Below are 144,179 nucleotides of genomic sequence, written 5' to 3' on the forward strand. Positions count from 1 at the left end.
TTACCCTGCATGTTTTAGACTCACTGGAATGACTGATTAGAGCCAGGAAGCTCAGACTCCCTCCAAAAGCAATGGAGGCATTTATCCAAGAACGGGGGCAGTCACTTGCAGTGTTTGCATGCCCCCTTTTGTTGGGAGGGAGCAGCTGTACCCTGCTACCTCTGGAAATCTGCCTTATTGGCCTGGCATCCTAAGGATGTGCCCACCTTGCTTAGTAGAGGCCATCTCCATCCTGAAAGCCAAGTCATGGAATGTATGCCTTTCTGGCATTTACAAAAGGCAACGCTTTCCCCAAAAGTCTGGATGTGCATGAAGGTATCGACCTTCAACTTTAAGAATTAAAAAAAAATCTATTCCCCCAAATAGTTGTTTTTGTAGTCCTATCTTCTTACCCAGCTCCCACCATGCAATGCTAACATTCTCTTCTACTGGTCTGTCATGAACAACATGCCTTTGGGCATGTGATCATTTTCAAGTCATGTTATGACCGACCTCAGATCCCACAGAACAGTAACCTCAAAGTCAACTCAGCAAGGCATTCTGTTCACTATCTATGATTCACGAAGTGCTGTGCCAGACACTGTGGTAGATACAAGAAAAAAAATGTAAGAAATGCGTTTTAGCCTCTGAAGACTTAAAACCAAAGTTAAGGAGATAGGATATATGCATTTGAAACACCTTAAGAGCAATAAAAAACAGCGTATAACCGAATGGTAAATGACAAGAGCATGATAATAGCAATTCCGCTCAGTTATTGAGACCTTCCTAAGAAACAGGCACCATGCTTAGGGCATTACATTTGTTATCTCATTTTAATCCTCCTAACAACCCTATGGGGTAGGTTCTATTAATATCTCCATTTTAGAGCTGAGGGAACTCAGATTTGCAAAGAGTAAATAATTTGCTGCTATATATTTGATAAAGGCAGGCAGGCAGAGCTAAGATTTTGTTCCCAACTTTTAATTTTAAAGACACTTCAAAGCTACAGGAAAGTTGAAAGAATAGTATAATATTCGTATGCTTCACCTAGACTCACCAACTGTTAACGTTTTACCACATTCTGCTTTATCATTCCCTGTGTCTGTCTCTACACACACACACACACACACACACACACACACACACACCCCTACATATTTTTTTCTGAACTATTGGAGCATAAATTGCAGACATCATTCCACTTCACCTCTAAATACTTCAATGTGTATCTCCTAAGAACAAAGACATTTTCCCACAAAATGCCAATGCAGTTATCACATCTCACAAACTTAGCCAGAGGCAGCATTTGAACCCAGCTCTCACTCCAGAGTACAAATGGCAAGTTCTGTGAGAGTTCAGCAGGAGGAGCCATCGGTGCAGTCTGGGAATTACAGGATGGATTTTTTGTGGACCCTTACTCCTAATTATTCATAGCAATGGAAGAAAGGAGTTGGCCAAATAATCACAAAGCATGCATAATCAAAAAACCAAATTCCATGCTTTTCGGATTGTGTTCTATTTGGGTGGGAGGGGAATGACACAGATTTGCTTTCCTAATTAGTTTCTTCTCTGGCCAATATTAAAATTGGTTTTTCCCAACCACCCACTGACATTACAACTAGGGTAGCTACCCCAGAAGTTCTTTGATTAAAACACAATAGCAGAAGTGGGAAGCAGCCGCACAGCACAGGGAGATCAGCTCGGTGCTTTGTGTCCACCTAGAGGGGTGGGATAGGGAGGGTGGGAGGGAGACGCAAGAGGGAGGGGATATGGGGATACATGCCTATGTATAACTGATTCACTTTGTTATACAGCAGGAACTAACACACCATTGTAAAGCAATTATACTCCAATAAAGATGTGAAAAAAAAGCGCACAATAGCAGAAATCCACTAAGTAGGTAAGCCATATACGAATAATAGAGAACTGACCACAAATTCCAGCTAAAAAGGAATTCTAGCTAGAAATTTTAGCCACAGGTCAGGGTTCAGTATCCACAATGTAAATCTAGTCCTTGGTCAGTTATGTTAAGAGAGAGTTCCATGCACTCCCCTGCTCCAGAGGCCCAAGTCTACTCACCCAATGAAATTCCAGAAGTGGGCTGAAGTGTTGCCCACTGCAGCCTGAAGGAGAAAGCAGGCCCTGTGCTGCAGATCAGCCCAAACCCCCCGAGGGGCTCTGACCTGGCTTTCTTCTTTCTTTTTATTCAGGGAAGCCGGATTTAGAAAGGCTGTCAGATTAGCCCCGTCCTGCGGTGCTTAATGACCTCTCTGAATGCGGTCACAGGAGAAATCTTGGCCTTTTAAAATCCTTGATTTCGCTCAGTAATTTTAAGAAGCTAAAGCCCGCATCTGCATTTGCTTTGCTTTTCATGCTTTCACCAGACACTTCAAAAGTGAAAATCTTGCAAATCTCTGCGTCTCAGATGCCAAGGCAGGGACACCCCTTCATCGAACTGGGACCGGGAGAGATGCCCTACTGGACCTTCTGGGTAGCCAGCGTTAGGTCACACTTTTGCGCTCTCTCCAGACCTTTTGGTTTGGGGCAGACACAATCTCATCAGCAGTATCTCTGAATCCATGTAAGGTGAGCCATGTTATAACTGGGATCCGTTGTGTATACGCAACCTTTGGTGGGGACTTTTATCTCATGGGCATCCCTTGAGATCGCACAACTTTAAAGACATTCTTGCTCTTTCTGTTTGTGACCCCGGGCTTGCTTAGGGAGTAAATCGTTTCCCTTGAGATTTAACAGGAACAAACGGGTCAAAAAATAGTGTTCAGGTTGAGGTGGGAATACTTGCAGCCTTGCTATTTAAATTCCCTTTGAGGCTTCACCTCTCTCTCCCTCCCTCTGTTCCTCCCTGTCCTCAGCCTGCAGATCTAAAATGCCAGAAAGCGACTCCTTTACATCTCCTTCCCAGAGCTGTTGAGTGGCCTTCCCCGCCTGGATCAAAGTCTCTAACTCCTCAGGGCTTCCCCTCCAAGTTACCCCTCACACTCGTCAGCCCTGCAGGGACACAGGGAGGCTAAGAAAGAGCATCTGGTATTTTGCACTAAGCATGCTGTGGTGGCGGGAAGCTGGAGGCAGAGGAAAAAGGGAGAGTTAGTTCCTAACCATGTAAGGAACAAGCTCAGCCCTTTCTGGAACTAGTACATAAGACAGTGAGAGGCCTCCGAGAAGAAACTTTATCTGGCTGGTGATTGCACTGGCCGGTGGCTTTGGGGCTGCGTGCGTGTGGGCGCTGGGCATACAGAGCTGCCCGCACGTGGCAGCCCCCCAGGGCAGGCCCACAGCGCGGGCTCCTAGGCACCCCAGCGGACAGGGCGCGTAACTGGCCTCCGGCTCCCTGGCAGGCACCATGGCTGCGTTTTATGGTTGCCTGAAGACTCCAGAGTGGTGGACGCAGAAAGCACTGTAACTGGACTGCACGGAGTGCAGAGTGGCAGAACGCCGGCCGCCGGTGCGGGCACCGCTTCCCACCCCATCGGGGCGCCCGCCGAGAAGAGGAGCGACTGTGAGCCAGCCGAGGGCGCGCGGTGGGGAACTCGCCGTCTCCGGTGCTCGAACTCGAGGCGACGCGCTTGCCGCGTGCGGGCGGCCCGCTCCTACGAGGGCTCGCGCAGGTGTGCGTGCGTGTGCGCGTGCGTGGGAAAGCGGCGGCGGGGGCGCGGGCGCGGGGCGCGCGCTTCCAGGACTCGGCCAGCCCGGAGGGGGCGGGGCGGGGCGGGGTGGGGTGGCTGGACCCAGAGGCTCCCGACTTGCAGGCTTTCTGCTTTCCGCTGCCGTCTCCACCTGGCTCACCTGAGTCCCCGGGAGCGTGGGCAAGAAATGGGAGAAAGAGGAGGGAAAGGAGGAGAGAGGGATGGAAAGAGAGGGAAATTCGGGGGAGTGGAGAAAATGACCTCAAATTTTCTGAGTTGTCTTAATTTTCTAAATCTGTTCCAAGCTGTACAATACGCAGTCTCCCGCTTATCTGATGTGGCGTTAGCTCCAGTTTATGCTCACTACGTGTCCATGGAGGTGTTTTTGCATGTCGTGTGTACGGATTTCAAGCAGTGACAACAGGAAGAAGCACAATAGATCTAGTCATATGGTTGATTAGTGGGTGTGCAATTATTTTCAATTTTCGTTCACGAAGCTGACACTCTTCTCCCTCAGCTATCACAATCTGGAATCATGCCAGAAACTCACCTCACTCATTGCAGGTCTCCAACAGTCGAGAGTTGCACGGGTTCCTCTGGTCCCTGCAGTCCTCTGCCTTCATGGAAAGGCACCACCGTGGTATTCCATGTGATTTTTCGTGGCACCCCATTTGAGGAGCCAGAGACGGGAGGTTGATGCATGGAGGTGTGAGTAGGGCTGGCTAACCCTCCGCTGCGTCCTCACGATCGGTGCCAGAGCGCGCTCCCGCTCTTCCGGTGGGGAATGGGCCTGGACTCTTGAAGCTTGAAAAGCGGCCTTGCAACTATTTTATCCCCCCAGCTCCTGGGCTCACTGTTGTGCCCTCAACCTATGGCCTCGGATGGTTGCTGTGGAAATTATAGGCTTTCTCTGCGGAACTCACCATGGCACCAGATGACAGAGAGGTAGATGGTGAAGCCTTTGGGAGGAGGAGGGAGGTGACAGTCATTACGGTGGGAGATGCTAAGGGCATTGTTGCTGCTCCCAGGTGGTGTGCGAGCCCTTCCTCCCTGGGGTTCAGTGCTGGCTTCTGTTAGATCCTCCTGCTTGCAAATGCAGCAGGGGCCCTTCGTCCTAATGTCCACTTTCCATGCAGGGGATCTGGGGAAGCCTGAGGTCTTTGGGGGTGGAAAAAGGGGACTCAGTGGACCAAAGGCCACTTCCTGTGGCCACCGTTATAGGCCCGAGCTCATCTGATGATTTATGTAATCTGGGCTGAAGGAATAAGAGAAATGATAAGAGAGCATTTGAGGAGATTATTATAGAGTCAAGGCTTCTATAAATAAGAGGCTTGGAGTCCCTCGCAGGACCTAGACGGTATGGAGACGCAGTGAGCGTTCAGGAATATTGTGCACCTGCTCTGTAGCAAGCTTTGTGCTGAGCAGCGTGGAAGAAACTTATGCTTTCTTCTCCCGGAACCAAGCAAGCACAGTGCCTGGCACCAATATTTGTTGAAGGAATGTTGTTGACTGAACCAACATGCCCTTGAGGAGCTTGCCTTTTTAGGGAGTGGTCAGCCCAGTCAGCAGCAGTTTGCAGGAGGTGGGGTGGGAGGTGTAGGCTCAGTAGGACAGAATGTAAAGGAGGACAGGAGATGGACGAGCCTGGGGCGAGAAGTGGGAGAGAGACCAGAAGAAGGGGGCGACAGGAATGGAAACATAAAGCAGAATTTGGGTTAGTGGAGAAAATCACCTTACGTTTTCTGAGTTGTCTTCATTTTCGAAATCTGTTCCAACCTGGACAATATGCAGTCTTCAGTTATCTGATGTGGCGTCAGGGTCCCTTCTCTGAGCTTTTTTGAGGGCGTAGTGGGAGAGGAAGACCAGGAGAGAAATTGGGCTGCTGGAACATTCACTGCTCCCCCTGTGAGCCTTGGGTTTCCTGCCACCCTCCAACAGCCCCCCAGAGGGGGGCTTTCCTAGAATCACAGCTTGGCCACCTCAGGAGAGTTGGACCCTTTCAAGGAAGCCCAGTAGGCTTTGAAAGTTGAATTTGGGTGGAAACACAGTATCGGTTCCCAGTTTCCTCTGCACATCACAGTTGCGTTCTAGATTTTATATCCAGGTAGATACATTTATGATATGAGTTGGAGCTGTTTGGCCAGTGGCGGAAATATTTTCAGAGGCATCCATACCCTTGTAGGCTTGACTCCATGCCACTAGCCCCACTGGCCCCTCACTGGAACCAAGTGAGTTGCTAGGGTACCGGTTTTGGTGTTTAAATTCGGAACTAGCTCTTGTTACATATAGCTCTTGCTTAAGTTAACTAGCTGTTAAGTTCTGTTCTTTTCATAGACATAGAGTGACAGCAGGTGACAAGCAAATTATCAAGGGATCAATTAATATGTGTATTGGTAGAAGGGAGAAAATAGTAGGCTTCTTGAGTTATGCGAGACCGTTTTGTACAAGTACGTGAGAAGATAGAGGCAAAGCCCAAGAACTGTCTCAACCAGACGAGATCTTGCAATGGTGAGACGGGTGAAAATGGCTTCATTTTAAGGGTGAGAAAACCAGACCCCAAAGATGGTAAGTGGTTCTCCTTGGGTCACACAATCAATGACAAATGTAAGATTAGAGTCCTGGGTACCCCGTCTTCCGGTGTAGAGCTGTACAGCCTGGGAAAGAGGAAAGATCATCCTCTGAGCAAAGGACAAAAAGCATGCATCATGGGATACAGTGGCCCCTCACTGGGCTGTTGCAGATGTCGATTCAACCCAAGGCAAAATAGTGAGCTAGGACAGCTTTGGTTTCGGCAACCTCAGTCCCTCCTGTCACAACCCTTTCCCATTTCAGCCCCTTCCCTCTCCGGGTGCCCTGGGCCTGCATCTTGCCCTCCTCTCCCAGCCTCTGGTGTCCCAGGTTGTGGACTCCCCTTGGCTAACACATTGCCATCCTGTGGCCCAGGGGCTGGCTCTTGGCCAGACTGGCCGATGGGTGCTAGGTTAGTGGGCCTGGACGGATTACTCCAGACGATGTGCATTTCGATATGACCTGGATGCACCTGTGTCACTCTGATGCTCGGGGGTCATCTGGGGGAGTTTGCAGGTTGGTGGGTCCCTCACATCATGCCGGTCAGCTTCTTCTGCTCTAAGAACAGGATGCAGGAAGCTGAGGCTGAGCGCTTCTGCCACAAGCCCCTGGCCCCCAACCAGGGAAGAACTATTGTAATTGGTGTGCCAGTCTTCTCCCCATGGCTGCAGAACCTTCCTGATGCCCCGCAAAGCAGTGCAGCCTATTTGAGATCAGAGGACACACATATTGACTTTTTCTGAATTCCAGTTGTTGGTAGTCAGGGGGCCCCTGCATTCTTTCTTGGCCCTGGGTAGCCCCCTGGCACCCAGTTGCTGGAGGAGACACACCCCCAGGTCCTTCCAGTGGCCGACGGTTTCAGGGCTATCTCCCCTCCCACCTGCAATCTGTTCTCCTGAACCCGAGGCCGACCTGCATCCTGGGAGCTATGATGAACCTGAAGCCTGGCTCCATTTGACCTTCCAGCTGGGGAAGGCAAATACGGACTAGCAGAAAGCACCAGAAATGTGCACGTAGCTGCATGCACTCAGCCTGCCAGCTCAGACCCAACCTCCACTCCTTACTGTCATTAAGAGTGTTTAATGTGGTCACTAGAGATCCCTGTGGCACTTTGCATCCTTCTCGCCTTCCCTTCTTCCATTTTTTGGCTTCTTCTAGTTTTAGAAGAAAAGCTATTAACTCCAGTTCCCCTGGCAAGGGGCCCAGACTGGCTACTGCATTTTGCTAACCTGCGTTCACCCTGTGGCATCTGTCTGAGGCACTGTCCATTCATGAGCGTGATAAGGGAGCCATGGGGTGGCAGGTGCGTACCCAGGAGGTGCCACCCTAGGCCCCCAGCCTCACCCTCTGCTGGGGAGGTGGGGAGAAAGCCGGCTCTCTGGAAAGTTCTTGAATAAACTACTTGCCATATTTACTGGTTTACCGGAACTTTGTCTCCTTTGACTATAACATCATTAAAATATTGAACTCTTTGTGAAAATTCATTTAGGAGGGAATGGTTATAAAAGCTTTCAGAGATTTCTCTGAAGATGCAGTTGACAAATTCCATTTGGTCTTTAGCAGCTTTCTAAGGAGTGTTCCATTTGTTGTATGAAAAATGTGGAAAAGTATATTATTTCATCCGTAACCAAAATTTCAGCACTTTGTATGGGAGTGTTTTCACTAGTTTCTTATGAATCCCTTGAAAGCCCATATTCTGTTGGGCCACCTTTAGCATTTTGGGGATTCTTTCACCAGTTTCTCAAGTAGCACAATATTTTGTTATTTCTGGAAATTAGTAGCCAAAATGCGGTATGTGATGTGATTGCTCCTGTGGTTTCCTCATTGATTTTCTATGCTGACATTCCTTTAACTTTTTAAACCAATTCATTTCTTATCCTTCCTTGGCAATTTCATGGTTATGGTTAATGGAGAGCACATTGGAGGAACTAATCGTACAGTACATTGTAGTGAGCCCTTCTTGGCGTCTTCACACTCAACCTGCTTCATTAAATGGCCTTGCTCTTTCATGAAATCTTCAATAGCTTTTAAACCCACTCATTCGCTGCAAAGTACCGTATAGACTGTGATTCACTAGAAAAAAATGAGTGTCAGTGAAATGGCTTGTTTTCAGGAGGCTAAGGTAAGGTAATGATAAGATTTGCCATTTGATTCTTCAAATACATACGCTAACCTTAACCCAGAGGTTCTTAGCAGAGGTGTGGGAGCAATTTGGCTCCCCCAGGGGATGGTTGGCAATATCTGAAGACTTGTCCAGTCATCAAAACTAGGGGGAAGGTGTGCTACTGGCATCTAGTGGGTGGAGGCCAGGGATGCTGCCCTCACAACAAAGAATTCTCCAGCCCCAAATGTCAATAGTGTCAGGACTGAGAAACCCTGCCTTCAATGAATAGCATTTTACCAAAGTAGAAGTCTGAGGAGGACCCCCTTAAGTGTTTAGAGCAGTTTCTGTGGTGATGGAAATGTCCTCTATCTGTGCTGTCCAGTGCCATAGCCACTAGCCACGCGTGGCTATTGAGCAAATGTGGTGCACCCAATGTGACCAAGGAACTGAGATTTTAATTTCATTTCACTTTAATGAGTTTAAAGTTAAATAACCCCATGTGGCTAGTGGTTTCCATATTGGACTCAACTTGAGAGGCGCTATAGTCTAGTGGAGCGTGGTTCTGGGATCAGACAGTCCTGGGCTTGGGTCCCCTGTCTACCACTTCCTAGCTTCCTTGTGTATGTTCCTCTAAGCCTTCTGAGCCCCAGTTTCCTCAGCTGTAAAATGGGGTAATAATGGGACCTAGTCCTCGAAGGATTATGGTATCCACTGAGAAATAATGCATGAGAAATGAAGCATGTAGTGCAGTGCCCCGCACAGTAAGCGTTTGAGAGATGTTAGTAACCATTGCCAGAGATTTATGATTAATATAGTAATTGTCATCCCGTAAATAGGGCTTCTGCAGGGCTTACAAATGTGTCCTCCCCTGGGGTATTATTTAAAGGTCACTTCAGAAGCAGAGCCCTAACACTCAGCTCTCACAGCATTACCATAGACGTGTCCCCATGCCTTTTTGGGGCCTTGGTTTTCTTATCTGTAAAATGGGAATAATAAAAATAATAATGTCGCTTCCCTGTTTATGTCAGAATTGTCTGGACGGTCAAATGGATGTGGAAGTTCTTTGAAGAGCACAAGGCCGTCTATAAGTATAAGGTTTATGTTATAAGTTTGCACACAAGTGTGCTTTTGTTTAGATATGGTGCAAAAGTTCTGCCTCGGTAGAACCATCTTAAGTTCGGAATGGGAGCGCCTGAATCGGGGAGGTTGTATTGGAGAGCAGCAGAAGTTAGGAGCTCTTCACAATGTCAGGCCCTCCTCTGTCTGACACCCAGCCAGTAATGTGGCGGGAGATCCCAGGTACCACTTTAAGGATACGTGGAAGTTTGGCGTTTGGGGTTGGGAAACCAGAGCAGCGTATGGACCAGCCTGGCCCCCAGGCTGCTAATGAAGGAGCAAGGCATCTGGCCCAAAAGGAGAGAAGAGGGCACCTCACAGCAGCTTACGGTGTGCTATCGAAGGCCACGCTGCCCCAGGGCTCAGCCACCCGGCATAGTGTCTGGCCTGAGAGATACACACGTACAATTGCTGAACGTATTTGGCACCATATAGAGAAATGAGCGTGGGGCTTTGGAGTCAGACATGGGCTTGAATCCTCACAATGCTACTTACTAGCTGTGTGGCCATGGGTGACTGCCAGAGCCTTCCTGGGCCTCAGTTGTCTCATCTGTAAAGTGGAGAGAATGACTCCTACCTCACAGGGTTGTCACAAGGATTCAATCAGGTAACTGACGGGCACATAGGTTGCCCTTAGTCAATGTGAGTTCCCTTGCCGCCTAATGTTGATAAAAAAAGAACAACTTGGAACAACTAATGATTCATAATCCCGTCTTTGTTCTTCTGAGAAGGAAAAGGAAAATGAGAGTTTCTGCTGGTGGCCTGGAAGAACTGTTTAGATCTTTCTTGAGAAGAGGAAAGGGGGAAAGGATTCTCCTTGCTGTGCTACTAAGAGCAGTCTGAACTGTTTAGGGATGGACTAGGATGAAGGATAAAGCACAGTGCTCTGAGTTAGTCACGATACAGTGTAAATGAGGAGCCTGAACAGCCTCGCCTGGGCTCAGGAGTGCCCCTGAGAGAAGTCACCAGGCATACTCTGTGTGCCCAGAGAGAGGCTTTCTGGGGACGGTGGGTTTTCCAGGAATTTGGAATTTAAACTCAAGCCATATCTGTGGCCGCTTGACCCAGTGACAGCTAACGAGCAAAGGACACAAGCTGGATGCAGTTGGCTTTGTCTTCACACAGCCCCAGGCCCCAGGCCCCAGTGCACAGAGCCATTTGACAACACTGCTGGTCTCCAGAGGGCTGGCTGCTGGAGAGAGTGTGGATAACACAGGGAGTCTCATCCCCTGCTTTTGGGAAACCAATGAAGACACAGGGGGACATAGGTCATTAACACCAGGGGAAGGACAGCCTTCCATGGAGAAGGGAGGGTAACAATGATAGTAGCTACCATGTATTGAGAGCTTACTATGTGCTACGCCTCATGCCGAGAGCTTTATGTGAATTAGTTCACCAAACTGTCTGTGAGAGCAGGCCCTTCTCTTTTTTGAGCACTATTCTGATTTCTTCTCAGCACATAGTAGGTGCTCAACAAACAGTTATTAAGTGAATGAGTCCTCACAGTTAGCCTATGCTGAAGGTACTCTTAGCCCCACTAGACAGATGAGGAAATTTCATTTCTGAACAGTTTAGTGACTTGCCCAAGATCACAGGCTAGTCATTGACAAGAGCCAGGATTCACACCTAGATTTGCCCCACTCCGTAGCCTAATCCTTTTGCAACTACATCATGCTTCCTCCTCAGAAGGTCAAGATGCCATATTTCTCTTTCTGTGACAAAGGAACTACTGGATCAGAGACTCAAGAACACTGCACAAAGACATGATACTGTGACATCAATAACTCCTTCATCCCACCTACTCCCTCCATCCCCCCAGTTCTGTCCCCAGACAGGTTCATTTTGTGGTTAAAGAAACTGAGGTATGAAAAAATTATATGACTTTTCCAAGGTCACACAGCTTGTTGGGATCTTTATTAGTTTGATGTTCTAGCCCTCAAAGAACTCAGAGCCTGATAGGGAGGGGAAGGGTGTCATCTATTGGGGCCAAGGCTAAATGGGAAAAAATAAACAAAGGGCCCCATATTGTTAAAGCAACTTGCTTGAATTTTTTAAAAAGTTGAAACATAAAACAGTGTACACATCTTATTTGAACATTTGGAACTCTACTCCTTGTTACGAACACAACACATTATAACAATACAATTCAGTATCTACTATAGCATATACAGTAGATGTTCAAAATGAGGAATGGAAAGAAGAAAAAAGAAAAAGAAGAGATACAGACGTGGGAAAGTCTAGATATGGATAGGAAAAAGGCAACAAATGGTAGGCACTGTATTTCAGAAAAGATTCTACTAAAGATTGATAAAGTCATGTTACATTTTCACATTGACAAGGTCATTATGCCTATCCCGGGGGCCTCATGGCCCAGGGACCAGCTCATCCTGTAAGCTGTGGGTCATGGTTACTTCCCCTTCCTTATTGCATCCAAATCTCCCCTTCCCATAAGCCCAACTGTTCTGGAAGAATGGAGAGGAAAGTAAGTCAGAGGGAGACTCTTCTGAGCCCCATGGAGGTTAGGGAACAGAAAGGGTCCTGGGAACCCAGGCATATCTGCCTGTTCACATTTTGAGCAGAGCTCAGTAGGTAAGGCAGGAAAAGTCTACTCTCCTGGGTTTGCATAAAACATATGAACAGAGGTTTCCGGATTAGTTCACTATTCATTTGTGATACTTGGAGGGGGTCTTTAGAAGCCCTTTAAGGGAATGAGATGGAAAAAAGTCCCCACTAAACCTTCATCTTCAGTTTTTGAAGGACATAATTTTACTTTTACTTGTGAAGAGTGTTTGTTCCTTCTGTGCCTGTGGTTTCCGAAGCCAAATGTCAATGATCTGAAGACCTTATTTCATGTAGAAATGGCCTGTGTTTGCTTATTCAGAATTGAAGGAAACTCTGAGATATTAATTCTCTGATAGGGATGAACTCCTGATCTGAAAAAAAATTTTTTTTAAATTTCTTTCAAAGGTGAAGAAAAAATGAATGGTGAATTTTAAATCAAATCTCCTGCGACCCTGTGCATTTTTTTAAAATGGGAAAAAGAGCTTAGGTTTCTAAACAAGCTAAAAGTAGGAGCATTTTCTGAAAATATCAACAGGCTGGTCCCCTGATGGCCAACTCAAGCAAGGCTTATAGGGGGTCTCTTCAAAATCTGGCTTCTCTAGGGATGAACTGGGAACTTTGATTGTCTCGATGAATCATAGGACCCTGGAATGCCTGGGCTAGCAGGACCCCTAGATCCAAGTCCAGCCCAATCCCTTACTTCTTAGGTGAGGAAACTGCAGCTCAGAGAGAGGACTCAGTGTGCCCGAGGCCTCACAGCTAATTCATAGCAGGGCTGGGGTGTCAACTCTCCATCAGCTGCTCTAGGACTCATTGGAGGTTCAAGTCTTAGAGACGTTCATTAGAAAAACAAAATGCCTTCCTTTGCGGCCACACTTCTCTCTAGATGTCATCCGAGTTGCTTTTTCTTCACCACCACATCCATTTCTTACGGATCCCATTTCAGCTTTTCTGTTCCAGCCAGGCCCAGTAGCCAACATGATTTATAGCAGGGTCTCCTTAAAGCGGGGTGTTTGGACTGTGTACCTCAGCATCACCCGGGAACTTACGGAACGTACAGATCTCTGGGCCCCGCCCCAATGGAAGAATCAGAATCCCTGGGGGTGAGGTCCCCGGAATCAGTGGTTGTCACGCAGGCTGGTGACTTACAGCCTTCCTCCTCGAACCCATTTTTCGCACCATTGTCCATATCTGTACTAGTAGTTTTAGAAACCCTGCTATTTCTTTTCTTTTTTTAAATTGAAATATCATTGATTTTACAAAGCTGTGTTAGTTTCAGGTGTACAGCAGAGTGATTCAGATATATATATATATATATATATATATATATATATATATATTCTTTTTCAGATTCTTTTTTTTCAGATTCTTTTAAAAAAATTTTTATTTATTTATTTTTTGGCCATGCCACGCAGCTTGTGGGATCTTAGCTCCCTGACCAGGGATTGGACCCATGCCCCCTGCATTGGAAGCACGGAGTCTTAACCACTGGACTGCCAGGGAGGCCCCTCAGATTCTTTTCGATTGTAGGTTTTTACAAGATATTGAATATAGTTCCCTGTGCTATACAACAGGTCCTTGTTGTTTATCTATTTTATACATAGTAGTGTGTTTCTGCTAATCCCTATCTCCTAATTTATCCCTCCTCCCCCACCCCCACTATTTCTTGAGCACTTACTTTGTACCAGGTGCTGTGCTATTTTCCATGCATTATCTCATGCGTTCCTCAGATGCTGGCTGCGTGCTTCCCTCTCACTCTCAAGTGGACCACAGAGCAGTGTCCAGCCTGGGGAGGGGCCGGCCACCTCGCACCGCCATGTAAGCAACCCTCCCGGGCACTGCTCCCAGGGTGGCTTTTTTTGTCCCCAGGCCATTCTGACTAGGGATTCTCACACTTTAAAGTTGAAGGAAGCCTGGTAGCTTTCTTCCTTCCTGGGTCTCACTGCCACTTTTCTTTTCCTATGAGGTTGTTACCCGGGTGGGAAGGGCCTGGCACACATCACTGACTTCTTCAAAGTGGAGATCCTTTGCCCTCCCCTGCCGGGGGTGACGGCAGCCGAACGAGGGAATGAGTGTGAGGGTGCCCTGAGTGCTGTGCATGGGGATCCCCTCTGCTTCTGCGGCCTGCAGTGAGCACAGGAGGGAACCAGGAATCTCCTTTCTGCCCTTGGCAGTCTGGGCCTTTCTCTCCTCCCCTACCAGCTGCCATCTAGCCTGGCCCAGCTGTGGGCCCTCTTTCTTCACCCTCTTGGTGTCCTGTCTAGCCCCAGGCCCTGGGACACTCCATTTTCCAGTCCGCTGCTATCTGGTGTCCCTTGTCCTGGAATCTCCTTCCTGTGGCTTGTCAATATTTCTCCAGAAGCTTCTGGCTTCTTTTGCAGGCACTGGACCAAAGAGATATGAGAGTCAGGTGTGAGAGCAGACTTGACCTTGGGCAGAAGGGATGTAGGTGAGCCAGGTATCACCCAAGCCTCAGTGCCCCAAGCGCATCGTTCCGGGCCAGAGTCCTCAGGCTCTTCCTGGTCACTCAGGGTTTGTGGCTGTCACCTGCCCTTTCTGCCCTCATCCCCAGCTCACCTATGCTGACACTCAGTGCTTCAGGCCGCAAGCTGTCAAACTTTTCTGCCCAGCAAATGGCCCTTCTGAAGGCGGGCTTCTCCTCCCAGGCCTTTCACTGTGACTCCAGCCTACACGGAGTGGCCCCTTCCAGTCCCTTTCGCTTTAAATGGAGCCGCCAACACAAGCGCCCTCCAGAACCTCCTGTGGCTGTGCTGCCTCCCATCCCCCAATCCTCCCATCTGAGGCTCCCCTTCACTCTCACCTTCCCTCTTCCTTGACCTCATTTACAGCTAGATCTCAGTGTTCTAGCCCTGCTTTGCTACACCCTGCCCAGCTCAGCTTCGTGATATGCTTTGGACGCACTTCTCCGGCTTAACCTTGGCGCTCTGCCTCATTTCTGCCTCCCGGTCCCCTGTACCACACGCATGCATGCAACACACACTCTGGCTTCCTGTGCCACGACTCTTGGGCCCTGCAGACCCCTCCTATATGGAGTCAGTACCCAAGAGTTTAGCCTTTGAGTCCTCATCTTAAAATGAATACTTGTCCTAAAATATCATAAGAGAGCACACGACAAGTTTCTCTCACCTCCTCATTTTACAAATGCAGGAACTGGACTTCCCCAGTGGTCCAGTGGTTAAGACTTCATGCTTCCACTGCAGGGGGTGTGGGTTCGATCCCTGGTTGGGGAACTAAGATTCCACAAGCCACACAGTGTGGTCAAAAAACAACAGCAACAACAACAACAGAAGAACATAAATACAGGAACTGAGGCCCAGCGAGGAGCTATGTCTGGGGCAAGGCCACAAGGATAATCTGTAGGAAGGGCACAATCAGGACACAGGCCTTCTGATTCCCAATCAAGCACTGCTCTCAATTTTTCATGTGTATCTTTTTCCTCGTCATCAGGTTTAGCATAGCACTTAATGGGCTCTGGAGTCAAACTACCTCAGTTTAAATCCCGCCCTCACCATGTACTTGCGTGTGACCCCGGGCAGTTACTTAGCCTTTCGGTTTCCTCATCTACCAAGTGGGGGAGGAGTGAAAATAAATAGTACCTACTGCACAGGATTGTTCTGAGAATTAAATGAGACGGTGTATGCAAAACACTTCAGTATCTGCACATATTAAGTGCCCAGTAAATGTTAACTGTTTTATTTTGTCATTGTCTCCATGGCCCCTAAAACAGGACTCAGTATATAGTAGGTCTGCATGAAGATTTTGGGGTGCAAAGAGAGAGGCCCTGGGAAATAATATTCTGACTTTGCTGTCTGGTTCTAATGGTGGGTTCTAACTCTAATGGTCCTAATTCTAATGGTGGGTATTTTAGGCCATGGAGAAAGGGGGAGATCTGGGGACCAGAGAACCTTCGGAAAACTCTTCCTGTAGCTCCAGATAAACAGCTGCTTCTTTGCCCTGTGGCAGGGCTGTCTGTGGAGTTAAGGGCTAAGGAAATCTGAGGATTTAAAGACCCCTAAACATGACCTTGACTGAGTTTGGCCAGGGCTCTCAGATTCTTGGAGGCACGTTTATTTCCGTGGGCCTGGGCCCCTTGGCGACAGCGGCACACCCTTTCTTCTGCCCGTCCCCTCCCTGGGGTGACGCAGTTCACTCTGAGACCTCTCTCTATTTTAGCCTGGAACTGGGAGACCAAAGGCTATTCATCATAACCATGAGGTGACTGCCTCTCCAGCCCCCTCCCTCCCTGTGGGCTAAAGGACCTTAGATAAGACCCCAAAATTACAAGCTGGCTTCACGAAAGTCACAGATCGTTCAGCTTGGGCTGGGGTCACATTCTTTTTTTTTTTTTTTTTGCATCATAAGGAATTGTTATTTTTTTATTTATTTATTTTTTACACAGACACTGTACTTTATTTTTACAAGAGATAGACTGACACCAAGCATTGTAAATGTATGACCACAACAAAAGCAACAATGATTGCAATGACCAAACATGAAACACACACTATGTCATATTGACATTCAGTCCAGGAATCCTCCACTGTAACAGCTCCTTTACTTTGCAGTGAAAATTGATGTGTATATTTTTTGCCTCTGAGTCCTTGTGGGATTTTTTTTTTAATCCAAACAGAAAGGGGGACACATTCTTGTGGCTGAGTTCTCTTCCTCCTTTATCTCCCCTGCGTCTCCCGCCACGTAGAAGTCACAGCCTGCCTCAGCACCACCAACCTCTTTTCTTCTTCTTTTGCCTTTTTTCCCTCCTTGGAGATTTTTCCCCCACCCCCAACTGATGGCTTGTTGCCTGCTGGGAGCAGTGATAACAGCAACCACAACAAATACAGGATAAAACAAAAAACCTCAGACATACTCTGCTTGGGATGGACTTGAGAGCTGGTGGAGAGTTTGGGTCTAGAGCTCTTGGCATCCAACATGCACTTAAAGCTGTGACATCTATCCTCAGGGCCCCTCACCTCAATTCTGGCTCTTCCTTGAGTCTCTCAGGGTCCCCATGCTTCTCGCGCCCCTTGCTGGTACCCCACTTCAGCCTGGCCACCCAAGGGGCCCATGCTATAGACCTATCCCCTCTTAATATTTTGTGATCTCTCATCACAATATATGTGTCCAGTGAGCCATTTCTAGCAGGACTCTCTATTGTTAAAATGACCAACAAATCTTTGGCAAAGATATTAGGGGCTGATAATGACCTGGCGAGTTATCCTGCTTTCAAATCCTGTAATGGGCTAATGCATGAGATTCTTTGGGGTAGGAGTGAGTGGTCATTTAATACTTACCAGATTTTGCCAAGTAAGGAGGGAGCAGAGTGTAGTGGTCAAATCACGGGCTCTGAAATCCTCCAGAACTGGATTTGAGTCCTAGCTCGATTACTTGTATGGCCTTGTCCAGATGACCTAATTTCAGTGAGACTCGGTTTCCTCATCTGGGAAATGGGGCTGAAAATAATAAAAACGAAATAACAAAGCCTACCTCATAGGGCTCTTGCGAGATTCAATGAGATAATGCATGGAAAACCATTTTCACAGTGCCAGGCTGGCACAGAGTTAGGACTCAGCAATTTCATTCATTGTATTAATTGTGTAATATGAATTGCCCTTGACTGTGAAAGAGCAGAGCTTTTAATTAGAGGCTATGTGGATTGACAAGACAGAATAGGACTCCCCATCAACAAGGCTCTGAGGCCGCTAAGGAGACGGAAGAAGGAACCTTTGAGGACAAGTTCTCTGCATTACTAACCCCTGCCCCCAGCAGAAGATCTAAGGGGTTAGGGGTGGCATGAGTTGGGCCTTTCTGTGCTTCTCCTGGTTTACTCTAGGGGTGAGGTACAGTGAGGAGGAAGGGAAGGCAGAACTGGAGGCAAAACCAGAGCCCTTTTATTTTTATTTTTTTAACATCTTTATTGGAGTATAATTGCTTTACAATGGTGTGTTAGTTTCTGCTTTATAACAAGGTGAATCAGCTATACATATACATATATCCCCATATCTCCTCCCTCTTGCGTCTCCCTCCCCCCCGCCCTCCCTATCCCATCCCTCTAGGTGGTCACAAAGCACCGAGCTGATCTCCCTGTGCTATGCGGCTGCTTCCCACCAGCTATCTATTTTACATTTGGTAGTGTATATATGTCCATGCCACTCTCTCACTTCATCCCAGCTTACCATTCCCCCTCCCCGTGTCCTCAAGTCCATTCTCTACATCTGTGTCTTTATTCCTGTCCTGCCCCAAGGTTCTTCAGAACCATTTCTTTTTTTTTTTTTTTTTACATTCCATATATATATGTTAGCATACGGTATTTTTCTCTTTCTGACTTACTTCACTCTGTATGACAGACTTTAGGTCCATCCGCCTTACTACCAATAACTCAATTTTGTTTCTTTTTATGGCTGAGTAATATTCCATTGTATATATGTGCCACATCTTCTTATCCATTCATCTGTCGATGGACACTTAGGTTGCTTCCATGTCCTGGCTATTGTGAATAGAGCTGCAATGAACATTGTGGTCCATGACTCTTTTTGAATTATGGTTTTCTCTGGGTATATGCCCAGTAGTGGGATTGCTGGGTCATATGGTAGTTCTATTTTTAGTTTTTTAAGGAACCTCCATACTGTTCTCCATAGTGGCTGTATCAATTTACATTCCCACCAACAGTGCAAGAGGGTTCCCTTTTCTCCACACCCTCTCCAGCATTTATTGTTTGTAGACTTTTTGATGATGGCCATTCTGACTGGTGTGAGGTGATACCTCATTGTGGTTTTGATTTGCATTTCTCTAATGATTAGTGATGTTGCGCATCCTTTCATGTGTTTGTTGGCAATCTGTATATCTTCTTTGGAGAAATGTCGATTTAGGTCTTCTGCCCATTTTTGAATTGGGTTGTTTGTTTTTTGATAGTGAGCTGCATGAGCTGCTTGTAATTTTGGAGATTAATCCTTTGTCAGTTGTTTCATTTGCAAATATTTTCTCCCATTCTGAGGCCAAAATATAGCAGAGGGAGGAACACTTCCAAACTCATTCTATGAGGCCACCATCACCCTGATACCAAAACCAGACAAAGATGTCACAAAGAAAGAAAACTACAGGCCAATATCACTGATGAACACGGATGTAAAAATCATCAACAAAATACTAGCAAACAGAATCCAACAGCACATTAAAAGGATCATACACCATGATCAAGTGGGGTTTATCCCAGGAATGCAAGGATTCTTCAATATACGCAAATCAACGTGATACACCATATTAACAAATTGAAGGAGAAAAACCATATGATCATCTCAATAGATGCAGAGAAAGCTTTTGACAAAATTCAGCACCCATTTATGATAAAAACTCTTCAGAAAGGGGGCATAGAGGGAACTTACCTCAACATAATAAAGGCCATATATGACAAACCCACAGCCAACATTGTTCTCAATGGTGAAATACTGAAACCACTTTCTCTAAGATCAGGAACAAGACAAGGTTGCCCACTCTCACCACTCTTATTCAACATAGTTTTGGAAGTTTTAGCCACAGCAATCAGAGAAGAAAAAGAAATAAAAGGAATCCAAATTGGAAGAGAAGAAGTAAAGCTGTCGCTGTTTGCAGATGACATGATACTATACATAGAGAGACCTAAAGATGCTACCAGAAAACTACTAGAGCTGATCAATAAATTTGGTAAAGTAACAGGATTCAAAATTAATGCACAGAAATCTCTGGCATTCCTATACACTAATGATGAAAAATCTGAAAGAGAAATTAAGGAAACACTCCCATTTACCACTGCAACAAAAAGAATAAAATATCTAGGAATAAACCTACTTAGGGAGACAAAAGACCTGTATGCAGAAAACTATAAGACACTGATGAAAGAAATTAAAGATGATACCAACAGATGGAGAGATACACCATGTTCTTGGATTGGAAGAATCAACATTGTGAAAATGACTACACTACCCAGATCCCTTTTAAATGGAAGCGCTGGAAGAGAAAAAGACACAGAGATAGATGACCATGAAGATTGTTCTCCTAAGTCCAGTATCCCATGAGGGCACTCACCTCTGCACCCAGGGGCATGAGCAAACAGACATCCCGGAGCTAACTAGTTGGCCTCGAGCCTGCTGAGAGCTGCTGCCGCTCCTGGCCCCTGCTGTGGAAATGCCAATCATGCCAATGACCTCGGAAAGCCCTGATTTGTACATGGACGTAGTCAAAGCCTGGGTGGAAGTCGGCATCACAGCCCTACCACCCCGAGTGAATGCTGCCAGTCAGTGGGGTGACTGTCCACGTCAGAGCCATTCTGATTACTGGTGGCTTGAGGGGTGGGAGTTCTGGAGCTCATTGTGTGATCTGAGGGGCAGCCGTCTCCATCGTGGAGTCCGAGGACTGCATTTCAAGAACTGGGTGAATCTCTGGTGTCCTCCCGCCAACCCCACACAAGGAAAAGAAGAAGGGGGAGTGATCACGCTCTGCTAGAGGTTAGCTTATTTTACAACTAGTAAGGGGAAAGGGGGCCCTTTCTCATACTTTCATTTCAGGTGGAGCCCAGGTTCCTCAATGAGTTGGCATCCCCGCAAAAGACACTTCCTCTAGAAGTAGCTGGGTTCTTCCCCTCCCTCTCCCTGGGTCATGCCTCGGAATGATCAGCTCCAAGGTTCTTCATCCACTGATTGGTGGATACACAACACACACACCTGGTTGGGGGAACAGAGTATAGCCGTATTTGAAAGGAGTTGGAGACATTCTCTTGAAGGTCGGGAAAGCCATGTCACACAAGGTGAGCCTTCAGGGGGTTAGTTTGTTCTAACATTTTGGCAAGGTCTATCCAACCTGCTCAGCCGATAACCCACTTGAGAGAGTGGCAACTTATGTTCTTCATAAAGAAGTGTTTGTGGCGGGATGGGTTGGGGAAGGGTTGCAAACAGTCCCCTCATGGGCCTCTTACCAAGTTCTGCGTTGCAGCTTACATAGCTCCAAACCTGCCCCACTTTTTGCTTCATTCTCAATTAGAGCTGGGGCCCATAGGGCTTGCATTCATATTCTAGTCCTATTCATTGCTGTGTAACAGATGACAAAAATTTGAGTGTCTTACCACACAAATTCACTATCTCTCAGTTTCCATGAGTCAAGGGACTAGGCATGGTTTAGCGGGTCCTCTGCACAGGACCTCACAAGGCTGCAATCAGTGGATGAGCCAGGGCTGAGGGCTCATCTGAGGTTCAGGGTTATCTTCGAAACTGACTGGTTATTGGCAGAATACAGTTTCTTTGAGGCCCCTACTTTCTTTTTTTAAATTTATTTATTTTACTTTTGGCTGCGTTGGGTCTTTGTTGCTGCACGCGGACTTTCTCTAGTTGTGGCGAGTGGGGGCTACTCTTCGTTGCGGTGCACGGGCTTCTCATTGCAGTGGCTTCTCTTGTTGTGGAGCACGGGCTCTAGGCGCACAGGCTTCAGTAGTTGTGGCATGCGAGGTCAGTAGTTGTGGCTCGCGGGCTCTAGAGCATAGGCTCAGTAGCTGTGGCGCACGGGCTTAGTTGCTCCGCGGCATGTGGGATCTTCCCGGACCAGGGCTCGAACCCGTGTCCCCCGCATTGGCAGGCGGATTCTTAACCACTGCGCCACCAGGGAAGCCCGAGGTCCCTACTTTCTTGATAGCTGTCAACCAAGGGTTGCTGTCAGCCACTGCCATTCTCTGCCACTTGGTCCTCTCCACAGCACGGTACTTCGTTCCTTCAAGGCCTACAGGAGCGTGTCTGCTGCAGCTCTCAATCTCTCTGACTTCTGTGTCTGACCTCTACACCCTCTTTTCAAAGAGCTCACCTGTTTAGGCCAGGCCCGCCCACACTCAAGGGGAGGGGATGTACAGGGCATACAGACCAGGGAGGCAACAACCTTGGGGGCCATCTGCCTACCACAGACTCTATGAAAAACATTTCATCCTATCAGATTGTTTTTTTAAAAAATGAGGCCAGCTGCTTCTCATTAGCATTCCCCACTCTGGGAAGGCAGAAAATCTGTCAAGCAAAGTCTTCTGAATCCTTGAATCTGAACCACGCTGTGGTTAAAACATTTCAATAACCTTGGAAGACAGGCCTTTTTCCTTGTTTTTCTCGCTATTTTTCCCCCCCTAGAGCCCTTGTTCAGTCCTTCAGTCAGTTTGAGAAGGAAAAGGCAGTTCTGGGGCTTAAGCCCCTGAGGTTGGCCTAGAGAGAGCAGGCAAGCATTTACATAGTGACTGATAATGCAGCTTTATATCTCGGCTGGGCCAGACTCCCTGATGACCATTATTACAGGACTTTATCCTCTTTGGAAGTGGTTCTGGAGGCCCCTCATCCTTCACTGGATAAAAACGTACATTATTTCCTCTTTCCTTACACAGCTTGCCAGCTTTTTCATGGGACTTCATGCAGAGGGGTCTTTTGCTGCAAGTGTGTCTTAGGTTGTCCCTGTATGTTTAAACAAGGGGGTCATTTCCCCACTGATGCCTATTTGTCACTGCATGCCTCCCCCAACTCCTGCATTCATCCATCCATAAAAATGCACAGTGAGAACCTTCCACATGCCTGGTGTCGTGCTAGGTGCTGGGGGTCTCCAGATACGTGAAATGGGGTCCTTGTCTTCAAGGGGATATCAGCTATGACAGGGGCACGTACAAGGGGCGAGAGCGTGAGGCAAGGCTGGTAACCTTTGAGCTGGATTTTGAAGAATGTGTAGGATTTCAAGGTTGTAGAGCTGAGGGAGGCGAGGTTCCGGGCTAAGTGAACAGCCTGTGCAGAGCACAGAGAATGCAAAAGAACGTGGTGTATTTAGGGAATGACTGGTGATTCTGGGAGACCAAACCATGAGGGTGGGAATGGGGTTGGACTGCTGGAGAAGGGAGGGGGGCAGGGAGCACCCGATCGCTGAGAACTTTGTGAAGAACTTGGCTTTTGTCCTGCAGGCAGCAGGATGTCGGTGAACTAGTCTAAGCTCATGGTCAGATTGGTATTTTAGAGAGAGCGTTGTGACTTTTTTTTTGAGATACCACTGAGGTGACATTTTGCTAAATATCATAAATAAAAATAGAGACCAGCCTGGAGGCAGTGCCGAGGCCGCTATTAAAGAGCCCTGGTATAATTAAGGAACCAATTCACTTTAAACTTATATTAGCCATGAGACACATGAAAGAAATACAGTCTTTTGTCCTCTGTGAGGAGATACTGGGGAAGCAGAGCTCTGGTTAATAAGTCAGCCTGGGGTAAATGGAAAGAAGTTTTGCCAGTGGTGGTATCTCTTCCTGAAACCTCCTCTAGGAGGATCTGGGCCTCGCCCAGCTGAGTGGGGCTCCACACACAGGAGTCTCGTGTCCGGGACACCCGGGAGTATGCTCTCTGTGACAAGGACAAGAGGCGCCCACCTTGCTGGGAGGGAAGGCAGGGCCTGCTAAGCTGGCAAGGAAGGAGCTTCCCGCCCCCCCACGACAAGTCTTCCTTTGCGTCCTGTAGCATGCCTCGACTTCTCAAAAATTTCTGACCACAAAGATGGTTCTTACGTTACTTCTCCTTCTTTCGCTGAATGTACGCATTCATTGAACAAACATTTAGCAGGTGCCTGACAGATGTACCAGGTACCATTCCAGGTGCTGGGGGATCCAGTGATGAACAAAATGGACAAGGCCCCTGCCCTAATGGAATTTACATTCTAGTAGAGGAGACAGATAAGAGACTGTAACTAAATTAATATAGAATATAATTTCAGACATCGATGAGTGCTACGAAGATGTTAGTAAAGGATAATGTGATGGAGAGAGACTAGATGCTTTAACTAGGATGATCATGGAGGTCCTCTCTGGGAGGGACCCTTTGAGCTGACTTGAATGCTATAAAAGAGGCAGCCATGCAGCTAGCTGGGGAAAGAGCCCTCTGGGCAGGGGGAGCAGCAAATGCAAAGACCCTGAGATTGAAAGGGACTGGCTGTGTTGGGGATTAGCAAGAAGGCCAGTGAGGCTGGAGCACAGGGAGAAAGTGGGAGGGTAACAGGATGGGTGGTCAGTCGGGGGGACGTGGGCATGGGGCCAGAGCACATAAAACCCAGGAGGAGTGAGTGTGAGGGGACCCAATCGGCCGATATGCACTGTTAGGTGGAGATGTTGGATAGACAGTTGGCTATAGGAATATGGAGTTCAGGGATGAGATCCAGTCTAGACATAGAAATTTTGGAGTTCAGTGTCTAGATAGTATTCATAAGGTGTGAATGAGATCATCTAGAATATGGTAGTCCCTAGACCCATGTGACTACTGAGCAGTTGAAACGTGGCTAAGTCCGAATAGAAATGTGCTATACGTGAAAAATACAAACCAGATTTCAAAGGCTTAGTATGATAAAAAGAACATAGAATATCTCATTGATACTATTTTTTATAATGATTACATGTTGAAATGATAATATTTTGGTTCTACTGACCTAAGTAAAATATATTATTAAAAGTAACTTCACCTGTTTCTTTTTGCTCTTTTGAACGTGGCTACTAGAAAATTTAAAATTACCTATGTGGCTTGCAATTGTGGTTCACGTTAACATTTCTATTTAATGGCGCTGGTCTAGGAAATGACTGTAGATAAAGAAAAGGGCCAAGGGTAGAGCTCTCGGGTGCTACAACATTTCAGAAACAGGGAAAGGAGAAAGATACAGCAAGGGAGGTTGAGAAGAAACAGCCAGTGAGGTAGGAGGAAAATGAAGGGAGTGTGATGTTCAGAAAGGCAAGTGATAACATTATTCAAAAAAGAGGGAGTGTCACATGCTGCTGGGAGGTCAAGTAACAGATGGGTGGATTGAACGAGAGCAGTTTTAGTGGAGCGGTTTGGAAGCAGTTGGATTTGGAAGGCCTGTTGGAGAGAGTGCAAAAGAATAAGAGGTGAAGACATAAAGGTAGTAAGTATAGATAACCTTTCAGAGTTTGGCTTTAAAGGGAGGCAGAGAAATGGGTGGTAACAGGAAGAGGATTTCGAATCAAGGGGAGGTTTATATGTTTTGTTGTGGTTGTTGCTTTGTTTGGAAGAGGAGGTAGCTCAGCTGACGGTTCTACTGTCCTCAGGGCCTGCAGTCGGGGATACAAGGTAAGTATGCCAGAAAGAATTTGAGACAGTTTAAACTCAAAAGTTAGTTAGATCCAATGATTCTATTAGCGCTCCAGGGATGCAGATGCCGCCATGATGCCCTCTTTCTTTGTTCTCCCTTTGTCTTTCATATTTTTCTCTTTGGTTATCATTCCCCTTTCTTCTTCTGCCCCTGACAGTGGTGGGTCAGGGGCAACGTTAGCCTGCTGTGGCCCGGCATTTTGGAAAATGGGCTTCTTTTCCATGGGCTTCTCTAAAGCTCAGAGGTAGTTTATTTCCCCAGTGTCTAAGAAGCGTTTCTTAGTGGCAGGGGCTGGGGTGCCGCCATGTTTATTAAGATGGCCCAGGGGCTCGCCAGTGATGTGAATTGCTCCTGGCCCAAGGAATTCTCCTGTTCTCCCGCTGAATTTCTGAGGGCCTTCTGAATTTCCCTACCCCTCTGCTCTGTCCAGATCTCCAGATGGAACTTGTGTATGTGTGTGTATATGTGTGTGTGGTAATTAGTGAGCATTGTGTGGGCCTGGGGTTGTCATCTTCAGGTAGAATTATGATATTGGCTCAGAGTTTGAGTGACTTGGATAAAGTGTCGATACCTTTCAGCCAAAGCCCACCTGCAACACACCTGGTGTTGAACAAGCTAGGTTTATTCCTCATTGCAGCGAGAATGAACGTACAGTGTGGGGAACCTTAGGACTTCTCAGTGAGAGGGTCTCAAGCCATCTTGACACCAGGACCCTGTCAGCTCTCCCTGTGGTTTGGAAGCTTTTGCTTTCCAAAGGCCTCAGTCACTCTCAGTGGGTGACCTCTCAAATTCACCTTAACCTCAGAGCCTGTGGTCACCCCTCTCTAGCTCCAGAGAAGTATCAGGGACTTAACGGCTAGAGGGCAGCACACGATGGGCCTGGAGCCCATCCATGAAACAGCAATGGCAGCTTGACTGTTTCTGGGAGCAGGACAGATCCAGTGTAGGGAGGGGGGCTCCAGAATCTACTTAATCCAACCTGATGGTACTTGAGTCAGACACATCGAGACCCCAAGGCGAGCTGTGAGGAGGGCAGTCTCTGCTTGCCTCTCCGCGGCATTCTTGCTCTTTTCTCTGGGTCTGCTGATCAGATCCCCCCTCCCCTCCACCCACAAACTCCCATCAAAAATGTCAGCATTGATTTATAAAGGTTTGATTATCAACTGACATGCTTCCCTGGCTAGAAGGCTAGACTGAAAATGTACAGTAGGCTCTCAATTGATTATCTGCACTAGTGGAAAGGAGCCCAGGGACAGATAATTCTCCCGTGATATAGAATCAGAGTCATGGGAGGATTATCCTTTCGATGGTCACTTTGGTTGTTTCCCACTTTGGACTGCTTAAAACAATGCTGTGATAAACATTCTTGCATATATATTTTTGTGTACAAGTGTGAGTATAGCTACAGGGTGAAGTTCTAGTGGTGATGCTACTGGATCAAAAGGTATGTGTATTTTTAACTTTTGATACTGTGAAATTGGTCTTCAGAGAGCAATTTACACTTCATAATGTATGAGTGTGTCCACTTTTCTCATCCTTGTCAGCATGGAATATCATCAAAATTAAAACTTTTGGACAATCTGATAGGTAAAAATGTTAACTTGATACTTTGATTTACATTTCTTTAATTATGAGTAGGACTGAACTTTTCTTTATGTATTTCTTTTTCTGTAAACTTCCTGTTGTATCCTTTGCCCCATTTTATATCCAGTTGTTTGTCATTTATTGGTTTATATGCACTCTTGACAAATTTAGAAAATTGGCACCTTTATCTATATTTGTTGTAAGTATTGCTTCCTAGTTTGTTATTCTTCTGTAAACTCTTTACTCTTTTTGGCCAAAAGTTAAAAGGTTTTATGTAGTCAACCATCTCAGTTTTTTTCTTTATGGCTTATCTATACAGTTTTTTCTGCCTGGGCACACCCATGAATAGTAACAGACCTCCAAATGTAATGGGCCCCAACACAAAGCAATAGATCAGGTTTTGTACATTTGCCTTTTATATTTTGGTAACAGCTTTATTGAGCTATAATTCACATATTATACAATTCACCCATTTAAAGTGTACAAGTCAATGCTTTTTAATATATTCAAAGATTTGTGCAACCATCACCACAATTAATTTTAAACATTGTCATCACCTCAAAAAGAAACCCTGTACTCTATCACTCAAAAAAAACACCCTCGTCCCTCTAGCCCTAAGCAAGACACTTTCTGTGTCTATGTGTCTGCCTATCCTGGACATTTCATATATGTGGAATCATTGTCTTTTTTTTTTTTTTTTTTTTTTTTTTTTTGGCGGTACGTGGACCTCTCACTGTTGTGGCCTCTCCCGTTGCGGAGCACAGGCTCCGGACGCGCAGGCTCAGCGGCCATGGCTCACGGGCCCAGCTGCTCTGCGGCATGTGGGATCTTCCTGGACCGGGGCACGAACCTGCGTCCCCTGCATCGGCAGGCGGACTCCCAACCACTGCGTCACCAGGGAAGCCCCATTATCTTTTTTAAGGAAGAATAATTCTCTCTAATGGCAATTTCCTTTGTATATCTTTTCTTGCATAGTTTAAGAATCTAACTGGAGGATAAGGAGTAGGGTAGAATGATTGTATTATATCCTAGATAGTAAATGATTTTTTGTTTTTTCCTCTATATTTTATTTTAGTGATTGAACTATAGCTGAATCACTAAGTGAAATTTCTGGCAGTATGGAAGTTCTGGAGTCCAGTGATGAGGGTAAGTAACCCAATAAAATCTTGGTAACTAGAACTAGATTTGTTTAATGTGTTTAACCCCTAGAAAAAGAATCAAGTCACAGAAAACAAGTTCATATCAAATTTCTAATGACACTAGACTCAGTCCATATTTAGTTTTCCATCTTCTAATCTCTTCTCTTTCATCTCAAACTCTGATAGTCAAAAGAGTTTTGTCTAGGCCCTGCAATCTTCTTTGGGGATGGTTAGCAGGTTCCATTTACTAAGGCATGAGAAGAATTTCTGCTTAATCAGAAAAAAAAAAATCAGAGCAGGCCAGGATCTGAGAGATTCAACTGAGGTTTTGCTGTAGATAGGAATCCAGACTTAACCAACAGATAAATTTGTAATTTGAGGAGTCAAGGGGGGATAGTAACAAAGAAGCCACCATAGGCTTCTGCTAAATGGGAATCAATTTACAAAAATTTCTTTTGCAAAACCTATCCATTGCATAAATTATGGTGCCACCTGTGAATGATAGGAGACCATGAGTGGGGTAATAGAGAGGCAAAGGTCACTAAACAATGATACGCTTTACTGACACTGGAAAAAGGTGGGGGGAAGGGGAGGAACCATAAGACATAAGATGAGCCATTGCCTTTAAAGGCAGAACTGAATTTAACAGTTCACTGGGTTGTTCTTCAATGTTTGCTGAGTTTTCTTAGTGTGGTGCAGAAGACTTGGTCTGGAAGGACAGAGAGAGGGGAACCTTCTTGTGGCTTCCTGGAGGCTCTTCATCTGTGTCACCATTGTTCAGTATTGGGTCTCAGAGAGACTGATTAGACACTCAAAAGTTTGTAGTGAATGAATGAATAAATGAATGAATGATAGGCCTCCTCACCAAGGCAACCCCAACTGCCAAATGAACTGATCTATCTTTCTGGATATGAGCTAGACAGGTGCCTAGAGAAAAAGGTGTCATTGCGCTGCATCCTGATAAAGGGTGGAGGTGAGGAAATGCCCTTTCTCTGTTCCCAAGATGTTTTTCTCACAGAGACCCAGCATTTGGGTACATGCTTAGTATTAGTCATTGCCAGCCAGAGAATAAGGTGCTGTTGGAGGTTGAAGGGAAGAAAGGCTGGTTAGAAGAGTCTTCTTTCCAAGCAGCAACACAAGAGAACAAGGTCACCGTTATGCGCGGTGCATTTTGAAAGCTCAAGTGCAACCCAGAAGGGCTGCCTGTGTGCGTGGTAAATAAGCAAATACACAACCCAAAGCAATGATCTCTTCATTGGATTTAAGCGTGTTCTTGTCTGGGGGAACGGGAGAGGACTGCTTCCATGGGCTGTTTTCTGGTCTGTGATGCCCTGCAGGCCCTCGGTGGATGAGGATGTTGAAAGCTACTGCCTGTTTGGGGATATGTAGTCCTTGGGCTTGGACAGAGAAGTCAATGGCTTCGTTACAGAAGTCCAAACAGCAGTCAGCTCACTGACCACCACTGCTGTGCCTTGTGGTGGCATAAGTTACCCAGTGTATAGGTGACCTCCATAGACATTGCTGGATACAAATGTGGGTTTTGACCCAAACCTGCTGTCTAGGTCTATCCACCCTTTACACTTTCAGCAACTTTGGAAACCAGCCCACACAGGGCTCAGCTGCTGGCAATATATTTTTAAAAATAAATTTATTTATTTATTTATCTATCTATTTTTGGCTGTGTTGGGTCTTCGTTGCTGCACGCGGTCTTTCTCTAGTTGCGGCGAGCGGGGGCTACTCTTCGTTGTGGTGCGCGGGCTTCTCATGGCGGTGGCTTCTCTTGTTGCGGAGCACGGGCTCTAGGCGCACGGGCTTCAGTAGTTGTGGCTAGTGGGCTCTAAAGCGCAGGCTCAGTAGTTGTGGCACACGGGCTTAGTTGCACGTGGGATCTTCCCGGACCAGGGATCGAACCCGTGTCCCCTGCATTGGCAGGCGGACTCTCAACCACTGCGCCACCAGGGAAGCCCCAGCTGCTGGCAATTTAAAGGCACCCCTTTGCAAAAGAAAGTTTGAAAGGCCAATTTACACCAGTGAATATATGGCAAGTGTCTCGGATTCCATTAGGGTTTCGAAAGTAACATAGCACGTGGACAGTTCCCACCTTTGTATCTCACTCCCAGGGTCTCCATACACGGGGTCTGGTGCTGTCGGGGATGGAGAGCTCTCCTAAGCCAGAGCAGGCTGAAGACTTGGACTCTTGCAGCTGAGCTGGATGTCTGGCAATGGGTTGCTTAGTAAGGCTATGTCCAATTTTCAAGTCACTGCCCCAGATCAATGGGCAGCCCACCCCACCTCTTGGTGTCTCCCCAACTCCCTACCAACGAAGCTATACCACCACTATACCCAGAGCTACCCCCGAGGGAGGAAAGGAAACATTCTTTGCCTCCTAGTGGCCAAGGTTGAAAGAAACATGCATTGCTAAGGTATTTTAAATCCTCGTGGGAAAATAAGTTGTTTCTGCCGAGCAAAAAACGGAAGACTGGGGAAACATTGGAATATACGCATACTTAATTTTTAACACCTTTTACAGTTCTATAGTCACTAGTCATTTGGTTAATTTAGGAACATAAAAATGTGTTAATGCATAATTTGGTTTGCTCATACAATGACTATGTTTGGTACATTCAGTTTTACAACCTGAAAAGTTTATTAGAAGTGTTTTTATTCAGTTCTTAAGTGTTTGTAGATTGTGTCACCTACTGATTCTGTCCCCTCTGTCTCTGCTGGTTTGTGAAAAGCAGGTTTGCAACTCCAAATCGTCTAGCTTTGCCCTCCTCCCTTCCATTCTGGGATTTCAAAGCAAGAAGGGCAATAATCATTATGTTTCCAAACACTCTGAGCAGAAAGTTGTTCTCGTTTCAGAAAGCCGGAAGGAGATCCATCTGTCAAGAATCGATAAATGTCATTCCTTCTGTTTGAAAAATGGCAGTGCCTGCAAAGGCTCCTTCCCGCTTGTGAGGGGACGCTGCCCAGTTCATCCTCACTGGGCAGGAGTATTTAGTGGTGTGTTGGAGTTACCTTACGCTGGCTTGGGAGGCTGTGCACATCTCTCCCTAAATGTCATGTTAGTAGCTTGAAATTGACCATGATGGGAGGATTTACACCACAGAAGTAGGCAGACATTACAAATAAGGGCATTTTCCCCAGAGATCCAGTTGGTAAATACATCTCAGCAAAAAACTGATTCTAGTGATTAGTATAGTATAGTAATCAGGATTTTACAGAAAAATCGCACTATTTCATGGATTTTAGAAATCCTTTGGGGGTGGGAAGATTAAGAAAGAAGGCCGGAGAGCAAAATATAGATTACTTTAGAGCCAAGCCTACTGCATCCTGTATACTTCTCAGCACTTTCACGTTGAATCCTCACAGTGGTTCTATGAGGTCAAATAGCATTTTAAATAATTTATTATCATAGAAATTAGTTTAATTTTGTCCTTAAAAAATTGAAGAAGGAAGCTTGGGAAAACATGTTTCCTATTGTACCTTTGCTCTTTATTCTGTCTATCTCAAGGTAGAATTGCCAAGTTTATCCTAACCATGACCCTATCTGTATAGGTACATCCTAGTAGATGAGAAATTCCTCAAACCATTCAAAACTGAAGTTACTTAAGCAACGATTACCAAGCACACAGGCCTACCACCTTCTTGTATTGCCCCAAGCCGTGCTGGCTTCTGCTTCTAATCATGTATATTTTAGAATTCACTATTGAGTTATAGATATGGGGTTCTTCCCCTTATCGCTAGATAGATAGAGTAGATGGATAGAATTGATAGATCAATTCTACAGATAGAATTGAATCTGGTCTTAATAGACAATTATTGATTCCCTAATTTTATCTCACATTTATTAGCATTTACTACATGCCAGATCTTATGCCAAGATCTTTACCACATTATTTATCATTTATATCAACCCCAATAAGGGCCAGTGTATAAATTATAGGATGCTTAAGGATGGCGCTGCCCAGTGTTCTCAATCTAAGGGAAGTGACAAGCTGTGTTGGTACTCTGCACCCCTCAGTGGACTCAGTTGTCTCTCGAGTGTCACAGCGTGCTGTGCACTGTGCTAGTTGCTACAGAGGATGCTAAAGAGGCCCCGCCTACAGCCTAGATGTGGGAGACAGTAGCTAAGACGTAGAACCGTATCTTATTTCTTTCTCACTGATACCCAAAACATAGTAAGTGCTTGACCTTAATAAACGTTCATTGAATAGGTGAATGAATGAATGAATGCGCAGACTAGAGAACATTCAGATGCAAAACTTGTGGTGCCGACGGTCAAGTTTTAGGTGTACAGAGAGGAGCATGAATTGTAGTGATGGTGGGAAACTGGACTTAAGTCGGGCCTTGAAGTTTAGAAACCTTTCGAATAGGCAGGCCTAGGATTAATCAGTACACAAGCTGGCCATAGCGTTCAGCGCTAGAAGGAGCGCTACTTCAGCATTTCCCAAAGTGTGTTTTGCCAGACATTCTGCATACACGCGTTGGAGAGACAACACCGTTACCCCGTTTCTTGGCGCTACACCATACACATAGGCATGCTGAAGTTTCAGAAGAGTCTTGTTGCAAAGCACACCCTTAAACTCTGTTTAATCAGCATTTCCCAGATTGACGAGACTGCAAACCCCCTTTTCATGCAACAGACCTATGAGTATCCCTCTGAACGTACTCTGGGAGATGCTGATTAGCGTGATCCCCTCATTTTCCAGCTGAGCCCCAGAGAGGTTGAGTGACTTACCCGAGGTCACAGAGCTAATCGATAGCAGAGCCAAGCCCGGGATTCCAGAGTTTTCTGACTCTTCGGTGGTGCGTTCCGTCACACCACTCAGTCTTTCTAATGGCAGCCTTGTCGGCAATTCCCTTGGCCGGACCCTTCACTGCCGCTGCAGCATTGCTGTGCTGACAAGAGCCCTTCCAGAGGCCAGGCTGTTGGAAATTGGAATGAGACACCTGAGTTGGTAAATTATTGCATGCGAAGCAGTAAGAGTTGGTTCCTTGCCTCTGAAGAATGCAGTGCAAACTCCCCTGCCTTTTCCCCTCTTCTACTGAGCCCTGATAAAGATATATGTGTTTACTAGGAAGCTCAAGAAAGCCCAAACAAAGCCTGAGGAGCATTTAAAGCTCACATTCCTTACTGCTGCAGAGGGCACCAGCACTGTAGATAATCTGAACCAATCAGTAATAATTGAAGAACATACACAATGCACATAACACACACACACACACACACACACACACACACACACACACACTCACACACATCCTCCCTTGCAAAACTCTTTCGTAGGTGATTTTGTCATGTCCTTTGCACAGGGAGCTTCTTTGCCCAGCAGCCCTTTCTTCCCCGTTCCCAGCCCTCTCCCTTGCTCATAAATCCCTTCCTTGAGGACGTCTTCCCTGACTGCACCAACCCCACTGCACTCACTCCTTGGGTCTGCATCCTTTCAGCACACAGGTTGGGCAGTACCAACTCCCACAGGGATTTCCAAGGGTCCTGAAGAGTTTGTCACATGTGGAAGCTTCGCTCCCCAACTGGATCACCATGACTCCAGCGACCGGGGTACCAAGTGCTTATGTTGGCTCAAGAATTGCTGCCTATGAATGAACTTCTTAGGGCCAGGAAAGAGGTGTGTGTTCATAGTTGAAACTGAGTGGCAAGTGAACGCATGGTGAGTTGAGCCAGAATAGAGGCTGCCCAGAGGCCACAAGCTGGGATCTGAGCTTCTGCTTTCACCAGAAACTCAGCTACTTTGTTAGTGAGTTACTAAGAGGAGAACAAACCGGATGAATGGTGCTGTGGGCACTGGGGATGAGGGCCGAGACCTGGAGGGCCTCTGGGATCATACTCCTCATTCCTGCAACGAAGGCCGTTTCCTCTCCTGTCTTCCCTTCCACCATCACACTCTGCCTCACTTTCAATTCTAACTTCCAGGAAAGGAGAAATCCAAATTTAAAGGCTTCAAGAGGTTTTTTGGGAAGAAGAAGAAAAAAGAGCCTGAAGATGCCCAGGGAAAGAGGAACCTGAAACCAAACTTGTCCAGCGATAGTACTAACCTCTCTTCCGTGAAGCCAGTTTGGGAAGGTCGACAAACCGAGCCTAGGTAAGCTCCGGTGGGGTGGGGAGTGGGGGCGGGGCAAGGGGCAGGTAGCTAGATCCAGGTCCCCCTTTGGCAGCCAAGTCTCCAATGGGCCTTTGGTCCCAGGGACTCTTGGCCTCCCTGCCTGTGGGAGCTGGGCCTGGAGGTCTTTCCCTGTATGCGTGTGTGTGTGTGTGTGTGTGTGTATATATATATATATATACATATATATACATGTTTGCCGTCTGGGCTGCACAGCTCAGTGGGTTGCATGGAGTATGACAAATGCATACCCCCTCCCCCAAGAGTGCTGCGTGAGAGGGTGCGGGTAGATCAGGGCAAACTGCGCAGTCACAGCTACAATGAGATGTAGGGGCCTACCATTAGTTAGGAGCCAGAGGACTCTGTTTCATAAGGTAAGGACGGCCTCCGTCGTTTAGGAAGCTTGAGCTGGTTTGCTTGCCCAGCCCTCAGACTCCAGATCTTCTAATGTGTGATTAAAGTCTTAGATAGTGAAGCCGTCTAGCTGGGTTGGGGCATAAGGATGAAATCACTGTGTTAACGTAAAAACAAAAAAGCAAGCAAGCAAAGAACCCAAATTCATTTCTCCCTCCATCCCAGGAGACTGGGGTAAATGCTGTAACTGGTCACAGAAGGTATGGGGAAGACTGTTTCTCAGCCAACATTGCCACTCCTATTCAAATTTTCATCTTTGAAGCCTCAACTTCCACATCTTATTGTGGAAAATCTGGACACCCAGTACCTGCAGCTCTTCCTGGATCAATTGGATTCCTGTCTGTGGAGTTCCACTTGGGTCTGTTCCCCTGGCCTTAAATTCCAGACTTATCTGGACTCCCTACAGAGCTCACGTGTACTGCTACCCATTCCCTCAAGGCTTTACTTGGAGGTAATGGGATAGTTAGCAAACATGTTATACTGCCCACTCACAGCACGTAGGTCTCCTTAAAAAGGACCTTACTGAGTGCATTGAATGTGAGGTATTTCAGATAGCTTTACTAGCAAGGGAGATGGTTTTGCAAAGGGGCTTGCCTCATACCTCACAAATCATACCATTATAGACCATTGCATTAGCGGTCTAAGGAAAACTGAGACTAGCCCTAAAAAAAACCCAGAGGGTGAGGTGGGAGAGGGAAGTTTGGGTTTATTCTGATTTGTCTCTACAAATTGGCAAGGGCTGTCTCTACTGAAGTTCTACCTTGCCCCTTTTTACTTGTGCCTCTCCCTCCAAAATGGTCCACTTAGTCTGATGTATTCTCCAGACTAAGAAGGTGTGTGCGTGTGCACCTCTGGGGCGGGGAAGGGAGGAAAGGAGAGTGAGAGCGAGTGGGTGTAAGTGCATGAACTAGTTCATACATGAGGAAGGGTGTTTTTCTAAGGACCTGAGATTGGTCTTTTTTTTTTTTTTTTTTTTTTTTGCAAGGAGCGTGAATTAATTAAGAATATACCTTAGGAGGCCTGAAGTTCACCCCTGACCCGAACCTCTTGCTTAATTGCTAGGGGAGAAACCCTGGAGAATATCACTCGGGAGTTAGGGAGATCAGATCCATTGAAGCGATCCATTGAAGCGATCAATCATAACAAAACTTATGGCCAGCTCTCTCCTGTGCTGTACAATAGGTCCAGTATCTATTTCCAAGAGTGTTTTAAGCTGTATCTGATAGAACAGACAAATCCCATTCCTCTATTTGATTCTTTCGTGGGTGCTGGTGTACTACACTTTATTGCCTTTAATTAAGGCCAAGATTTTATTTAGATTTGGGATGTGTTTTCTTTGCCTCCAGGGAGTGGACAGGAGGTTTGGTTTCCGACAGACCTGACCACAGCTGGTGCTAATGTAATCCTTTGATCAGGGAGGGCTTGACACTAGACAGCCAGTGCAACGGTTATACTCTGGCTGACGCACGGCATGGAAATGACAGAGTTTCTAAGCCCACTTATGGCCTAAGATTTCCTTGCAGTTTTTCTGCACAAAGCAGGGGAGGTGGAGTAGTCACAGATCCTACACTGGTCTCAAGCCTGATTTGAGCCAGCAGGTCATAGAGAAGCAGTGAATGGAAGTGTGTATGTGTGCGTAATGAGCGAACGTGTAGAGATGCTCTCCCAGTGCTGCATCAGAAACAACTCCATTGTGTTCCTCTGGAGTCACGTTAATTTTCTGCTATTTTCATAAAGCAGAGAACCTTGCCTTCACCACCAGGGCCACCTGGGTAGGAGAGTTTTAGGGAAAATGTGGGTAGGACTTTACTACAAAGTGGCAGACATCTGCCTCCTCTCCTCCCTGCTGGCCCACAAGCCACCTTAGCATGGGTGCCATTTTAATCCCCAGAACACCACATTGTCCTCGGAGTGTGTCACAATCAAATATCCCATGTGCTCATCCCTCAACCAGGCAGGCTAACAACGACAAGGTGGGTGCTAGCCCTACACTGCCTGAGCTGCTACTCTAGTTAGCATTTACAGATTCTTTTTAAAAATGCCAACCTACATGTATAATTTGGTAAGAAAGGTAATAAATGGAAAAAAAGTATTTGAGGTATTAAAAATTACTTTAACAACATTTTCATCCCTCCCTAAAAGAACCCCTGTACCCATTAGCAGTCAACCCCAGTCCAGTCATAGGTGGCCACTTATCTACTTTCTGCCTCTGTAAATTTGCTTATTCTGGATATTTCATATATATGGAATCATACAATATATGGTCTTTTGTGACTGGCTTGATTCCCTTAGCGTGTCTTCAAGAGTCATCCATGTTGTAACATGTATCAGTACTTTATTCCTTTAAAAATTGAATTGTATTCCACTGCCTGGATATATTGCACTTTATGCACTCATCAGTTGACATATATTGGGTTATTTCCACCTTTGGGCTATTATGAAGCATGCTGAGTTAGATATGTGTCTAAGTTTTTGGATAGATATATTTTTATTTCTCTTGGGTCTATACCTAGGAGTGAGGTTGCTGGGTCACATGGTAAGTTAATGTTTAATTTTTCAAGGAGCCACCAGACTGTTTTCCAAAGTGTCTGAATTCTTTTACATTCCCACCAGCAGTGTATGGGGTTTCCAATTTCTCTACAACCTTGCCAATACTTGTTATCTTAGTTTTGTTTCTAGCCATTCTAGTGGGTATGACGTGGCATTTCATTATAGTTTGAATTTGTATTTCCCTGCTGACTAATGATGTTGAGCATCTTTTCATGGGTTTGTTAGCTATTTGTATGCCTTCTTTGGAGGAATGTTTATTGAGATCCTTTGTCCATTTTTAATTAGGTTATCTGTATTTTTATTTTTTTATTTTTTGAATGAAAGATTCTTTAAATTCTATTGTGCTTTACAATTTTCAAAAGTTTCACACACATGATTTCATATAATCCCATAGTAATCCTTTTCTCCCCTTACCTCTATATTGCCCTTCCACCTTCCCTCTTCCCACTGGTAACCACTAGCTTGTTCTCTATATCTGTGAGTCTCCTTCTTTTTTTGTTTTATTCACTAGTTTGTTGTAGTTTCTAGATTCCACATAGAAGTGAGATCATACAGTACTTGTCTTTCTCTGTCTGACTTATTTCACTTAGCATAATGTCCTCCAAGTCCATTCATGTTGCTGCAAATGGCAAAATTTCATTCTTTTTTATTTTTATTATTGAATTGTAAGAGTTTCTTGTATATTCTAGATACAAGTCCCTTATCAGGTATACAGTTTTTCTCCCATTATGTGGGTTGTCCTTTGAAGTACAAAAGGTTGTAATTTTGATGAAATCTATTTATCTGTTTTTTTTCCTTTTGTTGCTTAAGTTTTTGGTGTCATGTCTAAGACTCCATTGCCAAATGCAGGTTATGAAGATATACCCCTATGATTTCTTCTAAGAGTTCTGGCTCTTATATTTCGGTCTTTGACCCATTTGGAGTTAATTTTTATATATGGTATGAAATAAGGGTCTAACTTCATTCTCTTGCATGAGGCTATCCAGTTGTCCCAGCACTATTTATTAAAAAAACTATTCTTTCCCAATTGAATGGTCTTGGCACCCTTCTTGCAAATCAGTTAACCATAGATTAATGGGTTCATTTATGGAATCTCCCTTCTATTTCATTGATCTGTATGTCTATCATGCCGTACTACACTGTCTTGATTACTGTAGCTTTGTAGTGAGTTTAAAATTGGCAAGTGTGAGTCCTCCAACTTTATGCATCGTTTTCAAGATTGTTTTGGCTATTTGTGGTCCCTAGCACTTCGCTTTGAATTTTAAGATCAGCTTGTCCATTACTGCAAAAAAAAACTTAAGGCAGCTGAGATTTCTAAAGAGATTTTGCATTAAATCTGTAGATCAATTGGCGGAGTGTTGCCCTCTTGACAAGATTGTCTTCCAATTTGTGAACATAGGCTGTCTTTCCATTTATTTAGATCTTCTTTAATTTCTTTCATCAGTGTTTTATAGTTTTCAGAGTATAAGTTTTACACAGCTTTCATTAAATTTATTCCTATTTTATTCTTTTTTATAAAAAATTTTAAATTGAAGTATAGTTGACACACAATATTGTTAGTTTCAGCTGTACAACATACTGAGTCGATCAAATACATTATGAAAGGATCACCATGAGAAGTTTAGTAGCCATCTGTCACCGCACAAAATTATTACAGTATTATTGACTATAGTCCTTATGTTGTATAGTACATCCCCGTGACATTTATTTTATACCTGGGAGTTTGTATCTCTTAATCCCCTTCACCTATTGAGCCCAGCCCCCCACCTCCCCTCCTCTCTGGCAACCACTAGTTTGCTCTCTGTTTCTATAAGTCTGTTTCTGTTTTGTCTTGATTTTTGTTTTGTTTTTTAGATTCCACATATAAGTGAGATCATACGGTATTTGTCTTTCTCTGTCTGATTTATTTCACTTAGCATAATAATCTCTAGGTTCATCCATATTTTATTCTTTTTGGTGGTATTGTAAGTGGAAGTGTTTTCTAAATTTCACTTTTGGATTGTTCATTGCAAGTATATAGAAATACAATCAATTTTTATATATTGGTCTTGTATCCTGCAACCTTGCTGAACTCATTGATTAGCTCTAGTAGTTTTTAATGGGTTCCTTAGGAGTTTTATACACAAGATTATGTCATCTGTGATTAGAGATAATTTCACTTCTCCCTGTCCAGTATGGATGCCCTTTATTTCATTTTCTTACCTGATTTCCCTGGCTAGAACCCAGTACAATGCAGAGTAGAAGTGGTGAGAGCAGACATCCTTGTCTTGTTCTTGATCCGAGGGAGAAAGCATCCAGTCTTTCATCATTATGATATTAGCTGTGTGTTTCTCACAGATGTTCTCCGTCAAGGTTGAGTGTATTTTTCATGAAAAAATGTTGGATTCTACAAATGCTTTTTCTGCATCTATTGAAGTGACCATGTATGTGGTTTCTTCTTTTTATTCTATTGATATTGTATATTACATTAATTGGTTTTCATATATTAAAGTAACCTTGCATTCCTTGCAAGTCCTACTTGGTCATAGTGTATAATTCTTTTTATATGCTGCTGGATTCAGATGGCTAGTATTTTATTGAAGAATTTTGCATCTATATTCATAAGATATATTGGTTTGTGGTTTTCTTTTCTTGTGATGTCTTTGGTTGAAAATTTTAAAAGGTGAAATATATTTCCACATCCCCAAAGGAGTGTCTTGTGCCTTTAGCCTTTCATTTGCTTCTAACTTTCCCCTGATTTGTCCTAACGTAATTCTTATCAACCTGGTTCCATTCCCAATCAGAAGGTGTTTCCATCTGGGTTTAGCAAGCTGGAGGTGAGTAGGGTGGGTGCATAAGATGAATTTGAAAATAGGACAAATATATTGCAGAACCCTTGTGTGAAAGAGGAAAAGACCTGGTGAATGAAAGTATCCAGCATCTGGGCACATATGTGATATATATATATATATTTTTTGCGGTACGCGGGCCTCTCACTGTTGAGGCCTCTCCCGTTGTGGAGCACAGGCTCTAGACGCGCAGACTCAGCTGCCGTGGCTCACGGGCCCAGCCACTCCACGGCATGTGGGATCTTCCCGGACCGGGGCACGAGCCCGTGTCCCCTGCATCGGCAGGCAGACTCTCAACCACTGCGCCACCAGGGAAGCCCACATATGTGATATTTTTCATCAAAACAAAAACACTAGAGACAAATTGTGTGTGAAAGATATTTTATAACTCTCATCTTAATAATAGCAAGATTCAGGGTCTTCCCTCCCCTTCCTCAGTGTTGCCACTACTGAACTATATACTTTCAATGGTGAATTGTATGGTAGGTAAACTATATCTCAGTAAAAGTAAAGCTATTATATAAAAAAGATACATGTTGATCATTTTAAAAAATCAAAATTATGCAGAAGTACATAGAGTATAAAATGAAAATACCCCTCCTGTTCCTAGTGCCATTCCTCAGAGTTCCTAGTGCCATTCCACCACTAACAATATGGTGGATATCCTTCCAGACTTTTCTCTATGAACACAAACTACATATGTATGTAATATATGTATATGTATTAAATGGGACCATACTGTTCTTTATTTTGTTCACTCTATATCTCATGGACAACTTTCTGTGTCAGCACATATGCTTCTGAGGTGTCTATGGTAGGCCATATTATAGACATATTGATACATGTGTCTTTGGTTCATTTGGCTCCCTTTGCTGCTTTCAAGACTTTTTCCTTCCTGTCCAGGGCCAAGAGCAGCATGGGGAACAAAGTCCTGTCCCATGACAGCATCTTCATGTTGAAGTCTGAGTCTGAAAGATCAGGAAGCAGAATATGCCCCTCTCCAGAGGTCCAGAGAGGCAGACAGCTTCAGGTAACAGTGAACTCGAGCATCAGTGCCTAATTGGACTATTCATCTTCCATTCCCGACTCCTCTCCTGTCAAAAAACAAGGAGGGAGGAATTTGGACCTGCTTCTCAGCTGATTCTACCCCACTGTTGTAAACATTGATGAGAGAACAAATAAATACATGATGTGCTTACCTAGTACCCGGCACACAGTGTTGGCTGGTATCACCATATTCACTTCTCTTTACACACCCCAAGAATGCTTTAAGTATTATGACAGTGACATTCCACTGTTAATGTGCAGACATTCCAACCCCCTGTTTTTTCTTTCTTCCACAGAGATCTTATATTTTTAGAACTCTGCCTAGAGCTTTGAATGGTAGTGTGCATAGAGCTGCGTTTGGAGCTAGGCCGCAATCTGTGCCCAGAAGTGGAGTCGGGGTTGCAGGCACCAAGATCACTGAGGTAATAGAAGAGAATTGTTCAAAGTCGGACAGATAGACCTACACTTGAATCCTTGCTCTGCTATTTATTGGCTCTGAGACTTTGGGCTGATTGCTTAACCTCTCTAAGCCTTCCTTTCCTCATCTACATTGGGTATAATATTAATATCTACCTCAAAGGGTTGCTCGTGAGGATTGAATAAAGATTCAGAGAGATTAAAGAAATTGCTCAAGCTGACCCGTATAGTTAGTGGTAGACCTGGAACTCTGACCCAGATGTGTTGACCTCCAAACCCATAGTCTTTCCCTTACACCAGTCTCTAAGATGTTGGGCTTCTCTGGCCCTGCCTCCACAGGAAGGAGGGTACATCTTTAGTCTATGTAAAATGCAACACCTACGTAGAACAGTCTCTTACCTTCAGTTACCCCTACCCATTGCTCAGTCAGACTCTTCTCCACTAGAGAGCTGATTATTTTGCATTTGGCAAGAGGTAACTGGGGCTTATTTCTGACATGTCTGCTTAAGACCCCCTATATCTCTCGCTCTGATTTTCATACTGTGTGTGGAAGTTCTGCTGGGTACATTAGCCATGAAGGGTGGAGAAGCAAACACTGAGATGGTCACCAGTAGCGCTGATCTTATGGTTGTAAAGCAGCCCCTAGGTCAGTGTTGGCCTCTCGCACTACAGCAGGAAAAGTCACTTCCATGAACTTTCCAGTCTTCAGTTTTAAACATCAACACCAGCTTTCACCTGTCTCCACAGCTATACTCCCTTGGCATCCAGTGGCAAAAATCGGCAAAAATCCAGGTACACACGAGCAAATGCCACGGGGTTATTTCTTACATTCAGAAAGGGGAACATTGTTTCCTGGACTCCTCCCTCTCTCCCTCCTCTCAGTCCCAGAAACAAAGAGACTCTTATAGAAGAGATAGTCCATTAAAATAAAAAAAGATAAGAAAAAGATTCTAGGGGTGTTTCTTCCCACAATGAAGGGGGCAGGGAAAACCACAGTAGCCCAAAAACAAGTTTTCTTCAATGTCTGGTTTGGGCCCACACCTCATACTTTTGGTTTGCTCCCTTAGTCCCTCCCTTGGGAAACAGGGCTGAAGGTGGAGTAGGGTGTTAACAGAAGCTGAGTCATCAACAACCAGATTGATGCTTGCGTGGGAAACTTCCCTTAAGTGCCAAGGTGACATTCCTAAATGACAGGGTGGTTGATAGCATTAAGTCAAGGGTCCTGACATGCAGTGTTGCATAGAAGCTGGGGTAAATACGGACTTGGCCAATGGTTGGGTCCCTTGAAGGAGCAGGATTCTTAATGGATTAAGTGACATTCAGAGCAAGTGGGAGATTGTGGGAGAGGAAATCCAGGCATACAGTTTTGTTAGAAATACCAAGACCGAGCCAATTTTTTGTTTTGATCTGATAAATGCACGCATCCCCCACCCCCCGAGAGGGGGTGTCAGCGCCCATCGACATGTATTAGCTCTAGAATTACCACAGTTATCTAAATAGGAGAGGAGTGAACGGCTAAAGGAACCATAAGTGATTTCATGAGCCATTCGGAGTTTCACCGCCCCAGCTGTGCGTACTTAGACATACATGGATTCATCTCTGACAAGCATATGCTACTGGCAGATTTTCACCTGATGTCCTATCTGAAGTGTTAGGAATGTGGGTGCCTAGATTACTCTTCGAGATGTTTCATGTTCTTTTTATTTGAGGACAAATTGACAAGAAGAGGTAATAGCAGATTATTAGCATCTTCTTATTGTTGAATCAAACTGAATTCAGTCATTTAAGAAACTGAGAGCACAAAGCAGCTTTTCTTATTGCTCACAGACCTGACTCTCCCTCTGCAGCCCTTCTTAAGGAAGCAGGCACACCGCCTCTTCTGGCTGTTGCCTTTAAACTTCCTGAACTTGAGTATGGGACATCCCCTTCCCGGCCCTCGTAGTTAGGAGACAGGAGTGCGGATTGGTTAAGAACGTAGGCTTAAAGACAAGCAGACCTTTTCAGATGCTTGCTCTGCCACTGTGAGAGTTAGGGCCAGTCATGTGATTTCTCAGACCTGGTTTCCCCCATCGGTAATATGGAGACCACAAGAGCAAACGCTTTCAAAGAATTGTAAGGTTTGAATGAAATACATCTATGGAGAGCACTCCCTGCCTAGCAGGAAATAATAAAGATTAAAGCAGAATAATGCCTTCAGTAAAAGTTAGCTGCCATTAGTATAGTGATTATTATCGCAGTTGGGCTTGGGGATGGTTAATCCCCAAGGTCTCTCCTCAAGAGCCCCCAGTGGGACCTGGTAGTAATAAGAGGGCACCTTAGACATTGGCTGGGAGTACCCCACAGGCAGAAACTCATTGTGGCCCCTTTTCTTTGGCTTTGAGAGTTTGACTGCCGTCTGTCCTGAACAGGAGCAGAGCCTATGACAGAAGCAAGCATGTCAGCTCCATGACAACAAGGATTTTGTTTTGTTTATTGCTGTGGACTCACTGCCTAGAATGGGTATGGTACACTGCACATGCTTAGCCAGTACTTGTTAAAGATAAAATCAGGTGTTCTGATCCACATCAAGGGGACCGTGGCAGGGATCGGTGCCTCAAATTCAAGTGTACCATGAACTTCAAACTGGAATCAACTAAATCAGTCTGCTGAAGCTCAAGGTAAACCCAAACGATCAACTTTATCCACTTCAGAAAACTAGTAAAAACCAGTTCTAACCAGGACTCGTTCTGTAGATTTTCTAAAAATCCCAGAAAATCAATCTGGACAGGCTTAAGACAAGCAACCAACACGGTCAAGATTTGATCCAGACAATTCCTGGACTGATAGAATGATAGAAAGCCCAGATCGTAACTCAAAGACTCACCTTCACAAGATCTGGACTTCCAAAGACAGGGCCAAGGTCAAAACAAAGATCAGACTCAAACAAGATTTATAGTTGGCATCAGTAGGAGGTAACACCAGGATTCTGGTTTGGATCAAACAAGCAATTTGAAGTTTCTGTCTTTGGGGATTGGCAAACGGGTGCAGCCAATCCCCAGAGAGTGAACCAAGGCTATTCGTCTTTGGTTTGAGGACGTACTGGAAGGGAAGACAAGGAGGTAGGAGATGCTTTCCGTGGCTCGTAGTTTTCACTTTGGGTTCTTAGCCCTTCAACCATTAAGCAACAAGTAATTTGGAGGAAGGCACACAAGTTTTAACTTTTTCCTTCTATCCTCCTCCTTGACAGATCCCACCACGGGGCCCACGCCAACCCAGCATCAGCTCACCTCTTATTCAATCTGACACAGTCTCTAAGGAGTTTGAAGAAATCTCTGTTGCTGATGAGTCACTGAAGAGCCCACGGAAGAAGGGTTTATCACACACGATCTTGACATTGAAGAAGGCAAGTGTTAGCTCCATCCTAAGTCGCAGGTTGTGGGGGACGCTTTTATTCCTGCTGTAGCTCACTACTAGGGGGATGTCTGGGGAAGGAGCTGCCATTCTTGCTTTTGGTTTGCCTGGTGGTTTACATTTTCTGTCCAAGTCTACAAACCAAATAATCAGCACTGTAATTTATAAGAAATGGAAGACAGTATTTCTGAAAAAAAAGTTTGCGGATGTTTTCAGTTATTTCACGAAGAAAACAATAGAGATTTTTATGGAAGTAAAGCCTCTATAGATTCCAATGCCCAAATCTCAAAGGTTAGGGCACGTAGTATTGTTTGATAGACACATATTCGTATGAAAAGTCATTTGACACGAGAGGGCAGGTATGTGTATTTCATATGTCCAGCTTTGCCAACCAAAAAATACCCATCAACAATTGGAAAATCAGCAGATTTTGCTCACATCAACACTTCCATTCTCATACTATTGTGTGGTTAATTTGATTGGTTGTTTTTGAGCTTGAGAGGGCTTTTAGAGTGAAGTAGAGTTTAGAACAATTAACCTTGGGGACTAAAAAGTATACAGACAGGTAATTTATGATGAAGATAATTGTCCAGTCAGCGCAAAACTCCTCTGTTTTGATGTTAAAAGATTCTATGGAGAGAAGCAGCCTTCAGTTAGATATGGCAACAAAAAAACAATTTGGTTAGGACCAAAGTTAAAGCACAGGCTTTAACATTCCTTGTTGTCATGGAGCTGACACGCTTGCTTCTGTCATAGGCTCTGCTCAGGACAGATGGCCGTCAAACTCTCAAAGCCAAATTAGGATGCTCACTGATTTATGAATTTAGGCTACGACAATAGCACTAAGTCAGACAAATTGGAACAGTCTGAACTGGTGGAAGGATTGAATTAGATAACATTTTTTATCATGGTAAAATACACATAACATAAAATTCATCATGTTGAAGTGTACGACTCAGTGACATTAAGTACAATCATGATGTGCAACCATCACTGCTCTCCAGTTCCAGAATAGCTTTGGCTCCTGCATAAGGAAGCCCCAGGCCCACTAATCACTCATCACTCCTCCTCCCTCTCAGCCCCTGGTAACTACTAATCTGCTTTCTGTCTCTGGATTTGCCCACTCTGGATACTTCATGTAAATGTAATCACACAATATATGGCCTTCTGTGTCTGGCTTCTTTCACTTAGCATAATGTTTTTGAGGTCCACAGCACAGATCAGTACTTCAGTCATTTTTATGGCTGAATAATACTCCATTGTATGGATGTCCCATGTTTAGTTTAGCTGTTCATCCATTGATGAACATTTGGGTCCTATCCACCATTGGCTATTGCTGCTGTGAACATTCATACACAAGTCTTTGTTTGAACACCTGTTTTTAATTCATTTAGGTATATACCTAGAGGTGGAACTGCTGGGTCATATGGTAATTCTATACTTAACTTTTTGAGGACCCACCAAATTGTTTTCCCCAGCAGCTACACCACTTTACATTCCCACCAACTATATATGAGGGTTCCAATATCTCTACATCCTGGCTAACACTTGTTATTTTCCTTTTTTTATATACAGTGTTTCTAGTGGGTGTGAAGTATCTCACTGCGGTTTTGATTTGCATTTCCCTAGTGACTAATGACGTGAAGCATCATTTCATATGCTTATTGGCCATTTGTATTATCTTCTTAGGAGAAATGTCTATTCAAGTTCTTTGCCCATTTTTAAATTGGGTTGTTTGTTTTTTTGTTGTTGAGTTGTAAAAGACTTTTTATATATTCTGGATACTACACCTTTATCAGATATACGATTTGCAAAAAAATTCTCCCATTCTGTGAGTTGTTTTTGTAACTTTATCAAGAGAACAAAATTGGATAAAATTTTTAAATTTTTGTTGAAGTCCAATTTATTGATTTTTTTCTTTTGGTACTTGTGCTTTTGGTGTCATATTTAAGAAACCATTGCCAAATCTAAGATCATGAAGATTTACCCCTATGTTTTCTTCTAAGAGTTTTAGCTCTTATATTTAGACCTTTGATCCAGTTTGAGTTTATTTTTACATATTGTGTGAGATAAGGGTCTAACTTCATTCTTTTGCATGTGGCTATCCAGTTGTCGCAGCACCATTTGTTGAAAAGACTATTCTTTTCTCCATTGAATGGTCTTGTCACCCTTCTGCAAATCACTTAACCGTAGATGAATGGGCTTATTTCTGGACTCTCAATTCTATTCCATTGATCTATATGTCTATGCTTATGCCAGTACTACACTGTCCTGATTACTGTAGCTTTGTAGTAAGGTTTGAAATCAAGAAGTGTGAGTCCTCCAATTCCATTCTTCCTTTTCAAGATCGTTTAGGCTATTCAAGATCCCATGAAATTCTGTATGAATTTTACAATCAGTTTTTCCATATCTTCAAAAAGACACATTGGCATTTTGATAAGGATGGCACTGAATTTGTAGATCACTTTCGGGAGTATCACCATCTTAACATTAGGTTTTCCAATCCATGAACATGAGATGTCTTTTCATTTTTTTAGTTCTTTAATTTCTTTCAGCAATATTTTGTAGTTTACAGCGTGCAAGTCTTGAACCCCTTGGTTAAATTTATTTCCAATTAGTTCATTCTTTTTGATGCTATTGTAAATGGAAGTGTTTTCTTAATTACCTTTTTTGGGTTGTTCATTCTGAGTGTATAGAGATACAACTAGATTTTGTGTGTTGATTTTGTATCTTTCAACTATGATTGATTCATTTATTAGCTCTAACAGATTTATGGGGATTTTTCAGAATTTTCTTTTTTTAAATTTGTTAATCTTTTAATTTCTTTTCTTTATAGTATGTCATTTATATTGACTTCTCTATACAAATTTATTTGGTATTTTCTTCTGCTTTCATAAGTATGCAAAATCTATCTGGGAATTTTTTCCCCAGACATTGTAATTTTCATATGTTCTGGGAATTTCTATTTGGCTCCTTTTAAAAATAGTTTCCATTTCTCTTTGAAATTCCACATCTGATCATTCATTATAAGTATAATGACTATATCTATATACAGAATTTTCTGTACATAAGATTATGTCATTTATAAAGAGGGATAGTTTTACTTCCTTTCCAATTTGTAGGCATTTTCTTTCTTTTCCTTGCCTAATTGCTCTGGTTAGAGCTTCCAGTAGACTGCTGAATAAAAGTGGCAAAAGCAGACATCTTTGTCTTGTTCCTCATCTTAGGGGAAAAGCTTTCACCGTTAAGCCTTTCACCATTAAGTATGATGTTAGCTATGGGTTTTTCATATATGCTTTTTATCCCTAGTTTGTTAGGTGCTTTTAGCATAAAGGGTATTGGATTTTGTAAAATGCTTTTTTTACATCAATTGTGATGATATTATTTTTTCTTTCTTTCTATTAATATGGTATATTACATTTGATTTTCATAATATATTACATAATTATTTTCATATGTTGAACCTCCTTGCAATTCTGGGATAAATCCCAGTTGCTTATAAAGTATAATTGCCCTTAATATGCTGTTGGATTTGGTTTGCTAGTATTTTGCACATGTATTCATGAGGGATGTAGGTCTATAGCATTCTTTTCTTGTGATGCTTTTATCTGGCTTTGGAATCATGGTAATGTTTGCCTCATAGAATCAGGAAGTGTTCCCTCATATTTTTTTTTGAAATATTTGTGAAGGATCGGCATTATCCTTTAAAAGTTTGGTAGAATTCACCAGTAAAGCCATCTGGTCCTGGGTTTCTCTTTGTTGGGAGGTTTTGATTACTGATTCAATCTCTTTACTTGTTATAGGCATATTCAGATTTTCCATTTCTTTTTGATTCAATTCTGGTAATTTGGATGTGTCTAGGAATTTATCCATTTCATCTAGGCTATCTATACAGTTATTCATAGTACTGTCTTATAATCCTTTTTATTTCTATAAGGTCAGTAGTAATTGTTCCCTTTCATTCTTATTTTAGTAATTTGTATCTTGTCTCTCTTTTTCTTAATCAGTCTAGCTAAAGATTTGTCAGTTTTGTTTTACTTTTCAAGGAACCAACTTTTGGTTTCATTGATTTTCCGTACTGTTTTTCTGTTCCCTATTTCATTACCTCTGCTTTAATCTTTGTTATTTCCTTCCTTTTGCTAGCTTTGGGTTTAGTTTTATCTTTCTACTTTCTTAAGGTGGAGAGTTAGGTTATTGATTTGAGACCTTTCTTCTTTTTTAACAAGCATATACAGCTATAAATTTCTAAGGACTGCTTTTGCCGTATCACATAAGTTTTGTTATGTTGTGTTTTGGTATTAATTCATGTCAAAGTATTTTCTAACTTTCCTTTTGATTTCTTCTTTGACCCATTTGTTGCTTAAGGGTGTGTTGTTTAATTTCCGCCTATTTGTGAATTTTCCAGTCTTCCTTCTGTTATTGATTTCTAGTTTTGTTCTGTTGTGGTCAGAGAAGAGACTTTGCATGATTTCAATCTTTTAACATTTATTAAGATTTATTTTGTGGCCTAGCATATGGTCTATACAGGAGAATGTTCCATGTGTATTTCAGAAGAATATGTATTATGCTCTCATTGAATGGAATGTTCTGTATATATCTGTTAGGCTTACTTGGTTTATAGTATTGTTTCAAGTCCTCTATTTCCTTATTGCTCTTCTGTCTAACTATTTATTCATTATTGAAAGTGGGATACTGAAGTCTCTATTATTGTATAACTGTCCATTTCTCCCTTCAATTCTGTCAATTTCTGCTTCATGTATTTAGGAGTGGGTCAGTTGTTTGGTGTGTATACATTTATGATTGTTCTATCTTCCTGATAGGTTGACCCTTTTATCAACGTATAATGTCCATCTTTGTCTCCTATAACAATTTCGACCTGAAGTCTGTTTTGTTTGATGTTAGTATAGCCACCTGACCTCTCTCTTGGCTACCATTTGCTTGGAAGCCCTTTAATCATCCTTTCACTTTCAACTTATTTGTGTCTTTGGATCTAAAGCGAGTCTCTTGTAGATAGCATATAAATGGATCATGTTTTTAAAATTCATCTCGCCAATTTCTGCCTTTTAATTGGAGAGTTTAATTCATTTACATTCATAGCAATTACTGATAAGGAAGGACTTCTTCTGTTTTGCTCTTTTTTCCCTATATATCTTACATCTTTTTTGTACCTCAGTTCTTCCATTACTACCTTATTTTGGATTTAATTAATTTTTTTCAGTGTACTGTTTTCATTCCCTTCTCTATATATTTTAAAATTACTTTCTTAGTGGTTACCTTGGGGATTACAATTAAGAAAATTAACATTTTAAGACATGTAGTTTTCTCTTTCTATTAATTTGAGTAAGCTAACTATGTATTTTATAGGTTAATGAATAGAGTTAAATTATTTATAGTCAATATTTCCTAACATAATCTAAATATTTGTCCTGCTTTAATGTCATAAACTCTCTATTAGTAAATTGAAAAATTGAGTCAGGTTGTTATAGGTTAAATCTTGGGCTTGCAGGCAGAAAGTCTAATCTTTGGTGGTGCAGTTAAACCCTTACCATCCCTAGGCATGAGAGTTTCTCAGCTATTTCTGCCATCCTCCCTCGTTTATGAATTCACTAGGGTGACTACAAGGGGGGCAGATGGCAGCAACAGTAGCAGGGCCATCCAGTGTAATAGGTCATGTTCATTATTCATCCAAATCATCAAGAAAAGTTGGACTATATTCCCTGATCCCTATTTAGGAAGATAGGGAAGTAATGCCTTTGGAAAAGATGTTTACTAAAGGCTAAGAATGAAAAGATGTTGGTACTTTAAAGGCTGTGTCAGTTAGCTGGAAGATCCACTTTGGTGAATCTTTAGTCTCAGTAACTCTGGACTATAAGTAAAGGGCTGTAAATCAGAGCTGGAAAAGATGAAAAGATTTCATAGTTAAAAGCATTTTACAGGGAAGGACAGTAAAGCACAAATAGATGCCCAGGGTCAAACACTCTGGTAGTGGCAGAGCTAAGACCAGAACCCAGTCTTTTGACTTCCGTCCCAGTACCCTTTTCACCCCATCATGTTGCCCCTAGCTTAAACACTACAGTTTAGCTTTAAAAGGAAAACAAAGTATAAGTTGAAAGAACAGTTGGTAGGGTGGCCAGCCCAGGAGGGCGTTCTGGTGGCCCTGAGGGAATCTCCTTGGTTTGGTGTCACGCAGAGGCTGATCAATTGCTATGCACTAAATCCTGTATGTGCATGGATTCCTCACCACAAACCTGGAAGACAGGGAATGTTGGCTAAGGGAAACTTAGCGTGACTCTTCTTTCTGACTTTCTTCCTTCCGCCTAATTGAGGAAAGGCCTGGGTAGCGCTCTCTAACAAGGCCAGGACATCTACTTCTTCCTTGTGACTCTCTCCCTGACACATGGATGAATACAAAAGAGTCCAGGAACACTTATGACACAGAGGCTGCTGCCACTGGCTCCCTGCTTTGGAATCTCTTAGGTCTGCAAGTCCCACAGGAGGTTTGCCCTTATCCTTAATTTATAGATGCGGACAGAGATTTAGAAAATAATTTGCCCAAGATCACACAGAGAGTAAATGATGGAGCAAAGATCTGAATCCAGGTCTATCTGACCTCATTCACTCAAAAGTAAATAATTTTGAGCTGTGTCTGTTTACATAGGCACTTCGAGTAGGAGCATAAAGAGTTGTATGTTTGCCTTTAGATGTATATCACAAAGGCTTACGCAAAGCTAATTACAGACACTGTTCAGTGCAGTGCAACTCTGACATTTCCAAAGCTGCACTGTCATTACCTGAAAACCTTGATTATACTAAACCAATTTCACCCCCTTCAGTGTGAGGGCTGAGCCCTTCATCTTTTTCTCTCTTCCTTCCTAACCAAACCCCAATCCTTTTTCTTCTTTTGAGCTAGAAAGATATAATTCGTGCTTTCATTAAATCCCCTGAAAAGAAGCCAAACAGGACTTGAATGTGGCTCCCAGGTCTGGTGAAGCAAATTTAAGAATTCCAGTGTTGCCAAGAGTATGATTGTTGTCAGGCCCAGCAACCCCATTTTCAGATTTATGGCCTTGCAGTGTGGGTCAGTGGTTTCTGGGGTGTTTTCTAGAGTTCCCTGCAGCATATCACTCAGAGATCAGAAACCTCAAATCTAGGTGAACCACTTCTAATAGGTAGAACGATCACCAGGTTATGGACGCCATTGGAAATAATTTCCATTGTGAATTGTATTATTATGCTTCCAACAGAGCCATTTGGATAGTAAGGACTTTTTTCCTGATGCTTTTTTCTTCAGCAACCATTCAGGGGTGGGTTCAGAGCGCTTAAGTTTGATTCAAGCTCTTTCTTTCCCTCTTTTAGGCAAAACCAAAGCAGGCGAAGCCACGCCTTCCACTGGCTTCTGAAGAAGAGAAAAGCACAACCGAAGGGAAAGAAGCTGACCAAAAGAGGCCGAAAAAAGACAGTATAGGTTGGCATATCTTCACCCTCACCCAGAAACATGTCCTCAAGCTTACCGGCATGATGCTATGTGACAGGAACCCAGGCCTGCTGTTGTGGTCCTCAGAGAGCTTTCAGTTTAAGATGCATACTAATGTGGTCCAAGTTTATCCATCTAAACTGCCCAATTAATACAGTTGCCACTTGTGTGAGATTTAGGTAAAGGGCCATACCTGGATTCCTATTGTACCTAAATGAATTTCCAACCAGAGAGGTGTTTTATGTTTGTTTGTGTGTTTAATTCTATGTCTAATGTACATGCTGAGTTCCTCCGTGAGCCCAGATATCTGAGGGCAGCCAGTGATTTCCCCTTCAGCATTCCCCCTCAGCAACAGAACCAGACAATAATAACAGAACTGGTGAAAAAGACCCTGGTTTTTTAAAGTTGCTTTTCTCTTCCAGTAGAGAGAAAAGGTCTTGTGTTAACAGTGAGACCAGTTCCCATATCCATGGGCAAAGAGGGCTTGGGAAGCTGCAGACAGATGTCCTTGGCGGCCAACACCCATCAAATCCCCAAACAACAAATACCACTGGAGTGAAAATGTGTGTGTGTGTGTGTGTGTGTGTGTGTGTGTGTGTGTGTGTGTGTGTTAGCTCCAGCTGATGGCAATCTAATTTCAGGCAATACTTGATAAACCAAAATTCCTGTTCCACAAATTAAGTCAAACAGCTCTTTCATATTTTTTCCACAAAGGATTTCACATGTGGGTTCAAAGGCAGGATATCCCTAAATACGTTTTCCCATGAAAAGAAACAAAACCACAAAACTCTTCTGCATAACAACAACAAAACAAGAAATTAAATGAGTAATTTCTTTTGCTTTCTTTTTATCCTCTTTTCATAATTAATTAATTAATTAATTAATTTTTGCAGTACGCGGGCCTCTCACTGTTGTGGCCCCTCCCGTTGCGGAGCACAGGCTTCCGACGCCCAGGTTCAGCGGCCATGGCTCACGGGCCCAGCAGCTCCGCGGCATGTGGGATCTTCCCGGACCGGGGCACGAACCCGCGTCCCCTGCATCGGCAGGCGGACTCTCAACAACTGCGCCACCAGGGAAGCCCTCATATTTATTTTTAATAGCTGTCACTTTTACACACAGAGGATAATACTTATTCAGTGTCCATGAGGGCAGATACTTTGGTTTTCCATGTCATGGGAGTGGTTTGGAGTACAGCACCCCATGCTCAACACTGTATGCTGGATGTGAAACCACTAGATGGAGCTAGGGACCAGTGGATGATGAGGGAGGGGAGGCCCCCGAGGGCCCTCCCACCTGGGGATTAAAATAAGTTCCTTAGTAAAAGTACTAGAGAGGAGAGGAGCAGTCTGTAGAACTGCTGCCTTGTGCTCGACCTGAAGCCTGTGGACCGATGCAGTTGTTAAGGCTTTCCAAGAATGGCTTTGCATGTATATTACATCAGATTATTTTAATAAAGAGAGTTGAAAGCAGAAGAAATGGGGGGCCATAATCCTACCTTCCAGATAACCCCTGTTGACACCTTTCTAAAAAATAAAGCAATACCTGCACATTATATAAAAATTAAGTAGAATTAAGTAGAAAATAGAAATACTAAGTAGGAAGTAGAATTTCCCTTCACCCTGCCCCAGTCAGTTTCCTAAAAGGTAATCGTTACAAGTTCAAAAATTGCCTTTTGCTGTGTCTCACATCTAATGGTGGAACAGAGTATTGATATAATGGTGATGTGCCGACCTTGGAATCAGTTCATAAAACCGGATTTCACTTTGATTTAAAAATTTCCCACCACAGAAGGCTAATAGTGACCAAGTTGTTCCCTGTGTTCTGAATAGCTACTTCTCCATGCTAGGGAATTCAATAGCAAATAGGTACCCATTGGGCCAGGGAGGAGTATTCTTATCTTACAGAATCAAAAGTACACATCTTTCCTTTTCCTTACTTCTATTTGGTACAGGTGCCTCAGGCTGGGAACAGAGAAACAAAACTGGGATTTATGAACAGAAGACAAGAGATCCGGCTGCAAACAGAGATGCCGCTGAGAGCCAGGGCTACCCATTTCTAGCGGCACACAGAAGACAGTGTGGAAGGAGAGGCTCAAGTACTTTGGAAAGAAGTGAGCATGAATCCAAAGGAAGAAGCTTTAAAGCATCCAGTCTAGCACTTGACCTAGGTAATGGAGCTTGGTTCCCACCTGCCGGTAAGACTGCCAGGGATTTCCGTTCCTGGAACCTGCCCTTGGTGAAGCAAGTCATGGAGCAGCCCCCGACGGCACGAACAGAAAGCGCTACTCCTCAGGAGCTGCTTTCAGATAAAGATGACATGAGAAGGAGCAATGCCGGTATAGATTTTGAACGCAGAAAAGCACCAGCATCACAGCCCATACCTGGAGACATGGAAGAGTCCACGGTTAGTGGTCTGTCACCATCCCGTGATGATGGGGCTTCTGGAGCCGAGAAGACAGAAGCCAGAGCCGCTCTTTTACCCGTGGTGGGAAGCCCTTCTACAACCCGAGATATTTTCTCAGCGTTTACAGATCCTTCTGATAGCCAGTCAGAAGAGGAAGAAGCGTCCATCTTTGATTTGAAAAGTGTCCAATTTAAAATGAAGTCAGCTCAAGATACCTACAAAGAAAAGTCTCCTGGAAACGTTCTCCAGGCCTTTACCGCAAGCACTTCAGATAGCTTGCTGAGAGCTTCGGTAGAGGGAGGTATTTCTGCAGAGAGGCTGCCTCCCAGAAGCCTTTCCCTGTCCTCGGGGGAGCTGAAAGCTGAAGCCATTGCCTCAGAGGGTACTTTAGAGGCTGACAGTGGTTCTGAGCAGCAGCTGGCTCTTGGATATCTTTTCCAGCCCTCCAAGAAGCACAGAAATGAACAAGAAGACTTCCCAGAATCAGAAAGTTCAGCTGCGGGAGTGAGCGGTCCTGAGCAGCAGCAGATTCCTAGGCGGTGGGCTCCTAGATATTCTTCCCGTGCCTCGGGGAAGCCAGAAGTGGAAGCCGTCTTTTCGTGTTACGAGAGTGCTTCCAAAGAGGGGAGTGGCTTTGGGCAGCAGCGGGCTCCCAGGCACTCTCTCCAGCCTTTGAGGAAGTCCAAAGATGGCCAAGAAGTCTTTGCAGAATCCGGTTTTGCTGTGCAAATGACCGGTTCTGATGAGCAGCTGGCTCCCAGATGCACTTCCCAGACTTTGGGGAGGCCCAAAGACCAAAAAGAAGTCTCCTGGGCTTCAAAGAACGTACCTGGAGTGTGGGGTGCTTCTGTGCAGCAGATGCCTCCCAGGCGCCCTTTCCAGTCCTGGGTGGGCCCTACATCCAAGCAACAAGCCTCTGCAGGTCCAGAGAGCGCTGCTGTGGAGTGGGGCTTTTCCACGGAGGCGCGGCCTCCCAGAGTGACTTCTCAGGCCCAGAGGAGACCAGTAGTGAAACAACCAATCTCCGCAGGTCCAGAGAGTGTCGACACTGAAGGGGATGCTTCTACCAAGCTGCTGCCTTCCAAACATTCCCAGGCCACTGTGAGACCTAAACTCCAGCAAATGTCAAGTTATGAGGGTGCTGCTGTTGAGGTGGGCATTTCTGGGGGGTCACTGCCTCCCAAATATCCTGCCCAGCGGGTTAACAAGTTTAAAGTTGAGGAAATGTCCTCACGTCTAGAGAGCATGGCAGTTGAAGAAGGCATATCTAAGGAATCGGTGCTTCCCAATCATCTTTTCCAGTTGTTCATGAAGTTTATGGTACAGCATATCTTTTCAGAGATCCCTTCTACTGAGGAGGGAATCCATGTGGATCCTCTGTTTTCAAATCAACCTTCCAAACCCTTGTCGAGGCCTGAAGTCGAGCACCAAGTTTTCTCAGGCTACGAGGGGACCGATGTTGAGGGAGGCATTTTTTTGAAGCAGCTGCCTGCGAAAAGCCCTTTACCGTGCTTGGGGAGGCCCGAAGGCCTGCAGGAAGTCTTCTCACGTTCAGAGAGCACTCCTGTAAAGTGCAGTAGTTCTAAAGAGCAGCCGCCTTGCAGACACCCTGGCCAAGCCGAAGATGAGGCTGAATTTCAGCCACAGACTTTCGCAACAGGCCCAGTGAGTGCAACTGTGGAGTGGAGAGGCTCGGAGGAGCACCCGCCTCCCAGACACCCTTTTCAGGCTCCTGCAGCCCCTGAACACCAGCAACAGGTTTATTCAAGTCCCATGAGAGCTGCTGCTGAGGGAAGCATGTTGGAGAGCGATCCTAGCTGCTGGTCCCTACCGAGAGACCCAGCTTCTGCAAACAAAACCAAGAAACACAGCCAAGACTCTGAAGACCTCACTAAGAACGTCCCGATTCCTGCTACCAAAACTGTGACGTTCACCGATGCTCCTGTCTGGCAAACATCCACTTCTTGGGGCACCTACTCTAAGGAGGAAGTTCTTGAGAGTGGTGATCAAGGTAACAGACATTCAAATTTATCCACCAATCGGGCTGTTGTTGAAAACATTTTTGGAGTCCAACTGAGAAAAACCTCTTCCTCATAGAAGTATAAGGGTGAGAAAAGAGATTTTACCAAGCTTCCTTCTGTTTCCCAAAGGGGTCCCCTCTGGACATTTGTCCACATTCTGTAATGGACACATAACCGTCTCCCCATCCCCCTTTCCCCGTGCACCTTACATGGAGATGGGAGTTTATGCTTTTCTCAAAATACCGTTACGTGGATGCTCTCTTCGGCGCCATGTAGATTTTAAAAGCCGGCTCATTAATAGAGCACTATGTTCAGACCCTCAGCTTGAAATGTTAATCTATTGTAAATGTTTGTGCTTACACAGCTTCTTAACTCACCTGAAATGTCCAAGAATCCAGAGCTAGGTGATTTCTTGAGCATTTATGGCTCTCAAAGCCTTTGTACCTTCAGACTCATCATCACACAGTCTTGTACGTGCCTATAACCGTATCCATTTAACCACACACTTGCATTAGAGACCACGAAGTAACAAATGCAATAAGATTTTCCTTGGAGTTAGAGAAATGACATCAGTGACCTAAGCGTCTGGCCTCCTAGGAATTTTCCCAGCCCACCTGGCAACCATTGTCCTACCCTGAAATGGGGATAGGAAGAGGGATGGACAAGGGAGGCAAAGGGACCAGTAAGAGGATGGTTTGCAAACTTTGAAGTACAGCTTCTTATCTACTCAAGGAACTCCTGCCTTGCCAAGTTGTGGGGAGGGCACAAAAGAAGGGGGCCCTTCTCTATATGTTATCTTTTTATTTTCATTTGGCAGTTAACAAGGATCCCCATTTGGGACATTATTGTGGGTAGGTCCCAGCCAGTCTCAAGACCCTGCCTGCCTCACTTTATTTATTTATTTTTAAAATAAATTTATTTATTTAATTTATTTATTTTTGGCTGCGTTGGGGGGGTCCTCGTTGCGGTGCGCGGGCTTATCACTGTGGTGGCTTCTCGTTGCGGAGCACGGGCTCTAGGCGCGTGGGCTTCAGTAGTTGTGGTTCGCGGGCTCTAGAGCACAGGCTTCAGTAGTTGTGGCACGTGGGCTTCAGTAGTTGTGGCTCGCGAGTTCCGGAGCACAGGCTCAGTAGTTGTGGTGCATGGGCTTAGTTGCTCCGCGGCATGTGGGATCTTCCCAGACCAGGGCTCAAACCCGTGTCCCCTGCATCGGAAGGGGAACTCTCAACCACTGCGCCACCAGGGAAGCCCCTGCCTCACTTTAGTTCTAACTTCTTTCATTCCTTTCTCAGGTAAAGCTCCTGGTCGACAGTCAGATCATGCCACCTCAGAGCCAGCTTGGATAACCATGATAAACCAGAGGCAGGAGAGTCTCCAGGCCAACATTCCTGTGAAAGAGCCAGAAACCAAGAATAGAGCTGGAGCCGAGGCTGAGACTAAGGAACCTAGATATGGGGTAGGACCTGGAACAGCCCACAAAACACTCCAAAAGGGTGCTGGAGCCAACTGATTGAGCTTACAATGGGAACTTTCCCAGACATGCAGCTCCCCAGCTCTTTGGATGTATTAGGCAAGGGAAGGGAACTCTTTGGGGGAAAAGACTTGCTTTGTACTCATAGAAATGTGCTCCACTTTATGTTCTTAAAGCATTTGTGAAAAGTAATGAATACGAGAAGGTTCTGTAAATCAAATCCTGTCCTAAATATTCTAGAGCAGGATTCCATGAAATTGGTTGAGAAATAAGTAGTTATTAAAAATCCCCAAAGGTCACCACTGGGGTGAGAGTTGAGTAACTATTCTTACAGATATTTTAGGCCTATAAATATGTATATGTATTTAAGAAAATATAAATGGAATTAAACTATACATATTATTTTTCACTTATTTTATTTCTGGGCACCTTTCCATATCAGTACATAATGATTTAACTTCATGTAAATAAAGGTAGTGTTTGGTGTTGGGTTTCCATATATTGATTTGGTTTGGTCTGGCATCTCCCTATAGGTTAAAAGAGGAGTTATATGATGAACTAGGCTAATGGTACCACAGGTGGATCAGGCATGCTGGGATGATGTCTTGCTTCCAATGTCCCATTTTCAATGTCTTTGGAAGTTTAAGAATGAGAACCCCTCTTGTCAAAACTACATAAAACTGACTCAAGAAAACTCAATGAAATTTACATATCGAGATGTCTAAGTTCCTATACTTTTTTAGGTGCTTACTGAATTTGTTGTGGGATCATGTGAAAATCTGTTTAACTCTTTGCTTTAAAGATCTTTTCATTTCATTATTAGTATTTTTAAGGGAGCAGGGTCATACAGGGGGCAAAGTCCACCTTGGTTAAAGCTTTGTCAGAGGGAAATACACTAGGGTATATGAACTAATTAATTTAGACCAGTTGTGGAGAGGTTAATTTGAAAAGCTTAAACTGTACAATTTTGAAAAGACCTATTGTTATATCACTTTGTAATGCAAGGAGCGCACATCAGATGTAAATAGGTTTTGTTCCATAGAAATCTATGGAACTCAAGTCAGTTAACTGATAAGGTTTGTTTGTGACCACCGCATTTCTGTTAGCTTTCTGTTAAGTGCTGGTAAAGTCCTAGAGAAGACGTTGTTGTCAAGTTACATAATTCTCTTGTTAACCTGTTTACACTGTTTGTATGATTAGACAGCCTTTTCTCCCAGCTCAGAAAGGTGATAAAGTTGAGCCAGCTTAGATTTTGTGAACCTAAATTCTGAACCAAGGTGCTTTCTGTGCTATTTCTTTCCTTATCTCTCTCTTTCCTTTTGATTAATGTTGAACTTATAATACCCAGGACAGGACTTGCACCTTGTGATCTGAGTAAGTAATTTGCTGTTTTCATGTCAGGACTTACAAGCTTTCTGTTTTCGTTTTTGTGTTAAAGAGAACTGGCCTTGCAGATGAAAACCAACCGAGGAGTGTTTTCACTTCTGATGTTAACAGACAGGAGAAGATGGCACTGAAGCCACCGAAGTCTACCAGAGCAGGTAAAAAACACACCCCAACCCCCCACTCCCAAAATAGCCCTGGCAGAAGTTGTGAAACTTTTGCAATTTCAGACAATACATGTCTCTTCCCCCAAATCAGCTTATGATTCTCTCATGGTTCTTCCATTAGATACAGATATTAGCTTGTTTTAGGAAAATCCAATTATTATGACTAAGTCAGTCCAATGTATAATTTTCAGAGGGTCTTACAGTCTTTTACCCCATCGAGGAAGCTGTATCGGAACAAAATTGTGATCACTCACTGGAACTTTCCTGTGGCTGGTATTCAAGAGGAAAGAACCAAGCCACTTTCTAGTCCATAGCAAAACGGTATTTTCTCACCTTCTACATTCCCAGGGAAACTGTGGAAAGTAATCCACTATAAATGCCCAATGGTATTGAATTGTTTTTTAACTATTTAGAAGGCTTGTTTCAGCCCCTCTGTATTCTGAGCAGAGGTATGAGAGGTGGGGAAATGTTGAAAGCTGAAACAAACACTGTGCTGTGATAGAATAGAATGGGGTCTGGTCAGTAGAGTCATGTGCCAGAGGGATTTGTTTTTTCAGAAGGAGCAGGGGGAGGGGAGGATAGATTTATATCGAGTCATCTTTGTTCTCTGCCTCAGTCCACCTCATGAAGAAATTAAACTAGGAATTAGGAACCCACCATCTGGCCATGATACAGCAGCACTTGACCTGCTTATAGCTGTGAATATTCTCATGGGCACAGTAATCCAACTCTCACTGTGCATTAGGATCACCTGATGTACTTTTTAAAAATTACAGATGGCCCTGGATCCATTGCTAGAGATTCTAATTCAATTAGTTCAGGAAATAGCATGTGCATTTGTATTTTTAAAAAGAGCCCTAGGGGGTTCTAATGTGTGGCCGGGGTTGAGAACCACTGGTTGAGTCTAAGCCACTAAGTCAATCAACCGTAAAGCAGGATGAGGGAAGGAGTAGAACTGGGGAATAGTGAAGTAGGCTGCTAGGTAGGAGTAGTTGATATAATGTTATTTAGCATAGAGACTTTTACAGGGTGTTTCTATTGAGTCATCAACAATCATTTCATACAGCATAATGGATTGGCAAAACGAAAACAGTATTGCCTAATATGAAATTTTAAAAACTGGACAGATACCATACAACATGTTTCCTCTCTGATCTCAATTCAAAAGGGTAAGACAATCCAATAATAACCACCCAAAGATTGGCATTTATAGCTGTAGGTATCTTCTCTCAGGCCTTCCCATGTCAGGCCCCTGTGGCTCTAGCCATATTGATGTTACCCTTTTCACATACCACCCTATGGCATTGCCCATGCACTGACTTTTAGAAGCCAGAGGAAACCTGAAAGGAGGAAAATTTTTACTGCATCCCATAAACATACTTCAGTATCTCTGGGGCTTCTTAACTGCTTGTGTGTTATTTGCTATGGTTCCAGTAGGATTCGAAGATGAGAAGATATTTCAAGTACCTTCTACGGAAGAAGAAACCAGAAGGTTTTCAACTCTCCCAGCCGTGCTACAACAGCCGGCTGAGCCGGATGAGCCAGTCTGGTTCTCCCTGGCCAAGAAGAAAGCCAAAGCATGGAGCCGCGTAGAAGACGCCACGCAATAAATAGCTCCTGGGTGGAGTATCAGCATTTTAAATGATAATTGCCAATAGCTGTATTAATGTCACGTAGTGAATTATTTACTGTGATCATTTTTATTACGCATAAGAGCCTTAAAAGGGGAATTAAAGCTAATAATTATTTGAATGAAACAGATGCCATGAATGCCTAACCTTCAGTACAGTCACTGCCAACATCTGAAAACCCAGCTTTTCCTCTATAAAAACTATGTAAAATGTAAAACAGAAAGATAGATCAATGGAACAGGAGAGAAAGCCCAGAGATAAACCCACGCTCATATGGTCACCTTATCTTTGATAAAGGAGCCAAGAATGTACAGTGGAGAAAGGACAGCCTCTTCAATAAGTGGTGCTGGGAAAACTGGACAGGTACACGTCAAAGTATGAGATTAGATCACTCCCTAACACCATACACAAAAATAAGCTCAAAATGGATTAAAGACCTAAATGTAAGGCCAGACACTATCAAACTCTTAGAGGAAAACACAGGCAGAACACTCTATGACATAAATCACAGCAAGATCCTTTTCGACCCACCTCCTAGAGAAATGGAAATAAAAACAAAAATAAACAAATGGGACCTAATGAAACTTCAAAGCTTTTGCACAGCGAAGGAAACCATAAACAAGACCAAAAGGCAACCCTCAGAATGGGAGAAAATATTTGCAAATGAAGCAACTGACAAAGGATTAATCTCCAAAATTTATAAGCAGCTCATGCAGCTCAATAACAAGAAAACAAACAACCCAATCCAAAAATGGGCAGAAGACCTAAATAGACATTTCTCCAAAGAAGATATACAGATTGCCAACAAACACGTGAAAGAATTCTCAACATCATTAATCATTAGAGAGATGCAAGTCAAAAGTACAATGAGATATCATCTCACACCAGTCAGAATGGCCATCATCAAAAATCTAGAAACAATAAATGCTGGAGAGGGTGTGGAGAAAAGGGAACACTCTTGCACTGCTGGTGGGAATGTGAATTGGTACAGCCACTATGGAGAACAGTATGGAGGTTCCTTAAAAAACTACAAATAGAACTACCATATTACCCAGCAATCCCACTCCTGGGCATATACCCTGAGAAAACCAAAATTCAAAAAGAGTCATGTACCACAATGTTCACTGCAGCTCTATTTACAATAGCCCGGAGATGGAAACAACCTAAGTGTCCATCATCGGATGAATGGATAAAGAAGATGTGGCACATATATACAATGGAATATTACTCAGCCATAAAAAGAAACGAAATTGAGCTATTTGTAATGAGGTGGATAGACCTAGAGTCTGTCATACAGAGTGAAGTAAGTCAGAAAGAGAAAGACAAATACCGTATGCTAACACATATATATGGAATATAAAAAAAAAAAGGTTCTGAAGAACTTAGGGGCAGGGCAGGAATAAAGACGCAGACGTAGAGAATGGACTTGAGGACACGGGGTGGGGGAAGGGTAAGTTGGGACAAAGTGAGAGAGTGGCATGGACATATATACACTAACAAACGTAAAATAGATAGCTAGTGGAAAGCAGCTGCATAGCACAGGGAGATCAGCTCGGTGCTTTGTAACCGCCAGGAGGGGTGGGATAGGAGGGAGGGCGGGAGGGAGGGAGACGCAAGAGGGAAGAGATATGGGAACATATGTATATGTATAACTGATTCACTTTGCTATAAAGCAGAAACTAACACACCATTGTAAAGCAATTATACTCCAATAAAGATATAAAAAAAACCTATGTAACATGTTTGCACTGCTGTCAAACTGAGAAAACTTTAACTTTGAACAATGCGCTTTAGAAGGGAGAAAGCTAAAACATTTTGTTGGAGCAACTAAGAGGTGGTCATTTCCTTTGATCAAATAAATTCATTCTAATGGAAACATCCAGATGATTTGGTGCAACGATTGGCTCCTAGGCTTTATGAGCCTAGTTAAATGCTTCAGTTCTTTGGTTACTGCTCCAAACTTTGCAAAGCCCCCTAAGAAGAGGTGGTAGAAGTGAAAATTCTGGGTCTCCAAGAAAAATGTTGCACAGCCAGTCCCCCAATCAGCCCACTGCCCTTTGAAACACCTTCTTTGTATCCCTGAGGGCTCCCAACACCTGCAACTTACACAGAGCTCTCTTTCCACGTGCCCCATGTCAACGTGTCACAAGTCTGGCAGCAGTGAGCACCTTCCTATGGGGCATAACATTCCTCGGGGATTATCATGCTTCTCTGCATCGTTAGCCCATCAGTGTTTGACCTTTTGCCCCAGTGCCACTGTGACCCTCCCTAGTTGCTCAGAAGTGTACTGCACTTCATACATATCCTATTTTTAAAGCACTTAAGATCCTGTTGAAATTCAAAATTCTGCAGATTCTAAAAGCTGTGCTTTCAATGGGGCAGATGGGAAGCCTTCCACAAGGAAGTCTGGGGCCACTAGAGAGCTGTCTTATGCCCTGGCTCCAGCCTTAAAGTGGAAATCTCCGAGTGGCCCAGTTTCTTGTCCGTTTCCCTCAGCAGTCTCTGTTTTAGAAGATTTTAACCTAAGACAAGACTGCACCCTCAAAGCCACAGAACAACTGACTTTCTGCTAACGGGAAGCCTGAAGTGATTGAAGCAGCCTTTCCCTGCCCTCATTCCTAGAGGCACACACACCTCAACAGTCACTAGGCTGGACAGCCCCCACCTCCCCAGTGAACCACTCCCCCCCAAGTCCTTCCCCTCTATTCCAACCCCAAGCACATTAAACACTAATGGAGAGCTCCCTTTGGATGCCTGGACAGTACCTAGCTCATTTTCTCAGGAAACCCAGAAGTGTCTTAGTATACCTTTCACTGTGTCTGCCTCTGTCACCTTGGGGCTACTTTGCTTAAACAGAAATGCAGACCTAGACATAACTGTGCCTTTAAATCCCAAGTAGGGTGCTGCCTCATGCAAAAAACAAATTCAGAGAGGCTGTGAGGTGCCAGAGCTAATTTAAACCCTTGGTGCTTGGTTTTCCTGATGATGGTATAATGTGATATTGTACAATCATATGCTAGTTTTGCGTTTTCTCTGTAAAACATCTATTTTTCCTCATACTATATCTTTGCCTTTTTGATAATGCTAGGTTTTTTGGTGTTTTTTTTTGCGGTACGCGGGCCTCTCACTGTTGTGGCCTCTCCCATTGTGGAGCACAGGCTCCGGACGCGCAGGCTCAGCGGCCATGGCTCACGGGCCCAGCCACTCCGCGGCATGTGGGATCTTCCCAGACCGGGGCACGAACCCGTGTCCCCTGCATCGGCAGGTGGACTGTCAACCACTGCACCACCAGGGAAGCCCCACACGTATTTTTTAACACCGTCGGTTGTAACACATCTTAGCAGATTCCACTTCAGGTTATACTAAGTGTTTTTTCAACTTCTTCAAAAATATTTGACCCAGAGTAGTTCCATGCGGACTGTTCATAGCTACTAATCCGTCAGTCATTTTAAACTCAGCAGTCACCCACCTCAGTCCTAGTCTGCTCAATACTGTTACTGCCAAATTCCTAGGATGACAAGTATGAAAATTTTGACATGTTTTGTTAGACAGTGCAAGTACTACCAGGAAAATCTCAGGCAGGTCTTGGAACTCAAATCTCTCCCAAAGTAAATAAAAATGCTAATTGACTATCTGACTATACCTCTCATATCTGTTCAAGAAGTCCCATAGCTCTGCCACTTGGCACCCCAAAGACGAGCTCATTAGGAAGCTGCCAATGAAAAACAGCTATGAAATGACCAAGATTACTGTGACTAATCATTTCAGAGCTGAGTCCTAATTCACACATAAAGAACAGTAGTACCGGTATAGGATATGATGCTAAAACAGTGCTTCTGTCCATACAATGAAAGGTGATCTTTCATTTGGAGTTCAAGCTACCTTCAAGCCCCTTATTGCTCACCCCAATTTAACAAAAAGTTGCTACATAGCTTAACACCATCGGAGTCAAGTCTCTGTGACACTCAATATGAAGTAGACACAGCAGCTAAATCAAAAACATTCAAGGAATTCAGACAAACCATTGTCAAAATACTTGGTAATAACTGTCCACTGGTAGAAAAGCATGAGGGGTATGTGGGCCTTTGTATAGTGGTTTCTGCAATTTCTCTTTGTGATATTTTACTATCGATAAGTCTAGCTGGCAAAGATAAATATTTCATTCATGAATGAGCACACTGCTTCACCACTTCCAGTTCATCAGAAAGTTTCTCTACCTCTTATGATCAGAGACAAGAAGGCCGGTAATAGTTCTATGGACTTGTTAGGAAAAATCCAGTCCAATGCGGTCTGCCCTTCATAAAACTCATATATGAAGAGAGTCCCAGAAAAACAATGTAAAAACAACAATTCAGCATTGACTCCTTAAATAAACAGCAACAGCCTAGCAATATTAATACCATCTGTTGACCCATGAAGTTATAGGACATACACTACAGATCCTAGCCATTCAATCATTCACCAGGCAAGTACTGAGTACGCACTTATATACCCAGGGTTGTGTTAGAGAGGCCTCACTCACAGATGTCTGAGTCTCATGACTTGCTCTAGTTCATGGTCTAGAGGCAGACAGTTGGACAATGATGACACAGGTGTCAAGTGCTAAAACAGGGATGAACACAAAGTGCTATGGGAGTATGGGAGAGAGAATGATTAACTGGGACAGGGGAAGGAAGGAAGTGGGTTGGTGCCTGGGAAGGTACTCAAGGGGAGGCATTTCACCTGGACCTTGAAGGATCACTGGGAGTTTATCTAGCAATGAAGGATGGCAGGGAAAGGGTAAGGAGGTCTCTGCATGGAGAGAAAACAGCCTGCATAGTAGAAGAGATGTGTGTGCATGTGTCCCTGTCTAGGGAATGAAATGGCTCCAGCATGGGCAGCGTGGCAGATGGGCCTGGAAAGCAGATTGAGGCCATAATTATTACTACTAATAATTATTACTACTAAAATTATTACTAAGAAAGTCTTCTACCTCCTATATAAGCACATATTCCTGTTTGTGCCACCAATCCCTTCCTCTCTTGCCTAGCTCAGTGCCCTCCCATCCTTTTCACCTCCTACCCAAACCTATCAGTTTTATTCATTAAATCATGCATTTACACATCTACCAAATTTATTGGGTAACTTTCAATGTACCAATGCCACTCGCCATTGGAACTGTCGTTTGTATCTGTTCTTGTTTGACACATGAAACTCAAGGATGGCAGAACTGTCCACAGTCCCCATCTTACTGTCTCCCCCACCATCATTCCTGGGCCCTTCTTGGAGGGGTTGGCTGAGACCTCTGGAAGCTGGGCCCTCCCAGCTGCACACAGTGTTGGTGTTTCGATATATTTGCCAAGATTCTATTCATATTTATACTCAATCATATCCTCTCCAGTTGTCTCCTCTACTTCTCAGCAGGGCCGAAACACAACATGATGACTGCTGTCAATCGTGAAGTCTCTGGTAACAAGGTGTGCACCTAGAGCCTCTTCTTTGTGAAGGGAGGTGGGACTGGGCACTGGGCTTGCCATGGAGAAAGCTATTGTCATGGAGCAAGGTGTTGCCAATGAAAAACTATAGCTATGAAATGACAGGAGTGAAGAGGACCCTGGAGGAGATGGTGCTTTTGCAGCGGCAGCAAGCTATCTCCCTAGGAGGTTGGAGCTGGGTCCAAGTCCCTGGGAGTGAGAACTAATTGGCACCAGCAAACAAAGAAGACAAGAAAATGCTGAGCGAGTGTGCCTCCGGGAAATACCTAAAGCAAAATGGAGGGAGAGTCTCCTCCCAGCTCTCATATTGGGACTCTCTTCATGGCAAGTACGTGGCCCAGAAGTCCATGGGTCAGTCTCCAGGGCCTCAGTCATCTGCCTGAGCTCGCCCAGGGGTGCAAACCCACCCAGGACGTCCCACTCCCTGTCACTGGTGTTCAGTTGCTGCCTGCCGTCCGTCTCCAGCCATCCACCCATAACTTCTGATCTTCTCCAAGTCAGGAAGTTGGCACAATCCAGGATTTCAGATTTCCTTAAGGAAAGGTGCTCTCTTTCCCCACCCTACCCCTTGCTAGTCAACAGAAGTGACCACGTCTTTTCCCTTTGCAGATCCGTCATCAGGGTCAGGGGGGACGGGGGAGGGACCCAAGGCCACAACAGCTGGAAGAGGTTTTCACTCCTGCCGGGCATGGCAGGGCACACTCCCTGAAGACCAGTCCAGAGCTCTCCTTTACAGCCCGGCCCCCAGCTCACCGCCTCCGGGAAGCCTTCTCTTCTGTATCTGCTGCCCCTGCTCCCCCACAGGCTCTCCTGGTTGCACTGAGATGTGTGGACATTGTTTGGCTCCCCTAGAAAAGCACAGGCCCTTCAGGGGGACGGTCCAGATCTTCTTCAAGTTTGTGACCCCCATGGTGTCTGCACAGGTAGCTGTTTGTTGACTGAATCACGAGGCCTTTGGAATCCCTCTTCTCACCATCAGTGGCGCTTCTCTTCTCCCTGCCCAGGGCCTGTCTACAGAGGGCCTTCCCATCCTCTTCCTGTCTCTTTGGCTCCTCTGCAGGGCCTCCCGGGAGGTTTCCGCTCCCACGGCCGCCTGTGATGCTTGTGGTGCTGTGATGGCGGATACAAGGAGGGACTGCGCCCCACCCCCCGTGAGGCCTCGCCCCCCCCCCCACACACACACACAGGGAGTGACTCGTCCTGTCCCTGGCCTCCTAGACCGCCGTGTCACAGCCAGACCGGGCTGTGGGTGCTCACCGAAGAGAAGCACCCACACAGGGGTGTCATCTGCCTACAGGAGCCAAAAGCCCTGGGGTGAAGAGCACAGGGTCCTCAGGCCCAGCACCTCCTGCTGTTCGTGGAAGCCACGGGAGGGGCAGGGGACCGGCAGGAGTGCCGGGGTCTCAGGACTTGATCTTTCTTGCACATCCCAAGGGGGTCACTGCACAGGCCTGTGACCCGGAGCCCCTGGGAGTGGCGTGGAGTATCAGGGCTCCATCCCTCCTGCTGATCAGGAGCTGCAGCCCTGCCGGATCCTGGTCCCGGCTGAGCTGGCACCGACAAAGGCCCCTTTTCACTCACGGGCTCCCCTAGCTTGTGGGGTTTACATTTTTTCCTCAAGGCTCAGCTGTCCTCCCCAATCTGAAGCTCATTCATCATTCTTGGTGACTTTAACATCCACTTGGATCACCCATCCCACACCCTAGACTTTCACTTCCATTACTTCTTTTTTATGAGTGTGTGGTGAAGGCAAGTACAGCATTTATTGCCAGGTACCAAGAAAAGAAGAGTAAGGGTTGGCTAATGCTCAAAAGACCTGAACTCCCTGATGGCTTTCAGGGAAGGGGTTTTAAATGCAAGGTGAGGGAGAGGGTCACTGGGAATGTGATCAGCTCCCGCACAGTTCTCTGATTGGTGGGTGGTGAGGTAACAAGGTGAGGCTACAGGGGTTAACATACCCATCTTCTGGCCCCAGCCCGTCTGGGGACTGTGTGCTCACTGCTCAGCACCCTCTGTCTGGGTGGGGTCTGGTTTCTGCAAAACAACTCCGAAATGCATCAGCTGCTTCTTGGTCTCTGAGGTGCACTCTTTAATTTGTAATTCTACAACTCTGCTGATCTTTGAGAGTGTCCTGGAGAGGCAAGAAGCAACTGCAGTTCACCCTGGGAACACAGACACTGGTGACAGCCATTCCCGGGAGCTCCCTCCGCTGTGTGGACACCAGTGCCAGCAAAGCACCATCGTGGAATCCGCCCTCTAGCTCATCAGCACCAAGATCCCATGACTGCTTTTTGTTTTTATTATTGGAGTATAGTTACTTTACAATGTTGTGTTAGTTTCTACTGAATGGCGAAGTGAATCAGCTATACGTATACATATATCCCCTCTTTATTGGATTTCCTTCCCGTTTAGGTCACCACAGAGCACTGAGTAGAGTTCCCTGTGCTATACAGTAGGTTCTCATTAGTTACCATTTTATACATAATAGTGTATGTATCTCAATCCCAATCTCCCAGTTCATCCCACCCCCGTATGGTGTCCATACGTTTGTTCTCTGCATATGTGTCTCTATTTCTGCTTTGCAAATAAGATCATCTGTACCATTTTTCTAGATTCCACACATATGCATTAATATATGACACTTGCTTTTCTCTTTCTGACTTACTTTACTCTGTATGACAGTCTCTAGGTCCATCCAAGTCTCTGCAAAGGACACAGTTTCATTCCTTTTTATGGCTGAGTAATATTCCACTGTATATATGTGCCACATCTTCTTTATCCATTCCTCTGTTGATGGACACTTAGGTTGCTTCCATGTCCTAGCTATTGTAAACAGTGCTGTAATGAATATTACATGAATATTACATTGGGATACATGTGTCTTTTTGAATTATGGTTTTCTCTGGGTATATGCCCAGTAGTGGGATTGCTGGGTCATATGGTAGCCATGACTGCTTTAGCTGGTCTTTTCTACAACTTTACATCAGATACTCACCTCTGTGATATGATCCTACACGAGCCTTTTTCATCACCAGAAACTGCTCCATTTTGAAAATTTCTACTCTAGTGCTACAGTTCTTCAATCCCTTCAGATTACTTCTCCAATTCATTGATTCCACCACTTTTTTACTCTTCATCTGCCCATCGTTTTCTCCATTTGCCTCCTTACCCAGTGTAGAGTCCGTCCATTAACATTGTTATAATCACTCTGTGGTAGGGAGAATGATGATCCACCCCTCCGCCAAGGATGTCCACAACCTAATCCCTGAAATCCTGTGAATACTTTAGGTTATATGGCAAAGGGAAAATAAGGTTAAAATGGAATTAGCGTTGCTAATCAGCTGACCTTAGGATAAGGAGATTCTCCTGGTTTATGCCGACAAGCCCAGAGCAATCACAAGGTTCCCTAAAAGTGGAAGAGGGCATTAGAAGAGAAAACTGGAGAGATGGCAGCATGAGAAAGACTCAGCCCAACGTTGCTTGCTTTTAAGATGGAGGAGGGGGCTATAAGCAAATGAATGCAGGGAGCCTCTAGAAGCTAGAAAAGGTTCTCCCCCAGAGTCTCCTGAAGGAATGCAGATCTGCTGACACCTTGATTTTAGCCCTGTAAAACACATTTTGGACTTCTGACCTTCAAAAGTGTAGGATAATAAACCTGTATTGTTTTAAGCCACTAAGTTTGTGATAATTTGTTACAGCAGCAATAGGAAACCAATACACACTCCCTTGTTAAAGTCAGTCCACTTCCTTTCTCCTCTTAGCTGCCTATCATATCCACTAGGCAAAACCCCAAGCCTACTTGAACCACATGGTTCTTTGTCTATATTGAAGCAGCTGAAAATATTAAAAATTGCCTGACTGGTTTGGCCACAAATTTGTGATCACAAGCACACTCAAGACTGCCTGGCAACCTCACTACGCTTCCTCTCCATCTCAAATCCTTGACAACTTCACCATTCAACACCCAAGCCTCTCTGTTCTTAGCTTCCTCATTTCCAATGATTTGTCATCTACTCCCAGTGCCACGCCCAGGGTCCCAGACCTTTCTTAATGAAAATCGACATTACTTCCAAAAATCTCAACTTCAAGCATCCCACACTCTTATATTTCCAGTCTGGTCCTCTTGTTCTTATTATGATCCTCAATGACCACCATATGGTCAAAGTCATGGATCACTTTTCTAATTCTTATCTTTCTTGATCCGTCAGCCACAGCTGTCCACACAATTCTTGAAATAGTCGCCTTTTGGCACTTCTGTGGCACAAGTCTCCTGGGGTTTTTTTTTTCCCTCTTTGGTCACTGTCTACCTGATTCCCTCAAACTGGAGTTTCTCTGGGTTCTGTTCTGAGACTTACCTCTCTGCATTTTCTTTCCCTAAGTGATTTGATCCTTTTTCATGGCCTGAAAAATAGTCCAAATGATGATAATTTCCAAATTGATATATCTGACCCAAATTTCTCCTCTGAGCTACAGTGTCATAACAAACTCTACTTGACATCTCCACTTGACTATCTCACACATATATCTTTAACCTGAAATGGCTAAAATGGAATTCTTTTTTAAAAATTGAGGTATAATTGACACATAACATTATATTAGTTTCAGGTGTACAACATAATGATTTGTATATATTGTGAAATGATCACCACAATAAGTCTAGTTAACATTAATCACCATATATAGTTACAGATTCTTTTTCTTGTGATGAGAACTTTTAAGATTACCTCTTAGCAACTGTCACATATGCAATACAGTATTATTAACTATAGTCGCTGTACTGTACATTACATGCCCGTGACTTATTTATTTTATAACTGGAAGTTTGCACCTTTTAACCTGTTTCACTCATTTCATCCACCTACCATTCCCCTGCCTCTGGCAACCACCAATCTCTTCTCTGTATCTATGAGCTTGTTTTATTTTAAATTTGGATTCCACATATCAGTGAGATCGTATGGTATTTGTCTTTCTCAGTCTTACTTATTTCACTTAGCATAGTGCCCTCAGGGTCCATTAATGTTGTTGCAAATGGCAAGATTTCATTTTTTATGGTTGAGTAATATTCCATTACATGTATATACCACTCTTCTTCTTTTTTTTTTTTTTTAATTTGGCTGCACCAGGTCTTAGTTGCGGCAGGCAGGCTCCTTAGTTGTGGCATGAGAACTCTTAGTTGTAGCATGCATGTGGGATCTAGTTCTCTGACCAGGGATTGAACCCAGGCCCTCTGCATTGGGAGCACGGAGTCTTATCCACTGCTCCACCAGGGAAGTCCCAATACCACATCTTCTTTATCCATTCATCCATCAATGGACATTTAGGTTGTTTCTGTATCTTGACTATTGTAACAAAATGGAATTCTTGGTTTGCTCCTTCTCCCAATTTGTTCTTCCTCCTGTCTTCTCCATCCTAGGAAACAGCACTTCTTCCCACCCAGTGGCTCTAGTCAAAATCCTGCTATCCTTCATTAATTCCTTTACACAACTTACATCCAAAATATCTCTTAAATCTGTCCATTTCTCACCTCTTCAACTGCTACTGTCCTAATCCAAACCATCACCATCTCTGATCTGACTACTCAATAACCTCCTAATCCCTGGAACTCTATGAATATGTTAGGTTGCATGGCAAAGGGGAATTAAGGTGGCAGGTGGAATTTGGGGTGCTAATACTGGAGGGGTCTTGCCCCCCAATTAGATCCTCTGCACAGCAACCAGATCGATTTTCTTAAAATATAACTCAGATTCTTTCACTCCTTCTACTTAAAAACCTTCACTACTCATGGATAAAATAACATACAAACTCCTTATTCTACCTTATAAGAACCTGTGTGATCTGGCCTCTGCCTGCCACTGGTCTCATAGTTTCTAGAACACGTGAAGTTCTTTCCTGCACATGCAGTTCCATCTGCTTGAAGTTAGCCATGGTAAGAGTTGAAGCTGGGTCCTTACTCCCCACTCCCATCTAAGTGTTGTTTTCTACACAAGGGTACCCAGCTGAGGTGTAGAGTGAGCTGAAACCTAGCCCACAATCTACTGTCCAAGCTGTACGCCATGGTGTGGGACTGTAACTCCCTAGAGAAAGTGCTTTATCTCTTGACCTCAAAGTGACAGTGAGCACTTAGCACAAGTCAGCAGGGCTATGTGTGTTCAGAGAAGAGTTAATTTTTCTTTTGGAACAAAGGCACTCTATGGGCTGGCAGAAGCCCTGTTTCAACTCTTCCTATAGTTGACTTCTTTTTTGTTAACTAAAGTATAGTTGATTTACAATATTATATTATTTCAGGTGCACAACAAAGTGATTCAATATTTTTATATATTATACTCCATTTAAATTTATTACACAATAATGGCTATATTTTCTTGTGCTGTACAATATACCCTTGTCTCTTATTTATTTTATACATAGTATTTTGTATCTCTTAATCTCCTACCCCTATCTTGCCCGTCCCCACTTCCCTCACTATTTTGTTTTCTATATCTGAGTCTGTTTTTGTTTTGTTATATACATTTGTTTATTTTCAGATTCTACATATAAGCAACAACAGAGTATTTATCTTTCTCTGTCTGATTTATTTCATTAAGCATAATACTCTCTAGGTCCACCTATGTTGTTGCAAATGGCAGAATTTCATTCCTTTTCATGGCTGAGTAATATTCCATTGTATATATATATACCACATCTTCTTTATCCTTTCATCTGTTATTGGGTACTTAGGTTGCTTCCATATCTTGGCTATTGTAAATAAGGCTGCTATGAACATTGGGGTGTATGTATCTTTTCAAATTAGAGTTTTCCTCTTTTCCGGGTACACACCCAGGAGTGGGATTACTGGATCATATAGTAGCTCTATTTTCAGATTTTGAGAAACCCCCATACTGTTTTCCACAGTGGCTGCACCAATTTACATTCCCACCAACAGTGTATGAGGGTTCCCTTTTCTCCACATGCTTGACAACATTTGTTATTTGTGTTCTTTTGGTGATGGCCATTCTGACAGGTGTGAGGTAATATCACATTGTGGTTTTGATTGTCATTTCTCTAATAATTAGTGATGTTGAGCATCTTTTCATCTGCCTGCTAGCCATCTGTATGTCTTCTTTGGAAAAATGTCCATTCAGGTCTTCTGCCTATTTTTTGTTGTTTTTTTAATTGAAATATAGTTGATTTACAATATTTTGTTAGTTTCAGGTGTACAGCAAGGTGAATAATTTATATATATGTATTTTTCCATTATGGGTTATTACAAGGTATTGAATATAGTTCCCTGTGCTATACATTAAATCCTTGTATTCCCTTGTATTCCCTATGTATTTTATGTATAGTAGTTTGTATTTATTATTCCCATATTCCTAATTTATCCCTCCCCTCCTTTCCCGTTTGGTAACTGTAAGTTTGTTTTCTATGTCTGTGAGTCTGTTTCTGTTTTGTATACAGATTCATTTGTATTATGTTTTATATTCCACATGTAAGCGATATAATATTTGCCTATGACTTACTTCACTTGGTATGATATTCTCTAGGTCCATCCATGTCGCTGCAAAAGTTCTGCCCATTTTTTAAATCAGTTGTTTGCTTTTTTGATAATAAGTTGTATGAACTGTTTATATATTTTGGATGTTAACCCCTTATCAGTCATATCATTTGCAAATATTTTCTCCTATGCAGTAAGTTGTCTCTTCATTTTGTTGATGGTTTCCTTTGCTTTGCAAAAGCTTTTAAGTTTAATTAGGTCCCATTTGTTTATTTTTGCTTTTGTTTCCTTTGCCTTATGAGACAGATTCAAAAGAATATTGTTATGATTTATGTCAAAGAGAGTTCTGCCTATGTTATCTTTTGGGAGTTTTATGGTTTCAGGTCTTGCATTTAAATCTTTAAGCCATTTTGAGTTTATTTCTGTATGTGGTGTGAAGAAGTGTTCTAATTTCATTTTTTTACATGTAGTTGTCCAGTTTTCCCAGAATCACTTGTTGAAGAGACTGTTTTTTCTCCACTGTGTATTCTTGTCTCCTTTGTTGTAGATTATTGACCATAAGTGTGTGGGTTTATTTCTGGGCTCTCTATCCTGTTCCATTGATCTATGTGTCTGTTTTTGTGCCAGTACCATGCTGTTTTGATTACTGTAACTTTGTAGTATAGTCTGAAGTCAGGGAGCATGATACCTCTAGCTTTGTTCTTTTTTCTCAAGATTGCTTTGGCTATTCAGGGTATAACTGACTTCTTATTCTCCAAGTCTCAGTTCAATGTCACCTCCTTGAAGAAGTCTTCTCTCACCTCAGTCATTTTCCATCTCAACACCATGTCCATTTCCTTCATAGAACTTATCACCATCTGTAAGTACAGATTTGCTTGTCTTCCTCACTGTAAGCTCCATGAGACAGAGTCCTTGTTTGTCTTGTGCAGTGCCGTATTCCCAGCACCTAATACACAATCCCTTTCTGAGAAATGGCAATTGATGAGAAAGAGTGAAACTCCTGGGGAGAGAATGTAAAAAACAAAGCGACGACCTAGGTTAGCACCTTGCCCAGGTTAGCACCTTGCTCAGGTGCTGCCTGCCATCCTGATTGGCACTAGAAAAAGTCTCTGTGTCAGGGGAAAATGCACATTTGGCCAGCCATTCTCAAATACAGCAGCACGTTAGAATCCCCTGAGGGTTAAAAGATAATAACATGGCCACTCCTCCCTGCCACGTCGAGGTACTGATGCAGTCTGGGTGGCTCTGGCAGACATTCTCAGTGCACTACCTCAAGACTGCCACCGGGTGGAGCGGTGGGACTGTGTTTTGGAGTAGAGGTTGGGCTTTGCTATAGGTAGAGAGAAGACAAATTAAAAGTTTTTGTGGGTTTTTGTTTCGGGTGTTTGTTTGTTTGTTGGCAACTCTTACCTCAGACCTTATTCCAGGAGGCTTGGCTAGGCAGTGCCTCCAGGAAAGTTCTAGTCCTGGATTCTTTTCCTTGTCCTTCCAGGTTCACAATAATAATAAAAAAAACTACCTAAACCTTCCCTCACCTCTCCTAACCCACCTCCACAAAGCTCCACCACTATTCTCTCACTATGGCCCTCCACTTTCCTTTTTTCCCCCCAGCTTTATTGAGATACAATTGACACATAACACTGCATAAATTTAAGGTGTTCAACATGATGATTTGACACATGTATATGCTGTGAAGTGATTACTACAATAAAGTTAGTTGACACCTTCATCACATCACGTAACTACCACTTTCTCTCAGAACATTTAAGATCTATTCTCTTAGCAACCTTCAAGTATATAATACAATATTGTTAACAATAGTCACCATGGCTTACCTTAGATAGCCAGAATTTACTCGTCTTATAATGGAAAGTTTGTAGGCTTTGACTAACATCTCCCCATTTCCCCCAGTCCCCAGTCCCTGGCAACCACCATTCTACTCTCTGTTTCTATGAGTTTGGCTTTTTTAGATTCTACATATAAGTGAGATCATACAGTATTTGTCTTTCACTATCTGACTTATTTCACTTAGCATAATGCCCTAAGGTCCATTCATATTGTCATAAATGGAAGGATTTCCTTCTTTTTATGGCTAAATAATATTCGTGTGTGCATGTGTGTGTGTATCACATTTTCTTTGTCCATTCATCTGTCAATGGACACTTAGGTGGTTTTCATGTCTTGGTTATTTTGAATAATGCTGCAATGAACATGAGGGTGCAGAAATCTCTTCCAGATAGTGATTTCACTTTCTTCAAATATATATCCAGAGGTAGGATTGCTGAATCATATAGCAGTTCTATTTTTAATTTTTTGAGGAATCTCCATACTGTCTTCCATAGTAGCTGTATCAATTTACAACCCCACCAACAGTGCAAGAGGTTTCCTTACTCCACATCCTCAAATAACACTTGTTATTTGTTGTCTTTTTGGTTATCCCATTCTAACATGTGTGAGGTGATATCTCATTGTGTTTTTGACTTGCATTTCCCTGATTATGAGTGATGTTGAGCATCTTTTCATGTACCTGTTAGCAATTTGGATGAGTTCCCTAGAAAAAAATGTCTACTCAGGTCCATTGCCCATTTTTTAATTGGATTATTTGTGTTTTTGCTATTGAGTTGTATGAGTTCCTTATATATTTTGGATATTAGCTCCTTATCAGATATATGGTTTTCAAATATTTTCTCCCATTATGTAGTCTGAAATGCCTTTTCATTTATTGTTTCTTTTGCTGCTCAGAAGCACTAAAAAGTTTGACATCGTCCTACTTGTTGATTTTGGCTTTTGTTGCTTGTGCTTTTGGTGTTTTATCCAAAAAATCATTGCGAAGACCAATGTGAAGGAGATTTTGCCTTATGTTTTCTTCTTGGAGTTTTACAGTTTCAGGTCTTACATTTAAGCCTTTAATCCATTTTGAGTTAATTTTTGTGAGTTGTGTAAGATAGGGGTCTACTTTTATTCTTTTGCATGTGGATATCCAGTTTTCCCAACACCTTTTATTGAAGAAATCATCCTTTCCCCATTGAGTATTGTTGGCTCCCTTGTCAAATATTAGTTGACCGGATATGGGTTGGTTTATTTCTAGGCTCTATTTCTATTCCATTGACCTGTGTCTGTTTTATGCCAGTGCCATGTTATTTTGATTACTATAGCTTTGTAATATAGTTTGAGATCAGGATGTGTGATGCCTCCTACTTGGTTCTTCTTTCTCAGGGTTGCTTTGGTTATCTGAGGTCTTCTGTGGTTCCATATGATTGAATTGTTTGTTCTATTTCTGTGAAAAATGCCACTGGAATTTTAATAGGGATTGCATTGAATCTGTAGCTCTACTTTTCTTTCTTTTCTTTTTTACCTTTTTATCTTGTCTTCCTCTTTTCTTTTTAGGAACCGCTCTGTGCTGTGGTTTCCTTACCTGTAAAATGAGGATAAGGGTAGCATTGTTGTGAAAGTCTAAGGAGATACCACATGCCAAATTGCATTGATCTATCTTCATAAACCCTCACAATGCTATCCTAATCCACGTAGTAGTGGTAGCTCTTCTGTTTAAGCCAACAGTTTTATTAATGTCGATTTTCAAGAACATGTATTGATATTATGTAGAGTGAGTTATACCTGAGAAGTATTTGGGGAGAAAATCTCCACACACCACTACCCTGCCTTTTGATATCCATCATTAACCAGCCTATTAGTGAACTGGATGGAAAAGGGGCAGGGGAGGTAGCAGAAGAGCTAATAAGAGGTGTTTTGTTTTCACCTGAAAAATGGAGATAATAATAGTGCTTTATAGATTTGTTGTATTAAATGAGTTAGCACATGTAAAAACTTAGAACAGAACCTGGGACATAAAAAACATGAATTCTCTTGGGCTTCCCTGGTGGCGCAGTGGTTGGGAGTCCGCCTGCCGATGCAGGGGACGCAGGTTCGTGCCCCGGTCTGGGAGGATCCCACATGCCGCGGAGCTGCTGGACCCGTGAGCCATGGCCGCTGGGCCTGCGCGTCCGGAACCTGTGCTCCACGGCAGGAGAGGCCGCCAACAGTGAGAGGCCCGCGTACCGCAAAAACAATAACAACCAAAAAAAACAAAAAACAAACATGAATTCTCAGCATATGATCCCTGCCCTCAAGTAGCTTAGGGTTCATTTGGAGAGATAGGACTCATGCAGTAGAAGGCAATTAACAGTGCATGTTACCTCTTATCACTACATACATAGATTGCATGTAGTGTTAGGCCCTAAAAGTGCCAATAAAATAGAGAAAACTATAAAAGCACCAAGATCAGAGCAGCAAGAAAGTCCTTTGGAGTGGAGTGATCAGAAATGGCTTCATGGAAGATGTAGGACTTGGGGTAGGCCCCAGAAATATGCCAGGGGATGAGTAGGTGGAGCTAGAGCAATGCAGTGGGGGAAAAGAATGTGGGCTTAGACACAGAAATGCCTGTGGGGTGGAGGGGGAGGTCAGGCCTCTTTGAAATGCATTTAAGGAAGCCCCCTTGCACATGGCCTGCTGGTAAAGCACCAAACTAAAAAGAGAAAAGCATTTCCTAACATCCAGGAGCTAGCCTGGTACTATCGGCTAGCCTTGGTGTTGCTAGGTGCTGGCCTGGCACTAGTAACAACACCAAACTAGAGCTTGGTGTTCTGTTGAACCCAAACAATTTCACAGGACATCAATATTGGACAAGGGAGCTCTGCGACTATGATGGATAGTCACAGACAAAATATGAACATTGTCCAAACCACAGAAATGACCAAATATTTCTCCTTCCTGCCTAATATGAGTGACCACTGCTTCTTTACCAATGACAGTGTCAGCCTCACTCTAGTCTGCCCCCAACTCCAGATAAAATTTATTGAGATACTCATCACAGAACTGCTCTGCTTTCTGACAGCACCCAACCTAGAGTGAACCACAGCTTCCTTTGACCCTCCCCCAAGTCACCCAACCAAAGCTCAAATCCTATAAGTTTCTTTAGCATCCTTTTCTTGAGCTGCCTCACAGTTCTCCATGGTGTACATTCTCTGTCACTGCAGCAAGTGACAAACCCAGCTTGATCACTACATGTGTGTTCCTGGGAGTCTTTGGCTAGAGGACATTGATATTATCACTAAAATGACTGAGGGCTATGGCTGCAGACCTGCCACTCAGTTTCATTTCAAGAATCCCCACACACAATCCAAGAAATGTCTGAAACATTCACAGTACAACACAGCACGATAAATGAAATGACAGGGGCAATCTTAGGCACTGTGGAGACAGAGGAAGACTTCTTTTAGTAACAAGTCACAATCCCACAATCCAGTGCGCATCATACTTCCTTTTGTCCTGATCACGCTCCAGTTAGGGAGATGACTCAGCTCCTCTCTGCTATTGTTCCAACACCCGGACAGTGTCTTTTCACTTCCCAACAACACTTGCAGCCATGGCTGGTTTTTCCCTGTAATCTGTGTATAAAAGTCCATGCACCACAATGAAGAGCAGCCCCCACTCGCCGCAACTAGAGAAAGCCCGCCCGCAGCAACAAAGACCCATCGCAGCCAAAAATAAACAAATTAATTAATTAATTTTAAAAAAGATAAGTATCTGAACTACAGTTCAAAGCAAGTTAACTCTGATTACAGCTACTGAACATATCTTCTTTTAAAAAATGTTCTCTTAACATTTGGATGCATCATCCTTTCAATTAATAATATGCTGACAACATTTTTCTAAAACTGAGTATAGTATTTCCTTAGTTATGAATAAATCACAGACCCAAAATAACAAATTCAAATTAAAATTCATACTTCTGTACCAATTATCTCTGAAACTTTAAATTTAGATCCCTACTTGCACAGGAGCAACCCACTCACTGCAGCAACGTGGAGAAGGTCTGTGTGCCATGATTTTGGAAACTTTTGACATATGTGAACTAGCCTTACTAAAATGTTCAATCCTAGTATCTATCTCATTGTTGAGTCGTTAACAGAAATCCAGTTCTGAAGGACCCCAGTCTCTCGTTATTCAACCTTTTCAGTTGCCTCACATCTTTTCCCATATTTTTCCCCCATAGACTTTTCTCTTGATGAGTTTCTCTGGATGACACAATATAGGTAGGAAAGGTGTCACCTGGCGATGTGCATCTATTCCTATTGCATTAAATCCAAACTTTCTTTCCAAACTGAAGCGTGGAGCAATAGAGATCTGATTGCCCTAGAAGTACTTGAAAGCCTGTTAAGATTACTAACACTGAAACACTCAGCAAGTGTTTCTCAATTTGCCTGGCTAAGTTCGAAATGGTAACATATACAGCATTGTATTGAAGCTAAAACTGGAAGCAACCAAGGTGTCTTTCAATAGATAAATGGATAAACAAATTGTGCTATATCCATACAATGGAATTCAATGATACAAGTAAAAAACTACTAATTCAGGCAACAATATGGATGGATGGATTTTAGATGCATTTTGCTAAGTGAAAGAAGTCAGATCAAAAATGCTACATAATGTATAATTCCATTTGTATTACATTCTGGGAAAGGCAAACTAGAGAGATGGAAAATGGATTAATGGTTGCTAGCGGTTTGGAGAGGAGGAGAGTTTGACTAGTGGAAGCACAGGAGATATTTTTAGCGTGATAGAAGTAATCAGTATGCTACTCTAGCAGTAGACACATGACACTATGCATTTGTCAAAACTCTTAGAACTCTACAGCACAAAAAATAAACCTTAATATATGAAAAAAAAATAATTTCTAACCAACCAGGAGGTTGGAGGACCCCAGTATGAGATGCAGACTAATGAATCTAGCTGTATTACAAACATATGACATAACCTCCCTGAAGGGAGTGTGGAAAATGATGCTTACCTAAGTAACTTTGCAAATGGTATTTTGACTGGCTAATGTAAAGCTAAAGATAAGAGAGTACATTAACACTCTACTTGGTAAAGGTGTTTCTCATGGAGGTACAGGTGCAATTCTAAAATTGATGTACATGTATACATTGGCCAATTAAGTAAATGAATGGCAGATGGTGGGAACCAGATTCCGACCTGTAGTGGGAGGTTGTAGTGGGAGGCTACAGATAAGCAAGGGGACGAAGCCAGAATGACACATGTGATAACCAATTAGAGATATCAGTTTGAACTCATGTCCATCTTAACACAGATACAGATGAAGACATAGAGAAATAATTCTTGATATGCAAGTATACATGGGTTAGTATGTATGCATATATCTCCTAGCTCTGTCACTGAAGGGGCCTAGAAGCAACAACACTCCAGTAACAATGAGCACACCCAGTCCCCTGATATTGGTTTCTAATGCTATTCTCCAATAAAGAGAACCAGGTCTCCTTGGAGAAAACGCTGATTCCAGGACTGGGGCAGGGAATACATAAGATGAGTCTGGAGCATCTTGTAGCGACAGAGAATAAGAACGTGCTAAAACCAAAATCCCCAAATGATGAGGGTATATCGAAGAGACACAGGAACTGATATGAAAGAGTTTCCAGTGAACAAAGCTGAAATAAGCTGAGTCAAAATATACATAATGAGAATATTGGATTATAACCCAAAGTAAAAAATAAATATCCATGTGTCCATGCTGATATTAAATAAATAATTAATAAATAAATAAATGGGGGAGAAGAGACAAAGCTCCTGTGCTGAAGAATTCCAAATAATTTATGTAGATACTCTGCCTTCAAGGAGGTGGAGTGTAACCCCGCACTCTTTAACTGTGGGCTGGGCATAGTGATCTCCTTCTGAAGAGTGCAGTATGTAAAGGGGGTGGGCTGGGAAGAGTAATGTTACAGTGGAGAAAGCTGACAGACAGTACCTCCAGCCAGGTGACTAAAGTCAACATCAATAATGACAAGTTGGGCTTCCCTGGTGGCGCAGTGGTTGAGAGTCTGCCTGCCGATGCAGGGGACACTGGTTCGTGCCCTGGTCTGGGAGGATCCCACATGCCGCGGAGTGGCTAGACCTGTGGGCCATGGCCGCTGAGACTGCGCATCCAGAGCCTGTGCTATGTGGCGGGAGAGGCCACAGCGGTGAGAGTTCCGCTTACCGCAAAAATAAAAAATAATAATAATGACAAGTTACATTGCTAGCATGTACCCTTGATATGATGTGATGAGAAAGGCACTTGACCTCTGTGGTTTTCCTCCCTCAAAACCCATAACCTCGTGTTAAAAGCATCAGGAGACCCCTAACACGATAAGTCAAGCAAAATGAGAAGACAAAGAAACACACAGCAGATGAAGGACCAAGGTAAAAACCCACCAGACCTAACAAATGAAGAGGAAGTAGGCAGTATACCTGAAAAAGAATTCAGAATAATGATAGTAAAGATGATCCAAAATCTTGGAAATAGAATGGAGAAAATACAAGAAACAGTTAACAAGGACCTAGAAGAACTAAAGAGAAAAGAAAAAATCACGAACAACACAATAAATGAGATTAAAAATTCTCTAGAAGGGATCAATAGCAGAATAACTGAGGCAGAAGAACGGATAAGTGACCTTGAAAATAAAATAGTGGAAATAACTACTGCAGAGCAGAATAAAGAAAAAATAATGAAAAGAATTGAGGACAGTCTCAGAGACCTCTGAGACAATATTAAACATACCAACATTCGAATTATAGGGGTCCCAGAAGAAGAAGAGAAAAAGAAAGGGACTGAGAAAATATTTGAAGAGATTATAGCTGAAAACTTCCATAATATGGGTAAGGAAATAGTTAATCAAACCCAGGAAGCACAGAGAGTCCCATACAGGATAAATACAAGAAGAAACCTGCCAAGACACATATTAATCAAACTATCAAAAAATAAGTGCAAAGAAAAAATATTAAAAGCAGCAAGAGAAAAACAACAAATAACACACAAGGGAATCCCCATATGGTTAACAGCTGATCTTTCAGCAGAAACTCTGCAAGCCAGAAGGAAGTGGCAGGACATATTTAAAGTGATGAAAGGGAAAAAACTACAAGCAAGATTACTCTATCCAGCAAGGATCTCATTCAGATTTCACAGAGAAATTAAAACATTTACAGATAAGCAAAAGCTAAGAGAATTCAGCACCAACAAACCAGCTCTACAACAAATGCTAAAGGAACTTCTCTAGGCAGGAAACACAAGACAAGAAAAGGACCTACAATAACGAACCCAAAATAATTAAGAAAATGGTCATAGGAACATACATATCGATAATTACCTTAACTGTAAATGGATTAAATGCTTCAACGAAAAGACATAGACTGGCTGAATGGATACAAAAACAAGACCCGTATATATGCTGTCTACAAGAGACCCATTTCAGACCTAGGGACACATACAGACTGAAAGTGAGGGGATGGAAAAAGATATTCCATGCAAATGGAAACCAAAAGAAAGCTGGAGTAGCAATTCTCATATCACACAAAATAGACTTTAAAACAAAGACTATTACAAGAGACAAAGAAGGACACTACATAATGATCAAGGGATTGATCCAAGAAGAAGATATAACACTTGTAAATATTTAAGCACCCAACATAGGAGCACCTCAATACATAAGGCAAATACTAACAGCCAAAAAAGGGGAAATCAACAATAACACAATCACAGTATGGGACTTTAACACCCCATTTTCACCAACGGACCGATCATCTGAAATGAAAATAAATAAGGAAGCACAAGCTTTAAATGACACATTAAACAAGATGGACTTAATTGATATTTATAGGACATTCCATCCAAAAACAACAGAATAAACTTTCTTCTCAAGTGCTCATGGAACATTCTCCAGGATAGATCATATCTTGGGTCACAAGTCAAGCCTTGGTAAATTTAAGAAAATTGAAATCATATCAAGTATCTTTTCTGACCACAATGCTATGAAACTAGCTATCAATTACAGGAAAAAATCTGTAAAAAGAATACAAACACATGGAGGCTGAACAATACACTACTTAATAACCAAAAGATTACTGAAGAAATCAAAGAGGAAATCAAAAAATATCTGGAAACAAATGACAATGAAAACACGATGACCCAAAACCTATGTGATGCAGCAAAAGCAGTTCTAAGAGGGAAGTTTATAGCAATACAATCCTACCTTAAGAAACAAGAAACATCTCAAATAAACAACCTAACTTTACACCTAACACAATTAGAGAAAGAAGAACAAAAAAATCCCAAAGTTAGCAGAAGGAAAGAAATCATAAAGATCAGATCAGAAATAAATGAAAAAGAAATGAAGGAAATGATAGCAAAGATCAATAAAACTAAAAGCTGGTTCTTTGAGAAGATAAACAAAATTGATAAACCATTAGCCAGACTCTTCAAGAAAAAAAGGGAGAAGACTCAAATCAATAGAATTAGAAATGAAAAAGGGGAAGTAACAACTGACACTGCAGAAATACAAAGGATCATGAGAGATTACTATAAGCAACTCTATGCCAATAAAATGGGCAACCTGGAAAAAATGGAAAAATTCTTTGAAATGCACAGCCTTCCGAGACTGAAACAGGAAGAAATAGAAAATATGAACAGACCAATCACAATCACTGAAATTGAAACTGTGATTAAAAATCTTCCAACAAACAAAAGCCCAGGCCCAGATGGCTTCACAGGCGAATTCTATCAAACATTTAGAGAAGAGCTAACACCTATTCTTCTCAAACTCTTCCAAAATATAACAGGGGGAGGAACACTCCCAAACTCATTCTATGAGGCACCCATCACCCTGATACCAAAACCAGACAAGGATGTCACAAAAAAAAGAAAATTACAGACCAGTATCACTGATGAACATAGGTGCAAAAATCCTCAACAAAATACTAGCAAACAGAATCCGACAGCACATTAAAAGGATCATACACCATGATCAAGTGGGGTTTATCCCAGGAATGCAAGGATTCTTCAATATACGCAAATCAATCAATGTGATACACCATATTAACAGATTGAAGGAGAAAAACCATATGATCATCTCAATAGATGCAGGGAAAGCTTTCGACAAAATTCAACACCCATTTATGAAAAAACCCTCCAGAAAGCAGGCATAGAGCGAACTTACCTCAACATAATAAAGGCCATATATGACAAACCCACAGCCAACATCATCCTCAATGGTGAAAAACTGAAACCATTTCCACTAAGATCAGGAAAAAGACAAGGTTGCCCACTCTCACCAGTATTATTCGACATAGTTTTGGAAGTTTTAGCCACAGCAATCAGAGAAAAAAATAAAGAAATAAAAGGAATCCAAATCGGAAAGAAGAAGTAAAGCTTTCACTGTTTGCAGATGACATGATACTATACATAGAGAATCCTAAAGATGTTACTTTAGGATTACTAGAAAACTACTAGAGCTAATCAGTGAATTTGGTAAAGTAGCAGGATACAAAATTAATGCACAGAAATCTCTGGCATTCCTATACACTAATGATGAAAAATCTGAAAGTGAAATTAAGAAAACACTCCCATTTACCACTGCAACAAAAGGAATAAAATACCTAGGAATAAACCTACCTAAGGAGAGAAAAGACCTGTATGTAGAAAACTATAAGACACTGATGAAAGAAATTAAAGATGATACAAATAGATGGAGAGATATACCGTGTTCTTGGATTGGAAGAATCAACATTGTGAAAATGACTCTACTACCCAAAGCAATCTACAGATTCAATGCAATCCTTATCAAACTACCACTGGCATTTTTCACAGAACTAGAACAAAGAATTTCACAATTTGTATGGAAACACAAAAGACCCTGAATAGCCAAAGCAATCTTGAGAAAGAAAAATGGAGCTGAAGGAATCAGGCTCCCAGACTTCAGACTATACTACAAAGCTACAGTAATCAAAACAGTATGGTACTGGCACAAAAACAGAAATATAGATCAATGGAACAGGATAGAAAGCCCAGAGGTAAACCCACACACATATGGTCACCTTATCTTTGATAAAGGAGGCAAGAATATATAATGGAGAAAAGACATCCTCTTCAATAACTGGTGCTGGGCAAACTGGACAGCTAAATGTAAAAGAATGAAATTAGATCACTCCTTAATACCACACCCCAAAATAAACTCAAAATGGATTAAAGACCTAAATGTAAGGCCAGACACTATCAAACTCTTAGAGGAAAACACAGGCAGAACACTCTATGACATAAATCACAGCAAGATCCTTTTCGACCCACCTCCTAGAGAAATGGAAATAAAAACAACAACAAAAAACCCAAATGGTACCTAATGAACTAAAAGCTTTTGCACAGCAAATGAAGCCATAAACAAGACAAAAGACAACCCTCAGAATGGGAGAAAATATTTGCAAATGAAGCAACTGACAACGGATTAATCTCCAAAATTTACAAGCAGCTCATGCAGCTCAATATCAAAAAAAACAAACAACTCAATCCAAAAATGGGCAGAACACCTAAACAGACATTTCTCCAAAGAAGATATACAGATTGCCAACAAACACATGAAAAAATGCTCAACATCATTAATCATTAGAGAAATGCAAATCAAAACTACAATGTGATATCATCTCACAGCGGTCAGAAAGGCCCTCATCAAAAAATCTACAAACAGTAAATGCTGGAGAGGGTGTGGAGAAAAGAGAACCCTCTTGCACTGTTGGTGGTAATGTAAATTGATACAGCCACTATGGAGAACAGTATGGAGGTTCCTTGAAAAACTAATAATAGAACTACCATGTGACCCAGCAATCCCACTACTGGGCATTTACCCTGAGGAAACCATAATTCAAAAAGAGTCATGTACCCCCATGTTCATTGCAGCTCTATTTACAATAGCCAGGACATGGAAGCAACCTAAGTGTCCATCGACAGATGAATGGATAAAGAAGATGTGGCACATATATACGATGGAATATTACTCAGCCCTAAAAAGAAATGAAATTGAGTTATTTGTAGTGAGGTGGATGGACCTAGAGTCTGTCATACAGAGTGAAGTAAGTCAGAAAGAGAAAAACAAATACCGTATGCTAACACATATATATGGAATCTAAAAAACAAACAAAAAAATGGTGATGAAGAACCTAGGGGCACTTCGGGAATAAAGACGCAGACTTACTAGAGAATGGACTTGAGGACATGGGGTGGAAGGGGTTAGCTGGGACAAAGTGAGAGAGTGGTAGTGTATATATGGACATATATACACTACCAAATGTAAAATAGATAGCTAGTGGGAAGCAGTCGCATAGTACAGGGAGATCAGCTCAGTGCTTTGTGACCAGCTAGGAGGGTGGGATTAGGAGGGTGGGAGGGAGGGAGACACAAGAGGGAAGAGATATGGGGATATATGTATATGTATAACTGATTCACTTTGTTATATAGCAGAAACTAACACACCATTGTAAAGCAATTATACTCGAATAAAAACGTTAAAAAACAAAAAGCATCAGATATATCCCAGTGAGGGACAGTCTATGAAATACCTGACGAGTAGGCCTCAGAACTATCAAGGTCATCAAAAACAAGGAAACTCTGAGAAACTGTCACAGGCAAAAGGAGTCTAAGGAGACATGACAACGAAATGTAATGCAGTGTCCTTGATGGGATCCTAGAACAGAAAAAGGACAGTAGGTAAAAACTCTGGACATCTGAATAAAGTATGAACTGCAGGTAATATTAATGTATTCAATACCAATATTGATTCTCTAACTGTAACAAATACATCATACTAGTGTAAGATGTTAGCAATAGGAGAAACTGTGTGTGAAGTATACAGGAACTCTGTATTCTCTTTGCAACTATTTTCTTAAAGGATTCTAAAATAAAAAGTTTATTTAAATAGTAATTGCATGTTTAGTACATGTTTTGTTTTTAGTGTGGTTTAGGCACTGGGAGGAACATAGTAATGAATAAAATGACAAAAAAATCCCTGGCTCATGGATCTGACATTTTAGTGAGGGTGGACAGGCAATGAACAAAATTGCGTAATATGTTAGATGATGACTAATAAAAATAAACTCAAAATGGATTAAAGAAGAAAATGTAAGGCCAGACACTATAAAACACTTAGAGGAAAAAATAGGCAGAACACTCAATGACATAAATCACAGCAAGACCCTTTTTCACCCATCTCTTAGAGAAGTGGAAATAAAACAAAAATAAACAAAAGGGACCTAATGAGACTTAAAAGCTTTGCGCAACAAAGTAAACCATAAATAAGATGAAAAGACAGCCCTCAGAATGCGAGAAAATATTTGCAAATGAAGCAATTGACAAAGGATTAATCTCCAAAATATACAAACAGCTCATGCAGCTCAATATCAAAAAAACAAACAACCCAATCCAAAAATGGGCAGAAGACCTAAATCGACATTTCTCCAAAGAAGATATACAGATTGCCAACAAACACGTGAAAGGATGCTCAAATCACTAATCAGAGAAATACAAATCAAAATAACAATGAGGTATCACCTCACACAGGTCAGAATGGCCATCATCAAAAAATCTAGAAACAATAAATGCTGGAGAGGGTGTGGAGGAAAGGGAACCCTCCTGCACTGTTGGTGGGAATGTAAATTGATACAGCCACTATGGAGAACAGTATGGAGGTTCCTTGAAAAACTACAAATAGAACTACCATACGACCCAGCAATCCCACTACTGGGCATATACCCTGAGAAAACCATAATTCAAAAAGAGTCATGTACCACAATGTTCACTGCAGCTCTATTTACAATAGCCAGGACATGGAAGCAACCTAAGTGTCCATCGACAGATGAATGGATAAAGAACATGTGGCACATACATACAATGGAATATTACTCAGCCATAAAAAGAAACGAAACTGAGTTATTTGTAGTGAGGTGGATGGATCTAGAGACTGTCATACAGAGTGAAGTAAGTCAGAGAGAAAAACAAATACCATATGCTCACACATATATATGGAATCTAAAAAAAAAAATGGTTCTGAAGAATCTAGGGGCAGGACCAGAATAAAGATGCAGACGTAGAGAATGGACCTGAGGACACAGGAAGGGGGAAGGGTAATCTGGGATGAAGTGAGAGAGTGGCATGTACTTATATATACTACCAAATGTAAAATAGCTAGTGGGAAGCAACTACATAGCACAGGGAGATCAGCTTGGTGCTCTGTGGCCACCTGTGGGGTGGGATAAGGAGGGTGGGAGGGAGAAGCAAGAGGGAGGAGATATGGAGATATATGTATATGTATAGCTGATTCACTTTGTTATAAAGCAGAAACTAACACACCATTGTAAAGCAATTATACTCCAATAAAGATGTTATAAAAAATTAAAAATAAATTAAAAGAAAAGAAAGAAAGAAATTAAAAAAGAAAAATAGAGGAAAGAGATATAGGATATGTAGAGGTGAGATTTTTAAACAGAGGTCCAAGGACAACCTTGCTGAGAAGAGCACCAATATTAGGACAAGGGCAGGAAATTTTGTAAGGGTCAAAACATAGTAAATTATGCATTCTATCTAACCCTCCGTTAATCAGAATACAGCTCCCTCAGGCATTTTTGTGGTTGGTTTCCCTGCGCTGTGCTTTTTTACTGACGTTCCTAGAACATCTTTTATCCATTTAGACCCCCTTTCTCAAACATTTTTGTTAGTGCCAAATAAAGCAAAAGAGAATTGCAAGAATATAAGGAAAGTTGTGATTATCAAGCTATTTTAGGATTTTTAAACTTTTGTTTATGGTAAATTTAGGAAAGTAAGTAAATATGACTTTAATAGAAGTAAATAGTGGATAACTCCTGAATTAGGAAATCCATGTTTTTGTCCCCTTTATTTCTAAGAACATCTGTGGCCTATATTCAAGTATAAATTTCACCCCCTGTTGGTGAAAACATTCTTAAGCCTAATCAGATGAAGCCATTGATGATAAAATGGGCATTTTCTATTTCTGTATATTATTATATTTCTGTATAACTTGATCAGATGGCTAGAGATCATGTCTTCTAAATTAGGAAATCACAGGGTTCAATATTAGTATTCAATTTCTAGAAAAGGGACAACAGAAAGTCTAAAATAAGTCAGTAAACAAAATCAATCTGTATAAGAGCAAGTTAATACATAATAAAGTGCAAACTATTTTAATTGTGGTGATGTCCAATTTATTTATTTTTTCTTTGGCTGCTTGTGCATTTGGTGTCATACCTAGGAAACCATTGTCTAACCAAGGTCACAAAGATTTACATCTATATTTTCTTCTAAGAGTTTTAGCTCTTACATTTAGGTCTTGGATCTCTTTGGAGCCAAGTTTTATGTATAGTACGTGGTAAGGATCTAACTTCGTTTTTCTGCATGTGGATATCTAGTTGTCCCAGCACCATTTATTGAAGAGAGTATTCTTTCTACATTGAACTGTCTTGGTACCTTTGTGGAAAATCAATTAACCATTGATGTATGGGCTCCTTTCTGGACTCTCAATTCTATTCCATTGGCCTATATGTCTATCCTTATGCTAGAGCCACATTGTCTAGATTACTGTAGCTTTGTAGTAAGTTTTGAAATTGGAAGTGAAAAGTCCTTCAACTTTGTTCTTCTTTTAAAAGATTGCCTTGGCTATTCAGGGTCCCTTGCATTTCCATATGAATTTTAGAATCAGATTATCCATTTTGTCTAAAAAAATACAGCTGTGATTTTGAGAGGGATTGCCTTGAATCTGTAGATCAATTTGGGAAGTATGCCATTGAACAACAGTAAGTCTTCCAATCCATGAATATAGGATGTCTTTCCATTTATTTGAATCTACTTTAATTTCTTTCAACAGTGTTTTGTAGTTTTCAATGTACAAGTCTTACCTCCTTGGTTAAATTTACTCCTAAGTATTTTATGATTTTTATGCTATTGTAATTAGAATTGTTTACTTAATTTCATTTTTGGAATGTTCATTGCTAGTATAGATAAATACAACTGATTTTTGTATATTAATTTTATTTCTGCTATGGAAAGCTTTTGCCCAGGGGAATGACTTCTTAATGCTTAATTCGGGAAGCATCATATCAGAGCTTAGTTTGGATAATCCCTGGGTTTTTCTAAACCCTGTGCTTTTAGGGCTAATGAGGTCTTGAAATAGGAACAGTTGAAATGGAGAGAAAGAAGTGTTTATGAGAGAACTTTGTTTTATTTTTAAGAGATTTTCCTTGTCTGTCTCCTCCTCGTCTCCCTCAATACCACTACCTCAATCCAGGCCCTTATGGTCTTTCTCTTGAAATTTTGGTAACAGTGATTTTCTGACTGGAATCTCCCGGTTTCCAGTCTTGCCACCATCTCCCATCCACTCAAATGCCTTCTCCATGCTGACACTAGAGTGATCTTTTACACCATAAATCTGATATATTGCCAAACCTAGTGGTCATTTCTCCTCCCCTCTTCCATTACCTTTTAGCAACACTTAACACATTTGCTCACACTCTCCTTCATGAAACACTCTCCTTTCTTCACTTCTGGGAAAGTGCTCTTCTGATTTTCTTCATACCTCACCAACTCCTTATTTTATATTTCCTTTTTTGGATCCTACTGGTCTGCTAAATCTCTAAGTGTTGGGCCCTGTCCTGGGACTCTTGTTTCCCATACACTCTCTCTAGCAATCTCAGCCAGTCCCATGGCTTTAAATACTGTCAATACTGATGACTTTCAAAAGTTTATCTCCAGGACTGACTTTTTCCATGAACCCCAGACATGTGTATCCAGCTTCCCACTTGTATGGCATCTCAAACTTAATATGTCCAAGACTGTACTCTTGATTTTCCCCCACCTCCAGTTACAGTGTTTCCCGCTTCAGTACCAAGTTGCTCAAGCCCAACACCTAAAAGTCATCTTTGATTCCTTCCATCCTTTTACCTCTCACCTGAAATCTCTTATCAAGTCCTATTTCCTCTACCTTCAAAACATATTCCAAATCCATCCACTTATCTCCATCTCAACTACCACCACGTTAAGCTAAGCCACTATTATTTCATTCCCAGATGACTACAATGGCCTCCAACCTGGTCTTTCTGCTTTAATTCTTCACAAACACTCACACTCCAGTCTCCATACCAGAGTTATCTTTTAAAAACATAAATCAGATCATGGTCTCAGGGCAGCCAATAGTGTAATTGCAGTCTGAAGGCCAAAGGCTTGAGACCCAGGAAGAGCTAATGTTTCAATTGAATCTAAAAGCAGGAAAAAGCTGATGTCTATGCTTGCAGGCAGTCAGGCAGGAGAAATTCTCTCTTACTTAGGGAAGGGTCAGCCCTTTTGGTCTATTCAGGTCTTCAACTGATTGGATGAGGCCCACCCACACTGGGTGGAGCAATCTGCTTTCCTCAGTCTACCGATTCAAATGTTAATCTCATCCAGAAACACTTTCACAGACACACTCAGAATAATGTTTGTCCAAATATCTGGGCACCATATGGCCTGGTCAAGTTGACACATAAAATTAACCGTCACAAGTGATAATTTGCATTTGCATAACCTGTAACTTTTCAAGAACATTCACATATTTCTTCTCGTTGACTTAATAGCCACTCTATGTCGGAAAGGTAGGTATTAAATAGCCTAGGGGAAACTGAGCCTCTGAAAGGGTAACTGAGACTAAAGTCCAACTCTCCAGATTACCAACTCCATCTACCAGCTCAAACTCTACTTCCAAGGAACAGTAAAATGTTTAGACAATGTCATGGAAATAATAGGGACCCAAGTGATTTGAATGGAAACTGAAAGAGGTATTCACTAAATAATCAGATAGGTCCTCATAACCTGTACATCCTAGCATGGTTTCTCTTGTGGGTTTTTTGCCCATATGAGGGATTAAATGAGTTGCTTCAAAGTGTTGCTTTATGGTTTATCTGGGTGCTGTAGAGGGTACCTAGTGCTCAGTTGCAGAGGAGAAGGAAGGTGGGAAATGTGTATGAAGACATTTTGTGGGGGAAAAAACCAAATAGGTACAAACACAGAGGATAGATCCATTACCTCAAGTGGCTTTTACTCAAGTGGCTTTATTCTACCAAAATTCAGTGGGAGGAGATGTATGAATAATTGGAAAAGACAAATAGAATAAATGGATTTATCCTTTCCAAACATCCCAGGATACCTATTCAATCAATATTTTAATTATTTAATTTTTGCCTTCCCCCTCTTAATGCCAACCTGTGCACATTTGCAAGGGCTTATCACAGTGGTGAATGTCAATGAGAGCATTCAGAAGGGAAGAGAAGCTCCTAGAAATAACTTTGTAAATGTTAACGCAGGAAATCATCTTCTCAGGATACAAATTAACAAATGTACAAATCAATTCTGACATTCTGCCTTATAGAGTATGGTCAACACAAATATCCCCTCTAGTCTGAGTACTCTTCTCCTTGGATTAGATTAGTTAGTTTAGTAAATTAAATATTAAGAGAGTCGTATGGTGTGATGTGTAACCTTGGCTCAGTTACCTGACCTTTCTAAGCCTCCATCTCTTTGTCTATAAAAGTGGGGAAAATATAAGTCCCTACTTCTTAGAGTTGTTTTGGGGATTGCAACCGATAATGTGCTTAACACAATTCCTGGCACATAGAGAGTGGTCAAAAAATATTAGCTGTTATTATCTAAGGTAAAACAAATGCCAATACAGTGGAAAGTGCACGTTGTCCCAGAAAGAGCACCGAACTGGATTCTAGCTCTGATTCTGCTATAATGGCCTTGGGTAAATGACAAAAATCTCTCTGGACTTTATTCACTTGTAAAAAATGAAGACCTTGGACTAGATGGTTTCTAAGGACCTGCCCAATTTTAAATATCATTCCACAATAATTCCATAAGTCCCCTATGACAGAAAAGTCCACTCTCTCTGCTCCCTACTAGCCCAAAGGTAAGAAAAACTAAAATGCGTGAATTACTGGATTTAAGAATATATCCATGAGACGATCAGAGGCAAAGTTGCACAGGCTCCTCAGCAGCACTGCAGAACTTTTCTGCCCGTGGCTGTAGCCTGTCGTGAGGGGTGGATGACAGCGGGAGCCCTGCAGGAACCTGCAGGAGAAGGTTGGCACAGTGCAGGGGCGCGTCATGAGCACACCAGACGAGGCTGAGGAACCCGCGCCTTATCACCGACATTTATGTGCCTCTACCCTTCGCATGTGGAACACATGGGCGTGCTTCAGAGGCACCCCCATAATAGTTCTTTGATGACCGTGTCTGGAACAATTAAAACATCGCACTGATCTAGCCTTTGGCCTTGTGCGTATGAACCGTTACCGAAAATTTGTTCCTGAAAAAAAAGAGCTCTCTCCAGAGCCTGGAAGCCTGTCGATTTCTCATGACTACAATCCGGAATTGAAAGGCTGTGTGGAAAATTGGTCCTTATTGATTTGGGGGGAGGATATTAAAAGCACACCCAGTCCTGAAATTGTCTCTCTGCACCTGTTGTAGAAAAGACTAAGCGACATTTCATAGAAGCTCACTTGCAGACTTCCCTTTCTCTGGAGGAAAAAAATAAAGAAAAAAAAGGTAAATGTAGAAGTTTAGTGGCAAACATCTCAATTACTGTAATGTGCTGTTTCCAGAGAAAGAAACTAGCAAAATAGCCTTCAGTTCGAGGGTTGGTCGGTTCCATTGGTTGAGTGTGATGTCAGGGCACCCAAGGGATACCTATAAGGGATGTCAAGTGTGCAGGGAACCCAGAGGGAACCCAGGGGGCACCCAGGAGGCCAAAGGACAGGTTCTACTGACAGTGAGGAAAAGCATCATGTTTCTATGTGGCTTGGACAAACCATTCCATTAGCATAAACAGGGAGAAACCTGGGACACCACTTGCCCTCACAGAAGTGTAACAAGCGGGAGGTAGTTACTGCATAATCCACTCCTTACCGTGTACAGGAGAGGTACAGGGAGAAGCCCATGTGATGTTTCACGCACAACTTTGTGGGGTATGTGCCCTTTGATGTGGTCAACACATGCTCAGGGGCAGCCCTTCGCTTGAGAAGTTGGATTGGATCACTGCCTCTTCCTCCAGGGTGATGAGGTTTTGAGGAAATGATTCTCAATAACCAAGCTCATAAGAGAGAAACTTCCAAAAATATTTCCAAAATGATTTGGGGGAATGACTTAATAATGACTCACACTCATTCAGTACTTATGTGTGACAGGGACTCTGAAAATTTCTTTCTATGATTGATCTTGTTTAAACTTCACAGTAATCCTCTGATATACACCATGAGGTACTATTTTCCCCCCATACTGTAGCCAAGGAAATTAAGCCTCAGACAGAGGAAGTCATCTATAGGTAGTAAATGACAGATCTCTGTGACTCCACAGCCGTCATGACTTCTGTCATAATAGTAATAGAAGACACAGCCCCTTCCTCGAAGAAGAACTAGGAAGACTATGGGGCGGGGATAAGGAAGAAGGCTTATGAGAAGCAAGCACACCCTCTCTCCTTGTGCCTGTGACTCAGCTGCAGCTGTGACTCACAGAAGACTGAAGGTCGCTCAGCAACTTGGAAATGACCTGGACTTCAGTATTAGAGCCAACACATGAGCGCTGTGGTACTGGGTGTTATCCCAAACTGACCTCCCTCACCACCACTCCCACGGAATTAAACATTCTTCCGTCTCCCACGCCTGCCTTCTCTCAGACACATGTGATCAAAGACGCAAATAAGGTGCCTGATTGTGCTGGTTGGGGGGGTGGGGAGGGCAGAGGTGGGTTCTGAGACACAAGGGAGGTTGACACAGAAGCGATTTCCAGGGTCCAAGAATTGGGCAGCCCCCCAGACCGGTCTGTCAACATTCACGCAGCTGGTGAGAATGGGGACTTCGGCCCCTCTGGTGGGGCTGGTGTTGATCAGGTGACAGACTTCCCTCCCACAGGATGCTGAGAAAATAGAACGCATGTCCTTCTCTCTCTCCTCCATCGTATTACCCAGACTGGGAACAAATTTCTCGAAGTCAAACACCATTCTCATCCACAGGTGCAAAATAAAGGAGCTGCCTTATATGAGGCGCTGCAATTCCCCGCATTTAGCGAAAGTGGGCTGATTCATCTATTTACATCTGGTTTGCAGAGGTGTGGCTGAGATAAAAGAAACTAATGGCGGGGATTCATTTCCAGCAGTCTCTATACTTATCATCAATTTTCTACCTGAGCATAAATGGGAATTTCCGGTTGTTGTCATAGGTTTGGGATGGAGGAGACTGAGGGCTGCGGGGGACGTGTCTACTGGGCAATTTAGCCCTTTTAGCCTTGGTAAATCCTCAGGTTCCCAGGCCTAGGTTTTTTGTTGTTTTTTATTTGTTTTTTTGGTACCCGCCAGCATGCAATCCTGGTCTTCCTGTGTTTTCTTGCCCACACATCACTTTACTCTCAAGTACATCTGGCTTGTACTCATCTCCACCCACCCTTCCCCCCCAAAAAGGAGGCCTGCCCATTCTTGCCAGGGAACCAGACCAGCAGGGATTACCTAGTCCGAGTAGCACCAAGCTTTTCAGAATGAAGTCTTAGGCTTTCTGTTTTCTCAGGTTTTGTCCTCCCACTCTTTAGGGCACTCCCCACCCCCCGATTCCTGAAGACATGTACACAACATATATACTCCCAACCCCCAATCCCCACCCCAGGTTGAAGGCCTTCCTGACAATAGGGCCATATTACACAGCTTCAGGCTCCTCCTTGATAAGTGGGCTGAAACCGTCACTCATTCCAGTTATATAACCATTGGTCAGCCAATTCCCACAAGGCCCATCTCAGACTTAGTTGCACCTCGTAATTTAATGATTCCATAAGTTACAAGAGGTGTGGCTGCCAGGTTGCTATAGAAACTTTTGCTCCACTGACCTTTTAGTTTCCCCCCTAATAAAATTTTAAAACAAAGTTAAATCAACTATCCAATAAGGGATTGGGTATATTTTAAGTACAATGTGCTCTTCCACACCGCTGAATGCTTGAAAGCCTTTTAGCTCAGACAAATTCAATTTGTCTCCTGGGTTTTTTGTTTTGTTTTGTGTTTTTACATTTTCAATCAAATAATCCTATTAAGTTCCCCAAAAGGAGAAATAATAACCTGAAAATTACCCTTAATTGTGTATGCTCTTGCCAAAGGACTGTCTTCAATGTCATGCCTAGACTCCATAGGCTGGAATGGAGAAGGAAAGACCAGGGCATTTATAAGATATGGCAAAGAAGAGTTGGAGGTATCGAAGTCTGGCAAACCTGAGGTCACACCGCAAAACGATCAGCTAAAACTATGTTCTAGGCCCAAGGGATTAGGCCACAAAAGCCCTGAGTCCTGTGTCTGGGAGACCAATGAGCAGAGGTAGGGGCCCAGGCAACCGGAAGTCAGGCCCCAGGCAGGTGGCTGAGGAACAGTGTAAGTCCCTAAGAGCAAAAATGAACTCGGGGCTGAATAACTGCCTTCTGATATAATGTTGGGGACCATAGATGCCTCCTGTCCAGGAGTGGTGGCACCAATTAGTAGCCTGGGAGAGCTATATAGACCCCCTCATATCCGTCTCCCAAAGTTACCCTCAAATAAAAATATTAAAAGCCTTCTTTGATGAGGACAACCTATATTTTAAAATATTGGGTAAAAGTTCCAAAGGACCATATTTGGAGACTTCTGGTTTTCCTACTCCTCCACTATGTGCCACCTAAATAGAAGTAGCGTGCTAGTTATAGAAACTCAGCTTCAAGCCAGCCCCCGGCCACACGGAGTGCCCCTGCTTCTTGGCCCAACTCCCCACCTCCCACTCGTAACTATTTGTTGCCCTTAATAGATATATAGATATTCTTTCTTTATAGATATTTTAGAGCTACCGCTTGGTCTCAGGATGACCCTTGGTTTCCAAGTAATAGAGAATCAAAGGTTACACAAAAATAATGTCGCATTTTCCTTATTTACCAGTCTTCATGGCTGAGTCCAAGAAGGTCTGGGATAGGGCAGAGGGGGACGCATTCTAAGGCAGCTTTCATTCCCAAGACAGCCCAGACTAAGCAGGGCTCACAGCTTCCTTCTCCCAAGGGCCCCACTTAGGGCTGAACAACGTTGGTGGGCTAGCCAAAGCATTAGCTAAGGATGAGGAATGAAAAGGAAGGAACAAAAGGAAGTGGGAAAGAGAAAAGAAAGCACCTCAGGTCAGGTGTTCCTCTTGAGAGCACCTCCGATGGCTGGAGCACTGCTCAAAATTACCTCAATCCTGGGAGCTCTGAGGCCATCACCCATCCAACTTTGAATGTGCCTGACACCTAGAAACTTCTGCAGTTGAATTCCTCTCAGGTTACAGATGCAGACCTGAACCATAGCGGTCAGTGGTCTTAATCATAAGCCACAGAAGCCATCTCTAACTGATATAGGGAGAAAATGTATTTATTTAAAGGTTCTTGGTAGCTCACAGAATCCCTGGGAGAGCTAGGGAGCAAGCTAGCTGTAGAGCTAGCCCACCCAGGACATTCCTACAGTTGCCTTCAATGGGCACTAGACATGGCAGCCTGAACTATTAATGCTCTCAACGTTGAATTCCATCTTGATGCAACCATTGCTGCTGCTAGAGAGGCTCTGCCTCCCCCAGTATTCATCAGTGGGGACTTCCTCAAATATTGGAAGGGGGTTTAGAGTCTGGGAAGTTCAAAAGAAAGGGGGTGGAATTCATTCACTAAGGCTGCCATAACAAAATAACACAGATTGGTGGCTTAAACAACAGAAATTTATTCTCTCACAGTTCTGGAGGCTAGAAGTCCAAGATCAAGTGCCGACAGGTCTGGTTCTCCTGAGGCTTCTCTCCTTGGCTGGCAGATGGCCACCTTCTCACTGTATTCTCATGTGCCCCTTCCTTTACTTATAAGGACACTGGTCAGATGGGACTGGGACCCATCCTAATGGCCTAATTTTAACTTATTTAACTCTTTAAAGGCAGTATTTCCAAATACAGTCACATTCTGAGGTACTGGGCGGGGGTGGGGTTGGGTTAGGGCTTCAACATATGAATTTTGCAGGGGACACAGTTCAGCCCACAACAGGGACAAATGTTTATTTCCCCAAGTTTGCCACCCTGCACTATTAGTTTGGGAGGACTCACTACTCCATCCCCTTGACCCTTCTGGGGGCAAACCAGGTTGTCTTCCCCTCCCGCAATCTTATCTAATACCAGCTACTTTTCCTTCTCTACCTCTATTGAGGTCCCAGCAAGTTTTGTGGCTGCACTTACCCAAATTAATACATCTGGAGTTCTTAAATCTCCTGATCTGATATTCTTCTAGATGAACCATTGAACTTCAAACTCCTTCCTCTAACAGCAGTTGGTTCCTATATAAGGTATCAACTCATGTCCCAAGGACCAGATGGGTGGGGATATCCAGGAAGATATGACTACCATGTTCCTCAAGATAAGCTCTGAAGAAAATGATTTAGAATGTGGTCCCACTGCCCTTAGAGGGATCACAGTGTATGTGCACCACTGTTAACCTAAAAAAGGTTAGGTAATGTTTTCATTATCAGAAATACACTATCTTCTTTTTGCAATGCACTTCTAGGTCAACGAGGAGTGTTAACCCAAGAGTTTGTCTATCTAGTGCTCATTTTGAAAAATTCCATAATCCCATTTTGTAAATTGGTAGTTATTCATTTTCCGCAATGGATGGCTATTATTAGAAGTGACCTGGCTAAAATTCTGTTTGAAAAGAGTAAAATGAGCTGCTTTTATTTGTGAGCCCCACATATACATCTCTGGACTCGATGTGATGACCACTTTTCTTTAGCCATATAGACAGAATGTTCTACCATTTAGCTCCACAGCTAAGGGATGGGAGAGGTGGGGAGAGGTGTAAGGCTACTCCTGGAAAAGGAGGGTTTTTGAATGGTGGAAGCCAGTAGAGGATAGAAGGAGAGACAGAATGAGACTTTTAAAAAATATATAACATGGCTTCCTGAGGTGTGGGTTTTGTTTCTCTTTTGGCAAAGCCAAAATCTATGGGGACCATAATCAAAATGCAAGTGTATATTGGGAAGCCATAAGGAAGCTCTTCAGGAGAATAAGGCAAAGCCTGTTTGTGGGAGATGCTGGGCCAGGCAGAGGATGACGAGGCACGCGGTGTTCGGAGGCTAATGGGGAAAAAGGGACGCTGAGACCAAAAGACCAGAATGATGTAATGCGAGCCTCAGAAAATAAGGGCTAAAGGTGTAAAGGAGGGAAACCAGGTGGAAATATAACTATGGATCCAAGATGGGAGAGCTCAGGTGTGGTGGGGCAAGGACAGAGACTACCAGACGAATAAAACGGGGGAAACCAGGAGGTGAACGTCCGATTGGCTTTAGCTTAGACCCTAGAGTCAGAGAAAGACTATTTCAAGAAGGGCCCAGGTCAGAAGGCAGAAAGTAAATAGAGCTGCCTATGGTCCTCTAGGCAGGATGGTCCATAAATGCATGTCAGGGGGCTCTAAGAGCCCCCAAATATATGTACCTATGTATATGGCTTTTAGCAGATTCTCAAAGGCAGAACGACTTATATACATTTTCTATTTACACAGAATGGCCCCAGAGAGATTCAGTGAGTATTTACATTTGCTTGTTTTCTGGGTCAATTCTAGGCTGTAGCCAAATAGTCAGCATGCTGGGGAGACCAAGTCAGAGGGAGGTGTGGGGTGCAGTCCTCAAACTGGTCAAGACTGGGAAAGTTGGTAGTTTGGGTCCTCATACTGGTCAGACTGGGAAAGTTGGGAGTTTGGGTCAAGTTCAAATTTAGCATGTGGTCCTGATATGCTGAACCACCACCAAATCACTGGTATATTATGGGGCTCTTATGTTAACCTTGGTGACCTCAAACAATTATGGCTTAGAACTTCCTATTAAAGAGTGTGGACTCTACATTCACACTCATAGTGAAAGCCAGGCCTATCCCTAAATCTTCAGGGTCCAGAGCAAGTGTACCAACAGAAGTATGTGTATCATGTTTATACATATTGAAAAGTTGCAGATAAAGCTAACAAAACGTTAAATAAAATAATATTCTCCTACCTTGACAACTATTCCTTTATATTGATAAAATCAAAACATTATAACTATGGTTTTCACATGTGGAAAATTAGTAAAATGCCAAAAACTAAAAAAAAAAAAAAAAGTGTGGACTTTAGTGTGTAGAAAGTTCTTAGACAGAGAGCACATGAATGGGCTTCATTGATTCCGAGGAGGTCTGTAAACTGTATATATGCAAAGTGTATTCAAAATAGTGTGTATGCCTTTTTCTAGAGAGCAGATACATAAAGTTCTGCATTTGTGTGTGACACAATAAAGGTGATAACTAGTGAGATACAGCAATATAAAGAATGATGAAACAACAAGGTCCTACTGTATAGCACAGGAAACTATATTCAACGACTTGTCGTAAACTACAATGAAAAAGAAAAAAATATATATATATAGTTGAATCACTTTGCTGTACACCAGAAACTAACACAATACTGTAAATCAACTATACGTCAATTTTTAAAAGTTACAACAAAAGAATGACGAAATAAGGTTAAACTATCTGCTTGAATGACCAAAAAAGTCGGGACAAGGTTGTTTCAGCCTGGAAGGGTTTTCAAGCTTGGGCAGTCCCTCTGGAAACTACAGTGCGGGTCAGAGCTGTGAAACCGAGGATGAAATTGACAGTAGTTGCGAGAGGCCCTCTGCTGCCAGAAGGCTTATGTCAGGGCAGGGCAAAACATGGCCAGGGCAGCTAGGAAAGTCATTTGATCAAGGCCTTACATTCACGACCGACTTCAGGGTTTGAGGTTATCTCACAACGAGGCTATTTTCATACATTCACAGAGTTTCACTGATAGGTCTGGACAAAGACACCATTCATCATACAACTTAAAGCTTGTGTCCCATTTTCAGACAACACTGCGTATAGTGCAACACAAATTAATTTTTATATAAATATTGGATTTATCTTGTGAATAGTAAAGTCATGCTGTATTAAACTGCTCTGTAATTAAATATGTGAATGTGTTACCACAAATTTTGTAACCTTATCTTTGGGGTTTCCTTTTTTTTTTTTTTTCTGTATACTCACTATAAAATTTTTTTAAAAATTGTGGTAAAAAGCACATAACATAAAATATACCATCTTAATCAACTTTAAGTGTAAAGTTCAGGTGTGTTCACTATATTCATATTGTCGTGCAACAGATTCTTAGAACTTTTTAATCTTGCAAAATAAACTCTATCCTCATTGAACAAACTCCCCACTTCTCTTGTGAATAGCAAAATTATATTGCATTAAGCTCTGTATTAAATGTGTGAATGTGTTACCACAAATTTTGTAACCTTATCTTTGGCATTTCCTCATATTTTTGTTTGTTTTAATACATTGGAAGGATCACAAAATGATCTGTGATTTTCTCACTTAACGGTCAAGTTCAGCCATACATCTAAGCCCCTAGGTGTGCCATCCTGTAGTGGGCAGGGAGAGAGAATAAGCTGGTCAGAGAGAGGAGAGGATGAGTCCCAGCCAAGCCCGGGGAAGAGCCATGAGGACACCTTTGATGGGAGAAAGCTCCCTGCCATGGTAAGAAAGCAGCATTCTGGAAGCAGACTGCCTGGATTCCTATCTCCCTCCGCAGCTTGATTGCTCTGTGCCTTTGAGCAGGTTCCTTAACCTCTCTGAACCTCAGTTTCCTCTTCTATAAAATGGTAATGGTAATGGTATTTGCCTTCCAGAACTCTTGTGAGCACTAAAGTGCACTGCCTGGTACACAGTAAGCACTCAATATATATTACCTGCTTCTGCTATTATTATTATTATTTACCCTTGTGTAGTGGTGGTAAAAGTGAATCTCTCTAGCTGGGATCTCCTGGGCTGAGGACCTGTCAGTCCATTTTGTCATGACCTTAGTGGGATGAATGATGAGGATTCAGCTGCTTAATTCCACAGAAATCCTAGGCCGGGGGAATAGTTTCAGGCTTGTGGTCTGAAGGGGGTGAGTGTGGAGGGATGACCTCAAACAAAAGCATAGAGGGGATCGTTGTCTATTACGTCCATTTCAACAGCCGCTGAAAAGGTTGGTCTGAAAATGTCTTGTCGATCACACCATCTTGGCGTCCCCAGAAGACTCTGTTAAAGCACGAATAAATTATCTAAGAGCCCAAACCAGAAATCTGGACTCCTAGAACTTTGCATGTCCACATGAATTAGTTTTCAGGATTGCATTTTCCTGAAAACAGCTATTGGCATTGGGGGTAAGCTGAGAGTTGGAGAAAGGAAAAAGACCCAGAGCCAGTGCTGTGCTGGTAAAAATGTAGCAAACGGCTCCCTGGGAGAGGACCCCTAACTTCCAGTGTGCTGTACAGCACACACCATGGCTGGTTTTGGCTACCAACCTGATGTCACTGATGAGAATGAAAAGTAGTACAACAATTAGGAAGTGATAAACTTTGAGTATCCATTACTTTGTTTTTAACGTAATGTATTTAATTTTAAGTTTATATAACTCGTTTTAAAATAATGGCCGTGTTTAACAACCGCCCTGTAAAATTTCTGAAATCATAACAGTTGGCTTCTGTGAGCCAGGATGAGCCAGCTCCAGCGGCCCACAGCCGGGGCCCTGGCTTATGTTTGGTTGATCAAGGTGAAGAGATTCATCTGGGCCCATTGTCCCAAAGCCTTCAGGTCTTATAAATCACAACCCTCACTCCAGCCCTGCCAACTCCTTTCTTTCCCCACTCCACCCTGGCCTCCCCACTTCTGAAGGTTCCAATCACTCCGCAAAGCATGTCCAACCCACAAACCCTCACTTCTCTTTCTCTCGTCCAAACCCTAATGGGGCTCCTGGGCTCAGCAGCAGGAGTCAGGCTGTGCCGAGAGGACTCCCGTGGCGGTTACCCCACGAACCCTGACTTGGCTGGCAGGCTGGGCTCTCACACGCTAGCCCTGCAACAGAGCAGCTGGTGGTTTCAATCAGGATAAAACAAAAGTGTTTGGCACTGGGCCCTGTTTCCCTGTCAGGAACCACCGTGCCTTGAACCCTGTGCTCTGCCAGGCTGAACTGCTCACAATATTCCACACGATTGGCTGATGGACCACTAGATTTTTTTCATGTGTTTCTTCTGCCTGGAATGTTCTTCAACCCCTCCACTCTTTCATCTGGAAAATTTCTCGTCCTTCAGGATTCAGCTTCTGCACCATCTCCTCCAGGAAGCCTTCCCTGAATACCTCCCCAAGCAAGATTAGGTGATTTTCCTTTGAGGAAAGTAATGCTCTGTATGATGCTCTCTGTTTTCTTCCCTAGGCTGTGAGCCTCTCAAGGAAACAGACATGTTGTGTTCTTCTCTGTAGCCCAGTGCCTAGCATATAATGTGTCCTGTAAATACTTGTTCCATTAACAAGTGAATGAGTCGGAGGTGCTACTGCCCTTGCAGGGCCTGGACTAAGAATTACCACTGTCGCTGAGCCTCTATTTTGCTGCCAGTTCCTATAGGCAGAAAGGCCTCTGGTGAACACCCTCCCATCTGAACTTTGAAGTAGAGGTGAGCATCAGAAGACCCCCCTTTTCCACTTATTTTTGAACACACGTCAAAGATTTTATTTAATTCATAATTAATGACGGAACCAGTAAGATGTCGCAACCTGTTCTAGGGAGAATTCAAAGTACCTTATTCTACTTAAAAAATCCCTTCATCTGTGGATTTATAGTCCTGTATTGATGGCCAACAAACCCCCCTGCTTCAGGCATCTGGCCCCAGTGGGAAGGATTAGGTAGACAGCCTTCTTTTCTTTGTGAAGCTGTTTCATTAATAATGAGGCTTTAAAAACATTCAGGAAAGATGGAAGTGGACCAGGCACTTGATGGGATTATTGGACCTACGAACCAACCTTGAAATCTCTTGCTTCTGGTCTTCCCGTTAAGGTAGATAAATGTCTGTTGGTGGGGGTGGGGAGGCACTGGTGGGAATACAGCAAACCCAAGGCCCGAGAAGTGAGAGCGGTGGGCTTCATGAGACGCAGTCTAACAACTGTGGAGTGAGACAGCCTGGATCCCAAGCCCAGCCTCCCTGCCTCCAGCTGCGTGGCCTTCAACGAGTTGCTTTATTTTTCCGAACCGCAGCATCCTCCTCTGTAAATGATGGGTGATAACAGCACCTACCTCAGGACCAAACAAGATAATGTGAAGCACAGCACCCAGCACATTGTTCACATTCGGTAAATGGGAGCTGCTCTTTTGCTGTCCCCCTTACTGCAGGTTCCCCAACCGAGTATCCACCAGCTGAGTTGTTCTCCTGGGTCCGTAGCACCGCGTGGTGGGCAGCTCATAATACTGGTTAAGGGTGTGGGCTCTGCAATCACATTGCCCAGGTTTTAGTCTGTATGACCCTAGGTAAGTAACGTAACCACCCTGTGCTGCAGTTTACTCCCCTATAACATGGAACTAGGGATCTACTTCCTAGATCATAGGGAGGATCCCACAAGAAGCTAAATATTTAAAAACCTAGAAAAGAGCGTGGCATGCAGGAGACACTCGGTGCATGTTAGCAGGGTCTTTGAATGCCTAAGGTTTAAGAACATGACAGTCATTGCTTCCTGAAGACATGACTGCAGTCTTGGTTTGGACATAAGTGGCATCCCCAATCAGGATGGAAGATCAAATCCAGTCACCACGAGAAGAGGATGCCTGAAGTTCTGTCTAGAAGGCGGTGAAAAGGAAGTCACTTCATTTGTCATGATTAACCATTTCCACACCCTTCTTTCCCTCCCTCCTTCCCTCCCACCATTTGGAACTCATCCCTGTAGACTGCCGGAACTGAAGAGCTTAACTCCATTTGTGGACTTCATGCTTCCCTAGCCCTCCTCCCTGGTCCTCTTACGAAAGTGCTCACTGGGGCTTGCAGGAGGAGTACGTGGTCCTGAGAATGCAGTTGCACGCCAGGTGTGGCAATGGGCGTCCTGATGGGTCAAAGGGGCCAGTGATCTCCCCTGTTCCCGAGACCGTGCTGAGTATTTCCATAATGCACCTCTAATATCCAAGAGAAGCAAGATTTTTATAGCGAAACTGGACTTCTGTTAAGTAAGCTATTTGGGGACTTACTTAATTTCATTTCCCTTGTGGTATCCAGAAATTGTTGATATTGCCTTACTGGGAGGTAGGTGGTGTTCTGCAGGAGGGCTAGAGGGCAACACTTCAATAAGCAGAGGAAAGGGTTTTTCAGGGCTTTCTAATGCAACAATGACACTGGCTAATACATGTGTATAAGAGGACAGTAAACATGGGTGGCCAGTCAATGGGAGGATCAGTTGAAATGGGGAAGTCGGCAGAAACAGAGGGTGGGAGAGGTGGGCTCCGAGATCCAGAAGCAGGGCTCCTTGGGGCCTCCGCTCTTCTGCCTTGACCAAGGCATGGCTCTGCACTGGGCTGACCATGGACAAGTCTGGCTGGGAAGCTTCTGCATTGCCTGGAAGAAGCCAATATGGAAAGTATTGACACCACCCCCTTCCCATCCCACCTCAGCCCCTCCTGGAGTTAAGAACTCATAAAACATAAGAGGGGAAGGAAATGTTTAAACATCTGAGAGCCTGTGGATTTAGGGCATTTATCCTTCCCTTCTCTTGCTCCTATCTTATTTTGAGACTGGGAGTTCCTTCTAGGGAGGCATCTTTGGCCCTGGAGAACTCAAAAGGGTGGATCCCAGAGGAGAGGAAGCAGCAAGTGTTGGCTTTGGCTTTGCTCAAACAAGACCTTCTTTTTCGATGATCCAATCCAGTTCTCCAGAAAGGATTAGGCAGGCATTCTGGGCAGAAGAACTGCCTCGGAGGGAAGATCGTGCCTTTGGCCAGCGTGTGCTCTATCTCATGAGAACCAGACAGTAGCAGACGAGGCACAGAAGGGCGAAGTCCAACAGAGCCAAGCGTCCCCTTTGGGCCCTGGTTGGCAGGAGTTCTGATTTTTCTCAACTACCCGAAAGATCCTGTTACAAAGAACAAGGTCAGGCCCAAGTGGAGTGTTCTATCATTTTGTTTTTTTTTTAATTGTTTTACTCCTATGTCTTTTTTTCTTCAGTGGTAAAATAGAACCTGTGTGAAGTCCTCAATGGCACGAGCCTAACATCTGTACCGTAAAGGAGGTGAGATGTTGCTGAAGCTCTCGTGCCACAGTCAGCTCAGTCGACACTGCTCATTGCCCTAGTCAGTTTTACCAATTTTCCTGTCAAAGGGTTCATGCTGTGGGCCTTAGCTTTAGCCTATTGTTGAGAAACCATTTAATTGAAATAAAACGTGTAATTTGCTTTCATGAACATTTTATCATGCCAAAGAAAACAGAGTAGGTAGTGCGCTCTGCTTTAAGCAAACTCAATATATGAATGGATTGACAAATAAAGTAGGGGCAGATTATTAGCAAAAAGCTTCAATATAATTAGTAACAACAAGCTTTTCTGGTGCATTTTTAAACAATTAGTTTAATCAGTTCACACCTGCCTCACTGTCACGTACATAAGAGCTTGCTTTCTGAGTGCAGGTCTATTTCCTTGGAAGATCTCCTGGTCAAATGTATTACAACCAATAGGAACAAGAACAAAATAGATGTTCTGATCCCTTTCCTTTCTATTCAGCTTCCATCAAAAAGATACTGGGCTTCCCTGGTGGCGCAGTGGTTGAGAGTCCGCCTGCCGATGCAGGGGACACGGGTTCGTGCCCCGGTCCGGGAAGATCCCACATGCCGTAGAGCAGCTGGGCCCGTGAGCCATGGCCGCTGAGCCTGCGCGTCCGGAGCCTGTGCTCCGCAACAGGAGAGGCCACAGCAGTGAGAGGCCCACGTAAAAAAAAAACAAAAACAAAAAGCTGAAGTTATTTGGGCAATTCTTGCCCTAAAGTATGGGTAGAGTTGTGTTAGATACAAAGTGAGACAACAGGAAACATTTTTTAATGAACAACAAGCTTTCACAAAGACTGTCTATATCACATTGTTATTACAACATAGATGAGCTGAAACTTCTTTTGTACAGATTTAGAGGAAAGAAGACCCTAAAGAGACATCAAGCATATAGAGGTAGTTGAATAGCAATATGGGAAGAAAAAAAAAGCATTATCTTAATTCCCCTTTCAGCTCATTACAGTGCAAGAGTAAAATGGCTGCTTAACAAACAACTGGAATTACAAACACAAAGACACATTTGCCACTGTTTAAATGGCTTGCTGGATATTTTAATCCTGGCATTACTGAGAACTGCATAAAATGACGGAACTAGTTTATCTAATAAGCTTACGATGCCACATTGAACTATTTGCTCTCCTTTGATTTTGTTGTTGTTTATTATTTTTGCTTTGACTACAGATAAATGTCAAGCAAGTTTTAAAATGATGCATAAGCTACAGTGTTGCTTTGTAAACTTTAAATGGCTACACAGTCACGAAGCAAAAGCTTGAAAATGACACCAGGAACAGAGATTACAGGCACTTCTCTCTCAAGGTTAATTTAGCTCATTTGAAAATACCCATTTGTAAAGGAAAATGTCTTCATTTCACCTCTGGATGTGCATAATCCAGATTATTAAATAGTCGAACAGTGGGAGCTATCATTCTAAGAGGAACCAAACGTGTACATTTTACTTGGCTCCTTTTCCTTCTTTCTGCACTCAGGAAAGGCCACAAATTGCAGCCCATGCAGCTGGCTGCTTCTCAGAACTGTCTTCTATCAAATCAAAACCTCATTCCTCAAGCCCAAGAATGGGCTGAAAATCTGTCCTTTTCCCTTATTTGGGCTGCCTTCTATTTGCATCTCGATTACATATCTCTGCTATGATTCTGCCTTAGGAAACAGAAATGGATGCAAAGTCAACATGTTGGGAACTCAAGGAATGAGTCCCTGAATAAAACTCCCATCTTGGAAATGGGGTTGGTGAGGGGAAACACAGCCCCCAGCGGGTTCCAGTCTATCAACAGTATGCGATCTATTGACAGTAAGAGACTTCTGAGTGCTGTGAACCAGCCTCAGAGCTCCACTGCTCCAACAGCCAGCCACAGGGGACTACCTGAGCCCAGTCCGGCTCCACAGGCAGAACTGGAAGGGCCACATGTGCAGTGATTCCATGAGTCCCAGCATGCTGCAGCAGCAAGGGGCTAGAAGCAGTCGGCCTTCAGAAAAGGCAAACTGTTGACACAGTCAGTTCTCTACCCCACTGAGTAAGGAGCAAGCACTCTTTTCTCCAAGTTGTCTACAGAAAATTAGTTTTATCATTTTTCATTTTCTACATTTTGCTGGTTATTAGCTAGCAGCAATAGTACAGTACGAAGCAGAAAGGCATAATGTCTGCTTGGTACCTAATATATATACACACATGTACATATATACACAAACACACTCATATATATATATATATATATATACACACACACATCTATATACATACACACACACACACATCTATATACATACACACACACACACATCTATATACATACACACACACACACATCTATATACACACACACACACACACACACACACATACACACACACAGAAAATAACCTACTAGGAAAAGACTAGGTAAATCACAATAAACAGGAAAATTAGCTGAATAAATGGCACTAACTACCAAGGGGGAAGTCTTGTCCTTCTGGCCTAGATTTAACTTTATGTTTTTCCTGTATATACTCTTTATTCCCAAGCTCTGCAGCAAAATCAATTTACAAGTAGTGAAATAGTCATGTCCAATTGATTACCCCATTCAAGTACATATCAAAGAAAGCCAAGGCTTAGCCTTGCACTTTGCCTCCCACCACTACTGAAACAAAAGCTTGCTGTAAAACAGTCCAAATATGTATCCAGGCTACTGAGAGAAAAGTGCAATTCTGCCAAGCTACATTTGCTGGAGTTAGGTCCTCTCTTATCAACGCGAAATATTCTATGATGTGGAATTTTATACATTTTGGAGAGCAGGAAGTGATGAGATGGTTATTCTAATGGAGCTAGAACTTAAGGCTTTCGTTATATCAGAAATTCTAGACCTCCAAACAACACTAATTTTTAGCCCTCTTGAAAGAGCAAAAATTTGCTGGTATGGGATTCTCCCTTATCTCTGACCCTAATTTGTTTTCCAGTCTTTTCATTTTCCCAAACAGACTTGACTCTCAAAGGCATTACATGTAAATATTTCATCAAGTTATGGTCTGAAAATCAGAGGTGTGGATTCCCCCAACCAAGTTTAAAGGAATTGGAAATGGGTATTGTGTGTAAAGGCAGGGTTTTATGCCAATGTAGTCCCCTGATGATATTTGTAACTATGAATAATCTAATCGTAGCTACTATTTGTTGAATGACTCCTACGTGCTAGGCACTATGCTAAGTGATGTATATATATTATCTCATGTAATGTTATAAGAACCCTACATGCAGTATTTATCCCCACCACTTGCTAGTTGACAAACTGGTGCTCAGAAAAAGTGAAATCACAAAAGTAACACATCTAGCAATCCAAGACACTTATGACCCTTTTCTTTCTTGCATTTACACTAGACAGTAGGAAATTACTGTCCTAGGACTGTGTTATGACCACATGGTTGGGCACCAGGTGGGAGAGGGAGCCTTTCATTTCCTCCTACCTGAGCCTTGTAGAGTTTGCTTAGGCAGTAACCACACCTATGCTTCCATTCTTTACCAGCCCAGCTGGGCTCCAAACATCAAACCTGGTAACATAATGTTCTGACAACACGGTGTTCATTAAGAAGGTGCAGAAAAGGTTATTTGGTTTCTGCTTACATGAATCTCTTTTTGGTTGCCTGGATCATCTCATTCTCCCTTTTCTGTTTCTGGCCACAGGTGGTGATGGAAGAAGCCAGACTGATCACCTGAGGCATTAACCTCTAGCGGGAACGGAGTGGATGGGCTGTGTGGGAGTCTCGCACTGCAGCTGTCCAGAGTCACATGGGGGGAGGATAATTTGCGTGAAGGTAGGAACAACACGATTCACTTCTTCGCTGTCCTAATCTTTTCACTCTGTCATTATAACACTCCTGTTTTCAGGTTGTCCTGGCACTAAAGAAATCAAACTGGCACTAAGCAAGCTAAACAAGACCTCACTCTTACCCCCTTTACCACTATTCTTCCCCTGTATTGAAATCTTTGGCCCATCTCAGTGAGGAGGAAAGACCGTGTTTAGATAAAATCATGGATTAATTGCTTCCTTTGAAAAGATTTAAAAGCCAAAAAGATAGTTTGAGGGTTTCTTAAAGGGTTCTACCCTCTTTCCTGGCTTCTTTACACTTTTAATAATGAACCGTCCTTCATCAAGTGTTTGCACACACGCTAGCCAGGCCCTGATCCTCAGAACCCTGAGAAGAGGTGAGGTATGGAGGCTAGCTGGGCATGGCTGTGACACGCCAGACTGAAAACCATTACCTCTGAAGGGTTAAGTATTATCCTGCCTGAAAGTCCCATTACTAACTGCCCTGGGGAGAAATTAAGATGTAATTAGATTGCTGAAATAAATGCCTATAAGAGATTGTAATAGAAGACACTCCTCTAATTCATCTCTTGATTCCAGGAAAATAATTCCTTCATCCTGGCTCTGTATGACACATAGAAAATGGATTACTTTTATTGTACCCTGGCTTATTCCACAACCTATGCCAAATCCCTTAAGTATTTTATATTGTTGGATTCAAACTGAAAGCAAAATAGAATCTGTAAGGATAGATGATCTTGGCATGATTCTGAACTTCCTTTAAGCATCCAATTGGATAGATACAAAAATGGTTCAAGAACTGGGATCAAATGTAGCAAAAACTGTTAAAGCAAAAATTGCACGTTTCTAGTATTGTTACTTCCCCCTAGGTACATGGCAAACCACATCAATAAATAAAGCAGTATTTTTCAGTAATGCACACTTAAATAGTTACAAACATACATGTAGAAAAAAAGGATATGGTAGTGCAGAAAATAAATTATTAATACAGAAGGAAGTATGAACATTATTTTACACAACGCTATATAAAATATGAACCATTTGGAATGACACCTCAAAAGTCAGTGAAATAATGCAGCAACATGATTAGTAACTGGGCATCACATTTCAACCACACAGTCATTCGTCTATGAAAGACAGAAAATTAAAGCAAAATCACTTTAAACTTTGAGAAAATTTTACGTCAAAATCAAAAAAAAATTTTTTTTCTTCTGGGCTCTTAAACAACCTCTGCTGTGCATGTAGTTGTGCAGCATGTCAAGAAGCATCTTAAGAAAGAAAGTTTCAAACAGATCACATTCTTTTGGTCTTTCTACTTAATCTCTTTCTGATCAACAGCACGCTAATGCCTCTGTTTGATGCTTCCTTCTAAGATGTTATTGCAGTTAGGTGTATTTACAAGACGACTCCCCCATGGTGGTGAGGGGAGCGTGGGAGCTCCTTTTCAGCAATCCACTCACTAGTTTTGGTTTCGGGATATAAAGGCCAGGACTCGCCGAATACCGTTCAGTCTATCCTTTAGGGACCTCATGGCTAGGAACGGGAGCTGAGCTCGGCTTTCCAGTGGAAGAACCGCTAATGTCCACCAGCACCAGGCCGGGCCATTGGGGTTGATCTGCAAGAGAAACGCAATGGGTTCGTCTTATTCCTGTGGAGGTGATCCTAGCCTGTAGGCTTCCAAAGTTGCCAGGAAACATTCCAGGTGGAACTGCTTCCGTGTGTGGCAAGGACTGCTAATTACCCCCCATCTCTATTTCCCTTTATCTTAGCTGGGCATACAGCCACCCAGGGGGTGGGGGTGGGAAGGCTACGTTTCTCAGCCTCCCTTGCAGCTAGGTGAGGCCATAAGACAAAGTCCTGGCTAAGGAGATGTAAAAGGCAGTGGTAAGTGTGACTTCTAGGCCATGCTCTGGGAAAGGGGCATGCGCCCTCATTTCCTCTTTGTCTCCCCTTCCCCTAGCTAGAACACAGACATGCTGATGATCAGTCTTCTTCCATCAGGAGGATGAGGGCAACACTCAAAGGGCTTTGTCAGGAAGGAGCCTGGGTCTGAATGATCTCACGGAACAGGGGTGCCCCAGCCCTCCATCTCTATGACTTACACTCTCTATCTAGTTTAAGCTACAGTTATTTTTGGTAGTGATTAAAGCAAACACATCAGTTTCCTAACAAATACACCATACCTTCTAGCCAGTGTGATTTTACAAGCCGAACTATCTACTACAGTCGGCCCTCCACATCCATGGATTCAACCAACTATGGATCAAAACTGGTTGGTTGAATCTGTAGATGTGAAACCTGTAGATGCAGAGGGCTGACTGTACTCATTGCACTACATAATTTTATAGAAGGGATTTTGGTATCCATGGGGCCTCCTAGAACCAAACCCCCATGGATACTGAGAGACAGCTACTCAGCCTCTTCCACCTCTTAGATTCTGTTTAGGCCCTTTGGCCTGATGCATAGAGCATATGGGTCTTCAGTTCTCATGACCCCTTAGGCTTTGCATGTCTCTTACCTCCATTTCCCTGTTTCTGGCTGAAGGCAACAGAGTCCACATATGCCAGCTCACTAAACGGGGCCACGGCTAGCTTCTCCCCTAAAACCAGAGCCTATGATTCACAGCCCCAAAGCACAGCGATCCCACTTTGCAAAAATTCCAATTGGAAAACACAGTCACATAGAAATATATTCCATCCCAGGATTCCTCTAATAAAGAGCTTTCCTATCCTACAGTGATCCTGCACCAAAATTCTGTGTGTCAGCAGCGTCCCAGGAACACGTTGCAGACATTGGTGACTTAATTTCCTACTAAGCCCCGAATGAGCTTTCTGCCCACACCCTTCAGAAGGTTGGCTTTAGGACCGCAGAGAACCACATTCTACACGCGGGATTGTTTGCTTCCAAACTGGTCACCTGATTCTCCCACAACCTTCACTGCCTCTTTGCTTCTCTGTGCCTCTAGCTCCATTTGGATTCTTTTTGTCCCTCGCTGCAGTCTGTAACGTGTTATCCCTCCTATGATGAGTTCTGAATGTTAGACTGCCATATCCTGAACCGTATTTCCCAGGATCATTAACAAAGATGTTTAAGCTGATGTGAACACGTGTGGTGGTTCCTAAGAAACCTCCTGCAGAGGCTTAGAACATTCTTATTAATGGGACCACTGGGGCTACAGCACTGACTCGACCAAACTGGATGGGTTTTATTTTTTCTGCTGCTGCGGCTGCCAAAGCAACAGTCCTAATAAGACGTGAAATGAAACCCAAGATTTCGGCTTTCTGTGTCACTGAGCCCTTATGAATCACACAGTGGCACCTGTGTTTTGTCTTGTGGAAGATGCTGTTACCATTGCTGATCGCTATCTTCTGCCTGACTAGGGGAGAATGCTTTCCAGAAGGTGAAGGGGAACATTCAGCTTGACCATGAGGTTTCTCAGAGCTCTGCCGTAGTCCTGAGTCACAGTGGCCCAGAGCCAGGAGCTGGATCATCTGGAAGCAATGGCCTTTCTCCCTCCAACATTCACGATGCCTTTGAATGGGGGCGGGAAAAGGAGCCACCTCTGCGGCCCGGAGAAACCAAGACACTGCAGCGCATTAGGGAACAGACTGGTGTTTTACAGCGTCGGAATGCAAGAGGAAGAAGGGACTTTAGAGACCTCGTTGTCTACCTCCCTCATTTCAGAGATGGGCGGAAAAGTCAGAAAGGGGAAAGGACTTAGCCGAGGTCACACAGCTAGAGAGGTAAGGAGGACCAGTTTTTTGGCATGGAAGTCAGAATATACATATTCTATTTTACTATTGTGATAAAGTCAGGAATGAGTACAGGGAAAGAATCAAGGAAGTTATGGAGGCGATTATGCAGGAACCAGGTCAGAATGTGGAAAGGTGATGGGGGGAAAATATTTGACTAGGATATCTCCAGCCTTGTCCTAGAGAGAGTATTCCCTGACGTACACCAGGCAAACAAAGCTTGGTGAAACTTAACTATCTCCACTTTCCTGGAGAGCTCCAGATCTGCAGCTTGATCTCTCAAATGGACCTGTCCCTCCGGGAAATAGACTGATCCAGTAGAATCTAATGAACTCTTTTCTAGTATAACTCAGCCAAGGGTAAATTTAAGGATTGGGTCAGTTGTCTCAGGAAAACTTGTTCATCCCTGATGAGGACAATGGCAGGGGTCTGGACCTGCAGGGCTAAGCGTGGAGGGACCTGGGGGTGAAAGGTTTCTGTGATCCTGCAGTTGGAAGCCTGTAAGGTGGCTGGCCCTAGCTCCTCACTCCTTGCTCCTGCAGCAATCAGGGAGAGAGTTATGAAGCCTCCAGGAAGTGGCAGCCTTTGGTCTCAGCTCCCTAGGTACCCTTCTCTTAAGCCTGGCCTTTTGTGAATCCTGTCACCCTAACACATCATCATGGTGGGAATCTGGACTCACAATTAAAGGTTCTTCTGTTGATGGTGCCTGTGTTCCCATCCTCTCACTTGACTAATCTCTTAAAACCTATCTTGGATCCAAGTTCCTACTGCTTTACTTTAGCTCCTCCAGTTCTGATGTGGGGTCCTTTTGTTCTTACCCATGATGCCTACTGCCCAGCCGAACAAGACCGATTCGGATCCATCTTCCTCTCTACGCTAAATTTGCTGGGTGGAAACCACACACGCATCTAATCACAAACCCCAGGCTCTCTCATCTGGAGGGGGTGACTGATTACAAAGAGACATTTTTATATACCTGGGGATCAGCATCTTTCTCTGGCATTGGACCAAAATGGTTGAGTATCCGATTCTTCAGAGATGATTTGAGTGAATGAAACCATGACGACGCTTGCTCATAGACACAGTTATGTAATCCCATGAGCTCAGCACAATCCTCTCCTTGAACCTGAAAGTATCAAAGTGGAAGTGAAGCATTCTGTACCTTCTCCCTCATGCCTAGAGCCCCTTTCGACACCTGCCTATCTGAGCATCCAGCCTGTCATCCTACGGGAAGACTCCCGCTTCTGGCTTTCTCCTGTGTAGCGTGTGAAAGGCTCCTCAGCCAGAGGATGGACTGTGTGTAAGTATTGCTGAGGGTGGAGGACAGAGAAAGGTTCAGCTGGGTAAATGAGCTGAAACAGCCAGACATATAGAAAACCAGTGATGATAACTGGCCTGAGTGGAGGTGTGCTGTTAAACTAGGTTGTGCTTGTTCACGCCTCTCTCCTTTTCATTGTTTAAACATCTGCTTTCCCACTGCTCCCCGGGAAGAGAGGGAGCAGTGTCTGTGTCTCTGTATGTAACTTTATCTTCCATGTCAAATACATTTATTCGTTGAGCAAATGTTTATTAATCTTGTACTAGGTAGTGAATGTAAATATAAACACTTATGGGATTATTTACCTCTTCTTCTACCCGTTAGTTCAGAAAACCAAGGATTAACTGGACATGTCATCTTTCTGCCTTATGGGATGATGGATTATTGGGAAGGGCTCTTGGCCAGGCTGCACAGTTAAAAATAGACATGTGCATGTGAATCTACAATTATCTCAAAAGAAAAAGGTTTAAGATATAAATAAAGCAAAAAATAAAATACATATGTATAGATCCAGTTCCAGATCTTGGTATCCCTGGCAGAGACCTAACTCCTATGCTGAATGGGCCCCAGGGTTGGCCTGGCTTGGCATCTCTTATGCATGAATATAAATCAGCAACTAAGCGGGGAAAGCCCAGACAAGGGGCGCAGTCACTGCCATTCCACAATCGAACAGCAGCCTGGCAGCATTCAGTGTGGCAGCAGCAAATCGGTGAGAAATCCCAAGGCCCCCATCCATGCCCAGAAATCCTTCTGCAATCATCTTGGTCTGCCAAGCTACGGGGCTAGCTTGGCTTCAGGATTCGTGGCACTGACCACCCTCACCTTTTGGTCTTCAATGTATTCGATGTCAGCTGTGTTGTAACCATCCCGCTGGCCCTGATGGAGGACCTTGAAGCGTCTCTTGCCTATGCTGTCGACCACTGAGCGGCCGTCAGCAAAGAACTGAACATTTCTGATCTCTAGGATGCAGCCATATTCCGCAAACCTGTTTATGGGGAATGGACTCAAGAAAGTAAATTCTTGATGAGCTGTTTCCCTGGCCTGCGCACCTCCCCCCATTTTTATAACCCCATGTTGGGCCTTGAGGGACTTCTGCCTTCTTGCCTGTCCCAGGGTCTATAGCTGCAATAACACCACAGGCAGTGCCTGTATGAGAAAAAATTTTAACGTGTAACTGCTACCATTTATTGTACTGTGCTCATATGTGCATTATTAACTCACCAATCCTCCCAACAAACCCAACGAGGTAGGCACTATTATTGTACCCACTTTACAGATAAGGAAACTGAGTCACCGAAGGTTCAGTAACTGGCCCGAAGTCAAACTTGCTCCAAGGATGGAGCCAGAATATGAACCCAGGCAGTTTGACTCCAGGGACCACACTCTTATAAAACACGTTTTAGACTATATACCACCTGTTTAACAAAAGGTTGATCCTGGGGTTCCTTTAAACAGGCAGCCTCTCACACGGTAAACTAGGGGCCAGAGGGACCCTGATCCTTACAAATGCTCCTGGGAGGGCCCCAAAGTAAAACAAAAAACCCTTTCCACCCAACCTCCCTTTACTTGCATAGCTCCTCACTTACCTTTTGACAGGATCTCCAAGGCACATGCCAAACTGTCGTGTGCCTGTCTCAATGCATCTACGAATCATCAGACGGTAACAAGGCTCAAAGATGTGCAGGGGACAAGGAACCGTGGGATATGCCATGGTACACACGAAAATAGGCACGTTCTTATTTAAGCTGTCAGGAAGAGCAAAGGACATGCATCTCACAGCGTTGAAGCAGAACACAGAAAGGCTGGTCAAATTTCACCATGTGGTTCCCCCGCAGGAAGGCAAGGAGACATCAGGTTGAGACTGATAAAAAATACTAAAATGCATCTGGCGCTGTGGGCTGAATCCCATTATCCGGTGCACAGGTTAGCCTAAGGGCTACGATTAAAACTGACATTCTACACATTCTAATTTGGGTAATGAAGTTCTCTAGTACCTTAACATTGTCGGTGATAGTTATACCTCATATTATTCTTTCTTTCTTTCATGCTCTCCACTCCAAGCAATCTCTCCAGGTGTCTTGTTGGCAGTATGGGGAAGGGTGGTAAAAGTGGACCCAGCTCTCCAGAGGAATGGTGGGAAAATCTCTGCAAGACCCCCGTGAACATCTCACATATTTGCAAAGCCCCCAGAGGATCTGCATGGCAGGCCCAGCTGGGAGGAGGACGGAGCAGTGGAGAGGCAAGAGTAATCTAGCCCAGTGATGTTCAAACACTCCTGTGTGTGCATCAGAATCACCGGAGGCCCTTAAACGCAGACAACAGGCCACTGCACCCCCCCAGAGACACTAGTGCAGTAGCTCTGAAATCGACACCTACGAGTCTGCCTCTCAACATGTGCCCACGAAGACTCAGACACATGGCCTGATGGGGAACCACCAATCGGGCCAGCTCCTCCTGGATCACTGTTATTTTATTTGTCTAGTAAATCCAACAGGGACATCTGAACATAAACTTACCAATAGATATATAAGATCATTTGCCCAAATCTCAAAAGGATTAAATTTAGGATTCCTTTTAAGAGAAATCCACCTAGTATATTCCAGTGTTTGTCAATCAGACATTAAATGGTATTTGAGAAGAGGGCCCAGAGAGACTCAAGGTGAACTTAAGAATCAGAAATAAAGATAAAGATGCCTTGAGTAGATCTAATATGTTAATGAGCAAAGAACGATTTCATTTCTGGCTCCCCAGCACAGCGTGTTATTCAAAGTGAGAGGCACAAACGAACTGGTGGCAGTTTAGAAATGTTCTCTACAGGGTGAGCATAAATCCAGAACAGCTTTTGCCGTCGGGAACTTTGCCCCCAGAATGCTGTGAGAATCCCACCAGGGATGGGGAGATGGGGGGTCAGCAGTATGAGAGACAGAAATCAGTGATTTCCTTCCTGCTTTTTCTGCTAGGTGAGTTGTTCTTCCGGCCAGGCAGAGAGCTTGGAGCCTCACTTCTTTCTCCACCCCTACTCTCTACCTCTCACAATACCTGTGATGGAAGAGGAAGCATAATAACAAGCAGCATTCTTACTATTGCTTTTAGTAAGTGCTTACTATGCACTAGCTCATTTGATCTTCATAACAAGTCCAAGTCTGTTATTATCCCCAAGTTACAGATGAGGAGACTGAGGCCCAGAGACGTTAAGTGACTTGCCTAGGGTCATGAAGTATACTCACTTTGTGGCAAAACTGCATCATAAGCCCAGGTGTGGCTGATATCAAAGTTCTTAACCTCATAGAACCTCCTTATGTACCTGAAAACCGTCTTCTGGATACAGCTGACCCTTGAACAACACGGGGGTTGGGGCGCCAACCCTCTGCCCAGTTGAAAATCAGCATATGACTTAGAGTTGCCCTCGGTATCCGAAGTTCCTCTGTATCCGCGGTTCTGCATTCGTGGATTCAACCAACCACGGATCGGATAGTGTAGGACTATAATATTTACTACTGAAAAAAACCCACGTATAAGTGGAACCGCGCAGTTCAAATCCATGTTGTTTAAGGGTCAACTGCACTTCATTAAGCCCCCCTGATTAAATTATTCCAATAATTTGGTATCCGTGATACCCAGTTACTAGTGCCAATATGTGACCTGGTCAGTGGTTCGGCTTAGGTTTCTTCAGTGGGTGCTGGTAAATGAGCAACTCGCTTTCTGAGGATGGAGCGGGTAAGCCCTTGTTACAGCATTTGCCAATTTCTGTGGTGTTAAATACTCTCACTGTGGCCAATTTCAAGCTACCAACATGGTATCACTAAATGAGGAGTTAGGAGGGAATGTACACTTTCAGTTCTATGACCTGGTATGAGTGAAACTGAAAACAGCAATGTGCGTATGCATACTTAGAAAGTTCTTCCATTTCCTCTTCATAAAGCCTTCTTCGTTCCTTGAGTTCTTCTGGCAGGAATTTAGCTATTAGCTCTTCCATTATGACATTTTTACTGTATTTTCTTGATGCCAAGCACTATACGGGGAACAAGGCAATTAGATATTATGCAGTCAACAGAAAAACACAAACCACTTCTGATGTAATCAGTAGAACAGTTAAATGTCCCACATACTGGAGTAATTTAGACCCAGCTGATACTATCATAATGTATATATTCTCTGGAGGTTAGAGTTTAGCTTAAAAAAACCCCACATGCAATGAATTACTTTTATAATTAGAAAAATTATTTTAAAAAGGGGAAAAGACCTGCAATGGAGTTTTAAAAATGTCATAGCTTTCCTACAACGCTGAAATTGATTGAGATCATGTTCTTGTCAAAAAAGGGAGAAAATCCTTTCCTTTCCTTTTTCTGATTATTGCGTTTATAAGCTCCCAGAAATGGTCTCCATCTGGGATATGCTGAAAGTCCGTGGTCAAAAGGTTCAGGGAACTAAAAAGCAATTTTCAATTATTGATCCTTTCCTGCTGTGCCCCACCCCCAACCCCACCCCAGTGCTTGGGCTTCGGGATATTTCAAGTCTATATATTATACATAGTTTTTTCTCCTCTAACTTTAGTTTTAAAAAGAAAAGCTATACTGGTGATTTCATTTGCCTATTTTTTTTTATTATACCGTCTAGGTATCACTGGATTTATGTTATAAACCCTGATTTCATAACCTAACTCGGGCTCAGTTGTCAATTGTCACTATTACTCTCCTCCCAAACACCCCTAGTCCGTGCGTATCCAGGGATCTGCAAGGAGTGGGTGTTTGTGTGAACCAGGCAATGGGAAAGAAAACATCTGCAGAGAACTGCTGGCTATGGAAACCAGCCACACAGACCCAGCAGGGGGAGCTCCTGAGTACAAAACGGCAGGCTTCAGACATTTTTTCCTTTCCCAGTACGGGCTACGTCTGCCTATTCCGCAGTGAACATGATCTCGGAATAAGATATTTCTCTCTCTGGAAAATGGTGCAAGTGTGACCCTGTGCGAAGACACAGAGATAGATGGGAATATCTTCTAGCCCCTAAGTCCAGGACCTCACAGCCTCTGCCTCCACGATGCCTTCTCAGCCACTGCCATTGCCTGGCTGCAGAAAAACCGGCTGCTTTGACCAGTCCCAGTCTTTGGGGAAAAGCAATGACTCAGGAGGTAGCCTCCCCAAGAGGGAGGTGACTCCTCCGCTGATGCTGAAACAAAAACCCAGTAAAGGTACATACTAAAATTTTAACGGTAGATTTTCCTTCTTTCTGTTAATCTGAATGTTGTAGTGTTGCCACAACACCAATGTATTATTGAAGTATAAGGACCATGGGCTTCTCACCTACAATCAGGACAGCAAGCACCACCTCTTCACCTAGGCCAGATATGACACTGACCCTGCCCGGCAGCCCAATACACAGCCTCAGGGCTATCCTGGATGATTATTGCACTCCCTTCCCTTAATTTAAATGTTGGGGTGTTGGGAAAGCTTGACACATGACTCCTCTGGATCTACATTCACCTAGAGGTAGTCTTGCATCATCTCCAACCTCTCCTCAGGGATGACAGGGGTCAAGGAACATTTATACTGATTGTAAAATATGGTACACAAGTCCCTGGGGTGGGGGGACAAGACGGATGCCCACATCTGCTTGTGCTATAGAAAATTACAGCAAGTCCATTTGAAAGACAAAGGTGGCAGTTTGGGTGATTCATTTTAGAGAATCTGGAAGCCCCAGAGATTTTCCAGCAGACAAATGTCTGCTAATAAGTACAGTGGCAGCTGAGGAGTGGGGCAAGGACCACAATGAAGGTCTGTGAGGTTTTCCTGGGGACCTGGGAGTGATCTCTTCAAACCACAGAATAAACATTGATGATAAGGGGACATCGGAGCTCATCTGGTCCAAGCCCAGGGAGGACAAAAGATTCACCCAACATGATAGTGAATCAGGTGCCATGATGGGATTAGAACAAGAATCCATGTTTATCATCATTTTGATACTTTTGTTTCCAACACAAATTAATTTCACTACTGACAGTTCATAAAAAGCTAGATGTTGCCTCATTTCCCTGGAGGACTTTGTGGAGAGGGGAGGGGTGGCTCTAAGACAGGAGAAATAAATGGTCTGAGGGGGTGTTTTGCTCTAGCACAGTGCAGTGGCTTGGGATCCAATAGGATGCTGTCTTCGTACCCAATTCCCAATAAGCTAACCCAATCAAGAAAGAAAGAACGTTTTACCTGCGAAAGACCATCTTTGCACAGTGGGCACTTCGCATTGTGATCTAGGCATCTTTCAAGGCATTTTAAGCAAAAGGTGTGTCCACAAGGTGTTGTGACTGGCTCATAGAATAATCTGAAATTTAGGAATCAGAAGGCAAGAAAACTGCAATCAGACCAAACATGAAAGACAGAGCTATTCAATGTTCAGGTGTTATAGTATTATTTGGGAAATTCTATGTGCGGGGGTGGTTCTTTTTCCTTTTTTTAAAAAAAAAAACCCCTGCTGTTGTTGCAGTTCAGAAAAGCATTTGCTTTTTATTTCTGAGCTGGATTTAAATGCATTAAATTATGCATTTATTAAAATTTAGGACATAGCTAGATCATTTTGTAACATTAGTTCTAGTCAGTCTCTTCCAGGGCATCCACACTTTTTTCCCTGTCAGGTCCTAGAGAAATGAAGATGAATGCCCAGGGTGTCTTGAATAGCTTCCATTCTAAAATACTCAGCCAACCTGTTCACCTGAATATATGTAAACACATAGATAAACAAACACACACTCCCATATTTAAGTACTTTATATCATATTACACTGGAAAAAGACTAGGCTTATTTGCTAACCTTGATTCCATTTTTCACCTAAGCAATGTTTACAGCCTGAAGGATCTCAAAGTTGCACCTGTAACAAACGTAACTGCCTTTTATGTGGATGGATCATTTTCCTAGGGACAACAGACTAATATTACTAATGTGCTTACTGATGGATAGACAGACAGACACATACATATATACATGTGTATGTATACACATACTTTAATTAGATCCTATTTTAATTGTTTTGCAGGAGCTGTCTATTTTTTCAAAGCAATCTGAGGATCTCTTAAAAAGCGGTTCTGTACATTCAGAGATTCATGGATTTATTTTGCTTAAAGAAAGGCTCACCTGCAGCAGGACCACTGGATGGGGGCAGCTGAAGATGATGCTTCAGAAGCGGAGCTCGCACTCACCAAGAGGACAGAGAGAAGGGAAAGACGCCTGACCAGCCTATTTTGACCTCACAAGAGTGTTCAGTTGAGAGGAAGAGGCTGCAGGCTGCGCAGCCCCCTCGTGTGGCCAGGAGGTGCACCAGCAGCCTGGCCCGCACAGCCAGGCTGAACAGAGGAATCAGAGCGTCAGAGCTGAAAAGTACTTGAGAAAAAAATCGAACCCGCCAATCAGAATGAAACTGAGATCCAGAGGGGATGAAGTGGTTGATCTAAGAGTACACAGCCAACTGTTGGCAGATGACATGGAAAAAGAAAAGGTACACGACTTCCCCTTCCAGTAGTGTGCCTTTTCTGTTAGAACAGTGATTCTCAACCCCTGCTGTGTGTGAGCACCACCTGTGTTGCTTTTTCTTTGAATAGCTTTATAGATGTATTATTGACACAGAGGTATAGACTGCACATACTTTAAGCGCACAGCTTGAGCAGTTCTGACACACGTACACACCTACGGGGCCACCTCCACAACCAAGATAATGAACATGCTTGTCACCCCCAAGTGTCTCCTTGTGCCCCTGAGTAAACCCTCCCTCTTGCTCCTCCCCAGACCACCGCCCTCCCACCATCACCTGGGGAACTTAAAAAAACTACAGAGGCCCAGGATCTCACCTACAGAGATGCAGATCAGTTGGTCCAGGGTAAGGGCCAGGCATCAGGATTTGTCGAGCTCCTGGGGTGGTTTTAATGTGTAGCCAGGGTTGGGAATCACTGTATTATACAATCCTACTAACCTCTGCGTAGGCGAATCTACTCTATTGGTCTCCAAACCTAATTATCAGAGTCCCAGGTGGAACTTTGAAAACGCAGACGTGGCAAAGTCTCACTGGATAAAGTTTACAATTCAGGAGGTCAAGGGGAGGAGCAGAGATTTGATATTTTTAACAAGCCAATGAAGGTCTGGGCTAGGAGAGAGATTTTTCATATATTTACTGTTTTCTACTTTTTAAATGTTATCAACCTGTTTAAAAAGCAGTTAATTTGTTTAACCGAGTTAATAAATTTTAGTTACTAAATTGGTCAAAAAGTAAAATTAATTTTCAGAAAACCTCTTTGATGAAGGTCTTAACCAGTGTACTGAGGCAAGGAGAAAAAAAGTTTGAGGACTTAAAAGGGGAGAACCAAATCTGCTGTTATTCACAAATGGTATGATGATGGACTTAGAAAATCTAAAAGAATCTATAGAATGATTATTAGAATTAATAAGAATTGATAGAATTAGCAAAGAAGCTAGAGAAACACACACACACACACACACACACCATTCAACTGTAGCTCTATATACCAGCAACAAGCATGAGAGAATACATTTTTGAAAAGGTGACATTTACAATTGCTTTTGAAAATTGAGTGCCCGGGAATAAATCTAACAAAAGTTCATGAGACGTCTATTGAAAGAAACTGTAAACGTTTCATTGAAAGAAAGTAAAGAAGACCTAACTGAGTCCCAATAAAAACCCCAATGGGTTATTTTACTTGTTTGTTTGTTTTTGTGGAACTTGGCAAGTTGATTTCTCAACTTTATAAGGCAAGGCAAAGGGCCAAGAAGAGCTGAGACACTTTTGAATAGCAGCGATGTAGGAGGACACGCTCTACCAGACATCAGAACTTACTATATAGTGATTAAAACAGAGTAAGACTAGCACAAGGACAAATAGATCCGTGGAATAGAAAAGAAAACCCAGAAATAGACCGAGACCCAGATTCTTGATTTATGACAAGTGTGGCGCTTCAAAGCAGAGGGAGGATTTTCAATACATAAATAGCATTCTCAATAACGCTATCTGGGATAGTTGGCTATCCACAGGCGGCAAAGAAGTTGGACTGCCTCTCACACCATACACAAAAAGCAATTCCACGTGGGCTGTAAAAATAAATGTGAAGGGCAAACAGTACAGCTTTTAGAAGACAAGATAGAACATCTTTCTGACCTCGGGGGGGAAAAAGATTTCTTAAACAGGACACACACACGAGAAAGCTAACTGTAAATGAAAAGCGTGATCATTGTTACCGCATTAAACTTAAGAACTTGTTAGCGCGTCGAAAGGGGCCATTAAGAGAGCAAGAAGGCAAGCCAGAGCGGGAGAAGATATCTGCAGCACACGTGACTAACAAAGGACTTATATGTAGAACATACATAGAGCTCCTACAAGTCAGTAAGAAAAAGAGAGATAACCCAATCAAAACTGGGCGAAGAGTTATATACGCACCAGCAGACATAAAAACTGTTCATAGTAACGCTGTCCATAATAGCCCTAAACTAGAAACAACCCAAATATCCATCCAGAATATAACTGATTTTGGTCGATTCATACAATGGGACACTATACACTAATGAAAATGAACAAACTTCACCTACATGTAATAACATGGATAAATCTTCATCCTGAGGAAAAGAAGCCACAGAAAAAGAATCCATTCTGGATAATTCAACTTATATGAAGTTTTTTTAAAAATAGGAAAAACGAAATTACACAGTTTAGAGATACATACAAAGGTGTCAAGTTAGTGGTTTCAGTGTCGGGGGGGGGTGTCATGCTTTGGAAGGGGCACACGGGCAGCTTCTGGAGTCCTGGCAATGTTTTATTTCTTGGGCTGAGAGGGGTTCCATGAGTATCCTCTTTACAATATTTTGTTAAGAGAATATATTCATATTTTGACATACTTTCCCACTGTGTCTATTTCACAATTTAAAGTGTTTTTCAAAATTGAGATTTGCAGGCTGATTTTGGGAACTACTGCTGTGATCTAACTCCTAGAAGCAGCCAAAGCAGATGATCTCATTTCCTCAGTAATTTGAGACCTATGAATCCGAATGCTTTTTATACATTACTTGACGACGCTAATGATGAAGACTGACTGATGAATCTGTATCTGCAAAACGATTTTTCTTGAGAATTTCAAGCCTTTTGTTCATTGAAGAATGTAATCCACATACAAATAATAATGATATAGCTGGCCAATTAATTGCAACAAATACTGACAATTAATGAGCAGACGAATGAAACAGACACAGAAGGATACAGCAACTCTTAGCAAGAGCTATGATTAAAATGCTCCTGATCTCAGTGGTCACAAACAAGAATGCTGCCACAGATGCTGCATGATTATTGCTTTGAAATAATTCAAGGTTCAGATGCTTAGAATAGATCATCTTTCAATACTCAACCCACTTCTATATTCAGGCTGACTGAGTAAAGTGACTGGGGACAGATGGAATATATTTCTCTCGCTATCCTGGATGTGTACAATACTGTTTTTCATATAAATTAACTTTATACAGTCACAGGCAATAATTGGACTAGCTCCATTTTACTATTGAGGAAATTAGGACTCAGACAAGTTAAAGAACTTGTGCAAGGTCACACAGCTAGCTAGTAAGTATCAGGGCTTGGGATTCTAAGTCACATGTGAGTCACAAGCCCATCTTCCTTCTCCACTACATGACACAGCCACGACTGTTGTGTTCATCTATATCTAGAACACACACCATCCGTGTATATGTAGGCGCACACACTCACACACACACCCTTTCCTCTCTCCCTCTGTCTCTCTCCCTTCCTTCTCCCCACTGCCAGAGAGAGAGAAACTCTCTCTATGTAGACAGAGCTAGAAATAGATATATACTCAAATCCCTCTCCCTTTTATTTACCAGTTTAGGTAATGATTTCGGAAAACACTTCAGGGGGGCATTTATAAATCAGAGTAGGGCCAGATTTTCTCACAAGAGAGCATTTTACATTGTCACAGTGATGGAGTAAACAATAGTAATAATAAATGCTTTCAGTTAGATGTCAGCCCGGATAAGATGTTTGGCCTGTCTGGAAATAGCTATCTTTTCCCACCAGTTACATCCTTGTATTGTGCTCTTTTGCTGCTATCAAATGAGAGCAAAGAGGGAATCAGGAGGAGGGAGGGGGCAGGGGGAGAGAGAGAGAGAGAGAGAGAACTGAGCAGCTAAAACTAGGTTAAATATAAAGCTTTTCATTTCAATTGACAAAGAGGTCACTGGGCCATTAGGTAACTGGTTCAAATATCAAACATTCTTGCTCCACATCTCAAAATATCCTTGTCACCCCAAAAGTCCTGCTCCACAGCAGCCCCAGAGGTGGCCCCCAGGGCTAGGATATCTGGAGCAGGTAAATCCCAAGGGAGGATCTGCACTCACTGAAGACTGAGGGGCAGAGAGTGACTTCCCTCAGCACAGCTCTCCCCGTCCAGCAAGGGATCCAGCAAGGGAAACTCGGAATGGAGACTGGAAAGTTTCTCATTAGCTCACCCTCCAACTGCTGCTCCATTCACTCGCTCCACCATTCTCCCTGAGGAATTTATAAGCCCCTCGGGACTTTCCCTCTAGAATCAGAACAAATAAATTCACACTCTAACTTGTCTTCTACCAATGCAGCACCACGGCCACTGGATTTCATTCTAGAAACCTGCACAGGAGGTACAAATGTCTATAGTTTCATGACTCGGCAGATTGTTTGAAAATATCTACCCTTAAACCCTCTCCACCAAAGACACATGAGGGTCATAACGGAACGTAATTAATAATCCTAATAACAATTTAAAAAAGAAAAGCACTGAAGAGAGGTAGAAACAGGAGCTTTTCCAAGACTGCAATAATTCCAGCTAAAGCATATATTTGAAATGGCCTCTGTCGATATGTGATTTCTGACTTGGAGACAAGCCCTGTTGGAAGGGGAACTACATGCTTTTGAACTAGTTGTAAGAGCCTTGCGATCAGAAACGTTCTCTAGACCTGGCAGGCTTCTTTTCACCTTAAAGCAGCTAGAGTCCCACCCACCCCACCCCCGGCCCCGGTAACTTACCAGCCCATACAATAACTTCTCCAGGCAAAGATGGGTTTTTGCTTTGAAGTCTCATTTAGAACAGAGGGGCAGGATAAGGGAAATAATGGCTTTTAAACTCAGAGCGAGCCAACTAGAAGGGGGTCTTATCCTCTTGGTGTTTATTTCTTGGACCAAATTTCTAACCCTTCTCTGAAGCTCCCTGTTGAGATCAGGGACAAACAAGATGAAAGGGAGAAAAGCAGAGGAAAGGGAACAAAAGAACTTCAACCTCAGGATTCTTAGCCCTCAGGGAAAACACAAACAGGATGAGTCTGCGTGTTTGATTCTGCGTCCCCGGGATGCCGGGAGGAGTGTTAAGGAGGATAAGTACACCAAAGACCCAGGCTTTCTGAGTGAGCTGAATCAAGTCTATCAAAGTCTGACATCTGAAGGACCACGGCTCACATCGCGGGCTGAGAGCCACAAAGGCGTTATTACCTGTGGAGGCCCATTTGTCTGCTATGTTGCTGTGAGGGGGAGGGGGAACTGGTTATACAGCCCATCCTACCCTCGCCCACTCCACCTAAACTCAGACAGTATACGGCAGGCTTGCTGCTACCTTCTTTATCGAGTCTGTCTGAGCTTATGAGCAAATCTGACAACTCTAATTTTTTTGAGAGAGAGAAAAAGTATGTGTTCGGGTAATGGCCACCTTACTCATTTTTCTTCAGAGGACAAGAAAAGTCATTCCGAGTATGCCTGGGATTGATACGGAAGGCATATGTGCTTGTAAAGGGCAAGAAGACCTCTGAGGAGCCTCCGCTGGCTGGATCCATCTGTGTGGTGGACCGAAAGATTTTTCCTGACCTCTCTTCTCTTGGTTCAACCATCTTAACAACTTTTGTGCAAATATCTCAGCCTCCTTTTAAAGCTCTTTTGGGGGAATAAGGCACACTTGAGAATCTACTGAAAGCTGTGGACCTCGTCCTGGAAAACTCACACACACGCACACAGACACATACACACACACACACTTTTACATATAACTGCAGGGAATTCTTAGATCTATTAGAATCCATAGATAGAACCCCCTCAGGGGTCCATGGACCTAAAGTTAAAGAACCTCTGGTCTAGGAAAAAAAGTTAACATTTATTGAGTACTTACTATATGTCAAGCACTATTCTAAGTGTCTTAAATAGATTTTCTCAGTCATAACAAGCCCATAGAGCAGGTACTACTGTTCTCTATTTTATTCATGAGAAAACAGTGGCAGAGAAAGTCACTTGCTCCAGGTCAAACAGCCAGTAAGTGGCAGAGCCTCGGTTGAAACCCAGGCACCCTGGCTTTGGAGCAGCTCCTCTTAGCCACAAAGCCACAGCTGTGAAATGAAACAAGTGGAAGTCATTTCTTTGCACAGACCACTGCTGTAGCAGTTTCCTTTTTGTGTATGTTGGAGGGTGGGCAGGCATGTGGATAATTTGTGTGTCCAGAGGTCTGAGAAAGTAGAGATGACGTGGCAGTGGGTGGAGGAGAGACGCTTGGCCGAGTGGTACATGCCTACTACTGACTACTGTGCAGGGCACAGAACAAAAACTAATCAGGCCCTCTCTTGGCTTCCAAGGAATAGGCCTGTGGTGCTGACACTGGCCCTTGAGCTTTGAGACCTTGATCAAGTAGCCAGTTGAGATTAGTTCCAGGGTCACAAACTTAAACGCCTACAAGGCACCCGGAAAGCAAAGCAAATGCGAGAGGAAGGCTGGTGTAAGGCAGTGGCCATGGGAGGGGGGCCGTGACCAACTGGAGTGCGTGTCCTGTCTCAAAACATTCACTTTTCACAAGCCCCCAAATCCCGTGAAGGCCGAACAAAAGACATCCAGCCTGTGCGCCATCAGTCTGTGACCTCTGAGTAGACCGTTTCCTTTCCACTCTCTAGGTATTTCCAAGTCAGGAGTGCGGGGAATGCATTCTGTAAGCAAGGGACACAAGCTAGCCCGTGTGACAGTTAACGGCGTGATTTCCATTTTGTTAGAACCACGCTTTTCCGTGCTAACCAACCAAGCAGTAGTTCACTAGCAGACAAGTCCTGACACCAGAGGGGAAGAACACTCAGGCAGTGACAGTACACATCACATACCTCATACAGAGGGAGCATTCAAGGTCAGAGGCGTCAAAAGATGCGAGTGGAACACTGAGAGCAGGTTTGGCCCCCGGAGCAGCGGGAGGATCTGTGGTTTAGAGAGCAGAAGTCAGAGCTGAACCAACCTCGGTTTCACAAACAGCACTTCTGAGGCAAAAGAACCCAATTATTTTTTCAGCCTGCCACTCTCACCACCTCCCAGAGAACTGATTTAGTGGCCACGTGAGCCACTGAGAATGAGGTACCCTGAAACAGGCGCTCACGGGCTTCCAACAGTCCCATAAAGAGACGCGCAAGTCAGGGACCGTCCGGAGCCCTGGGGGCTTCCTTCAAATGCAACAGGCGCCTCACTCAACAAGCGGCGGCGGCAGCAACTCCGCGGACTGAGCCAGGCCTTCAGAGCTGACACTGAATCTTGGCACTGCCAGCGCTCTGGGAAAGGTATCAAGCTGCGGCTGCCGCTTCTCAGATGCCTGCCTACGGGAACACGACTGGGAAGGAGCGGAGTGAGGCCTGATCGCGCTGCCCTTGTCCTACGTTCCCGGAATGGGGATGGGGGTAGCCAGAGGCTGGCCTGGAAGGAGGTGACACCACCGAGGGCATGAGATGTCACTACTGGATGCCGTGCTCTCACAGAAGCCCCACAGGCACCCTGGAGGCGGCAGAGCTGAGAGCTGGGCCCCGTGCAGAGCCGCGGAGCCCTCCCGTGGAGGGTGAGGGACCTCCGCATAGTGGTGAGCCGGGCCCTCCTCCGAGCCGCTTGCCCCCCGGGGAGAGTCCGCACCTGCCTTAGACGCTTTCCTAGGCACCTCGGGGTCTTGGGGCTCGAGTTGGCCGCGCTTCCTTTTCTTCCCCTGGCATTTGCCGGTCTTGCTGGAGGCAGCCTGGGGAGAGGCAGCGGCCCCCTCCTCCTCCGCTCCATCCTGGTCTTCGGGGCCGTCTTGCTGCCTGTCCCCTTGCACCGGCACGAGGTTCACCGGGCTGCCTCTGTGCCCCCCGGCTGCTGCCGTCTCCTGACCAGAACAATGTGGGCGCTCCAGCGTTTCCTGGAAAGGAAGAGCCGAACATCAGGATCTCCTCATGACCAACGTCGTCCTCTGATACTTCTCCCCAGGGGCACAATGAGAAGATACCGCACAGTGTTGATCATCTAGAGGACGTGTAGCTTAACTGATGGGCGGTCACAGGGCACAGGCAGGCCCAGCTGGGGCGGAGCGGAGGAACCTCTGTCCGAGGCGAGGACAGAAAGGCGTGCGGGGAGAGAGTCTTTGGGCCGCGCTGAAGGGGGTGATGGCAAGTGCAGTGCCAGGCCCCGCTCCCCTCCAAATCAGTCCCCAGTCACTACCTGGGGGAAAACAAGGCATGCAGTGCAGCCAGGGTACATCCAGCCACTCAGTACTTCCTCTCACCCTCACTGCCATTCCGGGCCCTCCTCGAGCCCCACACCCAACTCCCAAAGAACTTTCGGGAAGGCTCTGGCACAGGTGTGTTCACAGGCCTGCCGAGTGCCCTCACGCTCCAGAGCTATGTGTTATACTGGTCAAACTAGGGACAAATTAGTCTTTTCACTAGATTTGGGGTGAGAAGTCTGAAAAAGAGACAAGATCATTTGGCAAAACGATCCATAATGTCTCTAGCCTTTTAAAGAATTTTTGTCCAGGAGAAGGACCTAGGAAAAAACAAATCCAATGACAAGGTGTTTATGCAGGTTTACCTAGAGAACCCCTCTCTACTCCACATCCACAGCACATGGGTCAAAACGCTCACGCTGTTTTCTCCCCTCCAACTCCAACCAAAAAAATTGGTAGATAGATGAAAAATGGGCAGTGCACAGCTGGGAGAAAATGATGAGGTACGGAGAAAAAGGATGTGGGTTTTCTGAGTCCCTAACCTGGGGAGTTCAGGGGTTTTTTCAGCACTGTGGCACTGCCGCATCCTTTCCATGAGCCCCAGGCATAGTCTACACGGTACACCGCTTTGCAAGGCAAAGTCTGGGTGGAAACCCAATCCCTGCTCCCCAGCTGGCTCACATGGGAAAGCCAGGGGTGCTACTTTTCTTCATTTCAGATTGAGCTGCCATTAGAAGTCACCCCAGGGACTTTGGTTCAGTGTTAGGGCTCTCAATCCTGTAATAATGATCTCAAACACGTATTGAGATGCACTAGGGGTGCTTTGATTTCAGGAGATACTCTAAGTTCTGCCCCCCCACCCTTTTTTGAGTCAGGTACACCTGCATTTTATTCATTCTCCAGAGCGGGGAAAGAAGTCAGGGAGATGTAAGATTCTCACCTGTCAGAGAATCCAAGAAGCCACAGAGACCCCAGGGCTCACATACAGGGGAGGAACACGGATAACAGATGGTGGGCAGGCAGAGGTCCCGAGGTGCCTAGACCTTCAGAGCTCAACTCTGCCTTCACGTCTGCCCTTCTGAGCCCCAGCCTCTGCCCACTTGCCCTCTGCTGGGAAAGCTAGGGCCTGGAGACCATCGTTTTCAAAGACTCAAATACCTGCGACTCCCTAGGTCGCTTCCCTCTCCCCCGCTCCAAATATGTATTGGAAGTCTACTTACGTGTAAGACACGGTGCAGGAATATGAAATTACCTCCCCTTGGGGATCAAATGGAGTTGTCTTTGCACAAGGAACTTAGCTGGGAGCAGCTTGCACAAACAAAAAGCAGGAAAGGAGGGGCTGTCAGGCCCTCTTCCCAGGCTCCGCCCCTAAGCTGATAAAGCCACCCCGACTGAAGGGCTCCAGGGGAAGTGGGCCAGATCCTTTCTAGTTCTGTCAACTCTCTCTTTCAGCTGGATCCGACCAAGAACTGAAAACTGAACGTAATAAATCATCAACCCCGGGCCCCCGCCTAAAATCCAATTTCATCTTTAGGAAATAGCCTTCTAGCGAAGAACGCAGCCATGAGCGACTCCATTTCTTCTTTCTCGGGAACCGAATGAGGTAGGAGAGTGAGGGCTCACTCCCCATGTTTGCCCACAAAACAGCCGAACGAAGAGTCACGAGCGAGCTGGGTGAGTGGAGTTTTACCTGTGACAACTTTGGTAGATTATGGCTGGTGCCTTCAGTAGCCAATGACTCTACGTGTTCCTTTAATCTAGGGTGAGGTGCCAACAGCTTCAGGATATCGGGAGAATGTTCCTGAGAAGCCCCCGGGAATGATGGTGAAAAGAAACTAAGGAGAAGCTGTGACATAAAACAGAAGACTTCACTACTTAAGTTTCTACAGGTGCTTGGGTGAAGGGTGGGGGGAGGAAGGGGCAAAGGGCACAGCTTGCGGGGCCAAACTCCAGGGAGGAAGCCTTGGACCACAGACCCCGACACAGTGGGGTAGGGGTCCTCACTTCAGCGCATCGGAATTGCCTGGGAGCTTAGGGAAAGTCCAGGTTCTAAGTTCCCATGCCCGGCTCCCCCAGGTCTGAAGTGTGGCCCGAGAATCTGGATTTTGAAAAGGCACTACAGATGCCTTTGTCACCCTAGCCAGAGGTACAAACCACCACTCCACTGCTGCCATTCCATAGAAATATCTGCAGGGGGATTTCAAAACCTACCTAGGAGGAAAGAGGCAGAGGTGAAGACGGGAGAGAAACATCAGCTGGGGGACCTGGAGTCGTGTCGGCGACACCCCCATGGGTAGAAGGTGACAAATGTCATCGAGGTTCCTCGCTACTTCTTCCCACCCTGCCCATTTTGCTCCCTCCTCCTTGAGCCTCGGACCATGAATCCCTTCAGCAGTGAAATGTCCGGAAAAGCAGAACCCAACCTTCCTTCCTCTTCTCCTAGTCTCTCCTCCCCGTTTCTGGCCTTCACTTTCCAGAGAATATCAGGTATCTTCCAGGACCGGGGGCAGGCCGGTTCCAGTCTATGGCTGGCTTCCTTTGCAATTGATAAGCTGGGGGCAGTGGTGCGGGGGCAGGTAGAAGACCCAGAAGGGACTGCGAGACAAAGATGTGCGGACGCGCGGACGCTGCGCCATCGGCTGCCCACATCCTTGTTTCAGTTCTCCCCTGTGAAAGCGCCAGTCATCAGCATACATACGTATCTATCATGTGTAACACAACACAGGAAGGCAGGTCACTCACTTCTAAAACATATTCACAAGTTTGCCACTGAGACCCACTAAAGGGCGCTCCACCCTTTGTTCTGGGTAATAGGGTATTAACTCATCAGGAGAATCTGACCGAAACTCTGACCAAACTCTCTCTGGTTTGACTTGCTCTTTTGCTGGGCCCCAGCAGTTCCTTCATGATGTTCCTTCTGATGCCAGCACTTTCCACATAGCCAAGCCCTGCTCGTCCCTCAAGGCTCAGCTCCAGCACTACCTTCCCCTACTCCCCCAGCCTCCCTGATCTCTCCTGTCCTTCCGTGTTCTCGACTGCACCATAAGATAGCACCTTACACTACACAGTCTTGTGTTAGCCTCAAATTGCATTGCAGATGTAAGTCTGGTCACCTTCTGGAGGGCACGTGACAGATGTCCAATAAATACTCATCACACTGGATGGAACTGAATTAAGACACTAGCCATTCCAGGGCCCAGGGAGAGGCCTAGGGTTCAGACCCAAAGTCTTCAGACAGATGCCTCTATCTCCTCCCAGCTAGGAGTTGGTAAAGGAGTGAGGTGGGGAGGTACTGACAGTGACCAGGGCCATAAATGCCACCTTTCAGAGGCTCCTCCCGAGTGGCCCACCAGGACCAACCCACCTCTGAAGCAATCTCCCTGGAATTCTCCCAAAAAGAACAGTATCAGCCATAGGGCATCCCAAGGTACAGGGATAAAAGGGTAGAGTGCGGTGAGAGGGATAGAGAGGCAGAGAGGGAACTTGAAGGAAACAAAGCAGAAGCAACAGCAGCGCTGACCTTCTTCCTTTAATACCTAAGATAGACTAGGTCTTCTCAGTGGCTTTGGAAAACAAAATTTGGGGTCGACTCTCAGTGGGAATGAGCATTCCACCTACGAACGGAAGTCAATTCCACTTCAGTGTCTGCCTTTGAAAGGCCCAAATGGCTCAAGAGGGCAAAAAAGAATCTGAGGTAAATACAAACATTAAAAAGAAACCCAGGCCTGTGAGTGGCTAAGGCAGCTAATTCATCCCAAGTGAGCCTGGACCATCTCTGTCATACCTTTATCCCTGGAATGGGAACAATCCAGTAAATAAGCACAGCGGAGGTCCTCAGTGTTCTTAGGTAACTGCCATGCCCTCGCCACACTCAGTGGAAACTCGCCTCTAAATACTCACCCCAGCTTCAGAACTCTGCAACACTCGTCACAGGCAAATGCTCGCTTGTATTGTCTGAAATTTATATTACACTATATAACAAGTGCAAGATTGTAAGGTAGGTCCTTGAGGACTGACACTGTGGCTTATGCCTCTCTGGGTCTCAGAGCTTAGCACAGTGTGTTCCCCTGCCCCGCTAAGGCAGCTGTGGAAATGACACTAGGTGGTCTGTAAAATCGGGCTGTAAAGAGAGATCAATCCAACTGATGATACCAGAGCCTCTCAGGCCAACTGGGAAATGGACAAATGAGAATAAAGGAACCACTCACTCCTGTGCCCAACACCTGCCTCTTCTGGCCTTTGCACACTCTGTCCCCCAAAGTCAAGGCCCTTCTAATCGCCTTTGTCCATCCATCCCAGACCCGGATAATTCCATTGCTGTTCTCCCCCCAGCCCCAGCAGTGGGTGCTAAGACTCCTGACAAGGCCTCCTGGGGCAGCAGGATGGTGGAGCAGCTCACAAGGCAGACTCTGGAAGCAGGTGGAGTTGGGTTTGATTGCTCTTTCACCAATCACTAGGTGTGTGACCTCAGGAAAGTCACCAAGCCTCAGCTTCCTCATCTGTCTCATCTGTAACATGGGCATAAATAATAGTACCTACCCTCATAGGGCCATTGGGGAAATTAAATTATATCTTCCCCATAAAGCCCATAGCACAGTGTGGGGTGCACAGGAAATGCTCAATAAATGTTAGCTGTTATTATTATTATTACTCACACTATGGAGTGCAGTTAAGATTTGGGAAAGGGTCCACAGCTTGGAGCAATTCTCTGCCACCAGCGCTCTGACTAACCAGGCCAAAGCAACTTCCCGGAAAAGAAACCTTCTGTGAGAGGCATAGCCTCCAGAGCTCAGCTTCCCCTAGTTCATTGATTTTGCTAAAGATTCCTTTCTGGGGCCTTCAGAAACCACTCCTGTCTCTTGTGCCCTTTCTTCATCCACTGCTCTGCCAAACTGTACTGGGACAGAGGCACTTGGGGAGTGGCGGTGAATAGGGAGTGGGAGAGCAGAGGCCACCACTGATTGCTAACATCCAACTTCCAGGCCAGTTAGCCAGACCGTGAGAATACATTGCGGAACAGTAAGCAACGAAGTCCACGAATTGAGGTTGCTTGAGCCTTCACTAATGCGCCCAGTATTTAAACAGTAACATCCACATTCTCCCAGGACTCAAGAGTTGGAATGACTGTTTGCATGTATTGTAATAGTCCTTGACTTATATTCTGTATGTGTTGTATTTCTAGCAAAGGAGCTGAAGGTTGGAGTTCTGCATATGGCAGGGCAGATGGGACCCAACATCCCTTCTGAGGAGCTGGCTGCCCTGTGTGACTGGTGAAGCTGTGACTTAGCTAAAGAAAAGTTCTACAACTGCAGGCAGCCTCACACACAGGACCTCTTGCCAACAGCCAGAATCTCCTCAGGGGGCCTCCATCCCCAAGTTAACTTATTTGGTTTTATTTTGTTTTGTTTGTTTCCCACTGACAACCCAAACCCCGAGTCAAAGAAGCAAGAACACCCCTCATCAGCTCCTACAGAAATGCAGGAACTGCTCGATCTGATTGTACACGCCAAAAGGATGGTGCTTCCGGGCCATCAGTTGGCACTTGTGTCTCGCTCCTGTCCCCTCAACCCAGGGAGCCACCCACTCAGGACCCCCAATCCCAGGAAGGGCAGTTCCCTCACTCCCCCCACCCTGGAGAGACAGAGGGGTGGGGGCCCACTGGGCAGCTGGACCTGACGTCATCTCAACTCACCCTTTGGGCTTCAGCTCTTGCTCTTTTGTTCTTTCCATCGAGGGACACACAATATAGAAACTCCCTTAGTGCTTCCTCCACCTTGCCTAGGGTGGCTAAGGCTTGCGCTTTTCTGAAGTGTGCCTGGAAGAAAACATGAGCATTCAATCCCATTCTTATCCACCTCTTGATGCTGCTATCGTTCATAACACCAGCTAACTGCTTCGTGGGTTTTCATTGTCGTGTGAAGGGTTTTAAAAGGACTATCTCATCTATAGCCCTACTAGGTAGGCAACTGTTCTGAAGCCCATTTTCAAGGAGATAAAACTGAGATCCAGAGAAATGACTCACCCAAAATAATAAGAGATTGTGGAATCAAGTTTTGAGCCTGGGACTGACTGATACCGAAGCCCAAATTCTCAACCACTATGCCTCCGCCTCCCTCTCTCCCGGCCCCACCACTGTATTGGAGGAGGTACCAAATGTAGCAAGAACCCCCATTTGAGCACATACTAACCAGGTTTCAGGACCTGCCTGGATGGACCTTCCTGGTAACTGGTCTGTCAAGCAGAGACCTAGTCCATCTTACCGGCTGAGCGACCACCTACACTCAATGATCATTTATCAGAAGAGGCCCAAGTGAGCCAAGGCATGTGATCTCTCCAAGACCTCGAAGGTAGCTAGTAGCAAAGCTGGAACTAGAACTGTGCCCCTCCCCGCGAAGCAGACCGCCCTTTGGAGGACTAACCAGGGCCTGCGCAAACGCTTTGGCTCCGGTGGGCTCAGCCCCCTCGCCACGTCTTCAAATAGCATAAGAAGCTTTAGGGCTCCTCAGGGTCCAGACCCAACTGCCCTGGGAGAGGTGCATCCTGGGGAAGAGTGAGGAAAAAGAAAAGAGGTGGGAGGAGGGCTGCCTCCTCTCCGTGCCTTAGGACAGGTGCTCCTGGCAGCTTGGCTTGGAGGCTGCCCCTCAGGGGCCTGCTCCCCACTCCCTCAGCTCCACGGCTGAGCCCGAGTGTAACTTAGTGAAGGAAATAATGCAGGGTGCAGCTGCTGGGCACTCTAACATGCGGGGCCTCCCCTTCCGACATGCCTCTGCAGGCCGCAGTGCCCTCCGGCTCGGGCCTGGCTACAGGGGCCAGCCGGGATCTGCCTTCCTGAACAGTGGCCCCTGCTCCAAGCCTCCTGGGGGCCTCCCCAAGAACTCCCCCTCCTTCTGGAGCCGGATGCATGGCTTGTTGCATCTTCCCAGCAGTGCTCCGGGGGCCCTCAGGAGAAAGGCTTGTGTGACATTTCAGGGCGGCTAGAGGGGATAAGTGTTGGCAGCCTCGAGAGGCTTTGGGATCTGACCAATCATACCAAGCAGCCACGCGTATATACTCCAGCTGCTCAGGGCCGCCAGCTCACCCTCCTGGAGCTGCACCGCCTGCAGGAAAATTTGAGAAGCACGAGCCCTGGCTGGGGGGCTGGAATAGGGCTGCACGTGATGAACTCCTCCCACAAGGGCGTTTCATATAGAAACGGTGGGAAATATGCAAATCAGGGTGTGAGGCGGCTCTGAATCAGAAGCACCGTTCAAGTCTTCTCTCGACCCGCAAGTCAGCAGAGGTCTCTCGTCACTGCCTCTCTGCTTACGCCAGCACTTTGGGGAAATGAACTCCTGTTTAATATTTCCACCAACTCTTCCTTCACTGGGGAAGTCACTTTTCCTGTTTCATCCAAGATGGTCCACTGCTTACTCAGCCTTGTTTCCCACTGCACTGTCGAGGCCCCAACCCTTAGGGGGCCTAAGCAGAAAGAGTTGCAAGAGAAGTCCTCTTACGCCCAGGCAGCTCACTGGCCCGCACCACTACAAGGCCTGAAATAGCTCCCACTGAAGCTCCTGTGGGTTAAGACTTCGGTGACTTTGAATAAACTGTAATTGTGCTCCTTGGGAAAGAGAATATACTAATCCATCATCATTCATGAAAACCTTCTCATGAAAGAACATACGAGATTCACTCTGACATTAATGGCCCAGTATGCAGCTCCACAATGTTTTATCTGAAGTTCCCAGATCCTGAAAACAGTCTGATAATCCAATATTTTCATAAGCTTGACATCAGAATCATTAGGTGGCAAAACCTCACCTAAAACGATGTGTGTTACAGTCTTTGTCCCACTTCGTGTGTATTTTCATGTAATATCCTGCAGAAATAGCGTGTGTGACTATGGGGCGCTGTCCAGAGCTCAAACCTGGGCTTTGTGAGATTGGGAACATTCTGGATTCTGAACATATCTGGCCCCACAGGATTCAGATAAGGGATCACAGCCTTGGATGAGTTGGGGTTGTGTAGAGAGAGCACCACACCAAGAGCCAGCGTTACAGCTCACAGAATGGTCTCTTGGCCATGCTCACCTGTAACCCTCACTGCACCCCTGTGAGGCGATCAGGGCAGACAGCAAGATCTTCCTTTTGCAAACTAGGACACTTAGGGTTCAGAGAGTGAAGCGACTTCCGCATGGTCACTTAGCTTGCAGGTAGTAGAGCCCAGGCTCAAATCTAATCTTCTAAACAAAATATTGAAATGTGGCTGAGGGCCAGTCCTGAGGCCTGACAGAGATGCAGAAAGTGACACTTTGCACCCTGGCATCTTGAGAGATGCTGAACCTGTCTTTCTCCCCACCCCTCCACGTGACCTACATGTTTAGGGGAACCGGCAGGCTGACTGACTACATTAAGGACTTGAGATGGCAGAATGAGCCAGCAATACTTCTCTCTCCCTCCTGTTTCTACTGTCCTGGGAAAAGAATGATGCTGTTGACGGCAGACACATGCAACGCTATGTGCCAGGCACTGTTCTAAGTGTCTGCGTGCATTAGCTCATGTAATTCTCACAACAAACCCTGTGAAGTAGGTGCTTTGAATATCCTCATTTTATAGATGAGGAGATGAGGTACAGGGAGGTTAGGTAACTTGCCAAGGCCGCACAGCTAGTAAAAGTAGCAGAGCTGGGACATAAACTCAGGCAGTCTGGCTCCCAAGTCCCTGCTCTAGAGAGTCACAAGGCCCAGGCTGCTCTGCGGGTCATCAGTGGAAGATCAGGTTGGGGAGGAATCCAGCTCCCTTGCAGATCCCTAAGTCACCCTTTGTCAAGGGACCCCCCAGCTCCTCTGAAGAGCCTTCTCCCTGCTCTGAGTGAGGGAGGCGGTCCTTCCTGCCAGTTCCGGTCTACAGTACAATTCCTTCCCATCCCTCCCATCCCACACTCACCTTAAACCCCATGGGGCGGAGCTTACATGCTATTTCTGCATCATGCAGTGCATCCTCATGAGACTCCAAGGTGAAATAGATTTGAGACCGGTTGCTGTAAAGCAAGTGGTCATTTGGAGCTGCCAAAATGAGAAAAAACAAACAAAAAAACCTTGAGCAAAATGGCAAGTTATCTAGGACTTTTCTGCTAGGGACCCAAAGGCATAAGCTCGATCTCCAGCCCTAATATTGCCCTGCCTACCACACCCCCCAGCCACTCTGGGTCTGAGCTTCCCCAACTGTAAAGAAGTCATTTTTCCCCTTCTCTCAAGCAGTTCCTTAGAGGGCCTGTGGTGTCAGTGGTGCATTAGCAACTTTGACTCTCGCGCCCTGGAACTCTCGCACCCTGCTTCATGGCCATGGCTAGCAACTGGCAGCCTGGCTTCTGGGTGAGGTATTGCCCACAAGGAAACAGGCCAGGGAGGAAGGAGAAGGGGATGGCCAGATGTGACCCCCATCCTTGCCACCAGGAAGACAAGTCCCAGTTAGTCTCCCGGTGATATCAGCGACATCTCTGTCTACAAACCCCAGCACACGTGAAGTTCTTCTGAAGAAAACAGAAATGCATCTGCAAGCCTCCATTCTCTCATTACAGATAGGCAGATGTGAATGGACAAGGCTTCTGGGAATAAAGTGATGTTGGCTCTCATCAATACTCTGAACCACTAGATGCCAGGGCTGGAAAGGCCTTTAGAGATCATCTGGCTCAATCAACCCATTCTTCAAGGAGAATCAAGCCCAGAGAGGGGAAGGCACCTGCTCAAGTCTAGCTAGCTGGCCAGACTCATTACTAACTTGCAGACTTTGAATCTGGGGTGGGAGACAGGTTCCTTTTTTTCCGAAGGGGAGTGTAGTACTTCGAATAGTAAGGAAGAGAGACTGGCCATCTTCCGGCACCAAGATACTCTTTGTTGGGGAGGTCCCTTTCCTCTTAGAAGGGTGAAGAGGTCTTGACATTTTTCACCTTGACTCCTCTGGTGGTGCAAGGAAGAACCCCCAGGGGAAAGTGGTGACAGCAACAAACGGGGAGGAGGAGGAGGGCAGGAAGGGGCTTTCGTGGCCCTTGGGGGTCGGCTGAAAGGAATGGAACCTCCCTTGGAGACCTGGGCTTAAGCGGTTGCCACCTGTCTACGTCATACTGCCCTGCTCTTCCCCAGGGACTGGGCTCCACCTTCTGCTGCGGGAACAGGCTTTGTTGGGGTTTTTCCCCCAGGGGTGTGCAGAGGGTTCGCCTGGGTGCCTATTACTTGCTCTTAAGACATCAGTCAAGAGTTTGCAGTCTCCTCTGTCCCTTTCCTTGCAGCACACACTGTGCTTTGCTTGGGCACACGGGGTCTCGTTCCTCCCCCTCCCCCACTACCTGTTGCAAGCTCGGGTGGAGATGCAACACGTGGAGGCGCCAGCCCACCCCCTCCTCCACCCTTCCGAGTGGGGCTCAGGGCACCCTGGGATCCCAGAGCCCTGTCTGCCCAGCCCTGTCGCCTCCTCCCCGGCACGCTTCGCCAGACACCGCGCCCCGCCGCCGAGCTCCTGGCAGCCGGCCTGAGCTGGGCAATACCCGCGGCTCGGCGGCCACTTCCTGGGTCCAGACGCGGGGGGTCGGGGAGGGGGGAGTCGTTCCCTGAGGGAACTCGGGCGCCCTAGTGCGGCCCGAGGCGCGGGACTGCCCACATCGCCCTTGAGGCCGCAAAGACCACCCATCCCTCCTCAGGCGGCACGGGAAAGCGGGACAGAGGCGGCCCCCTTGGCAGCCAGCCCACGGTCCCCGAGGATCCCCGAGCCGTCGCCTGGCCGGTCGCCCTCTGGTCTGTCGGGCTGGTGTTCGAGGCGAGAGCGCAGGCTGCGGGCGGTCGGGCGCGGGGGGGGGGGCATCTATTTCAGCCGAGGATCGTGTGATAGGAAGCGGTGACAATGAGTCACAGGGCGACGGGGCGCGAGCGCTCCCCCCACCCCGCCCGCACACGCTCCCGGGATGGTTTCCGAGGCGAGCGTGGCCCACTTCAGCTACCTCAGCCGTTACACAATCCCGCCCGCCCGCGCGGAGGAGGGGCCGCCCGGCCCCGGCCGCTCGCGGCCCTTATGCAACCAGTGCTCTCCTGACCTAATTCCACGCCGGACCCACCCCACCGGGAGCCGCGGCCCCGGAAGGGACAACTCCCGGCAGCCACGGCGGCCCCAGGCCGGGAGAGAGCTGCAGACGCAGGCGCCGACCGAACATCCCAGGCTGGCGGGAGCCCAGAGGCCCCGGCGCGCGAGTGGGAAGGGTGCGAAGTTCCCCTGCTGGCCCGAAAGCTACGGACAGGTGTTAAGAGGGGCCCGTGCGCGCAACGACAGAAGGAGAAGGCGAGCCCGAGAAACAGACGGTGACACGGAGCAAGAGCCAGAGTGACAAAGATACGGAAAGAAAGAAAAAGACGGAGAAACAGAGCGACACAAACAGAAGCAGGGACTGAGACACGCAGAAACACACAAGCTAACAGGAGACACAGAAGAAGACAAAGAGCAAGGAGATAGACAGAGACCCAGAGAAAGGGCCATGAACCAGCAGAGACAGAGAAAAAGTCGGAGACGGAACTCCAGAGCCCCCCTCCCCCACTCCGGTCGCGGTCCATCCCAAGGTCCGCGCGCCCTCCTCCGCCCGGGCCCACCCCGCAGCTCCCCGCCGGGCTCGTGCCCCCACCCGCCCCGGCCCCGGCGGCACGGTGGCCTCACCCAGCCTAACTGCCTCGTTGTACTTGAGCAGCGCCGCCTCCACCTGGCGCTCGCGGTACAGCCGGTTGCCCTCGTGCCGGAGTTGCGACGCCCTTGCCGGGCCCGGGAACAACTTCCCGAGGAGGCCGCTGAGCACCACGTTGACCCGCAGCGGCGGCGCCTGCTGCCCAGCTCGCCGGGCCCCGCGCGCCCGCCCGGTGGCCACCATCAAAGCGGAGAGTTTGACCCCGCACAGCGCACAGCGCCGGTCGGCTGCCCGCCCGCGTTCCAGGCACAGTTTACAAAAGGTGTGTCCGCAGGACAAGGACACGGGGTCTGAGAGAAATCCATGGCACTTCCGGCACTTGAAGCCGTCCCACACCTCGGTGGCCTCGGCGGCCGTCGCCGCCCCTGCCTCTTCCGCCGCCAGAGCGCAGCTCGCCCCGCGGCTCCCGTCCGGGGGCTCCGGCGCCGGCTCCTCGCCTTGAGGGACTTTCTCGGCCAGGCAGCGCACCAGCTGCTCCAGCTGCTCGGCCACCAGCTGCTGCCGCTCCGAGAGCTGTCGGTACACCTCGAGGGCTTCACGGAGGCGCCCCCCAGACGCCAGGGCGTCGGCCTGCGTGAGCAGGACTTTGCACTCCGGCGTCGAGGCCCTCGGAGGACGCTCCTGCGGCGGCGGCCGAGTCGGTAGAGGTGCGGGGCCTTCTGTAGCCGCCTCTGGGTGGGGGCCCGTCTCTCCGCGGGCCGGTGATGCCGCCGGCTCCGCCAGCTCTAAGTTGTTGCTGCAGAGCTCGGCGGGCAAGCTCAGCATCTGTTCAGTCTGAAATGAATCCATAGGGAGAGGGACATGCGTGGGGAAGAGGCGTCTAGGGGCCGGGGATGCGGAGCAGGGAGCGGCGGCTGGAGGGAATCGGGGCTGCCACGGCCGCCGCTCTGCCGCTCGCCGGTCCCTGCAATGCCTCCGCGAGCTCCATGCCGGCCGCCCC

The 144,179-nt window shown here is 44.4% G+C and overlaps 2 protein-coding genes across 4 annotated transcripts; one reads left to right on the top strand and one right to left on the bottom strand.

Annotated features, from left to right (window-relative positions):
• Positions 1 to 24,849: 24,849 nt before the first annotated feature.
• Positions 24,850 to 61,130, top strand: KIAA1210 (KIAA1210 ortholog). The gene is given in 11 exon segments (XM_060001986.1): positions 24,850 to 24,900; positions 27,770 to 27,840; positions 33,769 to 33,937; positions 40,651 to 40,777; positions 44,438 to 44,593; positions 51,707 to 51,770; positions 51,962 to 52,066; positions 54,027 to 56,630; positions 57,792 to 57,955; positions 59,409 to 59,511; positions 60,955 to 61,130. Coding segments are annotated over 10 exon segments (3,696 nt in total). The 5' UTR covers positions 24,850 to 24,900; positions 27,770 to 27,812.
• Positions 61,131 to 107,906: 46,776 nt separating this feature from the next.
• Positions 107,907 to 144,176, bottom strand: LONRF3 (LON peptidase N-terminal domain and ring finger 3). Of its 3 annotated transcripts, XM_060002300.1 has the most exons (12): positions 143,215 to 144,176; positions 140,464 to 140,582; positions 137,232 to 137,354; positions 133,230 to 133,385; positions 130,975 to 131,236; positions 130,188 to 130,278; positions 122,240 to 122,354; positions 119,930 to 120,051; positions 117,626 to 117,784; positions 116,862 to 117,024; positions 115,698 to 115,847; positions 107,907 to 112,584 (listed from the first exon to the last, which is right to left on the bottom strand). In XM_060002300.1, the coding sequence occupies exons 1-12, from the start codon at positions 144,026 to 144,028 to the stop codon at positions 112,429 to 112,431; spliced, it is 2,430 nt and encodes an 809-aa protein (XP_059858283.1). In that variant the 5' UTR covers positions 144,029 to 144,176; the 3' UTR covers positions 107,907 to 112,428. The 3 variants fall into 3 exon arrangements, with proteins under 3 accessions (XP_059858283.1, XP_059858282.1, XP_059858281.1); XM_060002299.1 differs by lacking the exon at positions 133,230 to 133,385; XM_060002298.1 differs by lacking the exon at positions 133,230 to 133,385 and having other exon boundaries at positions 116,862 to 117,042.
• Positions 144,177 to 144,179: the final 3 nt, after the last annotated feature.

This window comes from Delphinus delphis, chromosome X (genome assembly GCF_949987515.2).
Source record: "Delphinus delphis chromosome X, mDelDel1.2, whole genome shotgun sequence".
NCBI lineage: Eukaryota > Metazoa > Chordata > Mammalia > Artiodactyla > Delphinidae > Delphinus > Delphinus delphis.

Bases quoted from the DNA above. Each gene is read 5' to 3' on its own strand.
- LONRF3 (XM_060002300.1), bottom strand. From the start codon at position 144,028: ATGGATTCATTTCAGACTGAACAGATGCTGAGCTTGCCCGCCGAGCTC. The intron at 133,386-137,231 runs GTGAGTTGAGAT...TTTATGTCACAG, and splicing joins CAAGAGCTGAAGCCCAAAGG to CTTCTCCTTAGTTTCTTTTC. The intron at 117,785-119,929 runs GTATGCATACGC...TCTTCCTGACAG, and splicing joins GAAATGGAAGAACTTTCTAA to CTTAAATAAGAACGTGCCTA.